Source organism: Zootoca vivipara, chromosome 1 (genome assembly GCF_965207765.1).
Source record: "Zootoca vivipara chromosome 1, rZooViv2.hap1.1, whole genome shotgun sequence".
Classification (NCBI taxonomy): domain Eukaryota; kingdom Metazoa; phylum Chordata; class Lepidosauria; order Squamata; family Lacertidae; genus Zootoca; species Zootoca vivipara.
In genome coordinates, this window is record NC_142582.1 from 95,701,992 (window position 1) to 95,846,170 (window position 144,179).

The 144,179-nt window shown below is 42.3% G+C and overlaps 1 protein-coding gene and 1 long non-coding RNA gene across 2 annotated transcripts; one reads left to right on the forward strand and one right to left on the reverse strand.

The window, feature by feature from the left end:
• Positions 1-21,554: 21,554 nt before the first annotated feature.
• SPRED1 (sprouty related EVH1 domain containing 1) lies at positions 21,555-103,546 on the reverse strand. The gene is made up of 6 exons (XM_060273263.2): positions 101,418-103,546; positions 58,613-58,787; positions 47,238-47,406; positions 45,958-46,007; positions 33,421-33,579; positions 21,555-27,468 (listed from the first exon to the last, which is right to left on the reverse strand). Exons 1-6 carry the CDS (start codon positions 101,447-101,449, stop codon positions 26,809-26,811), a joined length of 1,245 nt encoding a protein of 414 aa, XP_060129246.2. The 5' UTR covers positions 101,450-103,546; the 3' UTR covers positions 21,555-26,808.
• LOC148687681 (uncharacterized) lies at positions 37,317-58,095 on the forward strand. The gene is made up of 3 exons (XR_015950352.1): positions 37,317-37,422; positions 52,917-53,106; positions 55,736-58,095. It is a non-coding gene; the product is annotated as an uncharacterized LOC148687681 (long non-coding RNA).
• Positions 103,547-144,179: the final 40,633 nt, after the last annotated feature.

Consider the following 144,179-nt stretch of genomic DNA (forward strand, 5'->3'; position numbering starts at 1 on the left):
CACCAATAAAACATGACTCTTCCATATTGGTCTCTACAGTTTGACTTTTGATACACTCTTCCATTGACTCTCTCAAGAGACAGATGCCAACAACAATGAGATGCACTGGTGCCAACTCCTGGGCGCCCTAGGGACTAGGGCACACTCATAATATTTGCTGTGGATGCCTGGCCTCTACCCCTGGTGCTGCTGTGTACCAACTGCAGCCACCACATACACCCGCCACTGCCTTACCTTTGTTGTTCTGATATCGTGGTGGCAGCAACAGGGCTTGGGCCTGTGCTTCCATCGTGGGGCCTTTGTTGGGGCTCGCTGTGGCCACAGACATGCTTGTGGGATGCAGCCGCAGCAGGCCCCAACAGAGGTCCTGGGCGGAGGCACAGGCCCCAGCCCAGTCACCGCCACTGTGTTGGAGTGTGCACGTGTGCCACAATGTCGTGACGTGACGTCACAACATCATGGCACGCATGGGCTGCGCAGCCACAGTGTGAGGCCTAAGTTGGTGTGCCTGAGGAGATGGATGGTTGAATAGTCTCAATGATGCCTTTGAAATAGTTCATACAGTCAAACCTCAGTTGTCGAATGTAATCCATTCCGGAAGACCGTTTGACTTCCAAAATGTTCAACAACCGAGGCGCAATGGGCAGTCGGCAAACTCAATTGAGAAAATTGAGAAACTAGCCTTGGAAGCTGTTTGACTTCTGAGGCACGTTTGAAAATGGAAGGAATTCTGCGTTTTTAGCATTCGAATACCGAAACGTTCAACTTCCGAGATGCTTGAAAACCGAGGCTCCACTGTATATCTACATAATAATGGCCATTTTTGTATTTTGTTAGCGGTACTAAGGAATTTTTTGGGTGTGTCTAACAAAGACGGATTAGCTTCAACTTTACATCTTTCCCACTGAAATCAACAGGATTAAAAAGTTGGATTGTGCTCTTATTTTCCACTATCTCAGTGCATGCAGTGTATGGAGCTTATCTGTTCTTCATTCCTAACCAACTGAAATAAAACAAAAGCAGACACGCTGTGACATTGGCATCTTCTGTAGCCAACCTCATCCAAGTGCAGTGTATGTTCCTTCCCGTATTTCTCATTTTTATTTTAAAAATAAAATGGTCCATATGGTGTGAATCATTTTACTGAACCATCCGACAGTTCACAACATGATTTAAATTGATGTTGCTGGGTTGTTGCTGTTTTTAAATTTGCACTTGAACCTTAATGCAAGTGTCGTTCTAAGAAGAATAGCATTAACAACTGTTTATCTTGGGCTGGGTCTTTATACCAACATGTGTTTAGAAATACATGTTTTAAGAGAAATTCTGTTTTAAAATAAGTATCTAAATTAATATTGGAATGCAGATTTTTGTTTGTTTCCGTTAAGTTGCGGATTGAGTGGAAATGGGATGGAACTGACTTTAAGTAAACACCTGAAAAAGTGGTGCAATTATGAATAGAATGATCTGCCTATTATTAATTAATTAAATTTATATACTGCCTGTCATCTGAAGATTTGAGGGCTGTCCACAAGATAAAAATACAGGATAAAAGCACAAAATAAACAGTTTAAACAAAAACCAAACTGAACAATACCCCTACCCCCAAGAAAACATTTTAAAGGCTGTAGAATATGAATCAGGCAATGGCCTGGGGTGAAGAGGAACCTTCAAACTTGATGCCTAAAGATGTATAATGAAGGTGCCATATGAACCTCCCTGAGGAGAGCAATTAGCAATAACTAGTTTACGGCTTGCTGATCAGAAGGTCGGCGGTTTGAATCCCTGCGACGGGGTGAGCTCCCGTTGCTCGGTCCCAGCTCCTGCCCACCTAGCAGTTCGAAAGCACATCAAAGTGCAAGTAGATAAATAGGGACCGCTCCGGCGGGAAGGTAAATGGCGTTTCCGTGCGCTGCTCTCGTTTGCCAGAAGCAGCTTTGTCATGCTGGCCACATGACCCGGAAGCTGTCTGCGGACAAACACTGGCTCCCTCGGCCTATAGAGCGAGATGAGCGCCGCAACCCCAGAGTCAGACACGACTGGACCTGATGGTCAGGGGCCTCTTTACCTTTTTATTCTGGGTAGCATCCATATGTATGTCTTTTGCACCTGACGTCATTTGGTAGATCTTGGGGTTCTGGTAAAAAAAATGAAAACATAGAAGATGTGACAAGCCTGAAGTCAGCCTACTCTTGTTCTAGAATACAGTGTCAGTACATGCAGAGCAACAGTGAAGCCCCAAAGGCCCAGCCAGAACACCACGTGGACTGGGCTTGCTCCCTAGACTATGTCTTTGTCTCTGCCAAATCCTCTGAATACACACTGGGGCTCTGGGGCAAATATGCAAGGACTCCTTGGCAGATATGCAGTGGTGGGAAAACTTACCTGAAGGCAGATGAGTCTGAAAAACCCTGTGATAGAATGCCAAAGGTTGTTTTGCTAGGAAACCACTTGTGGCTCGACAGCAAGGCAGTAATATGAGGTATATATGAGACATCTTTTATAATGGGGCTTGACTCACAAGGCATGCTTCATCATTTGCTGCGAAGTGTGTTCACAGAATATCGGAATAGTTTTTTAAATAGTTTCCATCTGTTATGCCAGAAAGTTGGCTTGGTGTGATCAGATTTGCTGTTTTTAAGAAATTGCCAGAAAGAACTTCCCAGGCCGCAGCCTGAAATCACTTCAGAGGATTTGCACTCATATTTGCGGCTAAACGCGATATGTGTGTATTGTGGTGTTCCTTAAGGATAAGCCCAAATAATACAAATGTTGCCCTCATCTAGATCTGCCTTCCCCAACAGGCTCCTCCAGATTTTTTTTATGACAGCAACTCTCCCTCAGCCCTAGCCAGCACCAGGTGATGGAAGCTGCTGTCCAAAAATATCTGAAGGATACCAGGTTGGGAAAGGCTGCTGTAAATTACAGAATGTCAGAAGCCGAGAGAAGACAGGCTAGGGAGAAGCACCACAACACAGCTAAATAAATGCATAAATTGGTGGACTCCCTTCTCATTGTGGCTGGACTCCTAAGACAAAGCTAAGGGAAGGAAAGTGTTCTATCTCTGCCTCCTGCCTGCAGACATCTGTGCCTTTCCAGAGCAGTGCTGTCCCTCTCAAATAATGGGAGATAGGAAGTTGAGGGCCGCCAAAAGGACTACCCCTAAACTAAGCATGGGTCTTAAATTAATGTATGGAAGTTGATGGGAAGAGCAATCTGTGTCGCTTCCTACATTCCTTTGGAGAGCCCCCTGACTCTCCAGACAGGCTTTTTAGAAAGCAGCAGAGAAGTAGGAAGGAAACTTTCCTTCAGTGAATATCATAGCTGCCAAGTCTCCCGTTTTTCACGGGAAACCCCTGGATTTTAATCCGTTTCCCGCTGTTCTCCCGAATGGAAAAAAAAATCCCGGAAATCCCCCAGATTTCCCACCTGCCAGAGGCTCCTTTTTGGGTGCTGGCGCTGCCTGATTTCCGGTGCCCAGACATGCGTTGAAGCGACTTCCGGCGCCGCGCTGCTGCTGATCCCGCATTTTTCAGCAGGAGGTTGGCAGCTATGGTGAATATAGGATCAAAGCCTTTATGTCCATCTTTCTGATTCCCCATTTTTCTCATTCTCTCATTGCCCTTGCCAATCTTTCTGCTTTACCCTCTTTCACCTCTTGAAATAAAACCTGAAACAAGTATAAAAACAAATTATACTGAGCAGTTAATGGTGAGTGCTTGTCAGGATGCTGCCAGCGGCTCCCGGCTGGTTGCCCAGGAGAGTATAAAGTCAAGGAAAAGTTTCTTACCATCCTTTTTTTATTTCAATCTTTACAAAGAGAGTTAAAAAATTCCTTCAGTAGCACCTTAAAGACCAACTAAGTTTTTATTTTGGTATGAGCTTTCATGTGCATGCACACTTCTTCAGATACACTTCAGATTTACAAAGAGAGGCTATAGAACCCAGACTCTTGGGTAACGGCATTGTCCCGAGTGAATCTTCACCCCCGTCTCTCCCACTTCCTCATTTGTCATTCTCATCATCTCCTCTACGGGTGCTACTACATGCCCTCTGTCTTCGAGCTCTTTGTTCTCCTACTTTTAAAGTTCGCTGGGTTCTGGGAGATGGAGGGTCTGGAATGCTTTCTAATGACAACATGTCAGCCAGGTATTGCTCTGGCTCTCCCATGATTTCCCCTCATCTGTCTCTGAGCTGTGACCTCCCTCAACCCCCTGTTGTAATTCTTAACTGTCTTCCTCTTCCTCCTCCTCCCCCCTGGAAGGGTCAGGATGGGGAGACGGTCTCCACCATTCCTCCTCTGCCCAGTCCCTGACAGCACTGCATTGGTTGAATATGTTTTGACCTCTCTGCATCTGTCAGGAAGAGAGCCATGGGCCTTCTGCTCTGCATAAAGGACTGTCACTTGCGCAACAGGCCTTTCCCACCACCACCTTGCATGCCCAAGACCCCTGAAATTGGCTCTTGGGGGGTCAGGAAAAAACCCAGAACAGTGCATGGGGGAAGGAGAGAGAGGATCATTCCACTGGGCAAACAGAAATACTTGCACTGATGAACCAATCAGAAGAGTGTGGCCCATGTGACCTAAGAGAATGGCGAGACCCATAGTATTGGAAACCACTGGTGCCACTGGCTGATTAAGATAATCCAGTAGGGCTTTCAAGGCCACCTAGGGCCAGAACCCAGATTGTCTGAGGTGAGCCTGCCCAGGAACCACGAACCACATGGGCGTACCCAGGATCAAAACTAGGGGGGGGCAAGGGGAGGGGCCAAGGCACGGAAGGGGAGGGGCCACAAAGTGGGCGGGAACGGCGAACTCGCGCTCGCGCTCCGCCGGGCTGTGCCCCTCCCTAGAAGCAGGGCTGGTGGGCGGAGGCGGAGCCCAGCCCAGCGGAGCGCGAGTTCAGCGTTCCCGCCCACCGCGCCGCGCTCCCTGGTTCCCCGCCGTGCTTGGCCTTGCCTAAGGGCGCGCCGGGGAGCTGGAGGGAGGGTGCGGCGCGGCGGGAATGGCGAACTCGCGCTCCGCCAGGCTGTGCTCCGCCTCTGCCCACCAGCCCTGCTTCTAGAGTAGGGCAGCTGCCCTAACTTGCCCCGTGGTGGGTACGCCCTTGACGAACCATGTGGCGAATGGAGGACAAACCAGGAGACAAGGCCAAGGAGCAATCCAGATGTCAAGACAAGTCTCCACTGGAAAGCCTTTGTAGCCCTTGCTGATCAAAAAGATCTAACAACCAGCCTGAGTGGGCAGAATCAGCCCGGAAGGTTCTTCACTGAAAAGGTGGCCAGTTGCAGTTCAGTGGTTCACCACTTGGGGCAGCTGAACACAGTTTCCAGAGGATCCTGACAAGTATGACAGTTTTGGAGAAATGAACTGAACTTGCCCTGCATGTTTATTTCACAACATGCTGAGCCATCTGTTTTCACTTTAAACCACAAATTGCACTTTTATTAGTTTTTTTCTAATATAGCCTTCACGATACGGTTCAGACACCATAAACTCAAGATTTCCCACTTCCTACTCTTCCTTGAGTTGGATCTACACAATCCATGGTCTTTTTAAGTTGTACAGAGCCCATCAGTTGGTTCTACCGTATGTTTTTCATTGCAGGCAGGTAAAAAACAACAACAGGGAGGGACGATTATTAAGCACCTTGTAGGCTTCCACATCTGACTGATGGACTGACTTTAGCTTGGTGGATCTCAAGTTGTGGAGGTCTAACAACTGTTAGCATTTGAAACTTGAAGATATCCAAATACAGAGCTCTTGAACAGCCTGCAGTGGCACTTGTAGAGAAGGGTTGCTACTGACACCATTGAAAACTGATTGACCGTGCCAGCAACCCCCGTTTGGGACCAGCTGCGTCTATACCTGCCCCACACCTGACATATAATATGACAACAGTGGGTGAGAACATAAGATGAGCCTGCTGGATCAGGCCAATGGCCCATCTACTCCAGCATTCTGTTCACAGTGTGGCCAAACAGTGTGCCTATGAGCAAGCTGGACAGGAAGACAACAGCACTCTCCCCACTTGCGAATTTCAGAGGCATACTTCTATCAACATTGAAGGTAGAACATAGCCATAGTGGCCAGTAGCTGCTGGTACCCAGTGCAGCTTGGCTAAAAAGCCAGATAAGTGTTTGGAGGGGCAAATGGGGAGGCCTGTAGGGCCTTATGTTTCCCACTGCTGCTCTAATGGCTAGAAGCAATTGTGCAATAGCATCAGTAGGAGCTCACACATCTAGAACAAAAGGACTTGCATTATGCAAGTTGATTATATATTATAGGATCTGTCTGTACTTAACAAGCAATGCCTACCTTGCCATGCTTTCCCCCCCTCTCACTCTCTCACACACATTTTTACATAGACAAATGCATATATACATCTTGGTGGTGTGACTCATATACATAATGAGATGTGGGTGTGTGGAAGAGGCTTAATTCTGAGGCTCTCTCTGTTGGATGATTCATTGATGTTCCTTCCTCAATAAACGAGTCACCCAGCCATCCATAGCACAAGCTGGTAGATAGAAGAACTATGCTGCAAGGCATATAGGAGCAGATTATTTTAAGGAAGTTTTTGTAGCTCAAGTCAACTCACCCACCCCACCCAGGGGAGAAAAAAGCATTTTGTTTTTCCTCCAACCTTATTTTCTCTTTCAGTTGTTGATGCTAAAATGTGGGTGGCTCTTTAAACAATGAAGTCACATGGCATCACCTAGCAACTTGAGTTTCATAAATAGCTAACCATCACATTTCCCCACCCTTAGCGGTTCCCCCTTGCAGGAAAAAACAGATGTACCATATTATGATCAAGGGGAGGAACTATTGGGATGAGGTAATAAAGGTGAATTTTGGTCTTCAGTCCTCTAGGTAAATGCATCGTAGAGCACCCTTAAAAGAAAAAGAAAAGGTTAACTCTAAAATCTCCCATATTGACTACAGAAGTTTGCTAACAAAGGTAGAAAATACATGTTAAGAATGAGTAACTCATAAACCATACCATTAAAAAAATTGTACATTGCTACATTCAGTACATTCCAAACATTTTCAACAATTGTCTAGTGGTTTTTGTTTTGTTTTTATGAAACACTGAAGAGATTTGAACATCTTTTTATGTTCATTTTTGGACAAGTGGGCTATCCTGATAAATTCCTTGACTATATCTGTCAGTAGTCCATGTGCTTTGTTAACATTGCGTATGAGCCCATTTATTAAAAAATGGTCCTGTTTAGGTCAAAAGGACAGTCTCAGTGCTAATGGATGGTGAGATGCAGTCACCCTTTCAAGCCCTTCAAAATGGAATATTTTAAAAAGTCCTCCAAGCACTAATTCAACCAGCAAGGCATCTAATATTTTAAGCATTTATAACTACTTATAGCTGTATAACCTCACAAACAAATCAGAACAAATATTCAATAAAAACCAGACATAGATTAATCTCTGCATAAGCTTTGTGCAAGCAAATCAGGGTGAATCCTCAATAAACAGGTTGTCTGCAGGAGCCCCAAGTTTTATGCCCTTGCAGATGAAGACCATTGACGTGTTTCCTAGAGAGGCAGCTCAGTCGGCCGTGACCCTGAATTACAGGGTGAGATGCACTGTATAGTGAATTACATGTGTATATGTAGGTGGGCCATCTCCTTAATTCTCCCCTCCTTCTAGAAACTGAATGTCAACCCTATTCCCTAATAATAATAATAATAATCCTAGGGTAAAAACTCTTTTATTAAGCATTAAAATAATTCAAGTTTTTATATATATAAAAAAAGAAGTTTGAATGAATCATTAAGAGTCTGGTTATCTTCCTCTGACAGAGCCCACTGCTTTGCCAGGGTATGTAGAATGTGTTAGGAATCTGGGGGAATGGAAATCATAAACAGTACGTGTCTTTGTTAGCCATCACTAAATTACTAACCAAAACAACTCCGAAAGGACAGAGGAATGTCTTCACACATGTACTTCTGCATGGCAGGCAAGTCTAGGGAAAAGAAAAGGGGGGAAAGAAGAGGGGAGGGGTGCAGCAAAAGTTATGACAATATTGTGCAACTTGAGAATTTTCCTCTTTGCCAAACTAAATATTACTCTGTGAACTAAATTTTTGCTGGATAGGGAAAGGCTGTTTGATCACAGGGACTGACATTTCCTTTTGGAACATTTAGAATGGGCTAGATTCCACTGGATTAGGAGGATGCATCGTGTGATACACCATGTGCAAAAATAAATTCTCAATGGGGATGAATCAAGCAGCTCTTAATTTAGCAAGAAATACTCATCAGGATTTCATCGTAGCCTTTGCAGTTTCCTGGAACCCAGAAACTGTGATCATTTCTCTTGCTCCACACAGAACACCCACATGTTCCAGTTTAGACATTGGAATCTCAATTTTGAATGGGATCGTTCTCTCAGAGCTTTTCCAGACAAGAGGATTCGCAATAGGCTTCAGGGGGGGGGGGTCATCGGTGTTATGTATCAAAGTTAATTGGCATCATGCAACTGATGCTCCCTTGCTGCTGGCACCCCCTGCAGCTGATAGATCACCCCCAAACAAGATACCCCCTGCCCCACTCCTTGTTGCTGCTGCTGACCAGTGCAGGCCTGCTATTGCTGCCACCCATACTCCTCCACTTCCCATCCTCTTCTTCATGGTAGCAGCACTGTCCTCTCCCTCTGCCCCCTCTTCTTTTTCACATTCTTTGCCGCTGTAACAGAAGAAGCCTTGCTACCAGCATCTCTGTCATCTACTCCCTTCCTCATCTTGCCACCACTCTGGAAATAGGACAAGGAAGTTCCTTCTTCAGAGCTTGGCATTATAAGCAAAGTAGGCAAGAGAATGCTGACACCACCACTGTGGTTTGATGCTTAGAACGCTTTGAAAAATGCTTAAAACTTTGGGTGGTTTTCCCCCCCCTTTGTTTTAAAAAAGCTGGTTAAAGAAACTTAAAGCTATTTTCAAAGAGGTTGTTATGTATGTGCAAACTCTCAAAGAAAATGATTTTCAGTTGGGGCCAGCCAGGTACATATGCATCAACCAAGGTTCTGCCCACACAAGTTCCCAAATTACACACCAACCTACATGTCATATAAACACTACACATAAATTTACTGTCACTCTACAAATAGATACATGTCACCACCCACAAAGCTAACCCATAATGGTGACCATGGTTGGCACAACTGACTCTGTGGCGGACATAATCTAAGGAAGGATTGACATTCATATTTCCACATCTAGAAATGGGCAGTGCAGTCTTCCAAATGGACTAGGATGAGATTAAAAAAAATACTGGGATAATCCAGTGTCTGGATAGGCTTCCAGTTTTATCTCAGCATGGAGGTCTTGAAATGGGCTATACTGGATTCAGATAGTCAAAAGTTTAGGAAATGATAATTATGCTTCACTGCCTGCTATCTATCATCCAATTAAAATAGATGCTTCACAACATTATCTTCATGGTTACTTATGAGATGGTCATCAGTAGAAGTTTGTACAAGCCAGTGCTCTCTATGATTCAGGTATGGAACCCAGTTTGAATGCCACCATTCAGCTCTGTCCTGTATTAAGGGAAACTCCCCACCGGAGTAGAAATCATATATCGAACAGATGGAAAGCTCTTCAATCTGAGCAGGCTGAAAGCAAAAAGTAAGGTTACCGTAACTTCTGTCATAGAGCTTCAGTATGCTGATGACAACGTAGTGTGCGCACGCTCAAAGGATGACCTCCAAACCATCCTAAATATCTTTGCAGAAGCTTACAAAAAGCTTGGCCTATCACTCAACATCCAAAAAACCAAAGTGCTGCACCAACAAGTACAAAATAACCCCTCTGCAGCGCCACAAATCCAACTCAGTGGTGTAACGTTGGAAAATGTTGATCACTTCTCCTACCTAGGCAGTTGCCTTTCCACAAGGGCCAACAATGATGCCGAAATCCAGCATCGCCTGAGCTCTGTGAGTGTGGCTTGCTCCCGATTGAAGTGCAGAGTGTTTGAGGGAACATTATCAGGGGAACCAAAATGCTTGTTTACAAAGCTATTGTACTACCAACCTTACTATATGCTTGTGAAACATGGACCACTTATAAACATCATCTCCAACTCATTCCATCAACATTGTCTCTGAAAATTTTTACACATCACTTGGGAAGACAGGCGAACTAATATCAGTGTACTGGAAGAAGCAAAGAACACCAATGTTGAAGCAATGATTCTTCAACATCAACTTCGTTGGACTGGTCATGTTGTGCTGATTCCTGATGCTGATGATCGTTTTCCAAAGCAACTACTCTATTCTGAACTTTAAAATGGAAAGAGTAATGTTGGTGTTCAACAAGAGAGGTTTTAAGACTGTCTCAAGACAAATCTAAAAAAAATGTAGTATAAACACTGACAACTGGGAGACACTGGCCTGCGAGCGCTCCAGTTGGAGAACGGCCTTTACCAAAGGTGTCATGGGCTTTGAAGAAACTCAATCTCAGGACGTGCTAAGAGGAAGGCACGCTTGGCAAATCCACACCATGATCAATTCCCACCTGGAAACCAATGTCCCCACTGTGGAAGGACGTGTGGATCCAGAATTGGCCTCTACAGTCACTTACGGACCCATTGTTAAAACCGTGTTAATGGAAGACAATCTTACTCGGCTATGAGTGATTGCCAGAGAAGAAGAAGTATTAAGTGTTTTGGGTTCAAGATATCTAAAAGACCTCCCCCTCCAAAGTACCTGTTCATTAACCAATGTGATGCCACAATTCTCATCAGTTCCAGCCAGTGTGGCCAATGGTCAATGATGATGACCATTTGTAGTCCAACAACATGGGAAGGCACCATATTGGCTAGTCTAGCACTATGGTTTTCATGTGAGCCACCACCTAGGTAATGCAAGTTGTCATGATGGAGAAGACCCTGGAACCCAGTGTCTCAAAGCAAGTTACAAAATAAGTTTCATGGATCTTGGGGGGTGGGTTATGGTGTTTCATCGTGATGTTTTGAGGTCCTGACAGGCCATAATAAATAAATAATAGGGAATAACAAAGAATGGGTGGTTTATTTATCTTATCAACTGATCAGTACCAATATAGTTTTGAACATTTTAAACTGTTTAATACAACAGAATCTATATCAGTTAACAAAAATCACTTATTTGTGTAAAATTGCAGCTATAAGCTGAGAAAGCATGTCACGTTTTGGTTCAACACACATAAAAACAGGTTGCAAAACTTACCAAATCCCGCCCCCCCCAATTAACACGTCGAAATTTGAGCTTCCCGCCCACTTTGACCTTGAGGCCTGGGCCAAATGGCTTTTCCACTGATTGGCCCTGATAATATTTTATCATTTTGGTTTTATACTATCACTTGGGTGTCTGAAAAGACAGCAAATACTGTAGTCTAGTGGCACCTTAAACTCTAACACATTTACCATGGGATATATTTTCAGGGACTAGAGTACACTTCTCTAGAAGAATCAATTGTAAATCTCCGTTTGCATATGTATATAAAAGGGGGGGATGTAGAACAACTTCTGCATGATGACAATGGAATGCAGAAAGTATAGTTCATGATTGGAGAAGATCAGTCTACATCCCAATTCCAAAGAAGGGCAGTGCCAAAGAATGCTCCAACTACCGCACAATTGCGCTCATTTCACACGCTAGCAAGGTTATGCTTAAAATTCTACAAGGCAGGCTTAGGCAGTATGTGGACCGAGAACTCCCAGAAGTGCAAGCTGGATTTCGAAAGGGCAGAGGAACCAGAGACCAAATAGCAAACATGTGCTGGATTATGGAGAAAGCTAGAGAGTTCCAGAAAAACGTCTACTTCTGCTTCATTGACTATGCAAAAGCCTTTGACTGTGTCGACCACAGCAAACTATGGCAAGTTCTTAAAGAAATGGGAGTGCCTGATCACCTCATCTGTCTCCTGAGAAATCTCTATGTGGGACAAGAAGCTACAGTTAGAACTGGATATGGAACAACTGATTGGTTCAAAATTGGGAAAGGAGTACGACAAGGTTGTATATTGTCTCCCTGCTTATTTAACTTATATGCAGAATTCATCACGCGAAAGGCTGGACTAGATGAATCCCAAGCAGGAATTAAGATTGCCGGAAGAAATATCAACAACCTCAGATATGCAGATGACACAACCTTGATGGCAGAAAGTGAGGAGGAATTAAAGAACCTTTTAATGAGGGTGAAAGAGGAGAGCGCAAAATATGGTCTGAAGCTCAACATCAAAAAAACCAAGATCATGGCCACTGGTCCCATCACCTCCTGGCAAATAGAAGGGGAAGAAATGGAGGCAGTGAGAGATTTTACTTTCTTGGGCTCCTTGATCACTGCAGATGGTGACAGCAGTCACGAAATTAAAAGACGCCTGCTTCTTGGGAGAAAAGCAATGACAAACCTAGACAGCATCTTAAAAAGCAGAGACATCACCTTGCCGACAAAGGTCCGTATAGTTAAAGCTATGGTTTTCCCAGTAGTGATATATGGAAGTGAGAGCTGGACCATAAAGAAGGCTGATCGCCGAAGAATTGATGCTTTTGAATTATGGTGCTGGAGGAGACTCTTGAGAGTCCCATGGACTGCTAGAAGATCAAACCTATCCATTCTTAAGGAAATCAGCCCTGAGTGCTCCCTGGAAGGACAGATCGTGAAGCTGAGGCTCCAATACTTTGGCCACCTCATGAGAAGAGAAGAATCCTTGGAAAAGACCTTGATGCTGGGAAAGATGGAGGGCACAAGGAGAAGGGGACGACAGAGGACAAGATGGTTGGACAGTGTTCTCGAAGCTACGAACATGAGTTTGACCGAACTGCGGGAGGCAGTGCAAGACAGGAGTGCCTGGCGTGCTATGGTCCATGGGGTCACGAAGAGTCGGACACGACTAAACGACTAAACAACCCATGGGCCACGAGGCTGCTGAATGGAAGACAGCAACATTGCAGCTGACATTCGGGGTTGGTGGTAGTATGACAGCATCACAGAGTGATAAGGACTAAGAAATTGTGGGGGGGGGGGCGCTCGTTTAATCTCACTGTAAACAAGTGGTACAGTGACAATAAAGTATTTCTATTTTTTTCTATCATTATTAATATTCAGTGCTTTCTCAGTTTCAGAAATCATTTGCCCACATGCTATAAACAATATTCCATTCTGAAGGAGATCAGCCCTGAGTGCTCACTGGAAGGACAGATCGTGAAGCTGAGGCTCCAATACTTTGTGCACCTCATGAGAAGAGAAGAATCCTTGGAAAAGACCCTGATGTTGGGAAAGATTGAGGGCACTAGGAGAAGGGGACGACAGAGGACAAGATGGTTGGACAGTGTTCTCGAAGCTACGAACATGAGTTTGACCAAACTACGGGAGGCAGTGCAAGACAGGAGTGCCTGGCGTGCTATGGTCCATGGGGTCACGAAGAGTCGGACACGACTAAACGACTAAACAACAACATAGTTCATGACAACTGAATGTATGCAAAATAAGCAAGCAGCCATAACCAGTGATCACCTTAACAACACTGTGTAAATTGACACTGTCTCTGTTCAGGTCTAATTGAATAGCAGCAACATAGAAAAGATCCGTGCTATTTTTCTAGAAAAAGGGGTGCTGGAACCCACCACAAATTCCCCCCTTGTTCTCTTATAATGGCAATAGTGTAGGGTTGCCATACGTCCGGAATTTCCCAGACATAGCCGAGTTTCGGTCATTGGAAACAGTGTCTGGATGGAAATCCAGACATATGGCAACCCATTTCCAGAAAGGAAAAAAAAAGCTTTATTTTTTATTTTTTTAAAATCACTTTTTTAATTATGGCAACCCTACAATAGCGTCCACCTGCGGTCTGGGGAGTTCCGGCTGAAAAAAGCCCTGGAAAAGATCAAATGGAATCCTTGCCACACATTGGGACATTCCTGTCTCTTTGCCCCCATTATAGTTCCCTTCACCCCACAAAAAATCCCTCTGCGTTGGCATGGGATGGGGGCTGTAGCAGGATGGGCAAACTGGAGAAATTCAACAGCGCTGCCTTGCTCAAATGGAAGTGCTTTTCCACTCACTCTCTGAATCCAAGCCAATAGATTCCTATCCCACTACGGATATCAATTTACTCAGTGTTGCCAAGATGCAACTGATGAAGTGAACTCCGGCCCATGAAAGTCAATGTCAAAATAAATGTGTTGAGCCTTTAAGGTGCCACGAGATTTTTCTGTTTTTGTATTTACAGCAACAGACTAACACATTCACCCCTTTGGAAATTGTCTGAGAGATACATATTTTAGACAGATAAATATGACAGTTCCTCTGAAAATATGTTGGATGCTCGCTCCTGAGTAAGTGGAGTCGGAATTTGGAAATATGAAGATGGGCTTCCGGGCATGCCTATCAACTGAAGGGAAAAGGCCCCAATTCTGCCCCCACAATCTGGCAAATATGTCACAGCAAAGAATGCAAAGACATATCTGTTTGCAACAAGAGATTGAGAAATGCTATGACTGTATTGAATTTCTGTTGGTTTCTCTTTTAAAGTCAAATCAGTGACTAAGTAAACAAAAAAAAATCAATAATGGTTTCAATCAAAATGATTTGGGTGTCAGGTTCCCGCCACCAATAGCTATTTCTACAGCACTGAAGCTGTGGCTTCCACTCTTGGCAATGACTTACTCTGTAAGTAAGATCACATGGGCCTGCATTTCCCCTGAAATGTGGCAATGTGTACTACTTTTGTGAATTATCTTATAGTAGGGCTAGCCCATCTTATTACTCATTTTGTTCTTCCAGTAAACCATAAACTGCTTTGACTGTTTAGTTAGAAATTATGGGTTATATCTGGCCAATTGTTTGGCTGGCGGTGTACGTTAGTTTGTTTTTAATAAAATTATTAATGAATGTTGATTCACTCTAAAAACAGTGGTTCTCAAACTTTTTTTTTCTCTGGACCACACTTTCAGAATAAAAATTTGCTCATGCCACTACCTTAGATTGCTTTTAAAGAATACTAGACAAATTAATGGAAGGTAAGCCTTCCATTATCAGGGAAGAACTATAGCTCCATCATGGAAGAGCACCTCCTTTGTATGCAGAAGGTTCCAGATTCAATCCCTGTCAGCTCCAGGCTTGGCTGGGAGACTCCTGTCTGGAACCCTGGAGAGAAGCTGCCCAGCAATGCCCACATACAGAATACTGAACTGGGCAAACTCATTATTTCACTTGGTTCATGGCATGCTTTATTGTTTTTTACCACAATACCTAAAAAGAAGCTTACAATTCAGTGGAAGTATGCTAGTTGCTGGAGGAATAACAGCAAGTGGCGAAGTGGTTCTTATCCTTCAAAGTGCCCACCAAGCCACCAGTGAAGCTGTCAGGTGAGCCCATTACCATGTGCTGGGTCCACATGGAACAGTGAGTCTTTTACAACTTGGTTTATAATTTTGATCAATTTATGTCATCTGATTCTCCGAACAGCAGTCTACCTATTTTAAGGAAGCAGGTTTGTTTTTGGGGGAAACCAGATGGGTGAGCCAGATGGGTGGGATATTCATAATAATAATAATAATAATAATAATAATAATAATAATAATAGAAAAGAAGGAAAAAGGAAAAAGGAAAAGAAAATGTGGAGCCAGTCCTGTGGAGTGTAGAAGAAGAGAAAACAACTCATCTGGTTCAACTCTTGGAATAACTGATGAGCACATGGCTGTGTGATGATTATGGAAAGAGAACTTTGGACTCATCATAGCAGATGACTAATAGGCAAGCACTATTCCACCACAGCCTTAGGCCAGCCAACTCCTCTCCTGGCCCAGGAAGTAGAGTGTCATATCTTGCACTCACATTTCCCAGTGTCCTCAGGGCTAATGCAGTTAATTGATCTCAAACTACACAAGAGAGGACAGATCAATACTCCCCCCCCCTTAAAAGCAAAAAGTATGCAACAAAGAGAGAAAAGGGCACCCATACTTAGTGTGTTTTCAAAGCTCAGCAAATGAATGCTTTAAATACATTTTGAAGCATGAATTCAAGGAGCTTGCATTTTATTGTCAACACAGAACTCAAATCCATCCATTCCACAGCCATTAAGCATGTGCTTTTACAATCCTTGCTGTTCTCTTTCCAGCAAAATGATCAGGAGACAGGAAAGCTTGTGTTAATTTTCTTTGCAAAGGCTGTCTGTCAAATCAGGCCATTCGTGAGAATGAATATGAACCCGAAACTTTCAGGGCAAAAATAAAACATTGGGAGCATGCGCTTCCTCTGTCAATACAACCTTGGAGGCGGTTTTAGGGAAATTTAGCTGCGTTTCTGTGTAATTTTTATCAGGGGCAGTCTTATATGGTAACCAGGAAGGGAAAAGAAGCAGGTGTGTGCTTCTGCCCAAAATTACATTGAATCTCACATTTTTCTGCTCTCAGTTTTATCTTATCCTTCAGAAAGTAAGCAGTCAGAGTTGTGTTGTGTTGGCTAAAGCAAGGCTGCATCCTCTCTGCCCTGCTTGCTCCTCTGTTGCCCCCCCCCATACCCTATTGAAATATACTCGGAGTCGAGAGTGAATTTCATGCTCTTTATTCAGCTTGTAGTCATCAAGGAGAAGAAGAGAAGAATAGCCCTTTCCCCCAAACCATCTGCTTATATATATATTATTTAAATTTTACACAATGGGCCTTGTGTGATTGGCTACTTCAGGGCTACACCTGTGGGCCAATCAGTTTGTGGATTGACTTCCACTAGCAGCCTGATTGGCTGCTCCTGCAGGCCAATCAGGTTGCGGATTCGCTTCTGCCAGCAGCCTGATTGGCTGCTCCTGCAGGCCAATCAGGTTGCAGATTCACTTCCACCTGGAGTTGGATTGGGTGGCTCCTGCGGACCAATCAGACTGCTGATTCTGGATCCTATTGTTCTATGATTCAGCTCAGTACATAACACCTATCAATTGATTTGTGGCTGCTAATGGTGCAGCAGGGCTTGCCTTTCCCCACTCAAAGGAAGGGTTGGTAGTCTTTCAGGCACAGCATTATGGGCAATGTAGGCCAGGAAGCTGGCTGCAGTACCGCAGCTTTGCTGATGTAGCTAGAAATACTTCTTGAAAACAAGTTACTAAAGTAATTTTAAACTTTCAAACTACTGTACATTCATGGTTCAGAGTGCTTTTTGGTATTCCCCCCCCCAGCAACCCTCTAAGGCATGTTGACATTGCAAAGGCACAATGAAAAAGTGGAGAATAGCAAACTTAAATAAACTTGAGTTTAGATGATGCTGTGATCCCATCAGCCATGTCTGGATTACTCTTTTGGATGCTCTTTTCTTCTCGAGACTACACAATGTCTCCTAGGAGGTGACTTAATAGGCTTATTGTATTTGATTCAGAGGACAGGTCAGTGACTGAGTGAAGTTTTTAACCCAGACAGAAGACATGGCCAAATGAGATAGGGGAAAAATGACAGTAAATTTCAAACCAAAACTGTACTCCTGTCATTGCCTCTTTGGAAAGCTAACATAACATGTTGCAGTAAAGTCCATTTCTGTTTATTTTCTTCCTTTCCCCCCTGAATCCTTGGAAATCGTAAAAGCAAGATCTCGATTTCACCACAGTAGCTTATTAAGGTCTAGTTTTGTGATTTTAATTCCCTTTTAGGTGAAAAGTGAATGTAACCAGTGACTTTTGATCAATATAATTATTGATTACTAGTATCTTAAAGCCCGTTAAAATAACGGGTGCTAGAGCGCATGTCGCGGCAACGGCAAGGCGGGATCGCAACCCCGGCGCTCAGCTATAGGAGAAGCCGCGGCGGCGGCGCCGCCTCCTCGACCAGGCCTGGCCCGGCCTACAGGGAGTAGGCTCGCCGGCCCCGGGATCGACCCGTCGCCTCCTTTCCGCCCCTTGGTTGCCTGCCACCATGGGCGCCGCTGGGAGAAGAAGAGGTGTTGGGGCTCAGGCAGCCAAGGGGCGGAAAGGAGGCGACGGTGGGTGGATCCCGGGGCCGGCGAGCTGCCGGGAGGTGGGAGGAGGGGGTCCCGCCATTGTCCCGGCCAGAGGTGTCGCGCTCCTGCTGCTGCTGGAGGAGGGGGAGGAAGGAGCCCGGAGCTCGAGGCGGCCGCTCCGGCTGTGAGGGGATTGAAGGGGAGCGGCCGGCCGGGGGGGAGGCGGTCCTCTTGCCCGCCTCACCGCCTCAGCCTGGCTCGTCTCCCTGCCGGGCCGAGCGAGCACCAAGCTCCCCTCTCCGAAGTGCCTCTTCGTCCAATCCCTGTGTCCATGGGGCACATGCGCAGTAGCGCAGACACAGGGACACAGGGACTGGACGCAGAGACACAGGGACTTTATTATATAGGATCCTAAATTAATTTCTGGTGTTCTTCTGAAATGGGATATAACTTCTGAAAACTTAAATCTGTCTGCTAGTACATTCCTTCCTGCATTTAAATATTAACAGAAAGACAAACCTGACAAGCTTTGCTGACAAAGCATGGCCCCATTTACTAAGATTTGCTTAGTTAACACACACACACGCCCCAGACGATGGCAAGGCGGAATCTCTTGGTTTCTCATATTCTTCCTCCTCTGCCCTTTTCTATTTCCATCTCTTGACTCATACCCCCAAAGAACTTCTACCACTGCCCCTCCACATCTCGTTCCTCTTTTAAGTACAATGAAAAAGAAATACCGTAACTTTCTGCCTCTTAAGAATAAAAAATGGTTTTTAACAGTTCCTCGTGGCTTTCAGCTGGAAAATTGCATCTCTCAGTTCCTGTTTCCCAGGGATCAAATGTTACTGTATATAGGCATTTGGGAATTCTGTCGATTGAACAATGGGGTTGCTGAAGATGTGATTTACAGTGGTACTGCAATATGAGCTGCTTTTAAAGTCTGTCCAATTTAATGTTGCTAGCCATAAATATTTGGATATGTTTATAATATTCAGTGCTCAGCGTAGAGAAGGTGGATGTGACTTAAGTGGTTGTGTAACTCTTGGGGAAGTAATAGGGGAAGGACAGCTAGCTATTTCTAATGTACCTAATGGAGACCATGGGAATTGTTTCCCTAAGGTCACCTTCCCCAGAAACACTAACCTTATTTTTGGATTTTCTGTCCCTTCCGTCCTCTAAATGGGCGGGTCAAATCAAATCAAATCAAATAAAAATAGAAGCAAGTATTTAAAAGGGTTTAAAACACAAAAACAAGAAAACTCAGTGCAACATATGAAGCAAATTCAAGAACAAATTTAATCTTGCACATCCCTTGCCACAATACCTCTCTCCGTGTGCACCTTTTGGAGCAGTGTTTTGTGGCAGGTGGTGCTGTGGTCTAAACCACTGAGCCTCTTGGGTTTGCCAATCGGAAGGTCGGCGGTTCGAATCCCTGCGACAGGGTGAGCTCCCATTGCTCAGTCCCAGCTCCTGCCAACCTAGAAGTTCGAAAGCACGTCAAAGTGCACGTAGATAAATAGGTACTGCTCTGGCGGGAAGGTAAACAGTGTTTCCGTGTGCCGCTCTGGTTTCGCCAGAAGTGGCTTAGTCATGCTGGCCACATGACCCGGAAAAACTAACTGCGGACAAATGTCGGCCCCCTCGGCCAGTAAAGCGAGATGAGCGCCGCAACCCCAGAGTCGTTTGCGACTGGACTTAACTGTCAGGGGTCCTTTACCTTTTTATGTGGCAGCCAGAACCTCCAAATAATAACAGCATGTCTGGATCTTATCAAGGAAACATCTAGTCCATAAACCTGCTTCTTGCCGTGGCCAGATGTCTCTGGAAGTCCACAGACAGGTTATTCCAGAAAGTCACCCACTGTTTGTCCCTACTTAGAAGTAGGGAGTCCTGTGAGGGCAATGGAACTATGGTAGTTAGATCAAGGCTCCAGGGCATGGATTCTATTCAAATCCTTGGTGCCCCATGACTCCAAAATGTAGCACAGTAACTTGAGGGAAGGTAGGGGGTGCAGGGATATAGGATCTGCAGCTGCCCAGAAAACAATGCCGCCCAACCCCACTAAAATATGAGTAAAGATCAATATCGCACTGAGGGTCAGTTTTTGTTTCACACTTGGTATCTGGTTATTGCAAGAACATAATAAATGCCATGCTGGATGAGGCCAAGGGTCCATCTAGCACATCATCCTGCTCTCACCACCAATGGCAAGCCTGCAAGCAAGACCTGAACACAACAGCCCTCTCCCACCTGTGATTGGCATCCAGATACGTATGAAACAGGCCTTGAGTCGCTTGAGGGGGGCACATGTGCATCCGACTTGCTTCTTTTCCATAGCAAAATACACTAAGGTGGCAAACCGGGGAAATGTTGGTGGTACTTTTGGATATTTGGCCAAGGAAAGCAATTGCTTACTTGAAAGCCCATGCTATTCTCAACTATTTTAATTGGTGTATTTTGTAGACTGGTATCTGTAACATAGCTGCCAAGTTATCCCTTTTTTTAAGGGATTTTCCCTTATGCTGAATAGGCTTCCTCGCGAGAAAAGGGAAAACTTGGCAGCTATGATCTGTACACAAGGGACCCAGGTGGCGCTGTGGTTAAACCACTGAGCCTAGGGCTTGCTGATCAGAAGGTCGGCGGTTCGAATCCCTGTGACGGGGTGAGCTCCCGTTGCTTGGTCCCAGCTCCTGCCAACCTAGCAGTTCGAAAGCACGTTAAAGTGCAAGTAGATAAATAGGAACCGCTACAGCGGGAAGGTAAACGGCGTTTCCATGTGCTGCTCTGGTTTGCCAGAAGCGGCTTTGTCATGCTGGCCACATGACCTGGAAGCTGTACGCCGGCTCCCTCGGCCAATAATGCGAGATGAGCGCGCAACCCCAGAGTCGGTCACGACTGGACCTAATGGTCAGGGGTCCCTTTACCTTTATCTGTACACAAAGACAGAATGTAAAAAAACGGAAGCTGCCAAGACACCACTGCTTTGTGTATGTATGCCAAAAACAAACTCGGCTCACTTTGGAAAGGTGACCCAAGCTGCGACGTATCAGATGAGGGCGACCAAGATGATAATAAAGCTTCTGAAAACCAAGACTTATGAGGAGTGGTTGAGGGAGCTGGGTATGTTTGGCCTCGAAAAGAGGAGACCGAGATTGGATATGATAGCCATCTTCAAATATCTAAAGGGCTGTCACATGGAAGATGGAGCAAGCTTGGTTTCTCCTGTGGTGGGTAGGACCTGAACCAATGGCTTCAAGTCACAAGCAAGGAGATTCTGATGAAACACCAGGAAGAACTTTTTAACCGTAATAACTATTCAACAGTGGAAAAGATTCCCTTGGAATGTGGTGGATTCTCCTTCCTTGGAGGTTTTTAAGCAGAGGTTGGATGGCCATCTGTCAGGGATGCTTTAGCTGAGATTCCTGCATTGCAGGGGGTTGGACTAGGTCACCCTGGGGGGGGGGTCACTTTTACAATTCTATTATTTTATACAAGGCAGTAGGCCTGTGTTGCTGAATCCATCTTAATGCTACACAATTCTGAAATGTACTCTTCTGCACCATTTTTTTTCCTCTTTCCCTGCTCGGAGCCATCCCAAAAGTGAAATACAAAAACACATGACATATCTCCCTTTAATTTTCATGATAGTTTTAATCAGGTAATTGCAGGAAAACATTGAAATTTAAAACTGTTTTATGATATTAACCAGTATGGCAACTTACAAAGGGTATGATAACAAAACAGTTAAAACTCGTATGTGTATTTACATTATGTCCTCAAGGTAACCAGCTATATTCTTATACATAGAAAGAAATACATCTATGGCATGGAATTAAAACTTAAACCTATATCATTTAGTAGAAAGAGATAGCAATTAATATTTTAATGGAAATAATATACAAGTGAGGCACTTTTTTGAGGTCAATAGGGTGGAAAGCAAATTGCACTAAGCAAAATATTCACAAACAAGAGGGAAGAAAAACCTATGTACAGATTATGCTGCCGCTCCCAATACAAAGTTTTCCCCGCTAGGTTTTGTTTTAATTTTCAAAGCTAACCACAGCTATTGCAATTAAGATGCTGGGGGTGGGGGGGGCAGGGGGATGCCATTTAAATGCTACTTAATCAGTGCACCAAAAAGCATATGCAAGTTTTAACCACCAGGCTGCCAACTTTAATAGTACTAATTGGAATACTAAACCATCTCCTTTATTCTTCTGCCTCAAGAGCGTGTGAACCACTGTAGACTCCATATATACAGTGTTCTATGTTCTCTGGAGATCGAAAGGCCAACACGAACATTGTGTATTATTTACATGGGGAGTTCTCGAGGTTTTTCTTCCTTGTTCACACATACAGGATTACTCAGAGAAAGAATATAGAAGAAAAATGGGAATGTTGCATTCCAGCATGCAAAAATATCTGAAATTGCTGTTTGAAAGTGTGCAGTTTGGTCAATACAGAAGTCTGTGCTCTAGATCTAAATTTGCTTTGAACTTGGGCTCCACTTTTAAACTAACTGCGTCTTCTGAGACCTTCTGACCCAGCAAGAATAAGTCTCTTCCACAGGCGAGATTGCTGGTAATGAAGCTGCTATATGCAAGGATCTGTCACTAGGGCACAAATCTTAACATTGGTTTTGAAGAAGGAACAGAACAAGATTTCCCAAAAAATCATGCAAATTTAAAATTCTGTTGGGATGAGAAGTGAAGGTGAAACTACCTCTAAAAAACTTTAATGTGCAACGCTCAGGGGCCCGGAACATTCAAGTGCCCCAGGTGTTGGCTGGTGGGGAAAAGTTCGCACTTTCTGAACACAATGCATACCCAGGAAATCAAGCATTCACACAGTTAGCTGGCAATTTCTATTTCCTATGGGAATATTTCTAATCCGTAATCTCTCTCCCCTCTGCCCAAAATGGCTGCAGCCAATCAGCAAAATAGAGGCAAATGAAAAACTGATCTGTCTGCACTCTCTCTGCATGGTTTCTTCCCAAAAATGGCTGCCGTAGACCAGCACAGCACAAACATGTAAGGAAGTGGGCAAACTCCAGCTATTCAAATATCTGAATCAGCTGTGCATAATTGTGTTTAGATAAGAGAATTTTTGCATAACGAGCCGGTTGATAGCGGGACAGGTGTGGTACAACTAATGATTGTTTTCATTCAAGTTCAAGGCCCCAAGTTTGAGAATGACTGGCCCAGAGATTTCTATATGAAACAGAAACGTAGGCTTTTGTGGGAGGGTTTTTTGGACAACGTAATAATATAGAAAAGTTAAAGGCTCACTGTTTTGTAAGGTGGTATATAATCTTCTAAACTTTCAAGAATGACTCTTCTGGAATAAGACCAACAATGTCAATTAACAGGATGGGGGGTGGGGTGGAGAGGAACCAGAAACTTCCGGCTATTGTTTTATTTTGGTCTGGAACATTTGCATTTCCACAAAGCCTGATAGTAAGTGTGTCTTGTTTTACTGGACTTTCAGTGGGACATGTCTATTAATTCAATTGTGTCTAAAACAAGTGCAATTGCTGAAATTGCAAGGATCTCTTTCCATCCCCTATTTTGGCATTTATGTTTTAAACAACTATTAGAATGAAAATGTGTGTGTGTGTGTGTGTGTGTGTTGGCTGTGCTTTAGGACAATATGCATTTTAATGAATACAAATTAATGAATAAAGTTAAGTTTCCTAAATCATGTTTGTCCAGTAGGTGGTACCCTAATGTAATAGCTATCTGCTTTCACCTCAGACAGAACACTCCTCCTTTCAGGTAGCACCTTTTAGGAGGCTGAAAACTGAACATCCTGCGGCAATTACTGCACATGAGTTGATATAGGCTTGGAGAAAAGTCCCTCATTACATTACACCTTAAAAGGCACCTGGATTTACATGCTTTACAGTAAACCTCTTATCTGTTGACTCTTTGTCCCTAACCCAACCTCTCTCTGAGAAAGCAGGGTGAAAAGATAAAATGCACACAGGGACCACAATCCGATTTAAGGATAAAAACATTTAAGTGCACTGAAATCCATGAGATTCAACAAAACAACTCCATGGTGGATTCTATGAATTAGAATTAGTGGATTGAGAAGTGACAATTCAATGGTTTGTTCCAGGAAGATAGAGCCATACATCTTTCTTAGTTTAATCACTGGCATCTCCAGTTAAAAAAAGCACCTCAGTTAGCAGAGCTGAGCAGCAGGTCTGCCTGAGATCTTGAAAAATGACCACTAATTTGAGCACAGAGGTGGATTAACCCATGGACTGACTCCCTATAAGGCAACTTCATATGTGTGAGTTGGCCACAGTTAAGAAATTCCCCCGTTAAAGCAAAAGTATAAACATACAGAAATGTGGCCGACATCACGCAATCCATGAAACCAGATACTGAACCGATGCAATTATTTCAAATTAGATCAGTTGCAAATAACACAACCTATACTGTATACCAGTATCCATATTAATTATATTAATAGGAATAATATTTCTTCAAGAGTAAAGGATAGTAAATGTTTAGCAGCAAAGTGGTTAAATATATACTGAAAATATTAATGCACATATTCAGTAATTTTTTAAAAAAGCATATAAGGTTTCACTACTACAAGAACCAAGAGTTGCACTATGTCAATGAGTGCATAGAAAATGGTTAGATTTGTCTCTTCCCAAAGTACACACATACGCACACGCACACATACACACAAAGTTCCAAAGGACTTTTCTGTACAGCCAGCAAGTTCTTTTCTTGGGTTGTTGATACCATGCTCCATTTTTAATTAAAAGCATAATGTTTTAATAAATGCTATATCACAAGATGCAGTTCCTATGTCAACAGTGAAATGCAGGTTACTAATCTCTGTCTCATTTTTGTTTGTTTATTTGGGAAAAAAGTTAACAGTCTATCTAGGCAACCAAGTTTAGCTGAATATGTGAAGCATGAAAGTCTTCTGGAGCAGCAGCTCTCAAATATATAAAAGGAAAGGATTTAAAGAGATTGCTGCTACAGTGTCGTGTTTGCTGACTTAGGTTATCCATTCAGGCTTTTTTTAAAGTACAAAACTAGAAAGGAACTCTTAACTTCTATAGTTATCAATATATTTGTCTTCTTTTCAATGTGAAATAATACTTCAAGATGATCTATGTACATAACGTTGTCAGTTCAAGCTGTCATATAAATATAAATGCTTTCTTTAAAAAAGTATTTTACAGATAGTGTTATATACAGTTGTTCAGTTTGATACCTGGGCTCTGAAAAGAGGAGGGGAAGGAAAGATTCCTATGATTGAACATGGTCTTCAGAAGAAAATAAACCAAAACATTTCACTGAAAAATATATGCATAGAAATAAAAGAAAAGGCAGTGTGCAATTATAATTTTAATCGTATGAGCATATTAAACATGTTTTCCCCCTCCACCCATTAACGATTTTGAATGAATGACTGCTTCACTGCTTTAGAGAATTTTATTAATTAAAAACCTGTATACTCAGCTATGTTATATGATGGGTGACATTTAGAAATTTCCCCAAAATGGTATTTAGAACACATAGCCAAATGTTAAGTTAAACATTCATTATTAATATGCTACAACAAAGACAAAATAAAACCCACTTCCATTCACAAGAAATCCATTTGCTTTTCCCTACCTGGGTTATTGTTTGATATAGAGAGTATTTTAAATTTCTGATAGGCCAAATAAGTTTCGAATAATGGATGCTTTTTTGTTCCTTTACTAGTTTGAAGTAATAATTGGTACCAAGCTGAATTGCATGGTATACATATACATATACATATATATATATATATATATATATATATATAATGACAATTATCTTGTTGTAATCATAGCTGCCAAGTTTTCCCTTTTCTCGCGAGGAAGCCTATTCAGCATAATGGAAAATCCCTTAAAAAAAGGGATAACTTGGCAGCTATGGTTGTAATTTTCTTTCCCCAAACATTTGAAATCAAGGAAACCCTAGAAGAAAATTTGCTGGTTGAGAAAGGAAAAAAAACCTCCTTTGCCATTTCGCTGAATACAGAGTAATTTATATATAAAAATAAATGTTATGTTCTTATAAGAGCATTAGACAATTACACCTGTGCTTAACAAAACATTGGTCATTCAAGACTACAATAATTAATATTTTAAAAGCTTTCAGATTACCAGAATGTACAGAGAGAACTCAATACAAAAATGTAGCTGAAGGGAAACAAGACTGAAAATATTGATTTGTCCATTTTGAATAGAAATGCTACTAAGTTAACTAGTTAAATATTGAGAAATACTACCATGGAATGTGACTGGAAATGTGGTCCATAACTGTGTTGCAACTGGAAAGGGGAAGGAAGATTTAATAATCGTACCATATATTTTGTTAAATATAAACATTTGTTATTTGTACATAAAGTTGTTTCCAAAAAACTATTTATAAGCAATTTAGTTGCATTTAAAATCAATTTAGTTTCTTGCAGTCGGCAAGTTTTAAACTTTCCTTAGTTTTAAATCAGCTCTCACTACTGCAGGTTTAGTTAAATTTTCTGCTAAATAGATTCTTTCAAACAGCCCCCCATCACCTAACCTCAATATGTACAAATTGCTGAAGTTGATCCCTTATAGTATGGACTGCAGTTTATACTTATTTCAACCACCAATTGTGAGAAAAGGCTTTCCTTTCGCAAGAACTCCCGACACAACTTACACCATGCACTTAAAAGCAGATCATTCGGCGTGGCCAGCATTCCTACAATGCAACATGTTCTGATGCTTCTTTCAGAATTGACCTATCATACACGACAGGTTTCCCTTCTGCTTGCCAAATGCTTCCAAGAGTTAGATACTTCCTGAAATTAAAGACGTGTTAGCACAAACTTGGCACTGGACTGGTTCATCCCGCCGCTTTATGCTTCCCTCCGCAGCATCCACAGACCTCGCCACAATGGTGGCATGCTCTTAAGGGGAGGTAGCAGCACATACACGGCGCAATGAATGACAACGTGACAAGGGCGAGCCATCGCAAGCAGAACTTGTCGTCGCTAGTGTCACAAGAGCAGGGGTCAGAGAAATCCCCCTCGGAGTCTGACATACAATGGTAGAGCATGCTCTCGGCACAAAGCATACAGCTAACTTGGTAGATGCATCTCTTGATGGGATCGGGAGCGTCCTGGCATTTGCCCCGGCCATTCTCTTCGTGATTAAACCTTTCCTGGCAGTATATGCAGCGAGAGCGCTCCCCGTCCTCTTTCCTCCTTTTCGATTTTTTCAATTTGAACGAGGAAGGTTGCGTTTTAAGTACCACAGAACACTTTGAATCTTTTAGTGAATTCAACTTAGTTCCGTCCCCGGAAGGGTACAGGTAGTCTGGTTTTTTACTGTCTGCCTTGGGACATTGCAGTGAGGCGTCGCCTTCATCCCTATCCAAGTCATTTTTCCACATGTCTGGGTGCCTATAGTCTGCATAGCGGCGTATTAAAATGTCACGAGGGTTTATTCGAACAATTTCTTCATCGTCCTGAAAGCTGACATTCCTGACTGGCTTCAGGGGTATCTGAAAGGGAAGCAAAAGACACTTTGTATTACACACGTGTGACAGAATCTCTCAGCACAAGCTGATGTACCAGAGAACTTTATTGTCAGGAGGTTTCATCCTTACTTGTTTTCTGTAAACTGAATTGAAGAGTTTCTGACAAAGAGAATTGTGTGTGTGTGGGGGGGGGGGGGCAGAATCCAAAATGGATGAACTGCCATTTCCAGAGCCCATCTGAGCTTGCATTGGTAAGACAAAAAGTGGTGGCGGGTGCATTTTCCTCTTCCTGTTCAGTAAAATGATTCTTACGATCCATGGGGCACCCTCCTTGGAATCACAGGATTGCAGCTTCATGAAATCTATTCATATTTAATGCTTATTAGGCACCTTAACAATTAAATGCTATACAAAGGTATCCACAATCCTGAACATCCCTCCCCTAAATGCCCATCATAGGTCACCTAAGACATGAAAAGAATGAGGAGATGGAAAGGTCAAGCAAATAAAAAATAAAAACCCTGAAGAAAAGATGGTGGGTGCAAATTGGGGGTGGGAGGGAAAGCGTTGACAAGTAATAACATTGCATGATAAAAAGTTGAAGAAGCACTGCCAGTATGGCAGTGTCTAACAAAGAGCAGGAATTTCAAAAGCTGAAATTATTCAACTCACAATTCTGCTTTAATGATGTGAAGTAGGATTTGTGAACGCAACACAACACTGAGGTAATTGTGAAGCAGACCATTTTCAAACATGGGTGAGACTAAAAAAAGTCTCCAAATGACAAAGAAGCAGAGAATTAGCAGCTTGAGTGAGCCATACTTCTGAAATTCTTGGAACTAGCCCCCATGTGCAATTCTGTGCACATCTACTCAGAAGTAAGCCCCATTGAGTTTAATAGGACTTACTCTGGGTAGGTGTGACCAGGATTTCAGGCTGTCTGCAAAAAGTGGTTAATTTTAAATCATATTGCAACGGGTGGAGGATTTCTTACAGGTGTAGAAATAAAAGCCACTTTGCAACTCATGCCTGAATTATTTCAAAATGCTTTTTGAAGAAGCAGTCCTTGATTACTGAAGTACTTGCTTAACAAACACATTAACACTTGTGGTGAGAACTTGTAGCCAGTACCAAAGAACTTGCTCGCTTTGCTGGCACCAATGGAAATCCACAAAACCAAGACAGAAATAACTTTTCCATAACCTTCTAAAGGATCGGCCAGCGATGACAGAAACATCTTTCACTATTAATGAAAATAAGTTTGCTATAAAGTTTTAGTTTATGAGCAAAGATTAAAAAGCAAACAATCCTTTCCCATCCCTGCCAAGGGCAAAAACAAGACACTCCATTATAGGGCAGAGCAAACCTCTGCTGGAATATTTGAGATTCAAAATGGCTTGGCTCAAAGTAATAAAAATTGTAATCGGTCACCCTTGCCAATGGTTAAAACTGTCTAAACAACTAGAGCAAGCTAAATAGGGAAATCTTTGAAATCTAAGTAGAAGATCACTCTAAAATAAAACAGAGTAATGCAAGCCTAAGCTTCAGTAATAGATTGTTCTGGGCTTTAACTCTGCAACCTTTTTTGGGGGGGGAGGATGTCAGGTAAAGGAGAGATCAGGCTGAAGTCAGACAAAAGCTACTTTGCACAACCCCCTTTTTCTACATGGGTGTACACTGGTGTAGGCAACCCCCTCCCCCCCCAAAAAAAACTTGGGTGGTGGTGTACACTGTAATGCTGGAGTACATTTGAAGAGCTGCAAGTAGTAACATTCACAAATATAGTAAATCTTACAAAGTAGACATATCAAAATAAAAAGATTCCTTCAGTAGCACCTTAAAGACCAACTAAGTTTATATTTTGGTATGAGCTTTCGTGTGCATGCACACTTCTTCAGATACACTAGAAACAGAAGTGTCAGACCCTATATATATACAGAGGGTGGTGGGGGTGGGTGGGAATGGGTGATGGGCTGATGGGAGTGGTAAACCTGTAGATGGCTGTTAATGGCTGCTGATGGCTGCAATTAGTCCTGGGGGGGGGGAAGCAAGGGCTGAGGTGCTAAAGAAAGCTTGATCATGCATAATGAGATAAGAATCTGATGTCTCTATTCATCCCAGGTGGTTCCATGGTTTTAAGCTTGGTAATGATTTCCAATTCAGCAACTTCTCTTTCCAGTCTGTTCCTGAAATTTCTCTGTAATAAAACAGCTGCTTTGAGATCTTGTATAGAATGTTCTGGGAGATTGAAGTGTTCTCCTACTGGTTTTTCAGTCTTATGGTTCCTGATGTCAGATTTATGTCCATTTATCCTTTGGCGTAGGGTTTGGCCTGTTTGTCCAATATAGAGAGCTGAAGGGCATTTGATGGCATACACAATGTTAGAGGATGAGCAATTAAATAGTCCTGAGATGGTATGTTGGATGTTGTTGGGGCCAGTAATGGTGTTGTCCGGGTGTATGTGGCAGCAAAGTGGGCATCTGGGTTTATTGCAGGCTCTGGTACCAGTGTCCATGTTAAGTCTGGTGGTTGTATTATTGTGGGTGAGGAGTTGTTTAAGATTGGGTGGCTGTCTGTAGGCAATGAAAGGTCTTCCTCCCAGAGCTTGAGAAAGGGAGCTGTCATTGTCCAGGAGAGGCCGTAGATCTCTGATGATGCGTTGTACTGTTTTAACTTGGGAGCTGTATGTGATGACTAGTGGTGTTCTGTTATTTTCTTTTTTGGGTCTGTCTTGCAGCAGGTTCTCCCTAGGTATCAGTCTGGCTCTGTTGATCTGTTGTTTAACTTCATCAGGTGGATATTTTAGTTCTAAAAAGGTTTGCTGTAGATCTCTTAGGTGAGATTCTCTGTCTGTAGAGTTGGAAGAGATGCGGTTGTAACGTAGGGCCTGGCTGTATACGATGGATTGTTTGGTATGTTTGGGATGGTAGCTAGAAGCATGTAGATATGTTTGTCGGTCAGTTGGTTTTCTGTATAAGGTGGTGTCTATACGTCCATCCTGTATTTTTATAGTAGTGTCCAAAAAATGTATTTCTTGCATGGATTGGTTCATTGTTAGGTTGATGGTGGGGTGAAAGTCATTGAATGTCTGGTGGAAGGTTTCCAGGGTCTGTTGTCCATGTGTCCAGATAATAAAAATATCGTCAATGTATCGTAGGTACAAGAGAGGTTTGAGTGGGTAGGAGTCTAGGAAACGATGTTCTAAATCTGCCATGAAGATGTTGGCATACTGTGGGGCCATGCGGGTGCCCATGGCTGTGCCGCTGATCTGGAGGAACAGGTCATCCCCAAATTTGAAGTGGTTGTGGGTAAGGACAAAGTGGCAGAGTTTGGTAGCAAAGTCCGCTGTGGTTTTATCTGAAATGGTGTTCCTTATGGCTTGTAAACCATCATTGTGTGGGATGTTGGTGTATAGAGATTCAAAGTAGACATATGTGATCTTTGCACACCTGCACATGGGAAATTTCCCTAACCCATGTATACTCAGGTGAGAGAAAATATTATGCCTTTGCCTGAGGTACCCCTGGATACCTGGGTGCCACAATATAGAATCGTGGGTAAAAGAGGCACAATATCAACTGCAAGGTTAGGAAAGGATGATATTAAATTTATCATGGAATGCTCTATTTTCACCACAAAGGGTTTTAGAGGCTTGACAATAAAAAAGGCAATTCTTGAATTTAAATGCCAGCAGACATTTTTGTTCTTTCCTTCTAAAATCATAACAATAAACCGACAAAACCAGGGCCTGATTTTGCTTACTAGCCAACCGCAGTCTGTGGCTATCACTGACCTCTCCTCTCTTCTTGAGAATTTGGGACAGGAGGTCTTGTATTGTTCCAGGCTTCGCTGAGGGCAGAAGCAGTGTGTGTGGCCAGTTTTTGCAGGCCTTTTCCCACCTCGCCTGAGGGCAGGTCCCTGACTGATTCCAGCTACAAAAGCAGGGGTTTTTTGTTGGGGTGGGCAGGTTGTAGCTGTTAATTTTTTATATCTTTATTTTAGAGGTTGTGATTTATGTGGAAATTGCATTTTTGTTATCTTGTAAGCTGCCTTGAGCATGGCTTGAGCTGTGGAGAGCCAGCAGACAAATGAAATTACGTAAATGTATATTCTTTCTATCCTCCTGTGAGCCTGGAGTAAAAGGGAGATGTTGGGAGCCTTTTTCTCTGGCAAATGGATTTTTTGAGACCTCATAAAATATTCATTGACTGACAAAAACTTGTCTATTTGCTGGGAAGTCTTCCCTAGCAGCTGTATTTTTTTATTTATAAAAAAAGCATTTCTACTGCTCAGGTGGAAAACTGAAGACGACCTTTGTGAAGTGAAGGATTGTTTGGGTGGAGGAGAGGAAGAAACCAAGGTCGAGAGCAGGAAGTGGGTGGGACTGTGACACAGACCGAGCTGCTTGCCTGGCGGCAACAATGGAAACTGTAAAGGGGAATAAGGAAACTATGTGGCTGGGAGGCCCAAGAATGAGGGCAAGTAGCCTGGTAGGGACTTTAGCATCTTTTAAGAAGCTGTGTGGCAGTGAAAAGGAAGGCAGAATAAATGGGACTGAGCAAGTATATGTCAATGAGAAAGGCTGGGTGAGTAAAAATTCCTACGTGACAGAAGGAATTGTACACAACAGGCGAGGGAAAACAGGGAAGCATGCAGATGGGAAGGGAGAGGCACAGGGTGGAAGTTGCTGCGACTGCACATATTTGCTCAATTCAGAAGAAATGGGAAGTCATGGTTTCCAGTTGCATGAGACACATACACCACCACCCCTTTCAGCAGAGAAAGGCTGCATTCACACCAGAGTTTGTTCCCTTTCCCTGGATGTTTCCCTGGTAGTTATTTTGCACATCATAACTGAGCTTTCACACAATATAAAAGCCACTTCTGAAAATATGTATGAGAATATAATCAAGTTTAACGCTCATTTCCATGTTATTTGACTGCATAAAACCCACCCTCTTACAGCCCCCTCCCCCCAACTCAGAAAACCACGTGATTTTGTGTGGTGATTTTCCTGCCTTTTTCACAGGTTCATGCCACAGGCTCTCACCATACCTGCCAAGTTGCTGTCGGAGAAATAAGGGACCGGGCCGTAAGTAGAAGACTTGGAACTGGGCGGAGCATGCTCAGAAGTGACTTTTGATGCTGCTTTGCCCAGTTCCAAAATGGCCGCCGCGCCAGAAGTCGCACTGCAGCCATTTTGGAACTGGGCAGAGCAGCATCAAAAGTCGCTTCTGAGCATGCTCCGCCCAGTTCCAAAATAGCTGCCGCGCCAGAATAAACTGGGAAGAAACAAAAAAAAAAAATCCGTTTTTTCAGCTAGGAACAGCTGGAAAAACGGGGATTTCCCGGGGAATACGGGAGACTTGGCAGCTATGGCTCTCACATGACAAGCTGTGTGGCGGCATATCAGCATGTAGTGCATTCCTTGCCCACTTCAAGTCTAGTATTTCAGCACAGAGTAGCAGAATGGTGGCGGCATGCTGACATCTGTTGATGTTTGTTGCTAGTTATTGCTGTGTGGATGGCCTTTACTGCAAAATGGTGGTATAGTGGTTGAGATATGATGGAACAGGCTTGTGTAGTGTGAAAGGAAAGTTAGAAAAGAAAGAAAGAAGCACTAGCCTTATAGTCAGTTAAACTAACACAATAAACCCCACGTGTGAATACAGCCAAAGAGATATCAGAAGCATCTTCTACTTTTAAACAAGCTGCAACTTCCCATGACACCGAAACTCAAAGAACTATAGCTTGTTCAAAAGTGGAAGCAGATGCTTTTAACTTCTTCCTGTAGTCGCTTCCACTTTTAAGTCTAGTGCATGAAAGAGGGGAGAGAAGGGGGTATGTGACCTGGAAGCTTGCCACGGCTCTCTAACATAGTGGAAAAGCTTTGGCTCTCATTACAGGTCTAGCCTAGACAATGAAATAACTAGCCAAATTTCTGGTGGCTGTTTTTTCTAGTTGCAGAGCTGTTACCTGGTTGGATTGGTTGTGGAAAAACGGTCTTCTTGAGCTGAAATCTTCCAAGGTTGAGGGTCTTATAGTTAAGCTTTTGTAAGAGTCATTGCTCACTCCAGGTTCATGTTGGAAAAGATGATCTTTCATTAGCAAACTAGGTATGCTTTCTGGAATAGCCTGGGAATGATAATAAATTATAATTCATTGTTATTTTTGTTGTTGTGCTTGAGCCACCCCAGCAATTCAGATGGATGACAATGCATATGACTTCAATTAAAATCAAAACAAGTCACATACTAAACATTTACAAAAATTCGATTGTAAACAAATGTCACAGATTACATGCTGGAGGTAGCATTTATGCAGTGTCAAAAATACTTTTAGTATCCCCCTTATGGAATGCTTACTGAATGTACAAGTCACAAATACACCCAAGCACAAGAAAAACACTAACAGCCCTTCAGACCTACAATTTCCATGATTGCATGGTATGGATATGGGACCACACAAACTCCATTTCCCAGTTGGTTATTTATACATCTAGAAAACATCACTACAGAGAGGATTCTATGCCATTTCCTTTTCCAAGCAGTGATTGGCACTGAAGACTTGATATTTGTCAAACACCTGACCACCAACTAACCACAGCAATTGCCCCTGGTTCCGGCAGATCCCTGAAATAGAGCAGCCAACCGGGTTGGGTGTGTGACTCACTCTCACTTCTGTAATAGAAGGCCACCAAATTGGGGTGGGAAACTGTGATCACCTGAACACTTATTTGCAAGACCATAATTAGGGCAAGGCTTTCCATGGAAGTTAACACTTCAAACAGGCAGCATATATATTCTTATGCCATACACTTTCAGAGTATATGATGGCTGTGCCTTGATGCAGCATTTGCCAACCTGCAGCTCGTATCAGTCTTAAGACAGCTGACTGGGACTCATGGGAGATGTAGTCCAAAATACATTGGCACAGGTTGCCTTAATGTGCAAGACACCACACAAAATCTGTTCCTCAGGGAAGATGCTCATTTTGTGAGCATGTTTCTGACAAATGTACTTTACATGCTTACACCTTTCTGCACCTTCAACAAAATGAGACATGTTGAGGTATTGTTACTGTGCAGAGGGGCACTATGTTTAATAGACAAAGATGCTCAGCCACCTCAACAAAAGACAATGTTCTCCACAATTCACTTTTAAGTGTCATTCCTAAGTGCTGAAGGAAACTATAAGTAGTAAATTCTAAGATAATACAATGAGCAACTCATTTTTTACAGCTTCCTAGATTGTAGAAAACAGTGCTCATCAGGAGCTGAACCAACTACTGTGAAGTCGTGCGGAATCTAATCAATTGTGGAAGAGCATGTTAATATGCTTGCTATAGACATAAAAGGGTGGCTGGGAGAAAAATAACTTTCCAAGCTTTAAAATGCCCAACACCTTAGAGATCATTGCTCTAAGATCTATCATATTTCATTGGCTCCTCAAACTTAGAATTTGGAAACTTAAGAAGGAAGCAAAAGTAGACACACAGACTGCATTCTTATGAAAGACTACATTGTGGTTCAGCTCTACATGGATGAGCCTTCACAAGCCTTAGAGACTGTCCTCTCACCAACTGGCCAGAAGGACTTCTGTCACAATAGGTTTCGCTAAACTTTAGTTAGCTGCTGGACAAGCCCACTTCAAACCATAGCTTATGACATTGGCTCGTTTAACCAATCCCTATATGCTGTTAATGTCTAGTGTAATGTCTGATGGGGAAATTCTCATACCCTGGCAAGATGCACACACTCCAAATATGAATATAAATAGCACATATGCAAGCTGCCTGAGCATCTGCTACCAAAGTTTATCTGTAGCACTCAAGTCCCAATGGTTAATGGTACAGAATTTGGCAACCTAATGTATGCATGATTTCCAATATAAGAAAGACTATCGAAACAATGGTCTGAAGATTTTCTTTGTTGTCTCAGGCATGGACCAACAAGTTTATAGTCAAACTTTATCCGAGTTTAATGGAAATCTGGGTGCATAGTGGGATATAGCAGGCCTGTCCAACCGGTTGACTGCGGGCTGCCCCTGGTCAATCCTGTGATCTCCATTGATCGACTGAACACCAACCCCCCCACAAAAAGCTCAACAACTCTGCTTTCTGGTGAAGCCTCCCCCCAAAAAAGCTCAACATCTGTGGTGTCTCCCCCTAAAAAAAGATCAACAACTCTGGTCAATCCAATGGGTAGATCACTGCCAGTTTATTTATAGTGGGAGTAGATAGCAGTCTCTTGGAAGTTGGACACCCCTGGTATATAGTATTTTTTTCATATTCACCCAAGAGTTCATTTTTAAAATAATAATTACTTGCAATTAACAGAGGGACATGGTCAAGCGTCCATAAGGCTTACAAGAAATGTGATGTGCAGACAGGTTTGAGATTTCATCAATCCAAATGAGACTGTGTCATTTTGCCTTCCTTTAGAATTTACACATACACACTCATGAAATAGCTTCTTCTGCAACTCTTGCTACACCAGATGGTGCTGTGGAAAGCTTTTCTGACAAGCACTGTGGGCATTAGCAAACGCCAAGCCTTCTTGGGGTCCAAAGACCTTATAGTCCAGTGTACTAAAGGTAAAGGTAAAGGGACCCCTGACCATTAGGTCCAGTCATGACCGACTCTGGGGTTGCGCGCTCATCTCGCATTATTGGCCGAGGGAGCCGACGTATAGCTTCCAGGTCATGTGGCCAGCATGACAAAGCCGCTTCTGGCAAACCAGAGCAGCACACGGAAACGCCGTTTACCTTCCCGCTGTAGCGGTTCCTATTTATCTACTTGCATTTTGACGTGCTTTCGAACTGCTAGATTGGCAGGAGCTGGGACCGAGCAACGGGAGCTCACCCCGTCACAGGGATTCGAACCGCCGACCTTCTGATCAGCAAGCCCTAGGCTCAGTGGTTTAACCACAGCGCCACCTGGGTCCCTACACAACCACTAACAATCCAGGATCTGCTGAAGCAAGTCACAGCACTGCAGCATGGAGTTGAGCTATAACAGCCTCTGGACTTCAGATACTCCTGTGGAGGCATTTGAATTCTCAACACTAAGTAAGCAGAGGCGATATCAGTGCAGTGGGAAACTGCAAACTACACCTTTATTTGGTGTTGGGTTCTATTTATGTTATTGACATTTTCAGTAGACATCTTTTCTGTAGTTCATACAAAAGTTAAGTGTTTGTGTCATGTTTTCAGTACCCATCCTTTTACACTCAATTTCTTAGTGTCATAACTCCCAGTAGTTACACAGTCCCTAATAAAAAAGATGGTGGTTTCCAAACAAACAATTTTGATGAAGTATTTCAGAATAGTTCTTTGGATGGGACACAATTAGTCTAGGTTGTTTTTGTCATGGGATAATTATTAAAACTTAAAACAGCAGCAGCAACAAAATAAAATCAAGAAGTACGGTTCTGACAGTAAGGGGCCCAAACACAGGCTACTATTGTATTGAAAACAAGACTAAATAAAACCAGCAAAATATTTTTACAGTATAAAAACGTGCCACATTAAATATAGTGTTTGATGGTCTCTATCTCACATAAAACACAGACATAGATGCACAAATCCCCACTTCTTTTCTACTGCCAAAGCAATTACGCACCGCCCACATTCAATATCCTTCAACCACAGCACTGGCATAGGCCAGCCAGTATCATCTATGAAGTAACCTACGCCAGTTTTTAATGCACAACGGAAATCTGGTTTGCTCCCAGCTGCTGGTATAATAATTACTGTCCTATGGTTGCTAAGAGATACTCTGACTTTTTTCCAAGACTATTAAAACATTTCTGTGTGCACAAGCAAAAGGATGCTGGGTAAAAGCAATAAAACGACTCTCCAGCTGTAGAAGCCCAGCAGAACTCAAAGCCAGATGACAGCTGTAGAGAAAATGAAAACCAGACTGAGATCCTCTCTTCTTCAAAACTCCTCTCCTCACTTTTCCCAGGATGAAGGTTGGGTAAGAGAACGCGGCGCTCTTCTGCAAGGCTTGTTAAAACAATCCTCTATCCCTGAACAAGTGATCTGACAAAAGAGTAAAGGAGACTATACTCTCCTACCTCTTAGAAAAGGCTACATAGTTTCTAACCCTTTTGCTTATTAGCCCTTTCATAAGACTGTATTTTTAAAAGCAACACCCATATCCCATTTGAATTATGAATTAAGACTCAAGTTCAAAATAACCTCTGCTTTAGTGATTCTGCAGAACAGAGCAATTACTTTCAATCCCAACAGCTGTTTCCCTACAATTAGTTGCATATTTTCTGCCCTACATCCTGAATACCTTCAGCAGCGGCCTAGAATCTGCAGAATATTTTCCGGTCATTTAAGACAGAACATTTCCCATATAAAGCACATCCTAAAAGCATAGCTGAATTACAGACACAACACTTCCCTTCTTTTAGGATCCCAAGTGAATGCAAACTACACAAGCAAAACAGGAAGAGTATATTTTGAAGAAGCAAAAAAGGATATAGGCAGCAATCTTGTGCCCAGTTTACTCTTAATAAAGTTAATTCAAAACCTTTTGTACTGCAAGCAAAGTTCAATTCATGGCAGCTGTGGATCAATTCAATCTTCTTGCAAACATAGACATACTAATCTTCATGCAAAATTTGCCTCCTAAATTGAACAGCAGTGATAAGAGCACTCACTTCAGCTTCATGGGGGATTAGACTACTTATACGGTAACTGCAAATCAGCGCAGAAAATTTGATGCGACTAACAGATTTTTGTAGTGCTTTTGAGTTTACCTAGCTAGGTTATTGTGTCATAAATTTCTATAGACAATAGTCTGCTCTATGAAGCCTCCAAATTTAATTGCAGAAACTACAGCAGTAGACAAGTTCACACCACTTGTAAGAGTTAACAAACCAGACAGTTACCAACCTGCAAAAGAAAAACAAATGGAGAAAGGGAAGACTTTTCCTCTGCAGTGAGCACAGAAACTAAGTGGGCTGCTGGAGGAAGGGCAGATTAATCCTACAGAAGCCTATTCACCTATCTGTAGTGTATGTAATTCCTTGCTGCCTATGGCTGCCAGGTGAGCTGTCATAAACTCTGAAATCTTTTTTCAAAAATCAAAATGAACAATTAGTTTTCTTTTTGTAAAAAAACAAAACCTGTGAGCAAAACTTCAGTGGCTTTGGCAATCTGCAGCAGATAGTCTGGTCAATAGACATTACCACTATACTATAACAAAAAGGTGGCTTTTTAGTACTGTACTGTACTTTGTGACATGTTGTTCAGTACAGCACAGAATATAGCATCTTCCCCATTTTTTTTAGCATACAGAAAAATACCCTGAGAGCACAAACTCTTGTTCTTCAAACCTAGGATATTGCAGTGCAGTAGAATGGTCAGCCATTTTATGAAGGCTGGCCAACGTGTTTTGACAGGGATTGTGACATTAAATTCAATTAACAAGATAACACGTTAACAGAAGTTTCCACTCAAGCTCCAAATTGCCAGATTACAACCATAGCCTTAGCAGACATGTTATTCCGGGCAAAATGGATATGGTATCCTATCTTGTTAGTTCCAGCATCACCACTACCTTGATGCTGGTTGGCTGCCGGTGGCAAAGTGGTGGACTTCCCAGATCTGTCCGCTCACTGGAATAGACAAATGGAGTCTATGCGACTGAAGCTATCATTCTATGTTAAGTAGTTAATTGGCAAACAATATCAACCACACATAATAAGAGCTGAAGGCTCCCCTGTGCCTTCAAAAACTGCCTGTCAGAAATCCCACTGCTGTGCATTTCAGCTGTATTTCCCTTTCCCTTCATACCTCTCAAAACTATTTTTTTACTCATTTCTTATTTCTTCTGTCTGTTTCCTGTCACACCTATGCTTACCTGAACTTTAAACTCTTCAAGGCTGAGGCCTGGTCTGTACCTTCATATCTCACATTGTCATTTTTCAACTGACCCTCTCTGCCCAACACTCATTCTCATTCTACCCAGCATTCCATTCAACACCATTTAACTTTCTCTCAAGAAAGGTTCATGCTGAGCGTGTATGTAGGCAGGAACACCCTTATGAAATGTCACTGACTAACTTTAGCCAGTAAAACAATTTTTAAATAAAAACTAAAAACATGTTAAACAACTCACACACAAACTGTTTCCCAAAGGACACAGTACACACCGGACAAATCTTTTCCCCACAATCACCCAGCAAAGCCTATGGAACAAAAACTCACTGCTGACAACATGACAAAGTCCACCCTGGCATCATGGTTGGAAAGTTCAGGATCTGGCCTGCTGGCCTGATCCTGTTCCTAACTTGCCCTAAGCAGTTTAGGAGATGGTTATCTTAGGAGAGCCTGCACCCAAACTAGCTTTCCCCGGTGGGGTGGCCTGAAAGCTTGAATGTGCCTCTGGACTCTGCACTAACTTGGGAAAATTGGGTGGCCAGAGGCACATTTTATTAATTTCAGTTGGTACTCCAGCTACCTTCCCACAGTTGTTCATGCACTAGTGACTTCCAGACTAGGCTATTGTGATGGCTAAGTGTAGCTGGTTTGCAGGGCCTTCCAGCTGTTGGCTAGGACCTATGATCTTATTAGATCACACCACAGGTGCCAAATCCCTGGGGCCCCTGGGTGCCTGAACACCCACAAAATTCCCCATAAAGGGGCCGGGGACCCACAAATTTAGGTTCCAGGGCCAAGTTGGCACTCCTGGATCACACTGAAACTTCATGAGTGCACACAGTTGTCAGTGCACAAATGGCTCAATCCTAAGTGCTGATGAAAAGCTTTAAAGCTTTAAACCAGTGGTGGAGAATCTCCAGCTTGTGGACCTAAATTAGGTCTGGCAGACCTCTGAGGTTGGCCTGCCTTGCCACTTTGGGCTAACAACAGCCACCTTTCTTAGTCCTGATGTCATATATAGGCAAAGAACATTTCCCCCTTCCAGCCACTGCTTCAATACGCTCCTTTTTTCTTTTCTTTTAAGGAATCTACTACCCACTGCACATCTGTTTTATCTTGATTCAGCTTCAGCTTGTTTACCCTCATCTAACCCAGAACATCCTTCAGACACTGGAACTAGAAAAAGTAGTAATTGGAAATTAAAATTTGCAGTTACAGAACATAATTTCTCTTACAAAAAAAAAACGTTGCCAAACTGCCTTGACTTTATTATCGGATAAAGAGATTAAGAGTTCCCGATTAATCCTGCTACTTTTGGTTGGAAATTCCTAATCAGTTCAGTTAAGCTAAATATTTAGAAGTGTTTGCTGTGAATCCAAGACATAGGATTTTCTTTGCCCTGGGCATTAACATACTTTTAACAAATTACAGAACCCCTGGTGTTTTTTTTTAATATGATAAAATGTTCTGCAGAAATCTCAGCATTCTTGGGAAAAAAGCATTGATTTTTACTCTCAAATTTTCCAGGGAGATGGTTTCTGAATCTTGCACTAGAATCAGATTTTCATCCATTAGAAAGCTCCAGTCTAAATGAGCAGACAATCGGTAACCATTAATTTTTATTTTCCCCACTGGACGATGTTCCTCTTAAATTCTGCATAACATGAACTCACCCTTCTAAAAGCTAAGCCAAAGCAACATTCTCTTGCTCTGTGCTCTCCACATACCGTAGGTCCACATTTCCCAGAATCCTACTGGTTGCTCCCCCCCCCCCGCATTTGTTGCAATCTAAATTAATTTTTCTCGAGCAATGCAGGAGCTCCCTTCAGAGCATTCTACAGATGTAGTAATAATTCCTTGCCAAAATCAATGCAAACATTGATTCTATCTTCTTAGCAATACTGTAACAACATGACATCAATGAAACAGTCATTTTGTGATCAACCAAGATCCCAAGCTCTTTCCCCTGTTGCTGAGCCCCCGGACGAAAACAAAAACGTTTCTTATCACTCCAAGTTCACAGCCTTCTACTTGGCAGAACTCAGTTTCATTCCATTTCTATTACTGTGAGGTCACTCAGTTCTTCCTGTGGAACTTCCTCATCCTCATTCTGTATTAATTGTTGTTGTTGTTTAGTCGTTTAGTCGTGTCCGACTCTTCGTGACCCCATGGACCAGAGCACGCCAGGCACTCCTGTCTTGCACTGCCTCCCGCAGTTTGGTCAAACTCATGTTCGTAGCTTCGAGAACACTGTCCAACCATCTTGTCCTCTGTCGTCCCCTTCTCCTAGTGCCCTCAATCTTTCCCAACATCAGGGTCTTTTCCAAGGATTCTTCTCTTCTCATGAGGTGGCCAAAGTATTGGAGCCTCAGCTTCACGATCTGTCCTTCCAGGGAGCACTCAGGGCTGATTTCCTTAAGAATGGATAGGTTTGATCTTCTTGCAGTCCATGGGACTCTCAAGAGTCTCCTCCAGCACCATAATTCAAAAGCATCAATTCTTCGGCGATCAGCCTTCTTTATGGTCCAGCTCTCACTTCCATACATCACTAGTGGGAAAACCATAGCTTTAACTATACGGACCTTTGTCGGCAAGGTGATGTCTCTGCTTTTTAAGATGCTGTCTAGGTTTGTCATTGCTTTTCTCCCAAGAAGCAGGCGTCTTTTAATTTCGTGACTGCTGTATTAATAATGCCTCCCAAATTAGGGTTGTCTGCTAATGTCAGGAATCTTACTTCCCTTCCCAAACACATTACATATAAATTATTAAATAAAACCAGCTGGGTAATTCCATAGTGACCAACATAAAATTTGTAAGATTCTTTACAGAGTATTTTCTGTTTTAGCTAATATTATTGGAACCCCAAATAACACTAAACTATTTGTGAGTTAACTGGCTTGATCTTCCCTACAAAAATATTAAAGAAGTATGCCACAGGTAGTTTAAATGCTCTGTTTTTGTTGTGTTTTAAAATAATGTGACTAACAAAACAATCTCAAGAATTTATCTGTAACCTGGGCAATTGTTATCTGTAACCTGGGCAATTGTTTTCTCTAAAAGTAGGGGGCGGGGAATCTCATCTGAGGCAAAATACATAAGAAGCTAATGCTTCATGGGCAAGTGTGAAAAATTATGGTAATGTTTATTGGAAACGGTTTTCAGGCAAAGGACAAGTGACCAATGTAACATGTAACAATTCAGTGATAGACACCCATAAATAAATGCCTCTTAAGCAAGGCCCTGGGCTGATGATACTTCAGTATGTATTCACAGGTCAGCATCAAGCCCATGTAGGAACTGTAATGCCCACTGGGATTTACATTTAGCTGTGGCAACACCCTAATGATTTGTTTCTTTTCAACCCATCATTTATCCTCATTTGCAGGAAAGACAAGTCACCAAAGTCCCCATTTTTTAGACTAATGGATATCTCATATCATATCCATTATGAAGGAGTGTCTCCACCCCCGTTGTTCTGCCCAGACACTGAGGTCCAGCGTCGAGGGCCTTCTGGCGGTTCCCTTGCTGCAAGAAGCCAAGTGACAGGGAACCAGGCAGAGGGCCTTCTTGGTAGTGGCACCCGCCCTGTGAAACGCCCTCTCACCAGGTGTCAAAGAGAAAAACAACTACCAGACTTTTAGAAGACATCTGAAGGCAGCCCTGTTTAGGGAAGCTTTTCGTGTTTAATAGATTATTGTATTTTAATATTCTCTTGGAAGCCGCCCAGAGTGGCAGGGGGAGACCAGCCAGATGGGCGGGGTATCAATAATATATCATCATCATCATCATCATCATATTGCATCACTGGGCCTACCTTCCCCCCCCTCCAATTTCTCATTCTCAAGCTCAACATTAATGAAGTTGCCAACTGACACCAGTATTTCAGTTGCTGTTTTTCTGAAACTTTCTTCCAGAATATTCACATTTCTCATATGGACATCATGTCTGTGGTATTTATTTTTAATTATGTAAGAGAAAAACCCACAACTTGACATTTTGTGTCCATTTTCAACCTTTAATGGTGTTTTTTCCTGCTCCCTGAGGGAAGGCAAGAGACCTTCACCTCCTGAGGCAATTTTGTTCTATCTCTAGTGTCAGGGGGACTCCCTACAGGGAGCCTCCCCCCCCCCCCCGGCATCATCCTGACCAGCACTTCGCCCAGTGGCAGCGGTAGCCATAGCTGCCAAGTTTTCCCTTTTCTCGCGAGGAAGCCTATTCAGCATAAGGGAAAATCCCTTAAAAAAAGGGATAACTTGGCAGCTATGGCGGTAGCAGCGGGTCAGGCGGAGGGGAATGAGGAATGGAGCGGGATGGAGGGAGGGCTCAGTGAGGCATCCGAGTCCTTGCACCGCCCCAGCCAACTAGTGGAGGAAGGAGGGCTCAGCGATGTGTCAGAGCCCCTGCACTGCCCTAGCCAACAGGTGGAAGAGGGAGCGCAGCCGCTTCCGGCGCCAGAATTGAGGCATGCGCCCAAACGCAGGTTTAGGGGGTGGTGTTTTGGGGTCCCCAAGCTATTATGCTGGCCCCGAAGCAGAAGGGCGCCATTGCCGGATTCTGCGAGTGACTAGGAGGTCTGCTATCTCTGCACTGTAAATAATATGCACAATAAAACCTTAAAAGACAGATCGGACTGGAGCGTCTTTACTCGAGAGTAGCCGCAACAATCCCCTGACATCTAGGATTGGCGCCTCCAGTCTGTGGACCAGTCTTGGCCTGCCAGGCTTACGCATTTGGCCTATGAGGCTATTTTGGGCAAACTATGGCCACCCACCCTACACCTGATGCTGTACAGGTAAAGGTGGGGCTTGACTGGAAGGATGGGACCTGCCCAAAGCCATTTTGTGCAGCTGCCAAAGCACTCAACAGCCAGCTAATTATCAGGGGAACTCTGAAGCACTGCAGAAAATGAGTAGAATTGCTTCCCCTTTGCACCAGCTGATATGAAGGGAGAGTGAGTGATTCTGCTGCGTTTGGATGTGCCACAGGTCTCCCTGCAGGGAATTCACTGCATGCCCAAACTCAGCACTGGGTAGGATCACTCCTCTCCCCCAACAACAGAGGTTCAGGAGAGTGATTGGGTGCACCAGTGAGCTCCCTACTGCCAGATAATAAAACTCTGGGAAATTATCTTTAAAATGATATACAACATAATAACCCTATCTGGAAATGAAATATGGGTCTGTAGGTTGACATTTTCATGGAATTAACCAGCGCCAAGACCATAAGCTCCATTAGATGCTCCTTTCTATCTTTCAACACCCTCCTTTATTTACATGTAACTCGTTTTCTAACTAGCTGCATTCAAATCCATTGTTTCAAATAGGAATTTCCTGGGTTATTCTGTGTCAATTCCTTTATTAAAATCTAAATCCAATTCACATTGTTGTCCAAAAATGAAAATCCTCCACTTGAAAAATTAACCTAGTATAATCTTTAGATACAGTATTTTTTTCATCTTTGCTTATCAACATTTGTGAATGTTGTTAAACAAATGAAACAAATGAAGTCTGATTGCTGAAAGGACGGTATAGTTTATTCTCAGATAAGAGATATGAGAATGTGTGATAATCTTGATGATACAGCCTGCTGCCTATAAGGATGACACAGATACTGCCTGAAAGACCCACATGTTTTGCCAAGTAATGATATGCTTTTAAAAGCAAAGACTGGCAATTTTTCCCATTTCCAGCCTTGTAACTCATCTTAATATATGGCAATTAAGTCACACACTTACAAAACAGTGATCCACTTGTGTGCAATAACTTTTGACTAAAAAAACAAAACAAAAAAACACCGAAAACGCATCACAACGTTTGGGTTTTCCAACACTGCAATGAGAAGGTAATATCATCCTTATTTAGATATAACTCTTTTAAAAGCGATAGACTATCACCGCACACTAAGACCATGGCTGAAAAGCTTTCAGTTCACTACCTTTGTTAAAGTGAAGCCTGTCTGATAATCCAAACTAGAGCAATAGTTTCCAGTCACGTGAATGAAATCCATAAACTCTAACTCTTTTCACCCATGGTTTTTTTGTAGTCACTGTGTATTACTTGTCTACAGGAGCCTTGGGAAGAACATTGAAGTACTAATGATCTTCTTGTTGCTTCCCATGTTGTGTGACTGAACCTCAATGTTGAAAATGGGTTACAGGTTTAAATCCTGATGAGGCCTGCCTGACATTAAACCCTTTAATCCGCATGCAATCTGAGGACATTTTTTATAATACTGCAACCTTCACAAGTAGGAGTTTTGGCAATGAACATTTTTCTTCTAGAGCTCAGCCATAATTCAAATTAAGCTTCAGGCTCTTTAGCACCCCTTCGCCTTAATTATATCCACTCACTCTTTCATTAACACACCTAGAGTAAAAAAAGAAAGCAATGTCTCTCAAACGAAGCAATAGCTTATATCTTTGAGAATTAAATATGACGAAGAAAAGTCACCCAGCCTAAACTCTATAGTTACAAGGCAAGACGGTTCACGTGGTTATCCTTCCGCAGATTTAAAGTTCAAAAAGTTTTAATGGATACAAGTAAGACCACTTTCAGCACGGAAAACTCCTGTCATCTCTTCCGATACAATTAACATAATGGAAGTTTAAAGCACTTACTGGAAAGCCATCAACAGGTACTTCAATTTCATCATGTGATGTCAGACAACCTATGGAAGAGTAAGACAAACATAAAAATCTCAAGTTTCTTGAAGATGTGAGAGCTGAGGACTTAGAATGAGGCAGCTTCCTATGTTCCCCTAGCCGGACTCTCCATTTTTTTCTGAGACAGCGATTCTGAGTGACAGGGGCTCTTTGGGAATCCAGGCAGAAATCTTTCCCATCACCGAAATTTTGTTATATGGGAGATGACAGGGTTTGAACCTGGGACCTTCTGCACGCAAGGCATGTACACTACCAATGTCAAGTTCAAGCAAACAGAGAATTATGTCAACAACACATATCAAATTTCATTATGATAATTCAGTGCTCAAGAGAGGCATTACATTGCAGTGCGTTTAATGCCTTTCCTAAGCCACATAAAAACTGGTGTGGGATCAAGCTGGGGTTTGAACTTTAAATACAGAATGGTGTCGTGAATGTGCACAGCACATTTCATTCTGATATTTCAACATTCAAGGAAGCTAGTATGATACAAAACGGTAAACACATACAGACTCAAAAACAAAAGACACACGCTGCTGAACAAGGTTGCTAAACCTGAAGGCCTCACTTCACTTGGCGTAATGCGAACTAAACACAATTGCAAGTAAATAATCCTCTGGAAACTATTCAAAATCGCAGCTCACAGCAAAGCATCATAGAAGCTGACAGAGTGCCAAGGAAGAAGGTTAGTTAACGTTATACAAGAGAAATCCAATAAGTGGCCAATGCTCTATAAAAGGTAGTGAAGGTCCTTCAATGAAAGGATGTTGACTCTCCTTGGTAGCTTTGTATATGCCTTTAAAAATATTAATCAAAAATTTGTGATTTGCCCCTTCCCTGGGTAAGCAGGGATTATTACCATGGCTGACCGGCACCATCATTTTCTATCTCTGCTGTAACCATTGCTCATTACCCCTCAGCCACATAGACCAGCTCTGTAGGAGCTACATGTTGCTCTCCTGCTCAAGGCTAAAACAGGTGCTTGTCTTTTAACATTAATGAATGTACATTAACACTGTACCTAAATGCACAATAGTTATGCTTCATGTTTATTTTGAATATTAATGGGGCCGCCCAGACTGGGAAAAGAGAAACATCTGCCTGTAGACAACCAGTCAAAAAGGCGACCAGTGCAGTTACATTAACACATATAGTATTACACCGTGGGTAATACTATAATTATTTTAAAATTATTACTATATATTTAAAAATGCTTATGCAACAGAGATTCATACCTTGGGAAAGATCTTCTACCGCCCTACGAATGCCTCTATCAAATGCTCTTGCATCAGCAGGACTCTGAAATGTCAGGCCAAATTTTTTGTCATCTATTTTCCAGTGGTGAAAAGTTGGCGTAACCTTATTGTAAATAAGGTCCTTCTTCAACGTACACTCCAAAACCACCTGAAAAGCAGAGTTAAAGGAAAAACTTAGCATAAGGGACTTCTGTACACAACAAGGTTTAAAAATAAAGTCTACTCTCAAAGGAATCATGTCATGGACAAATTAGCTCCTCCCCAAAGCAGACAAGTTCGTGAAAATCCATTTATATATAACCTACTTGAAAGAAATTTAGTTTTTGCCTTAGTTACTGGCTGTTCCCGAATCCAGGCTATAATACAGCAATACCAATGCATTTTTGTAGGTACACAGTGGCATGTTGGCGTATAATACTAAACCATGATTAACGTTCCCCATAGTTAATAAACCACAGTTGAAGCCAAGGCACCTGGCAGATGATCACTTAAACTTCGGTTTATTACACCACAAAATAGTTAAAAGCACCAACAAGAGCAGTCAAACCTTGAGAGTGGTTTGATTTTGATTTTTGCTGCTCTCACTCATGGCTACAGCTTTTCGGTTGTGACAGCTCCTTAACCATAGTTAAGAGGCTGGAGCATAGCTGCCAAGTTTTCCCTTTTCTCGCGAGGAAGCCTATTCAGCATAAGGGAAAATCCCTTTTAAAAAGGGATAACTTGGCAGCTATGGGCTGGAGTTCACACATAATGCCAAGATATGGTTTGAGTTAACCAAAGTTTATAACTCAACAACAACAGTTTTAGCATTATGTATGAGCCAGGCCAGCTTGTAAACTTAAAACAAGTAGGTAAAAGCAACTAAATGGTATGAACAGAACCCTATGAATCTACTCAATTTAGAACTTCATGTCAATGCCCAGGATTCTTATCCCACAACAAATATGACAGTGTTGATGAACCCACAGGTGCTTTTGTGCAGTTTATTCCAGTGTAGATAAGTACGCACACACATACTTCGCTTTGTGCTTGGGTGAATCAGAGGAGATCTTTTCTAATCTTACAAAGGAAGGTAAGAGTTAATTACAGGCAAAGCACATGGAGCCAGCCCAGGCTGCCTTCTATTAAGAGAAGGTGAATTAAGGAGAAGGGAATTTGAAGACGGCAACATGGGCCACTTTTCTCTTCCACACTGACTGGCCTTTACACTGGCTCCAAACACTGCCCAGGTCTTCTAAAACTTTGGACAATATTCTTGAACTGTGTAGACAACATCCTGAATCAGGAATTAGTGAATAATTGGCCAAGGGGTTACTGACTGTGCCCGGTCTCCTTCAGTCTTCCTACTCAATTTCATTCAACCACATCTTGCCTTTCCTCCAATGGGTTCAAGGTGACATACATAGTTCCCTGCACTATATCCTCACCCTGTAAAAGAGGTTAGGATGCGTGTGTATAATGTCTGGCCAAAGGTCACCCAGTGAACTTCATGGTTGAATAGGGATTTGAACCAGGGTCTCCAATACTCAAGCAAAACACCACATTGGTTTTTCTATCCATGCCCACCTCTCTCATCTGACTACTCTAATCTTGGTAAGTCTCCAAATGCTGTGAAAGGATCCACTTTGGAAGAACACCATGTAAAAGAAAGGGTGTGAACAATTTCTCTTTGTTCAGAAAGTCATGAATGGTGAAGTTCTTCCCATGCCTTCTCTTTGAATTCATTTGTCTTGCTGCGGTTAAGCAAGGATACCAGACAATAAGATGTGCAACACATAACAGAATAAATGTCTCATTATTAAACTGGAAAGCAAAAATAAATATCATCAAGTCTGTGGCATTTGAGAATCTAAAATACTGAAGCCTGAATGTATGTTTAATTCCGCATATAGAAGAAACTCTCCATTGATGTTTACATAGCTTAAAAGAGCAGCAGACCTGTCCAGGTTAGAGTGGAAGGTAATTGTTCCAACTAGACTGGCTGGAGCCAGATCTCGGAAGGGAAGTATAATAAAGGAGGAAGTGTGCAATTATGTCAGGGGTGCTTTGTGAAAAGAAAGAAAGAAGAAAACCCTTCACATTCCAACAGAGATCTAAACAAGCTGGGTAAACAAGTCCAGAAATAGTCTCTGTCACTCCAAAGTGAAATCCATATCTTGGGTGCTATCACTTTTCAAGGTACCTGACAGGCTCTTTGTCAATAACATATCAAGCAAACATTCTTATTCATGAAGCTGTACCCTGTCTTTTGCCACAAGTTATTTTCAACTAAAAATACAGTGATTTTACTGTATATCGTAACACCACATCTCATCCAGGCTGAGCGAGCAAACCTTTTGCCTGCATTCCGATTAAAACTCCTTCCTGGGACTAATGCACATTTTTTGTGTGCCAAAGATCACACACATTTTCAGCTATATTTTTTATGTTTTCGAGCAATCACAATGGTAAAGGCATTCTTCATAATGTAAAGCCAAATATGTCTGAAAGCTTAGCAAGTAGAGGATGTTAGCTGCTTTGAGACTCCTTAAAGGTAAAGGTAAAGGGACCCCTGACCATTAGGTCCAGTCGTGACCGACTCTGGGGTTGCGCGCTCATCTCGCATTATTGGACGAGGGAGCCAGCGTATAGCTTCCAGGTCATGTGGCCAGCATGACAAAGCCACTTCTGGCAAACCAGAGCAGCACATGGAAACGCCGTTTACCTTCCCGCTGTAGCGGTTCCTATTTATCTACTTGCATTTTGACGTGCTTTCGAACTGCTAGGTTGGCAGGAGCTGGGACCAAGCAACGGGAGCTCACCCCGTCACAGGGATTCGAACCGCCGACCTTCTGATCAGCAAGCCCAAGGCTCAGTGGTTTAACATGTCTATTTAGTTTACCTTGAACCACTGGAGTACTAGCCAATTCATCTCTCACTGCCTGAAGCCTTGGTGTGATAGAGGAAGTGCTGTTACAGAAGGCAGCCCTATTTTAGAATTGCTGGTGTCAGGTCAAAGACTTCTTAAAACAAAACAAAACAAAAGCCCGATAAAGGAGAATGGATGGTCTGAGGAACAGAAAGTACCGTGAATCAGTACTGTTGAGGAAGATTCTGAGAGGAATGTTCTCTAAAAAGAACTAATGAAGTTCCTTCCTTAGCAAAGTTCATCAGCTACTGGATCATTTCAGATATGAACTACAATGCATTGCCATTATGAAATTTGATTGTAAGTAATGTTTGAAGGGTGGTAAAATTATGCTTTATCCATTAATTTGTATGGGCTATGAATTTAAGACAGTGTTTCTCAACCTTTTTTGGGCCACGGCACACTTGTTCCGTGAAAAAAATCACGAGGCACACCATCATTAAAAAAGTTAACAAATTTAACTCTGTGCCGCCCTATATTATAATTATGACTGTAAGAAACACTTGCCAAATATTGCTTTCCGGCAGGTAAGTGCTGTGTATTGGCGGCCGCCAGGCTCGTTTGCACTGAGCTTTGGGAAAGAGGAGGAGAAATATTGCTTTCCGGCGGGTTAGTGCTGGCCATTGGCGGCCGCCAGGCACGTGACAATGCAAATCGCCCTTCTCGTCGCCGCACGTCGCGGCACACTAGTGTGCCGCGGAACAGTGGTTGAGAAACGCTGATTTAAGACATTTGGTTCATTTTCCAACAGGGGAATTCCAACTGCTCAAAGGTTACTTGGATTTCCCCCTCAATTTTCCAGGAATTTGCTCAACCATGAAGATTTCCCTTTCTATCCACCCACCCTTAATCACCTCATCATATGGTATGCCATAGGAAGGGAAGCTTGAGAAATCTCCAGTCAGTTAGAGTCACGACATCCTAGCTGTCATGCTGCCAGGCGGTATCACTTCATGCAGAAAAAGGGGCTGATGAATGAAAACACCCATTCCTGGAAGCATTCCTGTTGTTCTATTTTATTTTAAGAGTAAGTTTTAACTTGTGTGATGCTAGCTCTGTTTTACTCCACTTACATCCCACTATTCCATGGTAAAATTAAACCCATGGCAGCTTATATATATATATATATATATATATATATATATATATATATATATATACACATACACACACACACACACACACACGTGTGTATGTGTATGTCTGTATGTATGTAATATACACATATGTCGCTATACACATATATATGTAAATATAATTATATATATGTTAAATTTTAACTTTTTAAAAAATGAGCACATTTAAGAAACCAATTAGCACTTTAAATCACCATGATTTAAAAAAACACAGTAACAGCAGCAGGCTAAAAAACATATCAAACAATTCATTGGAAAAAAATGTCCAACAGAATAAAACAGGTTCTTAAGAGCAAGCTTAAAGCAGGCTTGGTGAATCTGTCCTGCAAGGTTATTCTACTGCAAAGGCTCTCTTCTCTTTCGTCCCTTCTCTCGGCACTTTGTTTGGCAAAGGGACTATAAGGAAAGTCTCAGAAACTAAGCAATGACCGTGAGCAGGTTGATACCAGAGGAGGCAACTTTCAAAATGTTTCTTAGGCTGCTGCCCTGCTACTGCCACGCCTTCTTATTTGTTTTAAAAGTATTTTGACTTATTATGGGTTTGTATTGAACTGCATTAATTGTTAAATGAGTTTTTTGGTTTTACTTTACTATGGGGCTTGGTTTTTTTTTTAAAACTGTAATTGTATGCTCAAATTGTTGGAAGTGTAATTTGTGTTGTTTTCCAATGCTTTGCTATCACTGTGGGTCGCTTTAAGGTGAACTTTGTTGCTGGAAAATCAGCATACAAAATATTAATTACAATCAATTTTTTTGCAAGCATATCTGAGCGGGAAGGGCCCTGTCGTGATGGTGGAGCTTAAGATTTGCATGCAAAAAGTCCCAGGTTCAATCTCCTAGGTAGGATGCTGGCCGAAATCCTAGAAAGCCAGTCAGTATGGACAATACTAAGCTTCCTGTGTTCACTCTTGATTGTTAAAAAGAGGACTGAAATGTTCTATACCAAGCTTGGTGAATCTGATGCCCCCTGTATGTTCTGGGTTACAACTCCTAAAACATGCAGAGGGGAACCAGGTTAACAAAACCTACTTTAAATAAACCAGGAGAGTGTGTGATCCACCCATACTGCGTGACTTGACAACTCCGGGCAGTGTGGATAGAGCTGCAGCAGATGACACAAATTAAGTTTTTCATCTAAACCAGGCATGGCCAAACTTGGCCCTGCAGCTGTTTTGGGACTACAACGCCCATCATCCCTAACTAACAGGACCAGTGGCCAGGGATGATGGGAATTGTAGTCCCAAAACAGCTGGAGGGCAAAGTTTGGCCATGGCTGGTCTAAACCCTAATGGGTGGTTTATGGCAGGTACAAAAGGCGAAAATGTAAGAGATGACAAATATAACACCTCTCCAGTTGGCCAGCTGAGCCCATGTGTCATTCCTTCCTGTTGCCATTTGCTCCATACCTTTCAGTGCTACTCTCAATTTCCTCTGGCACCCAGTCCAAGCTGCCACATTTCCTTATGATTTTGCGCATTAACACATTAACTGGGAAAGGAGCAACCATGCGGGGAAGAAAATGAACTGACCAGGCAACAAGCCTGATAGTTTGAGTAAACGTTGGTTCTGAAAGTTGTTTTAATGGTAACTCTTATACTATATATTATTTCCTAGGATCAGTGAAAATAAAGTTTCTGAAGTTCCCACGCTGTTTCTGCTGTCCTCCTGCGTCAGTCAGCAGAGGCAGAATCACCTGGAGGTCTTGCACAATGCTTGCCTAGCCCCACCACCATCAACAAGTGTCTATGCCATTGTCACATGCTCAGCCTAAACAGCAGCAGCAGAAACAAACTTGGTCTCATGGGTAAGAGCTAGTAAATCATTGCCACAGCTCCCTACTCTTCTCAGATAGAAACTTCTCTTCCCAGTTCTTCCCACTTTCAAGTGTTCACGTTAGGAAGCGCATTGGTTCTGTGTGTGCCCAAAATTACGAGATAGATTGGGGTGAGCCAGGGAAGGTTCTCTCATGTTTCCAAGTTGAACGGCACTACAAGATGTCATTAGTCAGAGCAGGGACTCCTAAGCTTCTGAGTAGCTCTGTGGTCTTGGATGTTCAAAAAACACATTTTGGAGAAGTGAAACCAAGATTTTTTATTTTTATTTTTTTTTGGGGGGGGGTGTCAGAGGGAAATCTTTCATTTAAATGGAGAGTTCTAGCTTTTTAATCACAGTGAATTATTTCCCCAGAGAACTCCAATCACATTACTTTGAGAGAGGGATTATATCTTCCCATATGTAAATTAATGCAGAGGTCTCCCTTGTAACTCCAATTCTCCACCAATGACCCTTGGGGCTAAAGGGTCACTGCTGGGAGACAATTTTAACCCTATCCCAGTATTACCTGGGGATTTCTGGTGCCCCCCCCCGGCTTCCTTCTGATTCTTCTTGCACTGCAGCTGCCGTTCAGAAATTTGGCAGGTTTCATCCCATCAGAAGGGGTGACCAAGCCAGCAAATTGTATATAATTCTCAAAGAAAATCAAAAGGTTATAGACTTTCTTTGGTTTAAAACATCAAACTTTAGAGGTGCCCTGTACAAGCACTTCTGGGTGTATTTGTCTATCATTTGGGCATGCCGGATGGGCGGTTGAAAAAGAAAAGAACTTACAGCCTCTTTTAGACTCCATATTACAACAAATGGAGGCAAAAAAGAGACACATCTCAAACAGGCCAAATTCAGTCTTAAATTGAGAGCCACACTGAAAAGTTACAGAGGAGTTCTGAGAGAGAGAAAGAAAAAAGTGGAGAAAGGATTTGCTTGTTTTTTCAGGCAATAAATAACTCAGTGTTACTACCTAGGGCTATTGTGAAATGGCAACAGGAATTTAGTTGCTCAGCGTATGGGAGTCAGCATCTATATAGGATGACAAATCAAGATGCAGGGTAGAAAGGGGCAGTTGTGGTGCCCCCTTAAAAGAGGATAATAAGCAATCAGCCAACACTTTCAAGGCAAAAAAGAAGTTTGTCTTTAGAGGGTGCTACCATATTTACTCGAATCTAATACCACCTTTTTTGGCCAAATAACGTTGCGAAAATTAAGGTGCGTATTATATTTGATGGCACGTTTACATTCGCCGGCAAATACTTTTTTGGTTTCAAGGTTCTGAAAAATGAGGTGCACGTTAGTTTCGATGGCACATTAGACTCAAGTGAATATGGTATATCCTTGACTATCACCCCACAGCATCTGGTAATATGCTTAAGCCCGCCTCAAATTCTAGCCAATACCACTGTTTCATCTGTAAAGGTAAAGGTAAAGGGGCCCCTGACCATTAGGTCCAGTCGTGACCGACTCTGGGGTTGCGGCACTCATCTCGTGTTATTGGCCAAGGGAGTCGGCATACAGCTTCCAGGTCATGTGGCCAGCATGACAAAGCCACTTCTGGTGAACCAGAGCAGCACACAGAAATGCCGTTTACCTTCCCGCCGGAGTGGTACCTATTTATCTACTTGCACTTTGACGTGCTTTTGAACTGCTAGGTGGGCAGGAGCTGGGACCGAACAACAGGAGCTCAACCTGTCGTGGGGATTCGAAACGCCGACCTTCTGATCGGCAAGCCCTAGGCTCTGTGGTTTAACCCACAGCGGGACCCGCACCCTTGTTTCGCCTGTACTAACCAATTATTTCTGTTCCCACGCTAAGGTCTGCCACACACACAAAAAAATAGAAATCTATCTATATCTATCTGGAACACATTGCTTCATGTCATTGGACATGTCATCTCTCAAGATACTCATTCAAAAATGTAAGAATAATTTTCAGCACTACAAATAAAACCCGACCCAAACCACATTCATGAAAAGATTTACATCACATATCAGCAGCTCAGCTGGTAGCATGAACACAGGAGATGGTCTTACAGGATAGCAATGCATATTAAAAGAAAGCCTTATGAGTAGTTTAAATGGCGGAAACATTATTTAGGACACAAATTATTTATTATTAATTGAGTTTGTGTATTGCCCTTCAACTGTAGAGCTCAGGGCTATTCACAACATAAAAATACAAGATAAAAAACACAAAATGCACAATAATAACAAGAATACCCCCCAAATACATAAATAAATATACCCCCAAATAAATATTTATTTATTTCTTTGGATTGCCATGTGCTGGGTGGTGGAAGTGGCTCCTACAAGGCTGGCGTTAACAAATTTAGGGACCAAACCACAGGGGCAGGGACTGGCTATGAAGATATTTTACAGTGGGGATGCTGACTGAATGGCTTGAACTTATGTGGCTGGCTTCTGCCCTTGTGGAAGGGCCCTGCATATGTAATCCCAGCTTTGAGGGAGCCAATCTTGGAAGTGACTTCAATTAGGTTTCAGGTAACATTTAAAGGGCTCCTGGTTTCCAGTGATTCTGTGGGTAGTTGTATCGAACACGCATTAAGCAATTCTGTATAAAACACAAAGTTGTTGTCCTGTTTGCAGAAGCACTTCTGATCCAAATGAGGCATCCACTGATGTAAGAAAAAGGAAGGCAACTTTGGGCAGTCCCCCGGAAGTCTCTGCACCACCTTCCATGTTGCACGGAAAGGTCCCTGAACTATCGGGAACAGATTTGGGTTGCAGGGTGCTGCAATGGGAAAGTGGAATTGGCAAAAAGTGCCCGCACCTGTGCAATGCTTCTGTTCTGGCACAAACTTTTGCTTTTAACTTGTTTTTATTTTTTTATGATTTTACTGTATGGTTTTATAGTTTTTCATTGTTGCAAACTGCTGTGATATATTGCTGTGAGTGGTATATAAATATTTTATAAATGAATGAAACTCTGTTTCCATGTAAAATTAATGTCATATTTATGCATTCTATCCCACCATTTCTAGTTCTTAAACGTGATTAGTTTTAAGTTTGCCAAAATGATTGAAGCCCAGTTTGAATTGGTCTAGCTTTAAAAATAGAACTTGGTGTAACAGTATTCTAGACTACATTCCTATTCTTATTGTTTTGTTTTATAGCTTTACTGTGATTTTTTTATAGCCTAGTGTGAAATATTATTTGGGTTATGAAATGAGAGGCAATTTTTAAAAATTAAAATAAACACTCTCCTCTGTCTCAGACATTTGCTTGTTTTTGTTATTTTTGTCAATTAACAAAATGAAACTATTATCATAAAAGTACCTGACTCCCAAAATGTCCAGATTAGAAAGATACACAGAAATATGAATGTTCAGGCTTCCGGATTCAGCGCCAGCGTCGATCGGCGGGGTTTCGTCTCGTCTCCGAGACGGCCCGTCTCTGCTAGGAGTGGGGAGGGCAGCGAGAGCGACGCTGCGCCCCTTAGAACCTCGGGAAGGGCGTCCCGAGGGCAATTTGCTCGGCACAGACCCAATCCGGACTCCCCAACTCTTCGGCTAGCTCTAATAAGAGCTCCGGAGCGAGGAGGGTAGAAGTCGCGGGGGCCATTTTGAGCGGCAACGTTATTCTAGCAGGGAGAAGCTTCAAGCCGAAGGCGGAGAGCGCTGGATTCTTCCGAAAATAAAATGATTGGAAAAGACTGTAAGTAACCTCATGATTTGGATTATTATAAAACAATTTGGATCTGGGAGAGAGGGGAGAAAAGAGGAAGCCACCCCCCCCCCACGGCAACAAAAGAGACAGTAAATAGAAACCCGAGGCCATAAACAGAAGATTTACAATTCAAAGGATCCCTCAAAGGCATCAAAGAGAATCTCCCCTTTGATGCAGGGTGAAAAGGGGAGAGAGACTGCGGTTTATGATGCCCTGCAATAAGAGGTACAGCCTAAGAAAAAAAACCTTTCCACTCGGGAGCCGGCAGCCCAGACAACCCAGTGAGTTGTCAGGATTTATGAGTCAAATTTTACTTCACTTTGTATTTCTGGACTTTGTGGAAACTCTTTTTTGGCTTAAGTGTTTGTGAAATGTGAGTTCGAACTTTATGGTTAATAAGACTTGAAGAATGCAGCCAGCTTGTTAAAATGGAGTCGAAAAATAAACTGTGATCATATTCCACCCCACGTGACAAGTTTTGACCTTGGCAGGACTGAAATATGTCAACAAAAAAGTGTTCCCCTGAGTTCCAGCGGTCTGTTTTGACCTTAATGTGGGAAACAAGAATAGAGTTATGTCAAGAGGAGACACGACGGCAAGAGTTACAGGAAAAATTCCAGGAGGTGATGGCGGAATATGATTTTTTAGGAGATGAAGCTTTGGACACTGAAAAAGATGAATGTGAGAATGACAATGATGGGGAAGGAAAAGAAGAAGATGAGGATTGTGATGATTCAACACAAAATGAAGCACACCACGAAAAAAATGATGACTCTACTCTACAAAAAGTTGGATGGAGTGCCCTGCTTTTGAGGGGGGCACGATTGGTATCATTGGAACTCCAGAACGCCCACAGGGAAGAAGGAAAAAATATGCAGAGAAGAGAAGAAATTCAGGGGTCCTGTATGGTGGCCTGGATGACAAAAGACTGTAAACAGGGGGTGGGGTGAAGGGAAAGTGATGTTGTGATTAAGGATGGATTAACAGGTTTATAACTGGTCTGCTGATTTTGGAATTTGCTGGATTGGGGGGGGAAGCCGGCAAGCGGGGATGTAAGGTTAAATTGAGAATAGTTATAGTTTTAAAAGTGAATGGATTTTGGAAAATGTGAAAATATGGAGGCTTATAGAGGGAGAAAAAACAAAAAATTAGGCACGGGAAGAGAAAATGGGAGTTTGATTTCTCAGTGATTTGAATATTAGATGAAAATGTTAACAATTGATTTATAAGTTGTATAAGATGCAAAGGTGTATTTTTATAAAGTAAGAAACTGTTGCAGATGATAAAAAAGGGATGAAAACCGGGGAAGGGGGGGGGAGGGGAAGCCCACAAAATATGGTTTTACAATTATGAATGCAAGAAAATTTTTTTGTTTTGTATTGTTTTTTCTTTTTTCTTTCTTCGCTCTTCCTCTTTTTTTTTTTCCCTTTTTTCCTATTTCTATTTTTCTCTCTTTTTTTTGGTATGACAATAGATGGTTGGATGGATGTCCTCCTGCGTACTGCCCTGGTTTGCTGGAGCTCCCTGGTGGCAGGGGGGGCTTTGGGGTCAGGGGAGGGGGGGGAGGACAGAAACCCAAGCATAAAATGGACCATCTCTGACTGTTCACATACATGGGATACTTCTGTGGCAGGGGAGGACCCATGTGGGTGGGTAGGAAGGAGGTGGAAAAGGGGTTTAAGTATGTACCTTTTTTTTTTGCTTTTTTGTATTTTGTAAAATTAATAAAAAGTATGTACAAAAAAAAAAGAAATATGAATGTTCATAATGGCACAAGAAAGAAACAGTTGTCTTTACCGTTTTATCCCTGAGACGCTCCCCATGTATAAGAAAATCAGCACAGCCATTTTCTTCCTGGTGAATGACTTTGAAAACGGTGACATAGCTTAGTCCACCCCCTCCAAGTGGTAACCATCCACCGCTTGAGTCATCACGGGTCATCACCACAGCTCGCACACGGGCATAACTATTACTGAAAGAGAGAGGTGAGAAAAAGCAGTTAGCTTCTCCATTTAGTTGAATGTGATTTAAACATTCACAGTAGTGTCATTTGCACTTGTCTATGGGAGACCAGCTTCTCTCTGATGGAAAGCTGGAGGGGGAAGAGTCAGAGAGAGAGTCAGAGAGAGAGAGAGAGAGAGAGAGAGAGAGAGAGAGAGAGAGAGAGAGAGAGAGAGAGAGAGAGAGAGAGAAGCTGAACAGCTTAGGGAGGAGTTACCCAGTTACGAGATAATGACAAGGGAGCCAGAAGGGAGGGGGCAGCTAGTCGAGACATGACTTGAGAGTGTGGGCACCCCCCTCCCCACGAACTTGGGAGGTCTGAACGAACATATCAGAGAACAAAGGAGTCAGAGGGAGGGAGGGACTTTCCGTTGGAGCCTAAAATGCTGCAGAAGTCGGAAGTCGGATTTAGAGTAGCCAACTGCCCTCCTTGCGGAGAGCTGTGTATTTGTGCTTGCAACATGATGCTGTAATAAAAGGACTATATCAACTGCTCGTCAATTCTTATCTGTGATGTTACCGAAGGAAGAGGACTCTCCACACGTGAGAGCACTATTCAAAACATTCACATCTTCAACAACACTACTTAAATGCACACTTCTTAGCAATTCAGAGGTCTAAATAGGAAACTACCGTATGCTGTGTGGAGACCCCCCCAATTTATGCATGCACCTGTATTTTATGATTCCGATGGTTTAGGCAGAGGTTCTGGTTTTTTATATATATAGATGTATAGATAATTCTTTTTCTGATAGCGTTTGTATGGTTTTGTCATGGCCTGTGGCTAGTACAATAAAGCTTCTTACTAATATTTAATTTGCCTTTTGCAATTCTCTCCCTAGCTACAGTTGCGGTTTACCAGATCCTTCTAACTGAGTGGACTATTCAACATTCCTGGCTTGTCCAAAAATGTTCAGCAGAGTGCTACACAGTGCAGTAGTAAGCCAAAAATCTAGGTGATACACCACTAGGTCTTCAAGAAGTGTTTCCAAGGCTTAGTCCTCAAGCTATTTGCATGAATTCCTGATGGTATTGATTAAAAAAAAAAAGGATGCTGACAATTTATTGACTGAAAAAAAAAAGTCAAAACAATGTAAAAAAAATCTGGTCTCACCAAACTCAAAATACCAGGGTGGTTGTGACAGCCTTGCATCAGAATGTGTGGCAAGGCAGTATCACTCACTACTGGTAACCATGACAACAGTGTTGGCAGAAATGGTCCTGTTTGTATTCAGTTGTGCACTGTCTTAATTTGGTAAGAAATGAATGGGTACAGATTGGATCAAAATACTCCACTGCACTAAAGCCTAAACCAAGTAAAAGATCATTATGTTTGCACATTTGCTTCCTAAGAAGAGCCACTTAAAATTGTCCAGCAAGCTTCTCTTATCACATTTTCAACTCCCCCTTTGCCCTTATAATGGTTAAAAGGAGTTACTTTATTGCTGTTCTACACTGGTAGGGCCATGCATGTAAGATCAGAGCCTTTTATATCAGGGTAGTCTGAAACAGCCACTATATCCTCCAATTACCACTGATCAGAATCACATGAGACTTCAACAGAAGGAAAACTCTCTTTAACTGATAAAGGTTACCTAGACATTGTTTGTTATACCCAAATACATTTGTACTTGTATTTAGATATTTTGTTGTACAGAATTGCTAGAATTGGGAAGTCTAGCAGTGGGACTGAAAGAAGTGGTGGACTCACTGCCACATCCCAAGCCTTGCTGCTCTGATAGGGTTGCCAGACTCAATAGAGGACAGGACTTCTGTGCCTTTAATTGCCCTGCTCTGTTTTGAGTCTGGAAACCTTAAAGAGAAACCGGCAGACCCTTTGCTTGGAAATTAAACAAAGGGTCTGCTGGTTTCTCTTTAAGGTTTCCAGACTCAAAAGAGAGCAGGGCAATTAAAGCCACAGAAGTTCTGTCCTCTATTGAGTTTGGCAACCCTAGGTGCTCATGCTAGCCATGGTGGAATGTGGGGTACCACTTTTCTATTTTTTGCACCAGCTCCACACACACACACACACACACACACACACACACACACACACACACACACCAGCATGTTTCCCTAAAACACATGCAAAAGTGGAGCAAATGGAAACATAAAGTTCAAGAATTCGTATAATTTTTACTCTCAACCATCACAAGTTTCAAAGGGTACGGTAATCTATACTGCTAATTCCACCGGAAATCATAATAAATTAATCACACAGTCTTTTTAATGAGAAAATAGACTCTCATCCTGGTTTAAATGAGTTCCTGATCTGCAACTCATGCATTACACATTCCCTAGCACTAAATTTCACTGAAGTTTCTTAAGGAGTGTCAAGGAAGTCTTTAAAAGCTCACTTACAGATTTGTGTTTCTAGTTTTAAGGGAGTGCCCATTCTTACTTGAGAAGCCCCAAACCATCATGCTGATTGTTGTGATGGAACTGTTGTGCAATCACAGTGAGACAAGATGACAGAGATGGAAGTCAGATCAGAGAAAGATCCTTTATTTCTATAGGCATACCTTCATATAAGCATTTTTAAACTTTTTGTATTTCACCCTTATTTTATATAACTTTTTCTCTGTCTCTCTCACACTGTGTACTTATGCAAGATAGATCTTTAACATCAACTGTTATTCTTGATAAACAGTCATCATCATCGTCATCATAATCAAAGAAGCTATCCTTTGATTTTGCAGGCCCTATTATGTATGCGCAAATAGCTATTGTTGCCTTAATGTTTGCAACTTTTTCCCAGAGTGAAGTACCTCTTAGTTTTATTAAATAACCCATAGACGTTTCCAATATGTCAATTAAAGTTACAAAGGTCAGAGTTGAAAGGATTGTATACATGCCTCATCTTTCTAAAATGTCTAGAGGATGTTGAGTTTATTTGTGTTTCTATTCTTTTATCTGACAAGCCTAAGTTTGGGATGTTGACGAATGTCAGTTTTCACAGAACAGACTAGAAAAAGGAATTCCAAATATGACATTCTCCCCCTTAAAGCAGGAAAAAGGATCTCCTGTCCTCAACTTCAGAAGGAAAGTAAATTCAGTAAAGTTCCAAGTTAATGGTCTATTTTTCCTTCTCTCATGCAAAGTAGTTATACAGAATACTATTCCAGTTTAATTAGGCAAAATGCTATGAACCTGCTTCTGTCACTATGAGCTCAAGAGGAACCCAGCAATCCAGAAGAGGAGAAACATGAATTAATGAGCAAACTAAATAAATAGTAAAGGCTTTTTCTTTGCTACAATTCTACTCATAAAACTCATCGTTATGTAGAATTAGCTTACATTTCAGGTAGGATCCATCTATCTATTCAGTCAGTATCTTGAAATATTTTGGTTTGGTGAGAAAGTAAGAAGAGGAGAAAAGGAGTGACAGACCAATTCAACTGCTTGGTTGCACTATAAAGAAAATTCAAATTTGTACCGAGAGACTCTGAATGCAAAGTACTCTTGGCAAGCTTTTCCTTTGCCTGACTTGTACATGAAGAAAGTATTTCTTCTTCTACTCTGCTTGTTACAGTACAAACCTGAAACCCATCTTCTGTGATCTTGAGGTGTGGAAGCCTCTGCTGCATAATGAATCTCTCACTTGGGCTGTCATTATCATAATCAACTGTTTTCAGCAAAGAATAAAAATAAAAAAATTCACAGATGCACCTCCCTTCTTCCTGAGAGAATCCAACGCAGCAAGTATGAGCACAGAATTCAAATCTGGGAAAGAGTGGGGGCCTGCTAGGACAATATTTCATCTGCCCTCTAGGGAGGATTGAGAACAAGTCATGGGGTCCCTCCCTCCCTTTCCTTTCCCAAATCCTGAATGCCAAATAATCACTAGGAAATGCTGCACTTGTTGGAAACTGCAACATTATGGTTCAACTAAATGCAAGAACAACTTCAGTCTGCGTGAATCACAGGAAATAAATTGTGGGAATTCGCCTTGCCATTTTCTTTTGCGCTTCTCTCCTTTTGTTGCTTCTGTCTGCTCAGTACCTTCTGCAGTCGCCACCTTCAATTCACTCTTGTAATCAGTTCTTAACAGTGTGGCCCCACTCTCCCAATGAACAAGAAGCTCCTTGTACCCCCAAGCCTGCTGTGCTCCTTCTGTTGAACGTATTTAGCCATATCCTTGGTGTGGGTGAATTGCCTTTGAAGAAGAATGAGTTGGCTGACCATATTGCTGTCAATATATTGCTTCTCAACCATCTACCTGGCAAAAGAACACTTGTACCTCCCACTCACTCTCAGAAACTCCCAGCATCACCACATTACTGCCTGTGATGCCCTGCTCTGGCTCGCCCAAGTACCTTCTTCTCATTGAGGAACCCCTAGGGTTTCCTGGATCACAATTTGACAATCGCATTAGGAGAGTAATGAAAGTATAGCATCTTTTTTTCTTTTTTGCTGGAGCAAAAGGAGGACACTACTTACAACAACTTGATTCACTATGCTTCTCACTTAACAGAAAGATAACTTTATCTATGTTTCTGTACCAGACCCTCTAAGATCAAAGTGGAAACACCACATCCTTTCCTGGTTTCAGCCACTGCTCCAACCTCTTCTGAAAATGATCGCAGTAGTTTGGAAAAAATGCTAACCAATTATCCTATGGTAGCAGCTGTCATAAGGGCTGCCTTGTGGGGGGTCTGTTAATGTGCAGACAATTTTGATCTACTCGATTCTGGTATATCTTTCACCCTCTGCTTATGAGATATTGGTATTTTCTAGCTTATGAGATATTGGGTTTTCTAGTCCACCCAAATGACAACTCGTGTTCTGATCCTGACAAGATTCCGGACGCAACCCGCACAGCCTATGGACAATTGCTTAGTATGTAGGACATTAAACAATACTTCCAGTTCCCTCAGACAAATAGGTCAGATAGCAGTACAAGATGTTCCGCTAGCTATGTCACAGATGTACTTGCTGAAGCGAAATTCTAACCTCTGGCCAGCAAAAAGACAGGTCTCCCAAGAGCAGTCAAAGATAAACAAGGCTACTTTTATTTTGGGAAGGGGGATCTTTATTTAAGGAAGAGGAAGGAAGTCTCTGTTGTCAGCCTGCACCAAGCGGGGGAAAGGCCACCAAGAAGCCTATATCCCGGAACAGAAAGTCTTTGTGCTGTGTTTGCTAGATTTTAACCCAATGACAAAGGGGCTCCTTCTTTTAAAAAATAAATAAATTGTATTGCTTCCAATTCCATATCAGATGGTTTTACAAATGAAACTGTATCATTATAAAAGTTTCCTACATTCCATCACCTTCTAGCCCAGGGTGACCAACAAAACCAATGCCTGAGATCTGTGGCAAGGACTGGCTTGAGTCTCAGTAGTGCCTTCCAAGTTTTATGAGAGCAAAGTAAAGGGGCTGAGGTTTGGGACATACTGTAGTTGGGAGGGGACAAAACTGGGATTTCCAGGGCCTGTATATCCTCTATTCCCATGGTGTCCATCAATACTTTTATCCAACTCGTAAACGTAAATGACTACCATTAAGTTCTATTGGGAAGAAGCACAAAACCCTGGGGAAGTATTGCAAATGCCCACCACCATTAATACTGGTTGGCCTAGCCACTGCCACTGTGAACCAATTGGAATAGAGCTGAAATCCTACTTCTGGTTAAACATTCAATATTTTCTAGCTCAGGTTTCCTGCTCATAAAGATGACATTTAAGACCTAAAAGGCATGCGCTACAATCCAGCTCACAAAAGATAAAGGCTTTTGAGCTATGCCTGGATGAAAATCTACATTAATAATATACAGAGCTTCAATCAAGAGTGGGATATAAATATATTAAATAAACTGATTTATTTAACTCTCAAAGAAGTGGAATAGATTCAAGAGGCTTAGTATCCTCATTCATAGGAGAAAAGTCAATACCACCTCTCCGATATGCCTAAAGATAGCAGCTGTATGATATATCAGGTAAAGAAGTACGGTAGTTAGAGCAGGCATCCCCCAAACTGCGGCCCTCCAGATGATTTGGCCTACAACTCCCATGAGCCCTAGCTAGCAGGATCAGTGGTCGGGGAAGATGGGAATTGTAGTCCAAAACATCTGGAGGGCCGAAGATTGGGGATGCCTGAGTTATAGAATAAGCAGTCCATTTCATAAAGTTCAGTTTAGATGTAACACACATACCACTCTTCCCTGGTGGACAAGAAGAGGCATAGCTGTCAAGTTCTCCCTTTTTTAAAGGGAAATTCCATTATGCTGAATAGGCTTCCTCGCGAGAAAAGGGGAAACTTGACAGCTATGAGAAGAGGAGATCTGAAACTTCTGCTTCCATTCTAAATGAACAATTGTTTCCACATGTCTGAAAAAGAAAACCATGGTTGGGCAATATGTTTGCAGAACAAGCCTGAATCTGAAGCCATGGTTTGCTCCTGGTTTGTTCCTAGAGTCTGGATACCACAGGGAACTGTGACTTGTTTAAAATGGGAAGTGAATGATTCTAATTTTTCTCCTTCAATGGCATGAGAAAAAGGAGAAAGCATGCAAATCTAAAGCTGCATTTGCTTTTAATTTCCTGTTACATCCTGTTATGTTACAAGCTAGTGTTTAAAATCCTAACCAACGTAGGCTCTAAAAACATGAGAGATCCCCCTCCTTCCCTATGGACCCTCTTGGGTGTGACAATCTCTTGGTACTTCCGCTGCCCTCAGAAGTTCAGGGGTGGCAGCGGCCTGGGAGAGCCTATTCTCTGTGGCAGCCCCAACAAATTCCCTTCCCATGGAGATATACATCTGTCATCTTCATTATACAGTTTTCGGTGAAGACACATCTCTTTACTCTGGCCTTTGATGCCTGAGATGTGTTTTTTTCAGGACCCACGCTACTCCTGCGACTGTAATTTGTTATAATTTTTAATACTGAATTTTAAAACAACAACACAACAACGATTTATTATTTATACCCCGCCCATCTGGTTGGGTTTCCCCAGCCACTCTGGGCAGCTCCCAACTGATTAAAAACAGAATAAAACATCAGATATTAAAAACTTCCCTAAACAGGGCTGTGACAGCATTGTTGTGACATGCTGGTGAAGGGTGAGCAATAAATCTAAACAACAACAACAACAACAACAACAACATATTCTAATGAAGAGTGGCCCTCTTGTCTTAGAAAGAGGTTTCAAATTTACAAAAGGGAAGAAAAACCCAACATTTAAAAATGGAAGTAGCGCTGGGATAAGTTAAAGCTATGATTGATTTATCCACACGGCCTCATAAGGACATACCGTAACAACAGGCCTGAGGTCCATCTAGTCCAGTGTCCTATTTCACATAACGACCAACTAGATCCCTCTGGGAAGCCTATAAAAGTAATAGTCTTTTTCTGTTCCAGATCCATGGCAACTGGTATCCATCTGGTTCCTAAACCTCCAGAGCATTTTTTATTTTTTTAGTGGGGGAGAGTGCTAAAGGCTTGGGGGTGCAAAATGGCAAAAATTAACTCCCCTTCTCTTCTGTTAGTGGAAATGATCTTCACTGAATCAAAATGCTTGTGCTCATTTAAGGGCACCCACTGGAAACAATTCTCAGTTCTCGTATTCTTGCTCTAAATGAAGTAGCACAAACTCTTACGGATGAGCAGAGGAAAGCGAAAACTCACATTATACGAGTTTTTACTCTCTCTTTTTTTTTTACATTTTCAGCTGCTCTTATTTCCACCATTTGCATGTCTCATTTTATCAATTTATACTCACTGAACATGTGCTTACTAGAGAAGCACCTGTGCACATGTGGTAGAAAAAACAAATGAAAACGATTTCATTCACAATACAGATTTGTTATTCTTAATATTAATTCCCCAAGCCAGCACAGTTCCTAAACTCAGAAATACAAGGCTATGTAACTTTCCCAGCCAATTTACCAAACCTAGAACAAGTACAAGAACATGGACTTTGGCAGACTTGACTGAAGCTAAAGAAAACTGACATAAAAAAAGTACTTTAACAACACCCAGCCTGAAAGGAAATACGTTGTTTTCTAAAAATACAGAATAATTATGTTTAGAAAGTCAGATGCTATTCTACTGTCTCCTTCAGAACAGCTCTCACTGCAAGTTACAGAACTCTGGTTTAATGCAAAGCAAATTCTCACTTAGCATTTGTGGTCAGTTTTAATCATTCGTAATTATTTTCACCTCTCAGTACCAGAATCTGGCATGTCAGGTACCGGCACTTTAAAGGTTTTCTTCAGATTAAGGCAACTCTTCCCTGATAAGAGTGTTATATAATCTTTACTACACCGCGAATGAGTTTTTGCAAGGCATTTGTGGTCATTTTAACAAGTAAGCCACAATGATTGTATATGGCAGATAACAAAGTAGCAGTGTTAAAATAAACTAAAAGGGAGCAAGGGGGAAGAAAGGAAGCAAAAAAATGATGTTTAGAAAAAGATTTTACGGTCAGGAATTAATTACTGCTCACCACAGCTAGCAAAACAAATGGGATATTTTTACAAGCCAAGATGATTTGCTATGGCAAGTTAACTGTTGTCCTCGTCCATTATAGGCATTTCTTTGATGAGCCTCACCCAGGAGGTGACATTACAGTGCAGATTGCAGAGGAAAGCAGATACGGTACAACCACGCCCCAACTGCAAAACTGTCACACCTGTTACGTTGACAGCTTTGCTCAAGGTTCAAGAGTTGGGGGTGGGAAGAACCAGGAGGATGGCTGTTGTTTCAGGACCACGGTCAGTCAGATGGCCCCATCATTCTTCACTCAAGTGGAGCCCCTTTCACTCAAGGAACACAGGGAAGGGCTTCTGTCTAAACTGGTTCATTCCATTTTGTCTGCTGTGTGGTATCATTTATAGGCCAATCAGAAGCTATCAGCTGAAGAATTCCATAAACTGGAATCACTTACATTGTATATCCATTGTATATCCTGCTCCATCCCACGGGCCTGAGTAGCTTGCACATATACATTTGAAAAGACAGGATTTATTGTTGGGAGGAGAAATGTGTCTCCAGTTGCCCTTCTTCCTGTGGGTAGTGACTGGTGCCAAACTATTTGTCCCGTCTTCTCTGTAGCAACAGAGCAGCTGACTGTTCCAGGAGACTTATTTCTGGAAGGGAGAAGGAAGCAGGTTCCTGCGTTTTCCCTCACACATCTCATTATTCAACTCCATTGCCTTCATGTTAGGCCATTTTAGCCTCCATCCTCTACATCTGCCTTCCTTAACCTGGTGCCCTCCAGATGTTGTTAAAACTGCAATTCCCATCACCCCCAGTCATTGGCCATTCTGGGAGTTGTGGTCCAAAACACATGGAGGTTGGCAAAGCCTAGATCAGGAGTTGCCAACATTGTGCCTGCAGAAGCCTTCCCTGGTACATATAGGCTCTCCTACCCCACTGCAAGTAAGTCTGAAAGAAGAATTACAGTATATTGTACCCAACAGATGGGTTGCAGTGTATGTTTCCTTGTTATGTATGTGGTGCACACAACAGTTTCTCCTATTTGCCAATGGGCCCATGGCCCCAAAAATATTGGTGATACTTGCTCTACATTATTTAAGTCCTCAGCCTGCTTCCTCTATGAGGTTTTAACTATTTAACACACAAACTGATTATTTTCCCTTCCTGAACAGAAACTGGTTGTGAACTATTTATTTCCCTAAGGAACCAAATGTTCCAAACCGCCAAGCCAGCTCAATCAGCGTTAGTTGTTTCACTGCCACAAATCAAATACATTATATATAGATGATAGATTACATAGATCTATATATAGGTTGAAGAAGCTAATTTATATTAATTGGAAAATACTTGTATAAAATACTTGATCAAAAAGTTCTCCAATTGGGGCACTAGTTTCTTTGGGTTACTTTGGCTGCTAACGTGAGAAAATATTCTTTTCTCTAATATTCTGTTACATTCAACAGACTGGTTGTGTCTGAAAGATAAGTGTCAACGTTATATAGGATGCTAGCCTTCTCTTTGAATCCTTTGAGAGAATATAATCTCAATCTTCTTTCATCAGCTATGTGGAGGAATCCTTAACCAGATTGAATTGAAATAGTGTGTGTGCTCAACTCCTTCACCCCTTCATACGTAAACTCACATGAAGGTGGTCCACACAAAGAAAGGGGTGGTAAAGCCCCACAGCCTATAACAGGTGGCTTCCTCCCGACCTCCCTTCCCACATTAGACACAGATGTCTACAGGGGGAAAGCCTGTGCACAAAATACATGAAGGGGCTTTCGTCCTGTGACGTTTTCCTGCTGAAAACCTCAAGCTGCTATTTGCAGAAAAAAACCAGTCTGGGTTGTGTGGGTGGGTGTGTTCAAACAGCACAGGTGGGGGAAGGTAATTTCTAAATCCTCTGGCTGTGCTTATTCAGTGGCTAGAGCTGCCAGGCAATCCTGCAGCATGGCACTAATACAGATCGAACAGGGCTGTTGCAAGGATAACTATGAACATATGTGAAGTGCTCTTGGAATGTGCTGGTCAATGCTAGGTATTTATTATTCTCCTCTTCTCCCAGCAAAACCTGCCTATCTGTATGGTAAACAATATCTGCCCACCAGGCCGATGACTCAAATGAGACCTTGGTGCCTTGGCCTCTACCGTCCTCCGTTTCCACCACAGTGCCTTTCGTGCCCACCCCTTATTTACTTTCTCACTGCAGTTGCCACTTACAACCCCATCAGTCTCTCTTCCCATGACCCTGAGACAGACACACCAGTTACCGAAAAGAAGCCACCAAGATAACAGAGCCCTTCCTCTTTTCACTGGGACTTTTCTGCAACCCAGTGCTGATCTCAGCAAAGGGAGGCCAATTGTGCAAGAGAGGCTGTGGGAAGGGAGATGGCAAACAAGGGAGGAAGGGAACACCTAGACTGAAAGAATCTTTAATATCCCTTTGACCCATGCACAGATATAAATGTGAAAGTCACTACGTACTTCTCTTTTGCAGTTTGTTGGCACTGAGTCGTGAGGAGGAGAGGAAGTAAATGTTTAAAGCAGGACATAGGTGAAAGTGACTTGAGAAATATTGATTGGTTCTTCATTAAACTAAAACAACGTGGCACTCTTTATTTATACAGATATCTAATGTTAGTTCCCAAGGCTATTTTGCATGTAGAAGGCAAGGAAGCATACATTTTTTAAGGTGCCTTGGTATATTTATGTCTGTTTACAGAGCCCGAGTCATTCTTTGTATGAGCTTCTCACACACCAGGAAATACACACCAAATCAAACAGTTAAATGCAAATACTCAAATGTAAATAGGGCAGACAAGATCGTATTGCTTAAACAGTTCCAGCCGCGGCAATAGCTAGGTTATGTAACGAGCATTAAAACTACCTCAAATGTAGAGGTCCACAGCACAGAAGGTAAAACATGTGCTATGCCTACAGAAAATTCAAGGTTCAATCCCTGGCATCTCCAGAAAGACCCCTTCCTAAAAACTTGGATCTCTGTGGGTTGAAGACACTTTCCTCCAGTGATTTCACTTCCACTTACAGGATTGATTCCAAATAATAGAAATGTTGACTGTGCCTGGTCTGTGGAATGCCACAAATATTTAACACCTGTATGGAGCTACTGGGGGCCATCATTAGACCTGGAACAAAGCGACACCGGTATAGTGGTACCTCAGGTTAAGAACTTAATTCATTCCGGAGGTCCGTTCTTAACCTGAAACCGTTCTTAACCTGAGGGTACCACCTTAGCTAATGGGGCCTCCCGCTGCCACCGCACGATTTCTGTTCTCATCCTGGGGCAAAGTTCTTAACCCAAGGTACTACTTCTGGGTTAGCGGAGTCTGTAACCTGAAGCGTTTGTTAACCCGAAGCGCTTGTAACCCGAGGTACCACTGTATGCTGATGGGACCCAGCTCAATGTCTCCGCAACATCTTAATTAGAGCTCATGCACATCCTAAACCAGTGTCTGGATGCAGTTATGTGTTGGGTGAAGGCTAATAAACTGCAAATGAATCTTTGCAATGGATGGTTCATTCCCAGGTGTGGGAATTGGGCTGTGCCCCTGCGCCTGTGCACCTCCTCTGAAGGAGCAGGTATGCAGTTTGGGTGTGCCCCTAGATCCATTACTGTCACAAGATACCCAGCTGACATCACTGGCTTTGAGCACCTATGATCAACTTTGGCTACAACAGTTACTGGACAAGGATAACCTTGTCATGGTGGTCCTTGCAGACAGTACTGTAATGTGCTGTACACAATCTAACCTTGTGCCTAATTTGGGAGCTGCAGCTAGCACAAAATGTAGCTGCTTTGGAGCTCAGTGAACACACACAACTTTCGAGTTGCAGATGCACTGGTGTTGTAACATGTGCACTAGCTGCCTATTAGCTGCCAAGTTTTGGTGTTGACATTTGAAACTCCAAACAACTTGAGACCCTGGTACCTAGAAGACTGCTTCCTCCAGACCAAACCGGGCCTTAAGATCTTCCAAGAAAACCTTGCTGGCCACTTTGTGACCAGTGGATTGTCACTTGATGATACAGAAATAAGCTTTCTAAATGCCTCTTAAAGACGTATGTGCTTACCCAGTCCTTTTTTTCTTAAAAATGTTTAGGGGTACTCTCATTTTCCTACTCATATTGAAATACTGCCCCTCAATGAGGTCAAACTTAAGATTCACAAAATGTTTAGGGGTATGCATACCCCTGTGTCCCCCCAGAAAAAAAGCATTGTGTTTACCCACTTTGGCCCCTGGACTCTGATTCCTAATTTTTAATACAACTTTTTACTATATTGAGTTTTATTTATAGTAGACAGTTTTATTCTACTTTTGGAAAGTTTTTGATTGCTCTGTTTTACATCATTTATATTGATTTTTATTATGCTTTATGTAAGCTGCTTAGATGTTTCTTTTTATATTAAGCAGCATATAAATTTTAGAAATAAACAACAAAAAGTGGTACAGTGTGATTACTTGTATACGGAAGTGGTGGACACTAAAAGTTGACAGAGTGATAAGAGACTGCTGCTTCACACTTCATTGGACAAGAGAAGAAAACTATTTTGCTGAAGAATATGGAGAGATGGTAAGAAGTTGTGAGGATGGGAAGAGGTAACCATCAGCCCACCCCAATTGTTTACTTACCTGAGCCTGGGTATATTAAAATGCACTGGAAAGCAGTAAATATCAATCAATATGATTTTGAAAAAACAGCCAAATTAGAAGGGGGAAAAAACCCACTAATAGATGAAACTACAGAAATGTGCACAAACAGTTTTAATAGTACATTTTGCAAATTCAAAGACTAGTGTCTTCCGCAGGAGCAAAAACACTGTCTCTACTTGTTTTATAGCCACAACTTCAACCAGATACTATTTTCAAGTACCGTAAGTTAATTTACCATCTGCATTTTTCCACTTTATTCACAGGCTGGTGCATGCTGAAGCATCCCCCCCCACCATCAGTGACATGAAAGGAAATTAGAGTGTACATATTTGATTTCTATACAACATCACACACCTACATGGCATTCTCCAAAATGTGCACTTGCTGTAACTGTCTGAAGTAGGGAGCAATTAAACCAGTAGCTGTTCACTTTTTACAATGGAGGTGCAGTCACAATTTATATGGAAAGTGCATAAAGCTACACTGGGCCTGGATAATCCATCCAGTGTAATACATTTCAGAATGCATAAAGCAGCACTATTTAATAGCGCTGATGGTTTGTTGTCTCTGGCTCGTCTCTAACACACACTGGTTTTCTCTACATTTAGTTTTGCTATTTCCTAACTTGTTTTCTTCCCGAAAACGGAAATATAGGTTCACTTGTATAAATAAATATACGGACCACCACAAGACATCCTGAAGCCCTCTCACTACAGTGTATCTAGTATTTCAGTGGGTCCTGTGGAATGGTCTACTTGTAACACAGGAACAAATAAGGAACTGAATTTTTTAAATTCAATATAGGGGCTCTGGTCAACTGTGTTTAGGAAACATGCATTTCTATGAATAGAACTACTCATATGTAAACATAATTTAGGTTTTTTTCTTCTCTTAGGACACAGCTAAATCAAGGTAAGGTAGTAAAAGCTATCACTCTAATGAACTACATGATCCTGTTTGCGGGGGCAGAAACCCTGGTGGATTATCTTTCTCCATCAGATAGATGGGGGAGGCTGAGATCCCTTCCAGTTGGTTCTGGATCTCTCAGTGGTTTCATGAGGAACAAACATGGTGTTCTTCTGGGTTGTGTTGCTATAATGGAACTGTAGGGGCATTAATTTGCAGTGGTTCCAGTACTTCTTTTGGAACAGATCTCAGAAAATTGTGCTGGGAGATGTGTCACACCAGTGGCCTTTGGTTTGCAGGTTGCCACAAGGAACTACTTTGTCTCCCATGCTATTTAAATGAAACTGATAGGTGAGATAATCCTAAGATAATGCCTTGAGCATATAAAACTACACCCAATTCTCCCTCTTTTCCATTTGACCCTAGGGATGCAGAGAAAATCTTTAAAGGATGTCTCAGGTCTCAATGATGATTTAGAGAAGGGAGAACAAACTCAAAGTTAATCTAAACAATACAGAGTTGCTGGTTGAGAACATGGGTGATCCTGCGGTTATGTGTACTTCCTGTTTTAGATGGGGTTGTACGCAGTATTAGAAATTCGCCAGGCGCCATATGCATTTTGGGACTGGTGCAGGTCCAACTGCAACTACGTGGAGATCTCTGGATGCCAGGTTAGTGACTGAAATATCCATGACTGAAATATCCAGCAATTAATCCAGAATGCAGCAGCTAGACTGGTGACTGGGAGCGGCCGCCAAGACCACGTAACACCGGTCTTGAAAGTCCTACATTGGCTCCCAGTATGTTTCTGAGCACAATTCAAAGTGTTGGTGCTGACCTTTAAAGCCCTAAATGGCCTCGGTCCAGTATACCTGAAGGAGCGTCTCCACCCCCATCGTTCTGCCCAGACACTGAGGTCTAGCACCGTGAGCCTTCTGGCGGTTCCCTCGCTACGAGAAGCCAAGCTACAGGGAACCAGGCAGAGGGCCTTCTTGGTAGTGGCACCCGCCCTGTGGAACGCCCTCCCACCAGATGTCAAAGAGATAAACAACTACCAGGCTTTTAGGAGACATCTGAAGGCAGCCCTGTTTAGGGAAGCTTTTAATGTTTAATAGATTATTTTATTTCATTTTTCTGTTGGAAGCTGCCCAGAGTGGCTGGGGAAACCCAGCCAGATGGGCGGGGTATAAATAATATATTATATTATTATTATTATCTGTTTATACCCACCTTTTTCTCCAAGGAGTACATGGTTCACCCCCCTCCACAGTTAATCCCTACAATGGCCCTGTGAGAGAGGTTAAGAGCAGGCATCCCCAAACTTCGGCCCTCCAGATGTTTTGGACTACAATTCCCATCTTCCCTGACCACTGGTCCTGTTAGCTAGGGATCATGGGAGTTGTAGGCCAAAACATCTGGAGGGCCGAAGTTTGGGGATGCCTGGTTAAGAGGCTGAGACTGGCCCAAGGTCACCTCAGCTCCATGACTGAGTGGGGGTTTGAACCCTGATCTCCCAGGTCCTAGTCCTACACGCTAACCTCCATACCACACTGACTTCCTAGAGTACTTCTGCTATGGGGAAGCTATATACAGTAAATGAAATAGGTAAATAAATATGACGAAAGCAAAATGTCACTTAGAGAAGGATCTGAAATATTTCCCTTGAAGCTTGAATCTGTTTTATTCTGGATTGTTTTATTTGATGTATTAATGTGTTGTAAACCACTTTGAGTTTTTTTCCTTTAAAATATAAAGCAGTATAATAATAATAACAACAACAACAATAACAATAATAAATAATAATTTATTATTATTAATTATTAATTATTATTATTATTATTATTACATTGCAAAAAGGCACCCAGTCATACTGTTGTAACATTACAGTGCCATTTGGTGATTAGCTAATATATCTGAGTTTCTAACACTGGCTATATGCACCCTGAAGACCCACGTTTGCAGCTTGGATATTCCCTTGGATCAAATTGCTCCTAAATGCCTACAAAACTGCAGTATCCAAGAGCACTTTATCTTTTTAAATAGGAAGTTTTATTGCTTTTCTGTGTATAAACCCAAGTGCACTTTCCTATAGTATAGACTGATATGCCAGCTGCAACCTTTCTAGATAAGAATGGCTTAAGCCTTGGTAATTCATTCCTTAAGTCACATAGAAACTAAATTACTGCAGTGCGCTCTACCTGGGACTGCCTTTGAAGAGTTATCAGAAACTGCAACTGATTCAGAACATAGGATCAAGAAGACGCAGCGAGCTGGAGGGAACAAATAACGAAAATATTTTAAAAGGTTCATTGGCTTTCATGCCAGATTCAAAGTGCTAGTTTGAACTTGAAAGTCCTGGGTATGAATAACTTAAGAACCACCCCTTTCAAAAGGAACCTACATGTAATTTGAGATCTTTCTCAGAAGCCCTGCACCTTGCCCCTCTGTCATCTGGAACATGGTGGAAAATAGCCCAAAGCAAGAACTTTTGAGCGAGAACTTTTGAGCTGTGGCACACTATGGGACTCCCCCCACCCCCCCGCTTTCAAGATGTTCACTCTGCCCATCTTTCCTGGTTTTCAGACACTAGGCAAACTGATTCCTTAGCAGTGCACCCTATAAGTTGTTGTTAATCAAATTTCTATCCCAACCTTCCTCTCAAAGGAGCCCAGAAAAGCAACTGAAACAGCAAAACAATATATTAAGTTTTTATTTTATTTTTTTAAAAAATTAACAACTTTTTAAAAAAAATTATATAACTTCCCAGAGAATAATATCAAGGTCAAAAGTGCCACATTTTTAAACAATGCTTTTCTTCTAAGAAAAAAGGTGCCAGTAATGCGTACCTTTGAGTACCCTCAGGAAAAAAGCACCGGTTAAAACTGACATTTCTCAAGTCTAATGGCACATGCTACAGACGGGGCTATATTAATAGCAACCCCCCCTCAAAAATAATAATTGTGGATGTGTCCCGAAATCAGAATTTCTAGACCAATTCAACCCAATTATACATGCTACTATTCCTATGGACACAATTATTAATAAGAGATGTGAAGGGTCTCATTTGGTAGTTATAATCATTTGGTAGTTATATTCTGTAAGTGATACCACAGTAGTTATCAAAAATATTCATAGCAAAACTTTCAAAAAGATGCACTGACATTTGAGACTTGGCTTGCTAAAATTAAACTTGTATATTACTTGTTTTTCATGCAAAACAAGAGTAAACATTCTTGATTTCTGGAAAGAATGGAGTAAATATGTGAAATATTACAATTTACAGAGAAACTAACAGTATGCTTGACAGAGATGTAGGAACTTAGCAGACTAATAACAAATAGTATGTTTTTCATTATGGCAATTTAAGTAATCCCTTTATTTATATATAACAAAACATTATTGAATAAAGAGACACCATGCAAAGTTTGTGCTTTTCCAGAGTGCCTCTGGGGCCTCGCAAGTATGAAGGGATTCTTTTGCTTGGCTGTTTGTTTGTTTTTTTAAAAAACTGCTAATCAATGAGTTACCGGTAATTAATGTTTGCCTCTGTTCTGCTCTTTGCTGTTGTGTTCTCTTTTGTTTTGATTATTGTTTTAAAATCAGACTTGGGCTTCAAATTTGTAAGCTGCCTTTTCATTCTTTTCACTTCAAAAAGCAGGAGATAAACATTTTAATGAAATAAACATCTCTTTCCTCTGTCGCCGCAGCCTTAAAATGACAAGGAACTGACCAATTTAGGTTTCAAGGGCCTTGTTTTCCTTTCCAAATAGGGCATTCCAAATATAAAACAGGTACTTTTGAAAACATACACACACAAAAAAACACACCAAGCACAATATTTACAGCACATATACACACATTACGTACTTTAACACTTAAAAGTGGTGTAGGGACAAGTTCTGTAGAGATGCACACACCCAGCTCTGCACAAACTGAAGTGCCTGATTTTTGCAGGCAACCACAATGGTGACCACAATGCTGAATGAGCACTTTCAACTTCTACCCTGACATTGTTCTTTATGAAAGTAAAATTCCTTTTCAGCTGGAAAACAAACCTCCTAATTACTGATAGCCTGTAATCATCTTGAATAAATGTGTGCAAAACAATAAAGGAGTTAAGATACACATACCATGGAGTGCTAGTTTTCTGGAAAACTTGAGATAGAAAATTCACAAATCTAAACCCCCCCCCAAATATACACACCACCTCATGCTACCCCCATTTCCACTTAGTCATGTCTCAGCCTTTCTTAAAACTACAGTAGGGGGTTGAGAGCTCGCCTTCATTCTAGCGATCGGTTCGCTGTAGTACATAAAAACTTCAATGGTCCATCTGGTGTGTTCCTTCATTCCAAGAGAGGAAAGGAAAGCTCCCCTACCAGCACCCTTTGAAAAGAAGGAAATGTAGATGTCTGTGTTCCCGTTTCTGCTACCACAACTCATTATATACAACAGTGAGCGCTGGATGAGGGGGAGGCGAAGACATACACCACGGCACCAGGGAGAAACTACTACATAAACTTTGCTTACAGTTGGGATTCTTACAGCTATGAAACTTTACTGCCATCCAAATTACTTTCTGCTTTCTAACACTATACAAACAGGCTTCTAGCAGGCCATAAAGCTACATCCAGTAAATATCCCATGGTAGACAGCAGGAAACAACCTTGTGCAGCGGAGTCTCTGAAGATCAGAAAGCTACCCATGGGAATAACAGAAAACAGACCACAAGTTCACATATACTTATCAGGAAAGGTGTCTTAGCCCTGCCTTCCCAGCCTCAGTGTGAACACTTCCCTGAGATGAATGTCTTCTTACTTACAATAGAGAAACTGAGAGCCTCATATTCATGTTACAGTCATACCTCATGTTGCATCCGCTTCAGGTTACATCTTTTCAAGTTGCGTCCCGCAGCAACCTGTAAGTACCGGAACGGTTACTTCCGGGTTTCGCCACTCGTGCATGCGCAAAAGCGTTAAATTGTGCTGCACACGTGCGCAGATTCGGCACTTCTGGATGCAAATGCTTTGAGTTGCAGACGTACCTCCAAGACGGATCACATCCGCAACTCGAGGTTCCACTGTATTCCTTAACTGAGAGCTGCTGAAACACTACATCTTCCTGTGGTGGCATAAGGTCATATCACCTAACTTCCAGTTTACACAGAAGCCCAAATTGTGGTTCTTCCCAAAACCAAGTAAAGAGCTAACACTAGTTTTGGGAAGAGTTCTTCCCATGTGCTCTGGGGCTTCTCAAATCACCCTGTCGTACCGGGAAAAGTGGTGCTGCAGTGCTAACGTGGCTACTGAACATAAGTGACTCTAATGTTTCCAAAGTGTTTTTCTGCATAGAATCCCTATCAGGTATGAACACAAAAAACCACAGATGTATACAAATGCAATGGGGGGGGGAGAGAGAATTTTTCTTACTCATTGGGTTTAGTCCCATTAGGAATTCTTTTGTTGAATAAGGGTGCAATAATCTAACCAAGGCTGGTCTGAACTGGACCTCTGGGCCCTTCTACCCAAGTAACAAGTGCCTGAGCTATTGACAACTTGCAGAATTTATCCTGCTGTTGCCTAGCAACTCCTGTTACCAAGGAGCTCAGTTCAGCTGGAACTCTGTACATCCCCCGTCCAAGAGTATGCGTATAAACTGGCTTTGCTCTGAGCAACGAGAGCATCACTGTGGTCACCTGGGAAAGCCCTCATGGTTTAAGCTGGCATAAGCAGTAGGCACATGGCAGTCACAAGAAGGTTATATCCTGTCCCATAAACTCTGGAATCTACTACCATATCTACCACAAATAGTGTCCCAACATTCTTATTTTTTCTCTCTCTCTCCTGTTTCCCCTCAATCTCATCTACCTCTGGTTCAAAGAATCATAGAACTGTAGAGTTGGAAGGGACCATGAAGGTCATCCTATCAACTTCCCGCAATGCAGGAATCTCAACTAAAAAGCATCCATGACAGATGGTCATGTGAGAAGGAGGAACTACTATTTTGCATGCCACCTTTCTCGAGTCCTGGTTCTTTTGTGTTTTTCTTGCACCAAGGCTGGCTTCCTAAGACTCTGCCTCATAATTCCTGATTAAGTGACTCTCTGCCACTGGTCTCTCCCCTCTGCCTTAATAACTAAGTACACAGTCCAGGCAATGGGTGAATGACTCTCCTCTATACAATGTTCTTAACCCTTTGTATTCTGTAGTGGTGTTTCTAAAAAAAAATTTTTTATTTATAGCCTGCCTTTTTCCTTCACAGGGACTCAAGGTGACTTACAGCTAACATAGAAACAGCTAAAAACATAGAGAGAAAAGCAATAATTAAAAAACAAACATCAAAAGAGTTTTTGTATAGATAGATAGATATTGATATAAAGAAGTATTCAAACGATGCTCCAAGCTGCAAAGCTGCTTCTGTTGCTTCTAACTCATGTTATATTGGCATGTTGTCACCTTTAAACCTTCATTAATTTATAAAAACTACAATAGCAGCAATGCTATTCCTCTGGATAAAACACACTAATATTTGTTTGTGCTAAATCTTCCAACATAAGCAAGATTATCAAAGCTAATGCAATTTTGCCTGTGTGCACAACCATTGTCTAAAGATCCCAAGAATAATATTGGTAACTCCTCAACATTAACTTTTAAGTGTGCAAGGCATGTTTTCATGATACATGTGGACAGACACTCTAGCAGATCTGCTAACAGTGTGTCATAGTAGTCTTTGTACCTTGGGCCCTGCAAAATGGTTAGCCTGACCAGGGATTGAACTGCCATGGGTAGAATGGTAGTGCTGGTCAGATAAAATAAACTATTTACTAGGCTCTTCTCATCCAAAATATACCACTGAAGATAATGCAAAAATTAACCAGGCTCTGAGAATATGGGAATGTAAAGCAACATGAAGATTTTTTTTGAAGAATTAAAAAAGGTGTTTTTTTATGCATCTGTACAGTACTGAGAAATTTCAATTTGGCAGAACAACTGAACAAACAGCAAGAATGTCATAGGAAATGTGGGCTTGTGCTTATGCAAAGTGGCCTCTGTGGTTTAAATTGATTCACACACCCATTGCTGCATGCTCCCCCACCCCCCGTGTCACATTCCACACCATTCTGGAGGGTTGCACAATATTAGGAGTTTTCCAGAGGGTACAGAAGGCTGCAGAGAGAAGTACGGTAGGTGAGGAGGCCCCATAGCACAAGTAGAGTTCTGCAGTACTGTACTTCTTTGGATTCTGATACTTAACAGCAAGGCAGATTTTTAAATGTAAAGCAGAGGTGTGTGGCGGAAAATTCCTACGGAAATTTTTCTGTTTCATAAGTTCATGAGTAACAATGGATGGATTCTAGCTGCAATTTTTTTGGGGGGGGGAGGCGGGGTATTCTTAGGTCATTTCAAAGTTCTTAGCTCCGTTTACTAAATAAAAGTATATTAAACAGGCCAAATTAGTTTGCTCTTATAAAATGTTCAGGTGCTGAGGTTTTTTTTCTGACACAAATCACCCTAGTTTTCATAGGAAACTTCTTCTAATTAAATCTACTCCCTGCAAACCACAACCCAACCATCATAGGTGTACGGTTCATAGGGGGTATACCCTTGGCATAGGGGCCTCACTCCCAAACATTTTTTTGTTCCCCCCACAAGGATCCCTCCCACAAGAAAAAGAAGGGGGAAGGAATCATCATGCTGTGGTGAATGCTCTGCCCAGCCTAGTGCCCTGATAGGCATGCAAATTGCCCATCTCTAGTCATCTGCTAGCTCATATGATAAGTTAAAGGGTGATAACCGCCTCCTCAGCTCATATACACAAATCAGTTGAGGATGAAGCAGTTTGCCTGTGCTAGCAAGAGTGTAGGGTGGGCTGTACCCCCTATTGGCACGTGTCCCTGGAAGACTCAGGCCAACAAAGGTTAACCAGCCCTGGCATAGTCCAAAAAACATTGCTGCTCCACAAACACAGGCCAGCAAGAGACAGTTCCAATGAAAAATATAGCACTTGTCTGCACCTCACTATCTGAAAAGATATCAGTTTTAAAACCTTGTGGCCAATAGGTCTACTCCTGGGTACAGAAACAGAGGACTGTATCCCAGTCCCAGAAATGCCCCTTCATGATTTCTTAACATTGACAACTCCTCTTCTCTTTGCTTAGCAACTAGGAGGAAAACCTACTTGTCTAATAGTTAACTGGCTGCACAATATTGTTACATAACATTTCTAAATCTATTCTGTACTGTATTACCAAAACACTGCACTTTAACACTAATAAAAGGAGGTTTTGGTTTAATGCTTCTGCCTAGTTCGATTTACATTAGGCTGAACTCCTGATACTTCAGTATCAAATGGCACCTTTGCCACACACACACACACACACACACACACACACACACACACACACACACACACAACCAGCCTTAAACACCACACCCACCCATGTTCTGAAGGTCTTGGGAAGATGAACGGTTTCTCATAAGTGGAGAGATTTTAAAAATACTAACTTGAACATTTGGCCCACATATTACATTTCCCAAGTACTGGCAGAGGGTATCCATGCAAGCTAATAAGATTTCAAAGTATTCTGGACATGCATTTACAAAAGCAAAGGACACTGTCTGCTGGGAAGGGTTTCTGTGTGAGCTGCATTGAATTGCACAAGAGCTCCAACTCCCATCAATATAAAAAGGGAACAATATGTCTGTGTGTCGCAATGTCGCAGGGAATGCAAGTGGGTCATCTAGGTTTAAAACCCAATTCTGCCACTAAGCTGACAGAATGCATTGCCATCACACTTCTTATCCTTTCAATAACTCTACAAACTACTGTTTTATTCAGAGGGCTTGCAAAGCAGGTGATTCTGGTATAATATGCCTAATAATATATATTTATGAAAATATTTATACTTGGTCCCAAAAGGGATCCCCGATGATCAGTCCTGTAACAAATGTTTCACAACACAATGCTCCACTAACAGAATCTCAGTTTGCCACAGCAAGCACTCACATCTCGGAAGGTGTTTTTCTCATGGGGATTACATGTCATACAGATTTAGTCTCAATGTATCTTAATACAATTACATTAGAAGAAGACAGCTATCTGATGTAGGAAACGGGGAGGGGGGTGTCAAATTCTGGATGTGTGCATTTCGACACACTTCAACAGGATGCAACAGACTTTAAAAAAAATCCACCAGGAGAAATTACTGACTGCATTCTGTATCAGCAACCCACGCAAGCTGACTAATGGAGTTATATTTGTCTCATAAGATAGTTAGTTCCCCATGCTATCTAATGGCTGCAAAACGGAGCATGAATAGCAGTAGCAACCATGAGAGTGAACGGAAGAGATGTTCTATTCAGCAGCCATACAGTCCATACTGTACTTACAAGGCTTTTTTTTTTCCAGAGGGAGATTTTAATCAGTTCCTGCTTGCAATGCAAAACAACAGCAAGTCTAAATCTACTCCAAGAAATTTGTAATGCAAAGATGAATAAACTGTTACTGAGAAAAATGAGGGCTAATTCTGTAAAACGAAAGAAAGAAAGAAAGAAAGAAAGAAAGAAAGAAAGAAAGAAAGCTTATCTTTAAAACAAAAAATTAAAATTAAACTGTCAAGTTAAAAAAAGTCATTGAGAATCTTTATTAAATATCATTGTTTTGATATTATATGAATTGGCTTAACTTTTGTCCTAGAAACCCACTGTTTTCATCAATGCAACAATGTTTTCCTTGTTACTCTGTCTTTTTCTATAGCTCTTGCACCAAATTGTGAACCTAAATGCAAGAATTCTTGCCAAGTTGTTCTGTTATAACCAAGTAAAGTCATTGGTAGTTCCAGTGCTAAATTTATGTACAAGCTAAACATGCCTGATGGTCCATGGGGTCACAAAGAGTCGGACATGACGAAACAACTAAACAGCAACAACAAACAAGCTATAGCTTAGGGCCCCATTGGGGGTCCCAAAAAAAATTCAAAGGGGGTAAATCTGGATGTACCTTTCCAAAATATAAGATAAAAAACAAATAAAATAAAACCTACATACAGCAACAGTGTTTTGTGTTGTGTAGGCTCCTATGATTTAAGTAATGGGCCCTGCCTGCTAGCCTGCTCCCTAAAATATTCAACACAAAAAACAGTGACAATTTGTTGTTGACAAAGGACAGCTGGACATATAAAGAGACCCATTACCTTCAGTTGCTTAGGGCCTCATCGAACCTAAATCCGGCCCTGGGTAGTTCCAATGCAATGATGCAAATATTAATAACAATATATTGTTTATATTTTTAATTAATATGATAGTAATTGTGTCTTTAAAATTACTGACTTTCCCTCCACTATTACCCTGCGCCACTCCTAAAATCTATTAAACAAGTGCAGTCCTCCTTTACATGTTTCCCAGCATCATTTAAGCCAGGCATCCCCAAACTGCAGCCCTCCAGATGTTTTGGCCTACAACTCCCATGATCCCTAGCTAACAGGACCAGTGGTCAGGGAAGATGGGAATTGTAGTCCAAAACATCTGGAGGGCTGAAGTTTGGGGATGCCTGATTTAAGCTGTCAAAAATAGAGAGTGACAAATAAAATAAAGGCAAATATGGAGGCAGGACTTGTGCAAATATAGTGGTATCAGAGAAAGATGCATGGGACAGTCATCTAAATGTTTAAGAATAAATCACTGATCACTGGCACAGGTACTAAAATGTGATGCAAAAGATCTGCCCTGAACAACTACGGTAACTGTATACTGAACACTCCCTGTCCAGAAACGGAATTTGGAACACTGAAGTCACCTACAGTACATATAGCATCCTATATTGCGTAGTTGAAACAAAATACCGTGAAAAAATTCATTCCAGCAGCACCTTAGAGACCAACTAAGTTTGTCATAGGTATGAGCTTTCATGTGCATGCACACTTCTTCAGATACACTGAAACAGAAGTCACCAGGCCCTTATATATAGTGAGAGGGTGGGGAGGGGTATTACTCAGAAGGGTGGTTGGAATGGGTGATTGGCTGATAGGTGTGGTAAACCTGTTGATGACTGTGAACAACTGCAATTGGTCTTACAGGAAAAAGCAAGGGGTGAGATGGCTAAAAATAGCTTTATCATGTATAATGAGATAAGAATCCAATGTCTCTATTCAGGTCTCTCCATGCTTTTCAGTTTGGTAATAAGTTGCAATTCAGCAACTTCTCTTTCCAGTCTATTTCTGAAATGATCCCCATTGCCCAGGTTTCCCTGGCTGCGGCTTTAAACAAGCATGAAAAATAGCCTGGCTAATCGTAAGGCTTTAAAAACTCCGGTTGGAATGTTCGTTTTTTACTTGTTTCTATTCCCAAAATATTTTGAAATATCTTCAATACAAGTCAGAAACCAAAAAGAGCATATTGTGGTACACTTCTAAGAAAAGCAATATATTATATGCAAAGAGGAAGAAAACACATAAGAGCCATATGACACATGATGCAGTGGCAAATGAACACTTGCCACAGTGTGTACGTACGTCAGGGAGCATGCCACAATTCTGTGAAGGTGAAGCACTGAAGCACATTTACCCCCATGTGTTCATCGTGCACATAGATGTAACCTTTTTTAACAGAAGCCTCTTTAGACGAAGAAACAATGTGTAAAGCAGCCTTAAGAAAGGTGAGCTACAGAAATATGTGATTCAGATGTGCTACTATGTTGCCTGATTTAGCTTATTCCTAGAATGGCTTTGAAGCAAAGTATTAGCAGTCATTGGTGGAAAAGTCCTCTTCCCAGTGCCCTACACTACAGTGGAACGAACCTCTATTTGTGACCATAATCCATTCTGCGGGTCCGCCCGGAGGCTGAAACAGGTCGCTGGGAGAGGCACCGATGTGCGCAGGCAGCGATTGCCCACTTTTGCACATGCACAAATGGCGGCAAACCCGCTGGTTACTTCTCAGTTTGCTGCAGTCGCGACTTGGAAGGACAGTAAGAAGAGGCAGTGATAAGTAGAGGTTTGAATGTATTGGAATAATTAACAGATGTATAAACCCCACCATCTTTGCATCTGCCTTCGCTCTCTAGTCTCTTGCAATACACCTCCCTTAGAATGAGGGATGAGGCAGGAGTGAGAAGCATGTTTAATTCCAAAGGCATCCAACAGTTTTAAATAACCATCCCCAAGTCTGGATCACAAGGCGCAAAAACACTTCTCTGCCCACACAAGTGACATGCTTTTTCAAGGCCTGGAAAAATACATACCTCAAGCCTTAAAAATTAATCCTCCCCTCCTCTTCCTACCAAGTAACATAAACCCTAGACTCTGCCTCTTGGCAACAGTTCCTACAAACTCAACCAGCCTCTTGCATGTCCTTCCCCTCTCCGCTGCAATGGATAGACACAATGCACTATTTCTTTGCCAAACACCATCTTGGCAGATACAACCTCTATTTTATTTTGTCTTTGCTATTTCTGTGCAAAATCAGGCATAAGGCAGCTATATTTTAATGAAGGAACTCATTAAAAAATAAGCTAAGCACTTTCTTAAACTGAGCTACCTTCCGTCTGTGAAAAGGAGTTCGATGTAGACGGCAAATGCGTGCACCCTGCCCTTCAACTCCTCCTTGATTCCTCACATCCTCTATTTCAGTCTCACCGTCTTCAGTGGCTGCAGCAAAAGGAAATGATGGAATAACATCTATTCCATTAGCTCCACTGAGAAACCAGCTGCCTTTTGCTCTGCCCCCAAAAGTCTCCTAGCATCAGCTATTCAATCAGGCTGCAAAGTATTGGAAGAGAAGGAATATAAGGCTATTCCATCAGGTTTGCTGAGAGAGACCAAGTATCTTTGGCTCTTCCTCAACTGTCACCTGGCAGCAGCCATTTCATCAGGCTGTTTCAATCCTTGCTGATTGTAGTAAGAAACTGTAAGAACTGATTATTGTGTTTGCTTCTCTCATCCTCCCTCCCCGGTTGTCTAGTTGAAATTTTACAAATCTCATATGATTATATTGTTTTGATATGGATTTCATGTTTGCATGAATGGCATTCCCTGTTTTCCACATAAATTATAGGTTCTCTCTCTCTTTCTCTTTTTACAAATGAAATCATGACTACAGCCTGTTTCATGAGGGTGCACTATCAAATATTTATCCAGCCATGTACTGCAAATTACAAAAGACTAATTTGGAACAACTGTCTCCAGGCACCCCCTTTAACTGTATTAACTTGGGTATTTTTCCTGCCATTCCTTTCGTCGTTGTCTTCTGTGCTAGCATGAATTTTAAACATCACTTCTGTGTATTGAAAAACAGTATCATTTTCAAGGAAAAATGGATTTGCTCAAGGAAAAGTAGAACCACACGTCCAGATCCTATCCCTAATATAGGGACAAGGAGCAAGCATACACTTCTGTAACCCAATCTGATGTCTGTTGGAACTGCATCTTTATTGATATCTGGTGAGCAATGCAGTTCACAATATGCTATTTTTAAAGATACTTATTTTTTAAAAATGAAAACTGATAATGTGTGAAGCCTATTGGATGCAGTTGTAAGTGAATGATGTAATCTACAAATTCTAAACTCGGCCAGAACTGTGCACTAAACATGCTTATACATACATAAACAATCTGAGACCTTTTATAGACATTTAAACATTATGGCTAGATGGATATCAATGTTTGACCTGTAGAGGTTTACTGCTTTCCCACTTTTTCAGTTTTATAATTTTATTATATATTCTCTGTTTCATACTTTTCAGAACTTGTACATAAAATTTGGGATTTCTGCCGTGTTATATAATCAATCAATGCACTCTTTTAAAAATGTGCACACTGGTATATTGGCTACTTTAAGGCTCACAGACTAAAGCTGCTTAGTTTGTATTAAACTCTTTATTGAACAAATACTCACATTGAATGAAATAAAAATAAAATGCCGCTTATATCTGCAGGAAAGGACAACCAAAATTATCAGGGAATTGGAAAAACCTTCCTATCTGGAAAAATTACAATGTGAGACTTTTTTAGTTCAGAAAAAGGAAAGAGGGAGGACAGGATGAAGATGTGTGAAATTACACATAGTAAAAAGAAAGCTGGTTTGGAAATGTTTTTATTCCTCTATCATAATACTTGAACCCAGAGTCTTCCAATGAAGCAAAATGGCAAAAGACATTTAGGACAGCCACAGAGAGAAGAGGTAAACTCTCACAGAGAGAAGAGGTAAACTACAGAATTCACTACTAAAAGATGTAATGATGGCTGCCCAGTTGGATAGGCTATCGTTGGCTAGATACTACCTCCACTCTCAGTAGTATACCTCTGGGAGCTAGTTGCTGGCGATCATGAGAGGGGGAGGGCTCCTGTCTACAGGTTGGTCATTGTGGGGACAGAATGCTGGACGAGAAAGGCCTTTGGTCTGATCCAGCAGAGTTCTTCTGATGTCTGAATTTGGTTTTAATTCATTAGTATCTCTGAGACATTGTCTCAAATGAAGAAAATTTAATGAATGACCCAAGAGTGATTGTAAATCACATTCTGCATCATTTCCCCTTGCATTCTCTATTTATCACTCAGATCTTGGGATAGGTGTGTGCTGTGCAGATAAAGAGCTTCAAGGTCATATTTCTGCTCTAAATGAATGAATGAATGAATGAATGAATGAATAATGTACCACACAACCACCTCTCATTTATGGCAGCAAATGTTGTGTAAAGAAGCCACTGAAATCTACACAGTTCAGAAGCATGTTCTAGCTTCCTTTTATTACCCAGATATCAGATACCCTTAGAATATGGCTAAAGTTATTGTCTGCATTATTTGAAGAGCATGGAAACTATTGTATTAACATGACATCAAGAGATAAGCCAAACTGCCAACAACACTTGCTCACTTCCATGTTCTCCTTAGTCATGGTTAGCCAATGACCACGGGGTATTCTCAGGACTTTAGCATCATGACAGTTGCCAAGACACATCTGAACATTCTGAATCCACTCTGGTTTGCAAGGAATAATATTTATAATAGTTAACAGGTCTGGAACTGAAAGGGGCACATGACTTTTGCCCAAGCACTATTGGAGGTCTCCTTTGCTACAAATTCATTGATCGCTGCAGATTGCCTATCTTGATTACAGTCCGGGAAGCTTTCTGCTAATCAATTCAGACACTTCAGCCAACGTTATGTACATTGTAACAATGAGCTTAGCAATTTGCAACAGAAGCAAGTTGGTGGGTGGTTATTGCTGCTGCCCTTCTCTCAGGTGAAGCACATTCCTTTATGGTGGCGGCATGCGCAACAAGTGTTTTCTTTAGGTACTGTTACCATGCACATAGAACTTAGCATATGAGGGGCTGCATTTTTAAAAACCGTGTGTCAAAAATGGGTCTCCGTGCTTGCATTTTGCAAACTGAACACAACGGAACCTATTCTGGAAATATCTGCAGCAGAAACAGCATAGGGAACTCCCTCCCATCCAAGCTGCTCTGTAGCTGTAGTCATCATTTCCTGGATTGTAAAAACAAACTGAATTATTACAAGTACAATTTGATCCATTACCTTCCTTTTTGTAACTAATATTAGACTGTAGGTCCTCCACCACGTTTATCTAAGGTTTCCCCAGGAAGATGGACTCTTCCTGCACTATTTTCCACTGAATAGATACCATGTAGAATCATGAAGTACTTTCTCACTATTGTGTATCAGGAACCTGTTTTCTACTTGGTGTTTTCCCATGTCACCTAGCCAGTAAGATGAGCCATACTGGCAGACTCCTTATATTAACTACACATAGTGGCAGGAATACAAATGTGCATTGTGTTTGCATGCATATCTTGTGAGGGTTTGTTTGCACATTTAACATGCTCCCTAAATTCCCCCCTAAAAAAAACCCACACAAAAATGCCTTCACATGGCAGACATCTGAGGCCAACTGTGCAAACTTCACGACCATTTTGAGTTTCTTTTTCTACTGCAGTAAAACAACCTAATTTAAAAACCAAGATGTCATATCAATTTCACAAAAAGTTTGACTTTATCTTTTAATAATGAGCTTTATTTAGTACCAAAAATAGTGGTTTTAATTAGTAGTACAAATGTATCAAAGTATCAAAATGCATCCAAATCGTAGTAGTAGTACAGTATTTATTTATTTACATTACATTATGTAACAGTTGTCATATGTAAAACACCACTGCATTGCTAATTATAATTCTAAATTTTGATTTCTAATTTCAAAAACCGTTTATTACTAACTCTTCACTCGTGCATCAAAAACATGGACTTGTAATCAATTTTGTGTGCTGCTTGCCTCGTGGCATCATTAGCATTTTTGTTAATGATAGTTTCCAGAGATGGTACCAAAATCTCTGTGCTTCAAACCACATCATAATATTAACATTAACATAACCATAACACTAGTTACAGGTAGGTAGCCATGTTGGTCTGAGTCGAAGCACGAAAGCTCATACCAAAATAAAAACTTAGTTGGTCTTTAAGGTGCTACTGAAGGAATTTTTTATATAACCATAACATTAATTAATAATAGGGCACAACTTAATGGAAACGATGCATTCACAAAAATAACAATGCGAAGTCTATACAGTACGCAGCAGTGGGGCAGAGTTTAGACAGAGGCTTGCTCTGTAGCTTTAAATACACAGCATGCTGCATAATTTGCATGAAAACCCAGGGTAAAATATCATCCACGCAACACCGTTCCAGTGAACTGGTATGGCAGCGGCAGCATAAACAAGGACAGAAAGTGTTCGGCCACAAAGCAGGCAAATATTCAACAGGAACTACCATCGCCCAACATGTGCAATGAATGCTGGGAGATGCAGCAGCAGAGGAAGTTGACTTAACACCCCCCACAATGATTGATTCATGCCCGGTGGAAACAAAGCAGGATTATGCACAGATAAACAGTTTTCATTCCCAAACATTTGATTGCATTCTGCATGGATGGCAAACACATAAAGGCAACTCAAAACAAAACTTCATGAAAAAAAATTAAATGCTTGTTCTAGTCCTTATACAGTGGACGCTCGGGTTGCGAATGTGATCCGTGCGGGACGCACATTCACAACCCGCAGTGCCAACTCTGCGCATGCGCGGGTTGCAATTCGGCGCTTCTGCACATGCGCAAAGCGCCAAAACCTGGAAGTAACCCATTCCGGTATTTCCGGGTTAGGCGCAGTGCGCAACCCAAAAACACGCAACCTGAAGCACCTGTAACACAAGGTATGACTGTATTGGCTATGGCTTAGGGCAGGGGTCAGCAAACTTTTTCAGCAGGGGGCCAGTCCACTGTCCCTAAGACCTTTGGGGGGGGGCAGACTATATTTTTTTAGAGGGGGATAAACGAATTCCTATGCCCCACAAATAACCCAGAGGTGCATTTTAAATAAAAGCACACTTTCTACTCATGTAAAAACACGCTGATTCCCGGACCATCTGTGGGCAGGATTTAGAAGGCGGGTGGGCCAGATCCGGCCCCCGAACCTTACTTTGCCTACCCATGGGCTTTAGGGGGCTCTTGTTGCCAGAAATACGTTGCTGGAGCTGCACAAACTTAGTAAGACTCTGGACAAACACAGTCCAACGATTAGGAACAAGGGTTTGGCAGTTACCTTTACAGAGTTTCTATTTTTAACATTCTGCAATCCACTGAGGCCTTAAAATTGGAATGGATTTAAAAATACTTTAAAGACATTCTCTTGCTATTACTAAATTTAGCCTTTTTTGTAACCATTTCAACGTTCAAATGCTGACTCCTTTAAAAATTGTCTCATTCATCTCACCAATACTGCGGCAATTCCATTAAAGGTCATTTGGGCATGGAAGATGGTATCTTGTGCACAACCGTTCTCATGGATAAGACAGGGAACTGACCACCCCCCATTTCCACGCACCAATATTAGTGCAAAATCTGTACCAGCTCATGTAAAAAAGCAAACCATTAACCAATCCCGTTCCACAACTATTAGACAGTGCATTTTTAATGTACTGTCTCAACTGCTCCTAAAAAGATCAGGCACAATACTATGTGTCCTACTTCTACCTCTTTCCCACTTTAGAGGTAATTTCCCTGCCTGATCTCCAGAGAAATGAGGCAGCATGCCAAATCTTGGTTAAGAGTGAACCGTAGGCTAGCCTTAAACATAGTTAACACTGGTGCAAAGGGAGAACCCATTTTCAAAGAGAGAGGAAGAGGGGAGATTTTATTAAATAAAGCATAAAACATTTTGTGAACGGATAGTTCTCATGGTGAAAAACATTGTGAGATGTGCGACAAACACATGTACATAATGTAACTGTAAAACAACTTTTGACAGGTGACTATGTGTGCTGTGTGCTGCTATCTAGCAATAAAGCACGTTACCTGTTGCATAACGTGTTTTGTGTCTTTTTGAGAAAGGAGGAAAAGCAGTTATTCTGCAGCAATCCTCTACCTCAGTTATTTGCCATCTGCAAACTCTCCAACCACAGCAATATCAATTAGCATATCAGAGGACTGCACAGACTGTATAAATCCAATTCCATCTAAAATAGTTTTCGTTGGTAAGCAGCTTTTATGGGCAACTTGTTTTTCAGTGCCCCAGGCAAATGCTTCGCTGAACTTATTTTTGCAAAGCCTCCATTACCTGACATTGGCTTGTTAACTATGCAGACATTTTCCTATTACCATAGCAACATTGCAAGAGCACTGAAAAGGTATGTGTGCTTCGTTTCCAAATAATGTTCAAAGCCTTGATAGTAAGGTAACAAATGATAAATTCTCAGTTTGAGTAGTTTAACCAATACAAAGCAAATAATCTAATTTGTGTTATGTTCAACTTTTAAAGGCTCACTCTATCCCCTATAAATGAAGTTCAGATGCAGGGGCAGTAGAGGTCAAATTATTAATATATTTCACCTCACTAACAGTGCAGGGTTTGTTTTAAAGTGTGAAGTATGCAGAGTTCCTCTCGGTTTCTACAGTACTTATCGTAACTGTGCTCAGTAACATAACATCTATAAAATACAATCAAAATATACACTAAAACTCATATAATACAGAAGCCAAAATGAGGAAAAGGGTATAACCTGGTCACAAGAAAGCTAAAATAACCTAAGGGGATAAAACATGTTCCAGCCACCAAAAACAAAGCAAAACAAACCCAAATATTACAATATTAATATCAATATTACAAGGATGTTAAAAGGATTAAGATGGAATTAAAAGGCCTCGGACAATAGAAGGGTCTTTGCCTGACAATGTAAATACTGTACATTAGTGAAGGGAGAAGAAAGATATCTGGGGGAGTGGTCCATAACTGAGTAGGGCTTGTTCTGCCTCCACGCCCTCCAAACATCAGAATGAGAAGGCACTCAAGGAATCATTAATCTGATATTTTGGTTCTCCTACCCCCTTAAAAGCCACATGTTAAAGATGCATCATCTCATTTATAATGGGAACAATCCTGCAAAAGTTAAGCACCTTTTCAGGCAGTATGCTATGAAATTCATCCCCGAAAAATTTTGTGGTGGTTACGGTACTGGATAGCTTTACAATAGGAATAGGCAAATTCATGAAAGGTAAGTCTATCACTGGTTAGCTATGATGGGTATGTTCTAGCTCAGGGATTAGCAAACTTTTTTTTAGCAGGGGGCCGGTCCACAGACCTTGTGGGATATATATATATTGGGATGAACGAATTCCTATGCCCCACAAATAACCCAGAGAATCATTTTAAATAAAACGGCACATTCTACTCATGTAAAAACACGCTGATTCCCGGACCATCCGCGAGCCAGATTTAGAAGGCGATTGGGCCGGATCCGGCCCCTGGGCCTTAGTTTGCCTACCCATGTCAGGAGCATCGTGCCTCTCAATACCAGTGCTGGAAATCACAAGCAGGGGAGAGTGCTGTTGCTTGTGGGCTTCCCACAAGTATCCGGATGGTCTCTATGAGAACAGGATACAGTATTGGACTAGAGGGACCTTTGGCCTGATCCGGAAAGGCTCTTCTTTTGTTCTTAAGGATTTTTACCCCCGTTTTGCATGCTTTCAAAGAACATACGTCTGTGCATGCACAGGCTGTTTTCACACCCGGAAAAGGGCAAAACAAGGGCAGGGGATGGAGTGGGAATGGGATGTAACTGGTGTGCGTATGCACGCTCCGCCGACATGCGTGACGGCTCAGAATGCAACCCCCGCATAAAACCAAGCTTCCCTGTACGTAAGGCAAGAACAGAAAAGGAAGTGAAATGGCAAGCTGCAAATATAGTGGTACCTCTGGATATGCACACCTCTAGTTGCGTATCCTTCAGGATGTGAATGTGGCAAACCCGGAAGTATTTTTCCGGGTTTCGTCGTGCGCGCATGCGAAGTGCTCTACCGCTGCGCGAGCATGCACAAAAACAGTCCGTTTGTGGAAACCTCGGGATCCAACTGGAGCTCCGGAACGGATCCCGTCCGCAACCGGAGGTACCACTGTATTTTCAAAGAAAGGTCACAAAAGCTTAAAGATAGCATAAACTAATTCGCAAAACACACACACACACACACACACACTCAGTTTTCACCAGCAGCCATAACCCTAACATCAACTTCTACTGACCCTGCAAATAAATTGGGTGGTGGTATCCGGAAAGGTACAGGGAACCCACAAAGGGCCATAGCATACCAACTGCAGCAATAGCTCTCCATATTATAGCTGGATAACTACTGTATAAAAAAATGAGATTGGGCTAGATTTAGATGCAATACCTAAATAAGGTTTCATGCTATGTTTGAGCCCAAGCCTTCTTGCAAATTGTGATTTGAGGAATGATGCAATATAACACCATTAATAAAAATAATAAAAAGAAACCAAAGCAGTACATACTAGACTGACAGATTTGCTTTCCAAATGGAAAATTAATTTAGCACAGAGTTCCAGCAAGCTTGCTGACACAGCTAAAGAAGTATTAGAAGGCCAATAAATTGTGACTACTAGCTATCATATTGATCAGTGACAGGTTTAGAGTGCAAGCACACAAGCCAACAACATAAACCCCCTGTCATTGACAACACTGTAATCTTAATTCACTCCCATCCTGCTAATATTTTTGTCAGTGCCCTCCATAGAAGCCTGCAACCAAAATTAACTTCATAATTAATTAACAACATAAAAAACTAACTTCAGAATTAATCTATATAATTATCTATGTGTACACATTATCCGTTTAACATGTGGCTAGGTCAGGTTCCCCCCCCCCTTTTCCATTAAGATCAAAGCTGGTTTTGGGGGGAAAGGCATTAAGTGCAGTACAGTGGTACCTCCGGTTGCAGACAGAATTCGTTCCAGAGCTCCGGTCGGATCCTAAGGTTTCCGCAACCAGAGGTGCCTGTTCTGCACACATGTGTGGTGTGATAGAGCGTTTCTGCGCTTTTGGCAAAACCCAGAAATATACTTCCGGGTTTGCCGCATGCGTATTCTGAAGGATACGTAACCAAAGGCCACATAAGTAGAAGTACCACTGTATTTCTTTAAGAAGAGAAAGGACACAGGAGGGATCTGGATGCAGAATAATTGAAAATGTGCACATAGTCCAACATAAGTAAAAAAAAATCCAACTCAACAAAATATAGCCTTTATATTGACAGACCATTAAGTCATAAGGACAAATGAAAGAGCTGTTGCCCTATCAGCTGATTAATATATCCACTGAACCAGACTTCCTTAATTCCTCCTAATGGGCCAGAATTATTTTTAACACTTTGGTATATTCAAATCAATCCCAAAACATTTTAAAGCTCTAGTCCTTTTATTAGCTGACATCTGTCCAACATATTATGTTGATGGCAATGTGAAAGAAAGAAAGAAAGAAAGAAAGAAAGAAAGAAAGAAAGAAAGAAAGAAAGAAAGAAAGAAAGAAAGAAAACACATTTGTTTCTTACGTTATGTCCAGTGCTTACTCTAAGAAGCTCGGAGCAACATACTTGGCTTTCCCCCACTCCCACTGTAAGCTAAAGACTCCTGGGTAGAAAAGTAGGGCCAGTCACTGTTCCTAATCTAAAAGCACCCCATGAGATTGACAGTTTGGAGAGCAAACCCTACACATATTCAAATGGAAATAATTCTATGTTGGGCTTTTTAGAATTGTATAGAGCATAGTGGGGAAGTTAGATTGCCCCGTTCTTGCTGCCAAGTCCTTGTAGCATCCTTCTGCATAATCACAGTTCTTAATGGTACAGGAAGCCTCAACAGGTACAGAAGGCAGTGTTGGAAACTCATACGCTAGGCACCTTAAACCATGGTATCAATCACCAAAATGGAATGTCTAGTTGCCATTTTGGGGCCAGACAACTCATAAGTCGTATTTTTCCATATGACTTTTTGGTTCCTGAAATTTGTGCAGATAAAATATCACGGACAGAATTCTACAGGTTGTGTTGTTAGTGTGTAAAAACAGGAAAGATCCAAGGATCCCCAGGTATGCACCTCTAGATGGTGCAGACATGATGTGCCATCCTGGTGCCTGGGCATCTTCACTGGGTGACACTTGGCAGACAGCCAAGTGTAAAATGCGCCTGGTGCCTGGCAAATTTTGAAGCTCACTCTTCCAACACAAGAATAGCTGGGCCAGGCATGGGGATGCAATGGGAGGGGGCAAGGCTAGATGGCACATGCCTGCTCTCCTCATATAATTCTTCTCACATGGAGGAATTGAGCGCCCAAGCTGGGCTTAAGTTCCACAATGTTGAACAGAACTTACTTGTTAGCAAGTTTGTGGACTGCAGCTTTAATGGTAATTTAAATGCTATTGTGGAAATCTAACACTCATATTTGTCACACCACACTTCTATCTATCTATCTATCTATCTATCTATCTATCTATCTATCTATCTATCTATCTACTGTATCTACAGTGGTACCTCGACTTACGAAGACGATCCGTTCCATGGCCGTCTTCGTAAGTCGAGGTTTTTGGATGTCGAACGCGTGCACGGAGAAAAGACTTCCGGGGGTTGTCGACTTTGGAAGTCGAAACCTTCAGAAGTCGAAGCGTTCGGTTGTCGAGGTATGACTGTATCTATCTAGCTATCTATCTGGAACGTTAGGTTATGTTTTAACTGATACTGCTTACTTTAAAGTCCTATGACAATATTTGAGACAAGTTTACAAAAATCATCACAACTTACCCTATACCGCACAAAGATTTTATGGGTTACAGGGATGTAGTGAAACAACTTGAGGAAAATACTGTATCTGCTTAGAAAATGGGAACCAAGCAGTAATAAGGATAGGGATGTTAAGTGAAAGGTAAATAAATTGTGTAATTTACACACCCCAAGCCCTTCTAAGGTCTGCTTTGAATGATTCATGTATGTACTTATTTAACCACATTATGTGGTAGGGAACCAAGACTGGATTATTGGTCAGTACCTGATGTCTTGTAACCATAGGTATTCCTAGAATATAGTGCTATTTTTTTATTTTTAAAAAACTGAGTTCTTATGCATCCACGTCAAATTTGTAGGCCACTGGGTGCCTGAGTTCCTTCTATCTCCAGACATTTCCACAACCTGGTGCAAGCAATGCAACAGCAGCTGGTAACATCTACAGAGTGTGCACACACTCCAAACACTGGACAATTACTTTAAAGACATGCAATGCTTCAATCTGCTTATATCTGAAATTTAAGAATGTTCACGTCTACCCTAGATCACCACGATACTGTACAGTACTATGTACACTTAAGCCTCACTGAAATCCAGTGGCCAGTCTTGCCTTTTCTCAGTCAACCCAGTGATAATTTTTAATCCTTTCTACAATTCATTTTTCTGTGTCCTTTTTCTCTAGATACCATTTCCCCACTTATCCTCTCCTAATGAATTATTCCTCTGTTTGCAATTTTGCATTTGCTATTCACTGGGGAAAGCTCTTTTGACAAATCATTGTGTGCTCCTCATTCTGCATTACATGCAGTAAAAATAACTTAGCAGTCATACAACTCCTTCTGTACATCAATAAGAGAGATCCAACGGAAAAATTAAAATAATTCCATTAAGGATTTTTTTTCTATCATGAAAACTTCTTGCAGATATTATTGTTAGTAAGCACAAACACGGACACACACATTCTATACATGATGCAAACAAAAGGTCAGTGTGCATCTCTCTCTCTCTCTCTCTCTCTCTCTCTCTGTGTGTGTGTGTGTGTGTGTGTGTGTGTATGAATGAATGTAATTTTCATATATGACATTAAAGGATGTCTCCATATTGAATGAGAATCAATGTGTTTGCATGGTAGATTTTAAAGACTAAATCAGTCTTAAGAAAAGGACGATCACAGGTATGCCTTTGAATATAAGCTTCACTGGGCTTCTGTGGCATCACAATCCCCCCCGCCCCCCGCAAATGTACAACATGCATTTTAATTTTAATTTTAATAACAAGAAAAACTGGAACATAATAGCAAGAAGACAGCATACTGGGCACCCAACAGCATGCAAATATGGCCTGCGAAAGCTAAACTACTGTAGTCCCAAACCAACTACTGTATAAGAAGGATTCAAAAAGACTCCTGGTTGCAAATCACTGAATTGCTTGATTTACCATCAGAGCCTCAGGTTTGCCTGCCTCCTCTCTCACTCCTCTAACAAGCATCAAACACAGGATTTTGGACCTTGCATTATAGAACTTGCATTTCTGGTGGGTTTCATCTTGCAGGATCAGGGAGAAACCTTACATTCAAATGCAGACAGGTTCTGTCTGTCCACTAGTTGCTTTCTATCCAAGGGAGTGGCCAAGTCCTGGAACCAGGTGCAACCAGGGTGGAATCCCAAGCACCAAGTAATAACCTCTGAACAGTTTCCAAGAATGATTGGGGGAAGAAAACAACCACAGAGTTTCCGTCTCTCAAACAGTGGTCTATGAAGACAATATTTTGGTATCATAATGTCTGCATGAATATTACTTTTAGCATACTGTATAGGGAGCAATCATTACCTCCATTTATTTATTTTACTCAGGTGGCATTTTCTGCGTGACTCCCTTTGAAATGGCATGCTTAATAAGGGATCTGAACAAAACTATATACACATACATTACAGGTAGGCCCCATGTCAACTTATCAAGCACACTTCAGATCTGCAATCCCATGCATATACTGTAGTTACTTTCCCTAAAATGGCATTCAACAATGTTCAAAAAGTTTAAAGACCTGACCTATTGAAATGAAACCTAGTATCTTTCTTTTAAAATGCAAATGAACGTGACAAAACACAGTGTCAGGTCACTTTAGAAGCAAAAATATCCAACATTTATTTGCAAATTCATGTGGACAGATATCAAACTACTTTCTAATTAATGAAGTGATTAGTCACTAATATACATCTTGCCATAGTAATTTGGTCCATCCAACAAGCAACTGAAAAACTAGGACTACAGAAGACTTGGGAGATATGTATCTTAAAAACAAAACAAAACATGCTAGAGAAAGATGAGGTAAACATGCTTTATATAATGCATAGTATTGTGAAACCATGAACACTTTTTCTGACAGCATACCAGACTAACACACAAACTGGTGATGTTTGTTGTTAAAAACTCCTGGAAAATTGAGTTGTGCAGGTGCAATAACAAAATCGAACCAACGTACTGCTTTCAAAAGAGAAAAATACAATTAACAACGGTCTTGTAATATAAATGGTTGTATGCTGAACACTGCGAGTTGCTTTTTGCATATACAGTCAGACACGCATAACACAGTTAAGGCCTAACTAACTGTACTCAGTATGGACAATATGCTACACAATTCATTAGAATGCAAGGAACTTTTCAAAGTGAAAACTGTGTGAACCGATCCAAACTAGAATTATTGGTTGCCATATTTAAGCATGGATGACTGTAGCCGCAGCCGCAACAGCAGCAGCTGTGTACTGTATTTTCCACCATATCTAGTTCATAAAATCAACTTTTAAAAAACCCTAAGCTAATCCACACAAAGCATAGAAGATCACTTCACTTCCAAGAAGAGAAATTCAAAATGTGACTGGAGAGCCTGATGAGAACACAAGGAGGGAAAAATTGGTATGAATATGTAGATGGGTTCTAGCATTTTCTTCAGTTATGAAATTCCATTTTACGTTATAATCAAATGTTCTGAAGGTGTTTTTGCATCCTAACAATTGAAGAAAACATTTGCTCTAAATTAAATAAATATCCTACGTTGTCCAAAAAGCATAATCAATTGGTCTTTGTATTTATGCTAAAGTGTCATAGAATCATGGGGTGGCATATCAACAGAGAAATACATGCACCAAGTGGCACACAGAAATATATGCATTAACAAAGGGCTCTTCCCCAGCAATCACGTTCAGGCAGCTTTTGTGACTACCGTAATCTTGAGAATGCATTTCAATAATTTTACATTCGACTGGCTTTAAAATTCTTAATGAAAGTTGACTACATAGTAGCCCTTTTATTGTAAAATGCAATATCGAATTAATTATCTTATTAACTTTTCTTCAATTAAAATACAGGGGCTGGATACAGTGTGAATATCAACCAGCAAGGTCTGCAAAACTGCACAAGTAAACAGGGTGAAACATTTTGCTGCTGCTTCAGTTACAGCAGTGTTTACGTCTTAAGCCACTTTCACGTAATCTTGTATTGTTTTAGAAATGCTGGCAGTTTCTGATGTGCCACATTAAAAAAAGGAAGCTAGCTACTAGAAGATTCTATCCTCCACCACCCCCAAAATCCCTTAGTGACACTACAACGTTCCTCAGATTATGGCCTCAATTTTTCTTTTAAAAGCACACTGCTTTTCATATTCTGGCAAGCAAGGTGGTGCTTCTGCAGATACCCTGACATAAATCTGTGCCTTTCTTTTAGAAAAACAGGTCTAATGTGAAAGTGGATCCATGTAGACACAGTGTACTGCACTGTGAATGGCCAGCCAGGTATTTTATGAATGGAGAGGATCACGTGCTCCCAGCACTTCCCCTAGCCGATATTTCCCACATAACAGTGTCAACAAGCAGAGAGCAGTATTTTTCGAGACGAAAATCCAGAAAACCCTAAACCTCGAACATACTAGGCTCTTTCTACCTTCACGAAAATTTCCCATTCCTTGCAAGCCAAGTTCAGTTGAATGTCAAAGGTGGCATAGGTCTAATTATTATTATTTTATGAATGAAGACTGTGGTATGCAAATTAGAGCGATTCACAAAAAAGAAAATATGGCGGCCGCTTCCCTCTCGGTTCCACGGGCACTGCAGCACTTCATCTTACCAAGTAGCTCAATACAATGTTTTGTACTTGTTCCTGTTGCAGTTCAGGATTTGTCCTTGTTATATTATGTGATTCTGGCTTAAGAGTAAAGCCATTCATTAAAAAAGAAAAAGCAGAAGCAGAAACCTGTTCCTTTCAAGATCCATCTTAAGGAATTAAGGTTTTCTATGGAGGAATGTATGCAACTGACAAGTGTTCCCTTCTCCACCAAAAACCAGTATTTCCTCCTACCATTCAAATTATTTGCTACAGGCACTGAAAAAATAATTACCGTGTGATAATTCTGCCAGAAGGGTGCTTTTGCACTATAATTGAGCCACAACTATTGCAAAGTATGTTTGAGAAAATGACTAATTCACAACTCATTCTTGCAGAAAAGAAAAACCATTGACAGGGCAGGATGCAGGAGTCACAGGCAGCGTCAACATTTTTCATTCTTTAGAAGAAATGGGAAAGTTCAGGATTGTTGACATGACTACCATTTCAGAAATTATATATTTCATAGCAATTTTGAAGGCTACATCCATATATATATATATATATATATATATATATATATATATTAAAAAAACATAAGCCCCCTATGGATTTTATCCAAGCTAAGCACGTTAAATATACTAATAACACGTTATATATATATATATAAATATCTTCATTCTATTCGCCATTTAAAGAAGGGGGGAAGGGCGAAGAGTCCTAACAGCTCGTGTGTGTATGTGTGTGTGTGTGTGTGTGTGTGTGTGTATGTATATATATATATATATATATATATATATATATATATATATATATATATATACACACACACACACACACACACTGTATACACACACATACATATCTTTGGGGAAAGGTTTAACACTGTATTTACACTGACTCATCCAATTAAAATCCAGGAACAGTTTCCCTCAGGATGAAGCTCCCACTCACTACTTTCTATAGGAAACATGCAAACGAAAATAGACTCCCCCCCCCAAAAAAACCCGTAGCACGTAGGCCACTGAAAGTTGAGGGTCGAGGGGGGTGGCGGGCGGGAGGGAGACGGAGGGGGCCATCTCCCCAACACACATAGCTAGGCAATTTTTTTCACCATATCCTGGGTCTGCCATGACTTTTCCAAATTACCAAAACAGTCAGATTCCGCGGTGTGTGTGTTTACATATGCAGAGAAAGACACGCATCGGCACGTTTAAAACATATCCGTACGGAGCCAGTTCTGTCAGGAGCCCGAAGAGAGCAGGTCAATGACCGAAGGTGGCAGGGTAGGGGCGGGTGGGGAGAGAGAAATGCCAAGCCGGAGAGACCCCCGACCCCGCCGAGACAAGAAAAGCCGAGGAACTTACTCGTTGTTAGAATTCGCCGTCTCTTCGCTCATTTTTTCCTCACCGTGATCCGATCCGGGGATGGAGCAGCACCGACGCAGCCAGGGCGCAGCAGGAGCTCACCAGAAACCTCACCATTGTTAAACCCCACCGATGCCCCCACTGCACACCCTTCCGCCAGAATGGCCTCAATCCTTGAGGTGGGTCCCTCCAAAAGCAGCAGCAGCAGCCTTCCCCGCCTCCCTCTCTCCTCTTCGCACGGAAACGGAGGGATCCTGTTCTGCCGAGAGTTGGGACTGATTTCTGGTCTGGCGGCGGCGGCGGCGGCGGCGACAGCAATCGAAGCTCTTTCTGGTCTTTTTCACGGGGAACCGGGCAGCTGGCGGCGTCTCAGCTGCAAGCGAGGCTGCCTAGCCGTGTCCTTGTGCCGCATCGGCACCAGGAGCCCACATCTCCCGCTGCTGCAGCAGCTCCTCGACCCTGGCCGCCTCGCTTCCTTGCTTCACCCCCCTCCCCTCGAGCAGGTCCCCCCCGCTCCCCGCCGCGTCCTTCCTCGCTGCCAACCCCCGAGGCAGGACGGAAAAGCACCGCGGCAGAAATTCCTCCGGACGCCCGCAGCAGCAGCGCCTTGCAAACCCGATTTTTTTTTTTTAATGAAGCGCACGGAGGGAAAAGCAGGCGGCTCAAGTCCGACTACCCCGCGAATAAGCAGAGGCAGCACTGAGGGAAACTAATTCAGCCCCAGGCAGGCGAAAAGGAGAGGGAGAGAGGGAGGAAGAGGAGGAGGAGGAAAGGAGAAGGGAGGGGGGAGTTTTAAAGCAGCCCGGAGGTTAGAAAAGGGGAGGGGAGGATGCGTCACGGCTGGTGGCGCTGGAGGAGGAGGAGGAAAGAGGAGAAGCCGAGAGGAGAAGTAGGAAGAGCTCGTCCTTCTCCTCCTCCGCCACCAGCCCTAGCACCCCGCCCTCTCCCCAACCGATAAGGCGAGCAAGTTCAGGAGCTGCTCCCCAGGCCTACCCGGAGCAGCGAAACCCCCCGAGCCTCTCTGTGTGCGCCCCCCTCCCCCTCCTCTGGCTGGAAAACTCGGCGGAAGCGTTGACTTCACGCTCCTTCCGCCGCCAACTCTCCGAGACGACGGACGGGAAAGGAGACCCCGGGCACTTGGGAAGCGCCTCGTCCGCAGGAGCGGGCGCAGAACTTTTTTTTGCCACGGTGCTGGGGAAGGGCGGAGAAGCGCCCCCCCAGGCGGGCTACGTTGCCTTCCCTCGCGCTGCTCTTTGCATGCGGCTGGCGCCCCGAGCCCCTTCACTCGGAGGAACACGGCCGCCAAGAGCCCCGATTCCCTCCCCTCTCTCTGGACAGTCGAACAGCACAAACTTGCTTTTCCTTCGAGCGCGCGCGCGCGCGCGCTTCAAGGCCAGCGGCGGGGGTTTCCTTTGGCTGCTCATTCGCCGCCCCTTAAATAAATAAATAAGCAAATATCGCCAATGTTCCTTAAGTTTGCACAGTAAAAACCCCGAGTTATGGCGCAAAGGGATTTTATTATGGAGGCCACGCAAAGCTCGCTCTGCTCGAGACTGGATGATCACCCGAGGAAGCAGGTTCCTCCCAATTAGAACAGTGGGAAGCACAAGTCGCAGCAAAACCAAGTCGGTTCTCGGGTGGTTTGCTTTCCACGTTGTGCATAGAAAGAGGGGCTCTTCCAAACCGAGGCCCTGAACACCTCCTGCCCCTACTAAGGAGTCGCTCTTTTTTTCTTCTTCTTTGGCTGGACTACCTCCAAGGAAGAACAGGAGGAACGGAGAGAATAAATGACCACATTCCCAGCCCGCCGATTTCTCCTCCCGAGCTCCCACCATGCAAAACTAGTTTCCCGAAAGTAGTTCCCTCGCTCGCTTATTTTCAAAGAGTTGCGAGTGTCTCACACGCGCACCGCGGAGGGATACGCGGAGTTGTGCACAAGGCACACGCGCGGGGAGGGGAGCGAGGAGAGTTAGGCGCGAGGGCCAGAGAGCCAGCCCCGCTGCCGAGCGTCGGGATGGCTAGCGCCTACATAAGAGAGGGAAGCAGTTGGAGCCTGCACAGTGCAAGGCGCGCGCATTTCCCTCCGTCCTGCGAAGTTGGCTCTCCCCGTGGCCGCCTCCTCTTCCTCTTCTGCAAAGGAAGGGCTTGGCGCGCTCCGCTTTTAGCACCCTCCGGGCACGAGGCGTGCAGCTGCTTACGCACGCTCCGTTCTAGAACTCTGCGCGGTGGAAGCCAAGGGCGGCGGACTCGCTTCGAGTTCGCAGCCCTACGGTAAAAGGTTGCATTGCTTTGAAAGAAAGGGGGGGGGAAGCTTTGCATTGCTGCACCTATTGAAGAGAGGAATAAGTGGGGGTGATTGCAATAACCCACTTAAGGTCTGACTCCTGTGAAAATCCTGCCTTTTTTTCTGGCAGGGGAAGGGCTAGCAAGGCCTTGTTGTGATGATATCCCTTCTCCCTGCGAGGATTTGACTCCTTAGGCATGCATTCATCTCTTGCCAGCGTTGCAGTACCGGTAGTTGTTCACCGATATTTCTTTGCCTCCCCCACCCTCCACTAGTTAAGGTGGCAATCTTAGCTGTTAAGGTGCCACAAAACTATTGTTTGTACTGCAGCAGATTAACCTGGCTACCCATCTGGTAATTGTTGGATTTTATAAAGGGATGAAATTGTTAATTTAAATGTAGCCGTTGCAAGAGTGGTAGCTGCGTTAATCTGTTGCATGTTCACAATGCGACGGTCCATTTTATACAAGGGTCCCTTCAAAGTGGCAGCCCCAGTCTGGTTTCAACGCATTTGAATTAGCAAAAGGGTGACGTTAAGTTGTTCTCTTGTGCTTCAGATGCTGCCTCCTTGTGTCACATCAGGAATCCCAAAGGCAGCATCCGATGTACCATCTTTGCAAGAAAGGCAGTACCAAAGAGGCTTAAGTGAATTCTTAAGACACTCCTGTAATCTGGCCTCTCTCATTGCTTTTGTTGACATCACTTTTTTGTGACGGTGGTAATGGGGGCAGCACAAGTCAGAAGTACTGTAACTCCTATTACACTGGGGAATTGGAGTCCTCCTAAGTGTGTGTAAGATATAATAGCATCCCGAAACTGTTGCTACTTTCATAATGCAGAACCTGGACTTGAGAGGCACATTGATACTGATCAGCCACACTTGCCTTTGATCCCTCCCCTCCTCCGCCCCCTCCTTTTATGTCCCTTTGGAATTTACATCACTCCTAAAGAATTCCCTGCAGCCTTTCAGGTGTGAAGATGGAACTACACAGCCCCTTCTTGTGAAGAACTGGCCCCTCCAAATCCTCTTCATCTCAGTGGGCAAACTCTGCAGAGGGTAAGACTGCAGGTTGTAAACTGTGCAGTGGCTTAAAGCATGTGGTGAAGGGAAACAGAAGCTGCAAAAACAAGCACCTACATAGCAACACTGACAAGACATCCTTACAGTGTTGCTGGCAACCTTATTGCTGCACACCAGTCATGAAGTTTCCACCTGAAGACATCTTTAAATTAGCCATTCAGACAGCCAGAAAGAGATCTGCACACATTCTGCAGTGCACTATGGTCACAACTTCCAGTGCGGTGTCACTTTCTGCAAACTCTTGATTGGTGTCACATTGCAAACGTTAGTGAGAGATCCTCGGCTTTCAGGACAGTATCTGTCATTAGTTTCCTTGATGAAACCTACCATCATCCTGGAGTAATAGCATGCCCACCAGTCTAAGAAAACCTGCCATTAAATTAATTCTACTGGTAAAGTAAAGCAGCTTCAGGCTAAGGAACAGTAGGTTGAATCCAAGGCAATTGTTTCATCATCACAAAGATTTTTGCTTGTGCCACAGAATGTTGTTCTCTCCTCCCCCCATGCACCTTTTAGAACTGTTCTAGGGGTTCCTCCAGCCCTCTGGAACAGATTTGAGGAGGGCATGGGGCAGCGGCGGAGGATAGGGGATAAGCTCCCATTTCACAAGTGGAAATCCTTGTACTGACAGGACTCATTAGTAGAATGTCTCCAAATGAATAGAATGTAAAAGGGACACTTACAATGATTGTTTACCATATTGATTAATGGCTGCAATCCAACACATAGTTTAGCTCCTAAACTCCCAGTGAACTTGATGAGATTTAAGGATCCTAACTATATGCAGACTTGCAACCTTAGCATTCCTTCTCATTTTCTGTAGTCACAATCCTTTGGCTGGCAAAACAGAGGTCATTGCCCAGATCCTGCTAATACGGATTTAGCTGGACTGAGCTGCTTATATTAGCACTTCAGCAATATCTGATCTTGTTAATTTCTAAATGAGAATCCACATATAAATGTCAGATGGAGAAAATACTTTCTGGGCATAACAGAATTGTGTACTTAAACTAAATTGGTTTTCTAACAAATCTCTCAAACAGATTTCTACCAGATCTATGTACAGTATTGGGAAAGGGAGGAACTGCATTATTAACTAGATACACTAATTTCTGCTAATGATTCTAAACATCTGACATTTAAAAGTAAATTGACATTGACATATGTATTTATTTAAACAATTTATACCCTACCCTTCGGTTGCAATCACAATACTCAGGAAGGCTTGCTAGAAATTTAAAATTGCACTCCCTAATCATCATCATCATCATCATCAAATAAAACACTAAAAGTTATCAAGGTAAAAAAAAATCACACCATAGAGTAGTGCCCCCCCCAAAAAAAATTTTTTTAAGCTCAGCAGGCCAAAAGCTTGCCAGAACAGAAATATCTTGACTAAGCATTAAAAAACCAATAATACTTGCAATAACATCTATGTCAGACACTACAAACTCATAACATAAGACTTGCAGCAGATGGTTAAATGCATCACTTCAAACAGAAGCAGCAGACACAGAGGAGGCGATTAGAATCAGGACCTATTGGGGTGCATGTGTGGATTTAAACTTTTCTTCCTGTGCCATGATTCTAGCAACTCCCCCCACCTCAGTTGCCACTCCCTTTGGAGGGCCTCTCCCACTGAAATGCTTAATACACACATCTTTTAAAATCTTTGCACCACACAGTCATCCAGAGTCTTCCACAATGTCTCATATGTATTATCCCACCCTTCCAGCTCAGTATAGTTTATCAGGCATGGCCAAACTTGGCCCTCCAACTGTTTGGGGACTACAATTCCGACCATCCCTGACCACTGGTCCTGTTAGCTAGGGATGGTGGGAGTTGTAGTCCCAAAACAGCCGGTTTACATAGTTCTCTGCCACCATTTCTGCACGTAGGGGATTTTTAATTATTATTTGTTTTAAGGATTTATACTGACCATTCCATCCAGTGATTACAGACTGATTGAAAGTATGGAAGAAAGGAAGGAAGGAAGAGAGAAAGCCACCCCCCCCAAAAAAGCACACATATACAACATAGTATCCAAAACACACCTCCTTGCATTTGGCAGTTGAGGCTGTATGTTCTTTCTAGGTGGGGTATAGCTTCAGGTGGGGTATGTGTTCAAAATATGAACACATATTTTGCATATGAAAAGTCCTAGATTCAATTGCTGGTATCTTCAAGTAGGGCAAGGAAAAGACTCCTCTCTGAAACTAGCCACTGCTAGTCATTGTTGACAATACCGAGCTAAATGGACCAGTGATCTGACTTGGCTTCTGATGTTCCTTGCTGGCAGGGATGGTGCGGGGAGCAATCTGTCTACCACTGTTCATTCTCTGGTTGATGTACGATGACGGATCTCTTGGTAAACCTTTGTCTTCTGCTTTTCTCTCTCCTCATATTTTTAATGGTTGTACTGGCAGAGTAGCCAAATAGGAGCAGCAAAATAGAGTCAATGGGCATTACTTTCCAGAGAAAAAAAGCGAGTATCCTTGGGCAAACCGGCAGGGCAAATGGAAAACTGTTTGGACCCATGCCTAGAAAGCATGAGACGAGCAGAAAACTCCATGCACATATTGGCTACTCATTTATATTCTTCTATTGTGATTTGCCCCTTCTTCTATTTCCTATACATTTAAATCTCCGCTCATCTGAAAGCTCCTTACACAGCCACACTAGTTTCTTTAGATGCTTCCCACTTTTATTTCTTGGAAGGCAATTGTGCCTTCAGTACCTCACATTTAGGAAACTCATCTGTCATGAACTCCCTGTTATTTGTAAGCCTCCAGTAAAATAATTTTAAGGTTTTTTAGGTTTTCTAAAACCGAAAATGTCCATTTGGGAACTTTTATTGCACAATAAAGATGTATTTAAATCAAGAGAAGTGAATGAGGATGTATGCATCTATCCATGCAATTGGGGAAAATCTATTTACAGAGACAGTTCTTTGAGGGAAACAATGAATCTGTAGCAAGGTGGGAGGACTGTTATATAAGGAAGGCTGTTTAGGGACACCGTTAATAAAGTCACAAATGACATGTGGGATTGTTTTATTTTTTCCATGAAGAAGGTATAACCAAGATTGGAGGAGGGAAGAAGCAGTTATATACCCATTGTTTTAACATTTTTATTATTTATTTATTTATTTGAGGGGGGGAGCTTTAAAGCAATTTGCAAAAAAATTAGAAACATTCCCTTCTTTTTTGCTAAAAGAAAAGAGAATGCATGGTGATAGCAAAAGAGTGTGTTGATCCAACCCCATCAGATCCAAGGCAACTGACCTTGGATGAGTATGCTGATAACATACTTGCTACCTTCCGTGTTGACGACATTAGACATTAGAAAAAGGGAATTGCAGCCTATTGATGCAGCCCAGAATTGCATTGGCTTTTTTAGCTGCTGCATCACACTGTTGACTCATGTCAAGTTTGTGGTCTACCAAGACTCCTAGATCCTTTTCACATGTACTGCTCTCAAGCCAGGTGTCACCCATCCTGTATTTGTGCAATTTAAAAAGGGGGGACCGACAAAAGTTGTACAAGCTGTCTTTTTGAATGTCCTGCTGGGCTGCGTCACCAGTGCAATGGGGAGATTTTTGTTGTTGTTCAGTTTCCTGTTCCGTTCCCCCCCCTTCCTTAAAACAATTTCCCTCCTAATAAAAGGAATGTGCTGCTGCTGCTGTAGTTCTGACACATGTTGTTCAACTTTCCATTTGTTGGCTTGGGCAATGCTGACTGTTATGGTTTCAAGCGTTGTTATTTTTTTTACTGTTGGCTGTATTGGAAAGCTTTGGATTTTATTCTTACTCATTATTTTCATTTTTGTACAGTGCCCGGATGGGAAAGAGTAACTTTTTAAAATTAAACAGAGATATTTCAAATAAAATAAAAACTACATTGGAATCAGTGACAGGGAAAATAGGAAAATACATATGCCAGCTCCACTACTGGTGTTTGTCCCCATCCCCCTTCTCCCACCCACCCACATTTTGGGAAACTGCTGGAATGGGAACTTTCCCCCTGATCTCCAGGCAGGCCTTTACTGACATAGGCATTTCTATGCAGGACAACAGCTGCCGAGTTGTGTCCAGGAAGGGTTCTAATGAAGTCACATCCCCCCTTCTGATTAAGGACCCCTCTCTTCACCCTGAGAGGGGGAGACCCAAAACGTCCTATGGCCTCTTGAGAGCCCTCCAAGAAACATTAGAATTGTAGCCATAGTTTATTTTTCCCCTTTCTATTTTTCTTTACAGCTTCCTCCTATACAGAGTTAGGTGTACCTGAGCCCACTGGAATGCCTAAGTCTGCAAAGGCCTATGTTGTTAGTGTGATTTTTTTAAAAAAGTATATTATTTATGTGAAACAAAAGGGGGGGGGAATCGGTCCTGTATAAATAAGACAAATAACAGGATTTTTTTTGTGATCAGACATCTCCTGTCGTTTGAAAATATGCCTTCAGGTTATATATACATGTTAAAGTCAAGCAAGTTTGGCTGATCAGGAGTTGTTGTTTTTTCCTGTCCTGGTGCTTTACTGAACGAGGGCTTAGTCAAGTGCAACAGTTACATTCCTCATGCCAGGAAAAGGCAAATACTGAAGTACAGTATATTGAAACTTGATAGCAATGCAGTAATAGACAGACGTGCCCAGTCATTGCAACTTGGTTCTTAATGAAAAGGGTACTTTTTAAATGCACAGTTTAAACCGTCGCTCTCCATTCAACTATCTGTGCAAAATAATTTTAAAATAAAAATCCCTTGTCACCAGTTCCATTCATTGTTTCAGTTTTCAAATGTATTGGTTCTTTGTCCTTTTCTAGTGTATGGATTGCAACTGTCACTGAGTTACACAGCTTGCTTTAGGCCCATAGCCAATGTGATTACAGCAACAACCTCTGAACCAGAGAGAGAGAGAGAGAGAGAGAGAGAGAGAGAGAGAGAGAGAGAGAGAGAGAGAGAGAGAGAGAAGAAAATAAGGTAGACTTTAGGGCCACTAGAGAAAAGATCTGTGCACCAGGCTGACAATGTTAAATAAATGTTTAACAATGTCAAATGAGAAGAAACCAGCGAATCCACTGGCTATTCAAAGCTGTCACAAGCGAAAGGGGTCCTTGAAGCATTTTTTGGCAGCGAACTGAAAATAATAGCCATCCATGCCATCGGTGGTGTGACAGGAACTCTGGGCTATGAGCCTCTCAGCAAATGTTATCAGCAGAAATACTCCGCTGTCTTAAATGGATTTGCAAATTCATTTATTCTAAAAAAAATTGAACGCAACCTGTTTGGCAAGCTGTTGTTTTTGTTATAAAGTTACTCTAGTTGTTCAGAAAAATATATCCAGAGGGTATGATAACGTGTTATGGGTCAATGAAAAAGATGCAGTTCCATGTAGCTGTTTATGCCAAACGAGAAACAAATAGTTGTTCTATTTGCATTATTATTGTTTATCACTTCCACAGGATCATTTAGTTCAGAGGGGTTTGGGCCCATTTGTAAGACTATCCTCAGTGCTATGTTACAAAATAATTTGCTCCCATTTTATAGATGGTAAACTGATGCTGAGAGAAAATACTTTGCCTGAGGCCTCCTGGTAAGATTGTTGCTGAACAGTAGCTCAGCTGGGTAACCAATCACCTCATTTTAACCAGTGGATTGGATGCTGTGGACTGGATGCCCTCCCTATTCCAATAGGGGAAGAAGAAGTGTGCTGTGAAACAGAAAAGTGACACTGGATCTAGAGAAGTTGGTCTATTTGTGCAAGCTCCTGTGCATGACTGGACAAGTGCTTTCTCAAGTCCTTAACATGGCTACAGTCTGTATTTTCCTTATTCACAACCCCTGACGCATTGTGGATGTGCGCTGCAAGACGTCTTCCACTAGCGCTTGTGCAAAAGTCCTTGGAGCAACACTAATTCATTTTCTCTTGTTCTTTTAGATCCAGGTCTTCCTTTAAAAAAAATGTGTTCCACCAATGCCTCAGTTAGGAGTCTTTTCAAAAACAACACACTAGGAGTAAGCCTGACTGAACATCGACACTTACCTCCGAGTAAATGTTGCAAGTGAAAATAATCACTTACTGCTAGAAGAAACAGCCCTCTTTATTTGTAATGCTTTGTGTTTCAGATGTTTACCGGTAGGTTGCGAGTGTTGTTGCTTATCTAGCCAAAACAGCAACATCCACCCAGAAGAGGGAGGACTGTCAACAGACTCCAGTCAGTGGTGGTTTGCAGAAGCTTCCCCAAAATAAATGAGGGGGGCGGCAGCTCCAAAATGGGGAGGGAAGCCCAATGAGCATGCTCAGTGGCCATGGAATTCTGACCGGTGGAATGCTGACCGGTGGTGGTGCCTGAAAACAAGGCAGTAGGGGGAATTAAATAGTAGCTGTCGTTCTGAACAGGGAGTACTTCACACTGCAGTCACACCCACACCATACGTTGAACAAGCATTTAAAGCACATCGCTTCGCCCAAAGAATCATGGAAACGGTCATTTATGCCACACAGAGCTATAATTCACAGCACATTTAACAAACTACAGTTCTTAGGATTCTTGGAGGAGGTCATGGGCTTTACATGTCCTTTCATTGTATGGCGTGAATGTGACCACAACATTTTGTTTCAGGTCCCCCTTGCTACATAATACATGAGAACTGTATTAACACCAGAAATGGGGACTTAACCATCATCATCCTCCACAGTTTAATCAGTTGAAGTTTTAGTCTACTGTTTAACCTAGTGATTAAACTTTGCAGCCCACTTAAACAGGAATTTGACTCTTGGTTGCTCAGTTTGAATTTATTTCCTCTAGCTACCGCTGTGCAAGTTTCTGCAGTCCAAACGTCTCTAAAGTTGCAATCTTGCGCATACTTCTATTGAGAGTTAGCCACAATGAACAGGGTTGGGCGCACTTTGAGTAAAAATGCATAGGATTGTGTGGCACAGTTTGCCTGTGGACTTGTGCATTTTTTTTATTACTAACTCGGTGTATCAAATTCACATTTCCTTGGATTTCAAATATATAGAATAGTTATGTTCAGGTGTCATTTTTCTGGCAAAATAGCACTCTTCAGGTGTAAGCTTTCTGTAGGTTTGTGAGAATTCTTTTCAGCTCGGCCTAACATAACACTATGGTGATTCATTCAAACAGCCTATTCTTATTTGAGAAATGTGGGTCATTCAAAAACATACTACAGCTGTTGTGATTGGGGATACTGACAGAGTGTTTCCAGTTATTCACTCTAAATAGGAAATTTAGACAAGTATAACACAGAACATGTGGTTGGAAAGGTGCTCTGTTTTTGGTGGAATTCTTCCATTGCTAAGTCGTTCATCTCTTAAATGTCTGCAAAAAGCCTTTTTAAAAATCTCGCACACTAGGCTCAATTATGCCTTATACCTGGCTGTTAAATTTAGTGGGCAAGTATGCACTTACATAGTCGATATAGAAATACTGTAATTAAAATCTAGTAGAATCCAGAGACAGGTATTAACACCAGAGTGGTTAATTCTGAGTGCTTCTAAACCAGTGTTTCCCAAACTTGGGTCTCTGGCTGTTCTTTTTGGACTACAACTCCCATCATCCCTAGCTAGCAGAACTAGTGGTCATGGATGATGGAAACTGTAGTCCAGAAAGAGCTGGAGACCCAAGTTTGGGAAACACTGTTCTAAATCATGGGACATGTCTCAGCATCAGATTGGCTCTGCCGCTGCAGCCACACCATGCTGACCTCCCTACCACCTCAACCTTCTCAGTAATCAGCAGCGACCAGGTAAGCAAGGTCAGGTAAGCTGTACAGTTCTGCCCTGCCTTGATGACGGCAACTGCACAGCTGTGGTACATGCTTTAATGACGTCTTGTTTGACCTATTGCAGCATGTTCTAGGTGGGTCAACCTTACTATCTAGAAACTTTATTTGGTTCTAAATCTGCAGCTAGACTATTGACTAGAACCAGGAAGCTGGTTTGTTAGTTTTATTTCACAGCATTTATCTGCTGCTTGACTGAAATAAAAAAAAACCATGAAAAGAATAAAAGAACAAAACTATTAGTCAAAAACAAGTATTTAAAATATTCCAAAAATAATTAAAACCAGCAATAAGCTAAAACCACGTTAAAGGATGCTTCCAGCGGGCGTCAAAAAGAGTACAATGAAGGAGCCTGCCTGATGTCAATAGGCAGTGAGTTCCAAAGTTTGGGCACACTAGATGATCAGTCTCTTCTAAGTGCTGAATGAATATTATGTGGCACCTGTAACAGTGCCAGCTCTGCAGTTTGAAGCGGTTGAGTGCGCATGTACGGGGTAAGGTGATCTTGCAAGTAAACTCCTGTGTTGCAGCAGCATAGCTGGCTTCTACCAATCCATTTCTGGGCACCATTCCAAGTGCTAGTTATGATCTATAGAGCCCTCAACAGCTTGGCGTACCTTCAAGACTGCATTCTCCTGTACGACTGAGCCTGGGTTTTCAGATCCTCGGGAGAAGCCATATTTTTTATTTAGTTAATGTGAAGTCAGCCACGCATACCTGGGAAGTATGGCACCTCAGCTTTACTGCAAATGGGAACAGGCTTATTGCATCACACAAACAAAAGCCATGCCTGCCCCAGAACACAAGTAGAGAACCATTTTTTAACCCAAGGTCTGCATTCCCTCATGGACAACCTGCTGAGGACCTCATGCCAGTGGTGGTCAGGGCCAGAGGCAAAATGCATGTGGCCACAAGTTCTTACACAATAGGCTACATTCCAGCAATGCAGAAGTCAGAGGCTTCACTCTTCACCTTCCATCCAGCAAGCGAAAGGCATTAGCACATATTCCAGCTAGGCAAAAGGAGGGCTTGGACCAGGACAAACAGCAAGGTGTTCCTAGGGCCAGACAGGGAAGTTTGGAGAGCCACATTCAACCCCCGAGCCTGAGGTTTCATCCCCTCCTCCACATCAGAAGTGGTGGAAACTACCAAGCGACTAGCAGATGTCCAATATATCCCAGTACCTGAACCTTCTCAGAGAAGGATTGTACCATTGGGTGGAATGGCACTGGTAAATACAACTCGGAAAACTGATCACATGTGACTAATATTTACATTAAAAAGCAGGATCAGGAGGTAGATTGAAAAAAAGGAAAACTGAGGAATAAGCGCACTATTGAAACAGGTTGGATGAGCAATGTATCTGGCTGAGAAGCCTCTACTGTGGTCCTCAAGACATAGTGACAGAGAGTGTGTGGTTGTGGCAGGAACAGCAACAGATTGCAGCCATGGCATCTGATGAAGATATCTGATGAAGACTGAACATCTGATGATGAAGAATAATTATGATGGTGCCAACTTTCCCCTGATTGTGTTGATGATACACAAACAGGAGGAAGCTGACACAATCATTACGCCATTGATGCCAATAAAAATTCTCCGTTAGAATGGTTGGGCATATGACACCAATGCCCTCTTGTTGCTGGTGCATACAGCTCTTCCAAATGCATGGTTTATTACAGGAGTCCGCAAAGCACACTCGCAACTGTCTCATAGATTGGGCCGTAGGAAAAGAGCATATGTCCTCATTGGTCTTCATGTGCCCACTGGTGCTGATATGACCAGGAAATTTTCTGTTGTAAGCAAAGGCATAAAGAAGGCTGGTCACCGAAGAATTGGTGCTGGAGGAGACTCTTGAGAGTCCCATGTACTGCAAGAAGATCAAACCTATCCATTCTGAAGGAAATCAGCCCTGAGTGCTCACTGGAAGGACAGATCCTGAAGCTGAGGCTCCAATACTTTGGCCACCTCATGAGAAAGATTGAGGGCACAAGGAGAAGGGGACGACAGAGGACGAGATGGTTGGACAGTGTTCTCGAAGCCACCAAAATGAGTCAGACCAAACTGTAGGAGGCAGTGGAAGACAGGAGTGCCTGACGTGCTCTGGTCCATGGGGTCACGAAGAGTTGGACACGACTAAACGACTAAACAACAACAACAACAACAACAACAACAAAGCAAAGGAACCTGCTTTTCTGACCTCTGAAGTATGCTGAAGGGACAGGTAGAACATCAGCAGTAGAACATCTGCCTTACATGCAGAAGGTCTCAGGTTCAATCCCTGGCATCTCCAGGTAGGGCTGGGATTGGGAAACCCTCTTCCCTGAAATTGTGGAGAGCCATTGCTAGTCCGTGCAAATACAGTCGTACCTTGGCTCCAGAACGCCTTGGGAGATGAACGTTCTGGTACCTGAACGATTGAAAACTAGAAGTGAGTGTTCTGGTTTTTGAACTTTTTTTTTTTGAAGCCGAACATCTGACAGGGCTTCCGCGGCTTCCTGCAGCCAATCAGAAGCCGTGCTTTGGTTTCCAAATATTTCATTAGTCGAACAGACTTCCGGAACAGATTCCGTTTGACTTCAGAGGTACGACTGTACTGAAATAGATGGACTAGCAGTCTGATGCTGCAAAAGGCAGCTTCTTATGTCCATTGAGAAAGTAGCTTCAACTAAGGGAATATCAAGAGCACATTATGTGACAGTGTTTGGGGTCCATGTTGATCTACTTGGGAGTAACGTCACTCAGTATATTTGCTTCAATGGGCATGGATGGCTAAAACCAAGGGTGGGAAACTGGATATGGCTAACAGAACAGATTATCTTCACCAACACTTGTGGTCCAAGTTTGACAGGAGGGTAGGCTGCTCACTTGCCACACACCTGACATCCTAATGTCATGTGGCCCCAGTGGCGGACGTACATTTTTGGGGCCTTGAAGCTTAAACTATCACGGTGGGCCCTTTGTAACCAGCAATGAGGTCAGCTGCTGTCTACTAAGATTCTACCCCCAATTCCAGTGTACAATTAAAAGTAAACACACTGGGTCCCCATAGGTCTTATTCCAATGCAAGATTTGAAAGATCTTGCCTTTCTCCACAATTCTTCAGTCATTTGTGAATGAATAGCATTGTATGAAATATAATGAACTCTGGTCTTATTTTCTTTGGGACTAAAACATGAACCCTTGAGAGCTTTCCTCAAAAGGTGGTGTATCAAGTTTAAAACTAAGTAATAAGTACAGCACAAAAAATAGAAGGATATTAATAGTGCCAACACTGCGGTATGGAAGCCTTTCGGAGCCTCACACTTTGCAATATACTGGCGGGTTGATTAAAGAGGATGTCTTGTAATGTTGATAATGAGTAATGCTTCTGTGTCTTGACTAATGTTGTTCTATGAAGCAGCTAGTTGTTTTGACTTGTTTCACACTACCAAAAACATGCTGAAGAAATCTGCACACCAAAATCCTTCATACTTAATGCAGAATTATGGAGTCCATTAAGTATAAACGATCTATTTGGAAAGGCAGGTTTCCAGAAAAGCTTCTAATTTTTCCATGATGACTGATGGATTTGGAACACTTTTCAAGGTTGGCTGCATAATGCTAAGTGTTTAGTGTGTGCCAGCCTACCCACCTTACATGAACTTAGTAATTATCTGTATTCTGACGGCATCTTCAAAAATGTCTTGAGCACCCCATGTAAAATATAACGCAAGTAGGCTTCAAAAATGTCAGGCTTAAAGACCGGGTTTGTGGGGTGGGGGCAGAGAGGAAAGAAATCAAACAGCAGGTTCTCTTCTTTCATCCATTATTTAAACTTATGGATTCCGGATTTCGCTATAGGGTATTACACAATCTGGGGGGCTGGGAGAAATATTGATTATTTGATTTTATAATTTCTGTACTGCTTAAAATGTTAAAAAATATCTCTAAGCGGTGTACAAAAAAGGGAAGCAACAACAGGCAGCAAACAAAATATTACAAAAATACACAGTTACACATAAAAATGTTACTGTGAGGGACAGGAGCTATAGACTACCCCCTCCCATCTTGACCACAAGCTCCTCCCCGAGCACAAGCGGGAGCGGGGAGGGAGATGAGTCTAGCGGGGAAGCAGGAAGTAGAGGGCAGGGCTCTGATAGGGTCTCAGAGCCCCTGCTCCGCCCGGGAGAGGAAGGAAGGGAGAGGGAAAAGGGGAGGCAGGAAAACACGGCTAGAAGACCCCTCCCTCCCATTCTGGAACTGCGCAAGAAGAAACGGGGGCGGAGATTGGGGATTCCCAGATTACTTTGTTGGAAAAAGACGCAGGAATCGCCATTCCGGGGTACTGACCCAGACTGAGAACATGTACTCTGTACAGCTTCTGCACTGTAAATAGTCTGTACATAATAAAAGCATGAAAAGGCAGTGTGTCTGAGCGTTGTTACTCTAGAGTAGCCGCCAGCGATCCTGTGACAGCTACATTAATGTTGTTGTTGTTATTATTTAGTCATTTAGTCATGTCCGATTCTTCGTGACCCCATGGACCAGAGCATGCCAGGCAGTCCTGTCTTCCACTGCCTCCCGCAGTTTGGTCAGACTCATGTTGGTAGCTTCAAGAACACTGTCCAACCATCTGGTCCTCTGCCGTCCCCTTCTCCTTGTGCCCTCAATCTTTCCCAGCATCAGGGTCTTTCCCAGGGAGTCTTCTCTTTTCATGAGGTGGCCAAAGTATCGGAGCATCAGCTTCAGGATCTGTCCTTCCAGTGAGCACTCAGGGCTGATTTCCTTCAGAATTGATAGGTTTGATCTTCTTGCAGTCCATGGGACTCTCAAGAGTGTCCTCCAGCACCATAATTCAAAAGCATCAATTCTTCGGTGATCAACCTTCTTTATGGTACAGCTCTCACTTCCATACATCACTGCAGTCAAACCTCGGTTTGTGACCGCCTCCGTTTACGATGAACTCGGAGAGCAACCGCCACGGACCTGGAAGTATTTACATCCAGGTTCTGCTCACACGGATGCATAGAAGCAATCTGAGCAGCGCATGTGTGCGCAGAAGCGCTCTATCGGTGCTTCGCGCACGCGCAGAAGCGTGCCTTTGACGAGCGACCAATTCGGGGAGTGACCGGCTCCGTGAAACGGATCGTCGTCGTAAACCGAGGTACCACTGTACTGGGAAAACCATAGCTTAAACTATAAGGACCTTTGTCGGCAAGGTGATGTCTCTGCTTTTTAAGATGCTGTCTAGGTTTGTCATTGCTTTTCTCCCAAGAAGCAGGTGTCTTTTAATTTCGTGACTGCTGTCACCATCTGCAGTGATCATGGAACCCAAGATCTCACTGCCTCCATTTCTTCCCCTTCTATTTGCCAGGAGGTGATGGGACCAGTGGGCATGATCTTAGTTTTTTTTATGTTGAGATTCAGACCATATTTTGTGGTCTCCTCTTCACCCTCATTAAAAGGTTCGTCAATTCCTACTCACTCTCTGCCATCAAGGTTGTGTCATCAGCATATCTGAGGTTTTTGATATTTCTTCCGGCAATCTTAATTCCACTTTGGGATTAATCCAGTCCAGCCTTTCGCATGATGAATTCTGCATATAAGTTAAATAAGCAGGGAGACAATAATACAGCCTTGTCATACTCCTTTCCCAATTTTGAAGCAATCAGTTATTCCATATCCAGTTCTAACTCTCCCACATAGAGATTTCTCAGGAGATGGATGAGGTGATCAGGCACTCCCATTTCTTTAAGAACTTGCCATAGTTTGCTGTGGTCAACACAGTCAAATGCTTTTGCGTAGTCAAGGAAGCAGAAGTCGATGCTTTTCTGGGACTCTCTAGCTTTCTCCATAATCCAGCGCATGTTTGCAATTTGGTCTCTGGTTCCTCTGCCCCTTCGAAATCCAGCTTGCACTTCTGGGAGTTCTCGGTCCACATACTGCCTAAGCCTGCCTTGTAGAATTTTAAGCATAACCTTGCTAGCGTGTGAAATGAGTGCAATTGTGCGGTAGGTAATACGAAGTTAATTAATACGAAGTTACTAATAGATATAAATCAATATCAATTCATTTTCCTTCAGACACACGCTCCCTCTCAGCCTCTGTGTTTTCACCTGGGGTCCAAACAAACTCTCAGCTCACCCACAAAAGTCTCGCAACAAGAAGAGTTCCTTGACTGCCAGCCTAAAACAATGGTCTGTTGCACATCTGATACAGAAGAACTATGACCAATGTTTCAAAGCGGGGCACATTCCTGCTGCTTTTCACTTAGCTCGTGGTTTATGCAACAAACGCTGTCAGCGTCAAGTGAATGTGGAGGTTAGAGCCAGGGCTTCTACTTGTCAGGGAAATAGACAATTCAGTTATGTATTTTCAAGGCTATATCATTTGAACCTTGTTGGTAAGGAAATCTATCTTCAGCTCTAGTCTTTAGCAAACGCTGCACATTATTGCAAAGTAGACATATGCCTGCACAGCTTCTCAGCCTTCATGGTGAGAAAAGACTTAAAATGTGGGCCAGTTTAACCTCTGACCTACAATTGGCAAGCATTTACTAGGCTGGAATGCTCTTGTATATTTCTCCTGCTTTCTAAAACTATATTTTTTTCTCATTTAACCACATTTGTGGCAGCACTTCTTCCTTGCTCTTGAGGCACGCAACACATGCCCCAACCTGTAGTTATTCCACTGCTTCTGCCCCTGTACTATTGGATTTTTCAGACATGTCTTATGATAGCTTTCTGTGTTGTCCTTTGCATGTGAACCAACCACGTGCTATTAATTAGTATGAGTGGTTGGAGTGGTTTCAGTTGTGCAGAAAGTTTGGCATCCTTCAGGCTCCCCCATCTTCTTCCCCGTCCCCATCTTTAACCTTTGGCAGGCAGGAAGTCTTTAGGCAGGAAGTTTTATCCACCATTTTAAAATGGCTAATTCCCAGTCTGTACCTGTGCTAAGCTTTGCTTCGTGTCAAAACCCTTTCCTGCACCATGGTGATGTCACAGTTGGTGTGTACCACTGCAAAGCATCCCACATCCTTTCTGCCTCTCAGAAAGCAAAGAATACACACTAAACTGTGGTGTGTGCACAGCCAATGTGTACCTTTGGGCGGCAATTTTACCATCTTCCAGTATGCTGATTAGGACAGAAGAGTGAATTGAAGAACAGCTGACAGGAGGGGACATCACATGACCTTAGCATGGAGCTTGGACAGATTTAACACATTGACAACCCCTCACCTCCCACTGTGGTCTTTATCCTGTCTGAGGGGCCCACACCCATAATTTTTACACTACAAATAAGATTCCGTGTTCAGTGGGGTTTACTCAGAGGTAAGCAGCCAAAATAGCGAAAACCACCCAACTATAGCATGTTGTAATGTTAATGTAACAAAACATGAACAGTTCCAGTGAGGCACATTTGGCATGTATTTATTGGATATTTATTAAAACAGGGCCCAGTACATAGGTCTCCTTTCCACTCTCAAGTGCTAGCCCAGGAGCAGCAAAGCAGCCCTTTATGTTGGTTCTGCTGAGACACCAGCTCCATTTGGCTCCTCCTCTTCTCCCTAAACTGTTTCCATCCAATCTGGTCTTTATTAAAACTCTGTAACTTTTAAGAACTGGAGCCTGTGTTTGCTTTTTGCCTCTTCCCCCTCCACCCCGCGTTCCCATTTTGTGCCCCATCTTTTAGATGGCAAGCTGTACCAGGAACCTTTTCATGAGAAGCAAGGTAAAAATGCTTTAAATAAAGAAACAAACATCCCTTTTTTTGTAGAAAACACTGTGGAAAGTGTGGAGGTAGACAAGCCAAAGAGATGGTCGTGTTTGTCTTCGAGACCCGTGCATCTGTCCGCCATCTGGTCTGAATAACTGAAAACTCCTGAGATGATCACTGTAGGCGGTGAGGAAAACTGACTTATCTGAAGAAGAACATTAAGACTTGCTTGCATGCATTGAGATTTTCGGGTTTGTTTTTTTACGTGAATGACAAGCAGGAGGAGGCTGGAGGATTAGTGAGAATCTGAAGGCATAACTTGGGAAATGAAAACTGTAGGGGAAAGCATGGATTCTGCATGTCTCCACAGGAAAGCATGATGGGGACTCATAACCTGGCAGAAATGACTCAAGGATTCTTGCCGTGTGAATTCAGCGTACAGTGACTGAATCTGGTATCTCCCAAATGCCATTGTCTTAATCTCAGAGCACAATCCAAACCTCTCCAGCTACAGTGGTCTGCATTGCAGGGAATAGCACTAGATGACCGTCAGGATCGCGCTCCCTCTCTGGAGAAAGCATTCCACAGTCAGGGAGCCACAACACAAAAGGCCCGTTCTTGTGCTGCCACCCTTCGAAACTCTCAGGGAGGGGATACACAGAGAAGGGCCTCCGACGACAAGCATAGAGTCCGGGTCAGTTTGAATGGAGAGAGGTGGCCCTTATGGTGTTGAGGTCCTGAGCCGTCTAAGGCTTTACAGGTCAAAACCAGTGCTTTGAATTGGGCCCAGAATCTAATTGGCAGTCAGTACAGTCAGGCCAGGATTGGTGTTATATGCTCAAACAGTCTTGTTCTGGTGAGCAATCTAGCCTTTGAATTCTGCACCAGCTGAAGTTTCTGAACCATCTTCAGAGGCAGCCCCATGCATAACACATTGCAGTAATCCAACCTAGACGTGACCAGAGCGTAGGCCACAGAAGTTAGGCTGTCCCTGTCCAGATACAGCTGGGGACTGCCATCAATAGCTTCTGCCCACTGTTTGGGTAGAAGCGTCGGGGTGCTCTTCAGTAGTGGGGCTCCCCTGTTGGAAACAGTGATTGACTGCAGAAGCCAGTGGAGCTTGGCAGGCTGAGAAAAGGCTTGGCTTCCTCTGCCCAACTAAGATTAACTGGAGTTTAAGCTCTGGACTTGGCTCTGAAGTTGGTATTCTAGTCTGCCCACAAGCCTTTCCTTACTAACTGTGTCCTGCAGTGGCGTATGGGGGGGAGAGCACAGGGGCGGTTGCCCCAGGTGCAAAATTGTTAGGGGCGCTGCCTCAATACAGCTGCTCACTTCCATCACTGGGCTCCATTGAAAACGGCTTTTCCATGTGAACTAAGAAGCGTCCTCTCCAGACAACGGAACGACTCTTCTTTCCTTATCTCTGCGGCTGCAGTCTCCTAGATGACGCAGACACCATGTTAGGCAATTGAATGCGCATGCGTACTCTGCCCCTTTCCATCCGTCCCTCCCCCCCACTCGGCCCTGGGCAGTGACAACCCTGTGCTTGCTTAAACTTTTAATAATAATAATAATAATAATAATAATAATAATAATAATAATGACACTGTGCTGATCTATTTTAAAATGCTGCTTTAACTGTTTAATTGTTGTGCTGCTTTAATGGGCTTGTTTTAGTCTAGCTTTTAATTGTGGATGTTTAGTTCAACATTTTTATGAAACTGTTTCGCTGTGCATTTTAATTATGTGTGGGTTTTTTGTGACTGGTTTTACACTTGCAATGTACATAGAAGCCACCTTGGCAGTTAACTGGTATATTAATTAATCAAATCAGTGCTGCTTTTTTTTTTTTAATCCTTTCGGATGGTGCTTTTCTTGATTATGTGCAATTGTAAACTGCCCAGGGCACCCTTGAAGTAGAAGATGAAGGGTACAAAAAAGGATAGTAAGTAAGTAAATAAAAAACAAGAAGAAATTCCTGGCAAGGAAAGCCGAAACAAGAGGAATGCCGAAACCTCAAAAATCTACGGCCACTGACCCCTTGTTTGCTGTTACAGGCAGTAAAATGCAGCGATAAAATTAACATTGTGCTCCTGCTCTTCTTACCCATGGAGAAGACACATTTTGGAGATCCTATGTTAGATTATAATATGCACATGCAAGCAAGCCTACATATGCTACTGATTAGATCAAAGACATGGTAGGAGTAAACACAAAAGATCAAAAGCTGGAACCATACGATGCCACAAGAAAAAGTATGGTATGCTTTTTTTTTAAAAAAATGTAGGCAATATGGTGTAATTAGTAACGTGCTTTTCCTTTATCTATCAAGTACAGAAGCTGTAACTTTCTGTAAACTGACATTCCAGGATACATGGGCATTTATCCTTCCCAGTTTTCCCCCCTAGTAGTGTTGTTACTTGTGTGTTGTCTCTTCTGACTGGCCATACCAGCATAAACCTTTTTGTATTTTGTTTACGCATCCTCTGTGGGGTCTCCTATTCATTATATTTTTCATAACTATTGGATCTAATTTTCAGTGGACTCACGCACCTCTTGCCTCATTTAAGGAAAGATAAATCCATGTGTCTCTCTCCCCCCCCTCCAAATATATATTTTGCTGGCTGGAATAAACATTCGTGTTCAGAATGCCTTCATTAGAAGACTCATTTTTACTGAAATGATTAACAAAGGGGAATTCCATGCCATTGGTTGCCACAATCATCTATAATACTGGATACCAGGTATTTCATTACCATGTGGCAGTTTGGGGCCTTGAAGTTCACGCGCAAAAGATTAGCTCCAGGTATGAGGAGACCTTTGGAAAAGTATCTACTGGTGGGTCTTGGTGGACAGGAGCAGTGTTCTTTATTAAAATATATTTTATTAATTTTCCAATTAAAACCAATTATATCACATTCATTATTTCAAATTATACACATATATATATCAATCAAACCGAATGTTATGCCAAATCGTCTAAAGAATTTTTTATTTGGGTTCCCATGCTTCAAGAAATTGGGGATTCCTCGCAACCGTCCACTGCCGTCTTTTTTCTAAAGTTCAAATCGTCCTCCAAGTTCATAATAATCCAGATCTTCCCCTTACAGTCACATAGATGTTTTCCACTTTCAACCGATTGTTTCCCAGCTGCTGAGATAAATATCAAACAAGGTTTCACAAATGTTCTTTCTCCTGTGTGGGTTAATCAGTCCAGCCTCCCCATAAATCTTCTTAGTCTGGAGCTCCCTGTTGCGTCGAAGCAGCGCCATCTTAAAAAGCTCAAATCACTTTCGTTTTCTCTCATAGCCATGAAGATTAACGATCTTTATAAAATTTACAGCTTTTCCAGGCAGAAGACCCAAACATCAAACCATAAACTCTTGGTAAATTAATGGATCTCCTTGCCCTATAGCTGAACTTAGCTTCAGGTCGCTGCTCCCATTCAAAGTGCGTCACAGCTCATAAATCCTCCGAATGCGTCCAGGACTCCTTCCGTCCGACTAGGGGGGGGGGCTTTTCTCATCGGCAACTCCACATCTTTAAAAAATATGCTCAGTAACAACAGTTTATAAAGTTCAACTCACACAGTCTTTTGCTTCTCTTTCACTCCAAACAAGCCAGGACATCGCGTCTGGGAAGGTACGAAGTAACTCATATGAAGAAAAATAAAAAAAAACTCCATTCCCTTATCGCTCCGTCCCCATCAATCCTTCTTCCAGATGATATACAGCCTTTAACTCCTCTCCCTCAGCAGCATAGATTTCTCAGCAGTAAACAGCGCTTCTTCCCCTCCTTCTGAAGTATGTCCATAGATTTAAGCCTAATTATCTTCTTTAACCATGGAAATCCCCGCCATGCAGATTAGCGTCCGGGAGTCCTGGCCCTCGTAAGTGCTTTTCAGCCCAAGCTCCCCCCACTCCATAAACAGTCGGAGTGGGTCTGGGGGCATCGCGGGCCAGCGGCCCCTCTCCGTAACCCCCGGAGAGGGTAGGGGGTTGCCATTTACTCCCCTAGCAACCGCCAAATTCCTTACGAAGGTCAGAGGGATGGAAAACAGGTCCGCCATTCCTGCCGGCGGAAACCGGAACCGGACAGGAGCAGTGTTCTAATAGAGTTCTGGGAGCTACCATTCACATTTCCCACAATGCCAATATAACACATCTGTCAGAAATCAAAATGGTGGATCTTAGCTTCTTTAAAAGGTGAGGTATCAGTGACGGCCCTATTAGCCAGGGTGTGTGATGCATGGCTACCCACAGGCTTTAAGTGGTCCACCGAAACCAGAAATTAATCTTGTGTATAAAACTGTCCACACTTTTCGGTGCATTTCCCCATTGCTTTTCTAACCTAAAAAAGTAGGTTTGTCGCACTAGGGCGACAGAGCACTTCAATTGTGCAATCCTTTTTTCTTTTCTTTTCTTTTGCTATTTGCTTGAATCCCTCCCCCAAAATAGTGAGCGCCTGTGGGCACCCTTAGCATTAGAGTTTGAAGCTGGTTTTGACCCTTAAGAGTATTCAAGCATAGGCCACAGTGTCACCATACATTCAAAGCACTATGATACCACTTTGAATGGTAACAGATTTACCTCAGAAGCGGGTTCAACCACCCTGAGAACTGTAGCCCTAGGAGGGAAATCAGGGCCTCCTGACAACTTTCAGCACCCTTAACAAACTACAGGTCCCAGAATTCTTTGGGGGAATCTGTGATTATTTAAAGTGGTATCACAGTGCTTTAAATGTATGGTGGGACTGTGGGACTGAGCCTAAGAGTGTTAAAGTATGCATCTTCTCTTGTAGCCACAGCTATTCCTCTGCTTTTGTTTCATTTCCTGTTCCTCTTTGTGGTTTCTGTCTTCTGATTCTTCCCTTCTTTGGAAGCATTCCTATTCTCCATTCCTCAGGATTTTACTTCAAAATAGTTTCCCACCCACTGGCTCAGCCAAAACTGTAGCCCCTGAAGTACTTAACAATCACACCCCAGCACGTATGTGTCATCAGTGGATGTTAATTCTGACTCTTGAGTGACAATTAGAGGAAAAGGGAGGTTTGCATAGTTTGCACTATTTGAAGTCACCCCCCAAAGCCCATTTTGCCCCTGACTGTACATGTTGCCATGGTCTTCTCCAGCTAATGAGGGAGAAGATAGAGTCCCATCTTGTTATGTGAGGAAACCCAGCCAGATGGGCAGGGTAGAAAGAATAATAATGTCCAGAAATTGAGCAGTAGCTCCGTATTAACAATGGTGGATGTAGGATCCAAAATCTGTTTAAAGCTTAATGTTTTAATGATTTATTAAGGTGGTATATGAATAAATTTAGTAAATAACAACAACAACAACAACAACAACAGAGCACCGGAGACACGCAAAAAGTATATAAGTTGAAATGTGACTATGCAGCTACCTATGTGCTTAGCTCTCACCCATTTAATCATTTAATTATATGATTCTATGATGTAAATTTGGTTGACCCTGGGCCAATCACTGCCCCTTATCATAACCTATCTCACCGCATTGTTGTAAGGATAAAATAGGAAGAGGGGGCATCATGTACATTATGTTGAGCTCCTTGGGCTATAAGTGTAATATATAAGTAACGTAGGTTTAAAAAAAACCCAGACTGCCACTTGCATAGAAACTACAATGCATGCTTTTGTTTAGTCGTTTAGTCGTGTCCGACTCTTCATGACCCCATGGACCAGAGCACGCCAGGCACTCCTGCCTTCCACTGCCTCCCGCAGTTTGGTCAGACTCATGTTGGTAGCTTCAAGAACACTGTCCATCCATCTCGTCCTCTGTCATCCCCTTCTTCTTGTGCCCTCAATCTTTCCCAGCACCAGGGTCTTTTCCAGGGAGTCTTCTCTTTTCATGAGGTGGCCAAAGTATTGGAGCCTCAGCTTCAGGATCTGTCCTTCCAGTGAGCACTCAGGGCTGATTTCCTTCAGAATGGATAGGTTTGATCTTCTTGCAGTCCATGGGACTCTCAAGAGTCTCCTCCAGCACCATAATTCAAAAGCATCAATTATTTGGCGATCAGCCTTCTTTATGGTCCAGCTCTCACTTCCATACATCACTACTGGGAAAACCATAGCTTTAACTATACGGACCTTTGTTGGCAAGGTCATGTCTCTGCTTTTTAAGATGTTGTCTAGGTTCAGACCATATTTTGCGCTCTTACTGAGCTCACTGGAAAAATTTGAGATAGGAAGGATCATTGTTGTATGGCATACGGCCTTGTGTAATGTGTTCCATTCAGATCAGTTAGAAATGAAAGGCTACACTAATTGTTGCCTTGGTATGGCAGAAAACCTGGGACATTTCAAATATAGCTTCCCTGCCCCCCCACTTCATTCTAAGTGGGTCATCAAAAGTTTAGTACTAAATAAGCAACTGTTTTGGGAAGCTGTGTTCAATTATGGACCAATAGTTTGTCAGAGTGACTTTGTGGCCTGTTTCTAAGAGGGCATTGTGAAAACCCTGGCTTCTCACATATACCACAAATATATAAGCTGGATGTGAAAGAAAGTACGGGTCCATAATGTGATCCAGGGACTGGCACAGCATAGCACTATATGGAATCATGCTGCTGTCATCCAGTATGATCCAGGATTACGCAATGTGGTTCCTCTCTGCTATACTGACAAGAACCGCTAGTACCAGAAAAGGCCTAGTAGCGATATGCAAAGTGTCAGGGACTGGACTGAGGAGGAATGGTGGGAGCCACCCCACCCCCTTCTCTGAACCTTCTCAAGGGCAGGAAGACAGTATTGACTTAGAACAGTAGTTTGCAGAAGGGCATAGTCCAGAGGAGAAAAGTGGGAAAATACTGGATGAGGAACAGCTAGAAGAGGAAACGCCAAGAGAGAGACAGCTGGCAGATTCAGTGTCCTTGGACAGCATTCCTGACAGACACCCCACTTCGCCTAAGACTAGAAGGGCTTGGAAAGTGTTAGAACAGAAAATGCAACTGCAACAAGCTCAGATTACCCGACATAGGAGTGACATACTGTAGTTTAATGGGGATGGAGGGGGTGAACCTTTACTGGGAGCAATGCCATTTTTTTTAAAGAGGGATATGCATTCCTTTGTCTTTCGCTGTGATCATTAAAGAACTTATCTGGCAAGGACGCTCCTTCCGTTTGATCTGCTTATTTACTGCCACCGGGGGAGGGATCTGATTCCCTGAAGTCTGACACAAAGTTATCCCATAGCTCAGAATTGGCAAGAGAAAGATGTGCCAAGGACACAGTAGCACAATTGTGGTCATGCATTTAAGGCTGTTTTTGCACATTGCTGCAAGCACTGAAACAGGAAACCAGAAGTATAAACACTTCCTGTTTTGTGAGTCTTTGGTACATGTTTTGTTTTCCAAGACTGCTGGCCATTTTCCAAGGCGATGGCCAAACTACCAAGCAATATGATTATTATTTTTTAAGCATCCTGGATTTTTTTTAAAAAAAATATTCAGCACCTTTTTCCATACAGAAACACCTGCTCACACCTAATTCCTCCCCCCATTTTTTTGGGGGGAGGAATCATAATCAGTTTTCAAAATGTGGCCTAGTCTCAGAGGGGCAGCAAAACCAACAGGCACAACACACATGCACTGCAGGTTTTAGCCCAAATGGTGTTATTGGCAGCCACAGAGCCAACTGCATCAGTGTAACCTTGCCTTATTTGTTTCATTTCCCAGTAGATTCACCTGACACAAACTTTTCAAAGATGCTCACAGCGGACAACCATTAATAAAATACAACAAGCTCATGACACTATGTTGAAAAAGCAACACACTTATATGACAGCAACTAAATAGTTAAGACTAGCTAAATAAGAAGTGTTTAACGGTTTAAGGGTGGCTTCTGTCAAAGAAGCGCCAAAAGCCGTCCAAAAGAGGAAGGTCATTGCGAGTTTTCTGATAGCTGGATGAGAACTGATCAGGCAACCTTCCTTGGGAAGGATAAGATTGTGTTGGGCTAAGCCCAAGCAGAGTTGCTGGCCTTAAGTGCTTTTCACCAGGTTAGATTGGCGTGCCAACTGCAACCCTCATTTTGCTTCCCAGTATTTCTCTGCAAGAGCTGAAGGGTCTCTCTACTCAGTGGCGTAGCGGTACGCACATCCTGCATCTGGGGGTGGAGTGAGGTGCCCATGGGGGCGGGGCGCACTGCGTGGAGCCTCTCTGCCACCTCCCTCTCAGCTGTAGGGCGGCTGAGGGAGAGGCATAGGGCAGACGCAAGTCCCATGCTGCCGTTTTAGGCAGCGTGGAGCCTGCAGGCGCCCAAGCCACCACGCCACTCCCAAGAGAGACATGTAGCTTGGCATGCCGCAGGCCCCGTGGTAAGTGCCAGCCCCCGTGGTGTGGTGCCCAGTGCCAGCCGCATTTCTTTACGTTTCTTGACTGAACTAAAAAGTTTCGTGAGCCCTTTTAAAAAAACAAACCCCCATATTTTTGTCACCCCCCCTCAGCGATGACACCCGGGGCGAACCACACCCACCGCACCCCCTTCCTCCGCCACTCTCTCTACTGTCATTATAGAACCTCTTCCATCCTGTCCCCTCATTTGTGCTCCTAATTTTGAAAAAGAAAAAAGCCAGCAAATTATTCTTTGGGGAGGAGTTGGATAGCAAATGAGCAAAATAAGAACAAAAGGAGAAAAGATAATGTGAATGTCAACCTGACAACTCTGTAATTGTAAAGGGTATTAATAATGCTTTCTCCTAAACTAAATCAAAAATCAAAAATTCATGAGATCTGTGAAAAGCTTCTTGCTTATTCTTGGTGAGTGTCCTACAAGGCTTATAGCACAGCAAGCTGTGCTCCTGTTGTTAATCACAATAGGGTCAGGATGTTAAGTTCTCTCATTTTCAGTGGACATGCAGCAAAAATGGGAACTCCAAAAAGGAACTGGAAGTAGGAGATGTGCTGCCTTGCCTTTTATTTTGCTGTAGCAAAACATTTTGCCTTTGCTAAAGGTTAAATCTGTATTTTTCCCTGAATTTCCCTGAAGAAGGACCAGTAAGAGTCCAAAATGTGTTGGACTAACTAACATATTGCATCCCATTACAGCTTTTGCCACTCTTTTGTTGACTATGAGGGCCACTCCATTTCTGCTAAGGGATTCTTGCCCACAGTAGTAGATATGATAGTCATCCAAACTGAATTCGCCCATTCCCTTCCATTTTAGTTCACTGATGCCCAGGATGTCGATATTTATTCTTGTCATCTCATTTTTGACCACATCCAGCTTACCTCCATTCATGGTTCTTACATTCCAGGTTCCTATGCAATATTTTTCTTTACAGCATCGGACTTTCCTTTCGCTTCCAGGCATATCCGCAACTGAGCGTCCTTTCAGCTTTGGCCCAGCCGCTTCATCAGCTCTGAATCTACTTGTACTTGTCCTCCGCTCTTCCTCAGTAGCATGTTGGACGCCTTCCGACCTGAGGGGCTCATCTTCCAGCGTCATAACTTTTATATGCCTGTTGTCTTTGTCCATGGAGTTTTCTTGGCAGGGATACTGGAGTGGCTTGCCAGTTCCTTCTCCAGGTGGATCACGTTTAGTCAAAACTCTCCACTATGACCTGTCCATCTTGGGTGGCCCTGCATGGCATAGCTCATAGCTTCTCTGAGTTATTCAAGCCCCTTCGCCACGACAAGGCATTGATCCATGAAGGGGCAAGGCATTGATCCATGAAGGGGACGACAGAGGACGAGATGGTTGGACAGTGTTCTCGAAGCTACGAACATGAGTTTGACCAAACTGCGGGAGGCAGTGCAAGACAGGAGTGCCTGGCGTGCTCTGGTCCATGGGGTCACGAAGAGTCGGACACGACTAAACGACTAAACAACAACAACAACTAACATATCTTTTTTGTCTGCCTTGCTGCATTTTGCTCCTACTTCCAAATCATTTTCACCAAAGTCTGTTTCCAAAATGAAGGTGCTTAATGCACAAACATCTTGGGCATAGTTGTTACTCACAGATACGTCCCTTCTCGGTTAATAGACATAATTTACGAATGCGAAAGTGTGTGCAGGCTTATAACCTTAATTATTTGCTGCTGCTGCTGCTGCTGTTCCAAAGAAGAAACTGCTATTTTTAACTTTCCCTCTGATTTTATAGTGTTTTAGTCATTCTGGCCCTTCAGATGACAAATCTTGTTCCCTTCTGCTCCCTAAAGTGGAAGCCTGGCTTCAATGTACAGTACATGCATCTCGAGTGCTGTTGCCAAAGTGGAAACGGAATTATGCCTTTGGGGGCCAAAGTTTTCTAGACAGGATAGAGCAAAGTAGTTTATGGCCCCTATTTGTGCTCATCTGCACGCTCATATAGAGACATTTTCCTTTCCTATGCAGAAGAGGCAGCAGCTGATCAAGCCCACTTCCTCTCATTCATGTATCTGAATACAGAAGGTTAAGTTTGGATGTGAGAAGGAACATGATGTCTATGGCCACCTGTGGTGTCTGTACCTTCATGCATCTCTCAAAAATACCCAAGGAATTGGTAGGTATACTCACAGAAAATAAAACTTAGCCCCTGCTATTAGTTGTGCTGGCTGGAAGTTAAATATGAAGAAAAGACAGAAATAAGATATTATGCCTCGATAGCAGAAACTGAATTCTGGTGCTGAAATAATCTGAGGAAATTTTAGGTACATTTACTTGGAAGTAAATCCCACTGACATCTCTGGGATTAAAGTCCAAGTAATTATTACATTTAGAATGAGCGGGTTAGAGATCTTAGGATGGCTCTCTCCCACCCACCTCTTTCTGTCTTTCTCTGCTTGTGGATAAAGGGAGGCATGAAAAAGTGATTGAACATTATAAAGTTGGGCTTTGTAGGGACAAAAGAGATCAAAGGATTTAAGATATTGAAGCTATATCAGAGTGGGTACAATGTTTGGTTGTAAACGAGTGACTGCAATGTGCATTTTCAGCATGGTAGTTGAAAGTCTACCTGGATGCATTCAGCAACTATGTATTCGATTATAAAAAAATGACAAATCCAGAAGAGGACAGAGTTTGCTTTCCCCACTTGTAAGCAGATAATGGCATCTCAAAATTTGCTTGCGGTCATTGTAGTACAGTATTCCAGGTTGTGTGCTGTCCTCTTCAGGACCTGCCACTATGAAACTGAAGGACTACAGTTTACTGTCAGATCCAGCGCCGTCTTAGGCGCCCCCGGCGCCGTGGTGTGCCGGATCCTCCAGCACCCGCCGGATCCCTTTGGTGCCCTCCCGCCCCGTTCCGGCGCCCTCCCACCCCGTTTCCCTGCTGCATGGCAGGCGGGCGGGCAGGCGCAGCTGCGTGGCGGATCGGTCGGCCAGCGGGTGGGCGCAGCTCGCGGCGCCTCCTGGCGGGCCGGCGCCATGGTGCCCTGCGCCACCCAGCATGCACGAAGGGCCGGGCCTGGTCAGATCTTCTAGGGCACTATGGTAAGCCCATCGTACCCCATGAGTACAGATGGGGGAGAAATTTGCTCAGTACACTTTTTCAACCCACCCAATTCACATTTACTGATCCAATAAGTAAAAGTAAGCGCATTGACACATTGAAATCACGAAACAATGGTACTAGCTCTTCTCTCTTTTCCAAACTAGAATAATTTAGCATCTATAAGGTGAGAAAGGAAAAATATATAAATCATATATTAATTCAGTATTATTGGTAGAGAAGCATTTTTGATTGGTGAGATGAAAGAAAACGCCTTAATCTGGGGTCGTGTTTGTCCTTTTTTTAAAAAAAAAAAAAGCCAACCAGCAAATACGGTCCATTAGAGTTTGGCATCTGCAAAGGAAGAGACTTGCTTGGAAATGTTCCTAGGGCCAAGTTGGATGACTTTCATGAGCAAAGGATAATAGCAATTCAAATGTCCAGTTCAGCTAGTTGGCTTGGTGCTACTAAGGTCTAGGCTTGTATTTCCAGCTTGTCTGTCACTGAGAGCAGACCTTTGATATCTATTAGCACACAACCAGGCTAATGGTTGAGGATTTTAGTTGTGGTATCAAAGACAGTTGGGTGAATTGGCACTCAGACGAAGTCCAATCAGTATAGGGTGAAGGCTTTCATAGTGTTGGGGCAGAAAAAGTAGAGGTTCATGGATAATATTACACCAGCAATTGACTGTTTCTAGGTTACTTTCACCACAGTCAGCATACAATCTGGCCAATCCTTTCATGAAGACCTTATCTGGCCTGCTTGCATAGCAAAGTTTCTTGTTCGCATACCAACCAAGCGAATCGGATGCGGAGAAATATCATGGGTTGGGTCCAGGGTGAGCTAGCTGAAATTAGATCCCCATGATCTTGGGACAAGTTGGTTGTGAGTTCACTTAAATCCCATGGATTTTAGTGGAAACTAACTTAAGAGCACAAAACCGTTTATGCCTACTCAAATGTAAGTCCCATTGAGTTTAATGGTGCTTACTCCCAGAAAACTGGATAAAGGATTTCAGCATAAGGTCAGGATCCAACACCATGTCTCCACCTCCCTTCACATGACTGGCAGAGTCACTTGCATACCACCCAGCTTTTTCCAGCCCCAAACCAGGACGCATGTCTCCCAGGATGCGCTCCTGAGCAGGTCGTGTTTGGGCTCCACATGAGATTGCAGCCCCGACAAACCGCTTTAGTTGGGGCGAGAGCACAGCGCGAAAGCGCACGGGATCGTGGAACCCCAAACGGCCACCGGGATGTCCCATTTTCCCCAGAGCACTTGGAAGATAGGCATTTGTAGTTCCCTTGACCCTTTCCCTCACTCTGTATTCATCCCTTGTGGTGCATAGGTATCTTTTCAGGCCTTTATATTATCCTTTTGGTACAGATAATAATTAATGGTCTTAGTGGCAGGTTCTGAGACAGTATGTTGCTGAATGCCAGTTGTCTGTGTGGTCTGAGTTGGTAGTTGCGGCCGGGGCGGGCGGGGAGGAGACAATGGGGAACGACTATAGCCTTCATGCACTGCTTTTTGGGCTTCCCAGAATAATGTGTCTGGCTTTTGCTGGAAACAGGATGCTGGGCTAAAAGCACCCTTGGTCTCTTTCCCACAGAGTTCCTCTTATGTCTGAGATTATTAGGCATGGGCAGGGAAAGACCCAGACTTCAACTTTTTTTTGAAAAAAAAACACCCCAAAGTGGTGTAGAGTGGAATGTACTTGAGCCACAGGAGAAGCTTTTGCTCTCATCATGAAAAAACATGAGGTTTCCAAAGTATACCAGTGACATGACACTTGTTCTAGCCCAGAATTGCAGAAATATTAATGGGGAATCGGAAATTTCATTTTCACAGGCACAAAATAAACTGCTTGATGGTTTGGAAATGTAGCAGCTCCTAAACAAATGGAAAGCTGGCTTAGGAGAAAGGGGAAGGTGCAGCTCCCCCCCCCCTACCCTCGCTGTAGTCATGTGTTGGTGGCAAATGGCAGCCACAAAAGCCCCAGCACTGAGGAATTACACTGCCTAAGATGACTGCTTCACTCTACCTCATGGGCAGGCTGGTCCTGTCCCACCCAAAGTGGCCCACACAGAGTTGGCCAGTTCTGGATCAGGCTGTCCAGCAGGATCCAGTTGCCCACTCCTGTTCTATATAGAAGTGAGAGGACCCAAGAGAGAACACTGGAACCTTTCTGCACTAATTTTTCCTTAGGGAAAAAAAGCAATGCTCTTACTAGTCTTCAGTATTACAGAACTAGTTAACATGGTCTCAATATTGGCTTATATACACATAGTGCAGCATAGCAATGAGGGCTGAATGAATCTTCTGACTGTGATTTAAATGACTAAGAAGACCTAAGAAGACTTAGGTTGACATAAATATGTGAAAAGTGGCTGTCAGAAGTTGTCGTCATCAGGTTTAGATAAAATATATGAATACTCATGTATGCAAAATAACTTTCTACTGTAGTTTGTGAATTTTAAAATGCTACCTTTTTGAGGCTCAAGAGTGTGTATTTCTTTGACTTGTAATTTACAGTTTTCCTTTTGCACCTACTAATAAATTTCTCAGAGACAAGTGCTATAGTTCCCACTGTTGATAGACTACACCCCCACTGATGTCGCCTTCAGAACCAATATCCTAAAGCTATCTGCTATAACAGTTAGATGCTGAGGTCTTGTAGCCTTCCAACATCTAAATGGGATTTACAGAGGGACAAGAGTTTGATTTAATATGAAGACCAGTAAATCTTTGTGAACCATGCAAGGAACAAGAATTTGTAAAATTTATAAAGTGCTTGATGACTGGCTCCGGAAATGCGTGGTGCAATCTGGTTTTGTTTAAAACTAAAGCAAAGTAGACTTCCTCACATCTGCAAAATAATGATGACTGTTTCATGCTCACCACAGTGGCTGCAAGAGATGTGGATTCTTAATCTGAATGTTTTATGAAACTCATTCATGACCTTTGGCAAACTAGGATGGTTGCCGGAAAAGTGGGCAAATGTAAAGATGGATCAACCGGCCATGAAGCAACGAGTCAGGCTGAAATTAATAAATCCCCGAGGCAAGATTGGTGGCTAGAGAGGAAGTAACAAACTAAAGGTGCAAAACCAAGGCAAAGGACTGGAATTATAAACCTTACTATGAATTGCAGAGCCAGGTCTACCATTAGGCAGAGTGAGGTGGCCGCCTCAAATAGCAGGTGGTGGTGGTACTGGTGAAGAGAAATGGTGATGGGGTTGAAGGAAGTGCTGTGGGTGCCACAAGGCCTGCCCTATGTCTCTCCTAGCCTGCTGTCCTCAGGTGTAGTGCAGTATGTTGCCTTACATGGGGCTACCTTTGAAGGTGAGCCGGAAACTGCAATTAATCCAGAATGCGGCAGCTAGACTGGTGACTGGGAGTGGCTGCCAAGACCACATAACACTGGTCCTAAGAGACCTACATTGGCTCCCAGTACGTTTCCGAGCACAATTCAAAGTGTTGCCTCAGTCCTGTATACCTGAAGGAGCGTCTCCACCCCCATCGTTCAGCCCGGACACTGAGATCCAGCGCCTAGGGCCTTCTGGCGGTTCACTGCAAGAAGCAAAGCTACAGGGAACCAGGCAGAGGGCCTTTTCGGTAGTGGCACCCGCCCTATGGAACGCCCTCCCATCAGAGGTCAGAGAGATAAACAACTACCTGACATTTAGAAAACACCTAAAGGCAGCCCTGTTTAGGGAAGCTTTTAATCTGTGATATTTTAATGTATTTTGGTATTTGTTGGAAGCCGCCCAGAGTGGCGGGGGAAACACAGCCAGATGGGCGGGGTATAAATAATAATAATAATAAATAATTATTAATAATAATCACCAGTATTGAAGTAAGATTCAACTGCAAGTCCAGTTGGCTTCTGTATATGGAATGCAGGGAGGATACCATCCTGTCTTTTGCCTTAGGCAACAAAATGTCTTAGGTCAGCCTTGATGAATGGTTAAGACACCCAGAAACAATTTTATGTAAACATGGTATTTTGATCTCCAAGGGCAGCTGGCCTCCAAGAATGTAATTCTGATGAAGGGAAGAGGTTAGTCTCACTGAAAGAGAATGACGTGTGAGGCAAAATTAAGTGACATTAATAATAATAATAATAATAATAATAATAATAATAATAATAAGTTCGTTGACCTGGAATTATTCATTCTGTGTCCAACCTATTAAAATGCTCAATAATTATAGAGGTGCATCAAGCATCTGAATTGTATATTTTTTGCCTTTGAGAGTTAGGGTATTTAGTTTTGCTCTACTTTTGCTCAATTTATATTGTTCCGTTCCATTTGGAATGATTTTACATGTTTTGTGATTGGAATGAATGGTTTTGTCTGTTTTCATAATTGTATGTTCTGTTGTTGTATTCCCCTTCTGGTAAAAGGTGGTCAAGCAATCTTATAAATTAATAAACACTGTGTATTATGTAACTTTGCCTTTAAGCTTTTAATTTTTTAAAAAATGAAAGTACAAACAAACAAACAAAGCAAAATACCTAATTTGGGCATATCCCAGCGGAACTAAAAGATGTGTGAAAGCAGTTTTGATACCACATAACACTAGGTTCTTAGCATGAGTTATTTGAACAAAGTGATGTCTTGGTTTCAACTAATGGGATTCCCCCCCCCTTTGGTGCAATCTCAAAAATTCCTGTTTTGAATGTCAAGTGATGAAAAAGTGATACTGTAAAAATGAGGTTTATGAGACCTTCAAGCAGGGAACTTCCAATGCTTTTCCTTATAATGCCTTTCAGGGAGAAGTATAAACTTTTGCTATGGTCCTCAGCACATTGTGTTGAAATGGGTTTTGTTTAAATCATTGGGGTTTACTATCCTGCAAATGTGTGTACAAGAGAGCCTGTATTCTTCTGCTCAAAATGCAACGAACAGTACCAACTGAAAAAGGAAATAAATTAGAATTTGGCCCCCAGCAAAAGAAAACTCCCTATAATCTACCAACACCTGGAATGTAGTACATATCTAATTACACATGAGGGGCAGAACTATTTCATTTAGCTTTCTATATAAAGCTCGTAGGTTAGGGAAAGCAAGTAGTACTCTACAATTTCAGTGATTGTTGTCTGTGTTTACCATAATTATAGAGATATTTTGGACTTCCGCATTTTGTTAGAAGCATGATATTGGGCAGTGAATAGCTGAAAACCATTTTAAGTAATCTGTCATTGTGGCCATATCCTGGAGAGCATTGATACTATATTTAGTCACCATTTGGTTCGGGACAACAAGAGAGCCCCTCCTCCCTTACCATCTTAAAGCTGCATGCCTTGGAAACTGGCAAGATTGGATTTAACGAGGGTTGGAAGATATGGTAGTTTTATTTATTTATTTATGCATGCCATTCTACACTGATTTAAGATTAAAACAAATATATATATATATATATATATATATATATATATATATATATATACTCTATGCAGCGTACAACATAAGAACAATAAATGATAAAATCAAAACAAAAACAACACAAAACTTGTAAAACAGTAGCATAAAAGCATATAAAAACAGAAATTCGGCAAATTTAAATCAATAAAAATATAGTCCAAAAACAAACAGAAACAAGATCAGGTGTGGCCTGGGCAAAATATATATGATTTCCAGGGAATCTGAAGCAACTGATGTTTACTGTTTCATGTCTTCTTCTTTGGCGATCACTCGTAGCCAAGTAAGATTGTCTTAACCATGGGTAGGCAAACTAAGGCCCGGGGGCCACATCCGGCCCAATCGCCTTCTAAATCTGGACAGTCCAGGAATCAGCATGTTTTTACATGAGTAAAATGTGTCCTTTTATTTAAAATGCATCTCTGGGTTCTTTGTGGGGCCGCCTGCCTGGTGTTTTTACATGAGTAGAATGTGTGCTTTTATTTAAAACCTCAGGGTTATTTGTGGGGCATAGGAATTCATTCATTTTTCTTCTTCTTCAAAATATAGTCCAGCCCCCACAAGGTCTGAGGGACAGTGAACCGCCCCCCCTGCTGAAAACGTTCGCTGACCCCTGGTCTTAACATTGTCCTGAATTATTTTTGAAGTACACATCTCAGTTGTTTGCTATTAGATAGTTCAGTTGGTGGAGCATAAGATTCTTAATCTCAGGGTCGTGGGTTCGAACCCCACAATGGGCAAAATATCCCTGCATTGCAGGGGTTGGACTAGATGATCCTCGTGGTCCCTTCCAAGTCTCCAATTCTATGGTTCTATGCTTTTTTTCTGTGTAGGAACATGCCCTTTTCTCATCACCACCACATTTTTGTTCCCGATAGCAGTTCGAGGACAGGAAATGTCACTGTGGCTGGGACTCCTCAGAATGATTTTAGCTTCTGAATTCTGAAAGTGTGGAAACAGCAAGAAAGGCAAGCCAGGTGACAATTTCATGGAACCCCCCCCCCAATAAACCCCACACATGGTTGGTTGAATTCACTCTGAATTTTCCACCATTTGCATTCAGGCTGCCTCCCAAACTGCTTATTTCTCCTGCCACCCAGCAAACCAAGGAAATTAATTAAGTCTGTTCAGTAGAAAAGGAGCAATTTTGTCATCTACCTAAGATTGCTCTCTCCCCCACACAGTGACTAGGCTTCAACAGAAGCATTAGCAATGCTATCTGGAAATTCCCTGGTATTCAAGAATCCATCAGCTTTCTGGACTAGAGCATCCTAAGAGGTCCATCACCACCGAAGTGGTTGGGCCCAAGAAACCTAGGGCACACCTCTTGCTTTACAAAGAGGGGATTCTTGTCTCAACAAATATTTCGGTCAAATCCCGAGTGTGTGAAGTCTTGATTTTTCTTGTATGCAGTGATAATTCATTACAGGTTTGTGTTTCTGAAAATGATTTGTACCTAGCTGTCTTCAGTCTGCCATGTGGTAAAAGATGCATGTGGAAGGATGTGATCCATGAAACATTGTTTCAAAGCAGCATATACTGGCAGATGAAATGATTTTTGAGCAGGAAAACAGAAATACCAGGGAGGGATTCTTCATAAACGCTACAACTGCAGGAAACGAGTAGCAGAAATAAGAAGAGGAGGTATCAGCGAGAGAATGCTGAAAGCAGTGAGTAATTTGGATTTAAAATAAACTAGTGTGCTGATGTGATATCGGTGTATTTCCATGGAATCTGAAGAGTTATACAAGTTGACCCAGTTTAAAACTTTTGAGGTCCATGAAAGACTGCACGATCTGTCTGCCCACCTTTTAATACAGAAAATACTTTTCTTGAATCACTCTTGATTTCATGGTGAACTTTGACAGAAAGAAATTAATTGAGCCATGTGGTAAACTATAAATTCTATTTAAAAAACCCAACAGCCCAACAACAAATAAATAAGAGGTATCAGCTGTGGTAAAGTGAATATCATTTTTTATTATGCTAAATATTTAGGGTGCTGCTATAAAGGGCCTTAATATTGTAAATTGATCATTGCCAATAGTTTTTTTTTACATTGGATTTTTCTTGCAGAGGGTAAATCTGCATTAAATTGGGGAGCGAAATACAGTGATGCAATGACTCCATGTGGGCACGGCAAAAAAAAAAAACATATATGAGGGGTATCAATCACACAATAAACATCTATCTTACCTACCAAATGCCTATGCTCAAATGCCTGAGTTCAAAAGTGTCCTTACCACTATTGATTTCCAGAAAATACTATTTGGGGCTTACTGCCCCTGACAGTGGAGACAGAACATAGCCATTATGGATAGTAGCCATTGATAGAAATGATTTTTTTCCCTAATCCTCTTATAAAGCCATGCTTAATAATAATAATTTTAAAGCATGGCTTTATAAGAGGATTAGGGAAAAAATCATGTCTATCAGTGGCTACTATCCATGATGGCTATTTATTCACGTTGGTGGCCAATCACTAGCTCTTGTGGTTGTGTCCTCCATAGGCTAACTATGCACCGAATGAAGAAGTACTTTCTCTTTGTCTGTTCTTAATCTTCCAGCATTCAGCTTCATGGGATTTCCCTGAACTCTAGTATTTTGAGAGAGAACGAAAAACCTTTCTCTCTCTCCACAGCCCACATCATTTTATGCACTTCCACCATGTCCCCTCTTGCTCACCTTTTTTTCTAAACCAAAAAGTCCCAACTGTTGTAACCTTTCCTCATAGGTGAGTCTCTTCATCTACTTGATCGCTTTGATTTGCCTCAGTTCTTCGGACTACATTCCTGTGAACATTAGTTCAGGCATGGCGATGTGTCCTATATCTTCCACTGTGAAGTCAGACACAAAGAATTCAGTTCCTCTGCAATCTTCCTATCCTCTTTTAGCACAGCTTTGTCTCCTTTGTCATCTAAAGTTCCAACCGCCTAACTGCTTTCCTGCTACCAGTGTATTTCAATGTACTTTTTGTGTTGTTGTTGTTGTTTTTCTTTATGGGCTTCTGAAATTCTTTCTTGGCATCCCTTATTGTCTGCTTTCATTTCTTTTGCAGAAGTTAGTGTTCCTTTTTGTTCTCCTCATTTGGACAAGACTTCATTTTCATTTTGAAGGAAGTCCTCTTGCCTTTAGCTGTGTTAACCCGGCTCTGTTTCTTAATCATGCTGATATCCTCTTGCCCTGATAGCACCTCTCTTGATCTTCAAGTTGAATTTCAAATATTATGGTATGAAACAACTACTAAGTTGTTTAAGATTGAACCCTCTTGACTTTGTCTTTCTACTTCCTTTTCACAAATTCCTTTGTTTGGGGGAAGTTTTCTCTTTTGAAGTCAGATGTTACTATGTTGGATTTTTAAATGAATTTGTGTACTATGTGTGTGTAGTACTATGGTTACTGAGTCATAACAAAATTTTATGTAAGGTCCAGTATCACTGTTGACATTGATTCTGTGGAGGAATCTGCCGTTTGGTGGACTCTATGTCCTCTTTGATACATAGAATGACACCACCTCCAATACACTCTTCCTGTTCTTTCTACAGTTGGTATCCAGAGAAAACTATGTCCCATTGCTTTTCTTCATTCCACCAGGTTTCCATTATGCCCACTTTAATCTGTGTTCTCATAGAATCATAGAGTTGGAAGAGACCACAAGGGCCATCCAGTCCAACCCCCTGCCAAGCAGGAAACACCATCACAGCATTCCTGACAGATGGCTGTCAAGCCTCTGCTTAAAGACCTCCAAAGAAGGAGACTCCACCACACTCCTTGGTAGCAAATTCCACTGCCAAACAGCTCTTACTGTCAGGAAGTTCTTCCTAATGTTTAGGCGGAATCTTCTTTCTTGTAGCTTGTATCCATTGCTCCATGTCCACTTCTCTGGAGCAGCAGAAAACAACTTTTCTCCCTCCTCTATATGACATCCTTTTATATATTTGAACATGGCTATCATATCACCCCTTAACCTTCTCTTCTCCAGGCTAAACATACCCAGCTCCCTAAGCCGTTCCTCATAAGGCATCGTTTCCAGGCCTTTGACCATTTTCGTTGCCCTCTTCTGTTCCAGCTTGTCTGTATCCTTCTTGAACTGTGGTGCCCAGAACTGGACACAGTACTCCAGGTGAGGTCTGACCAGAGCAGAATACAGTGGTACTATTACTTCCCTAGATCTAGATGCTATACTCCTATTGATGCAGCCCAGAATTGCATTGGCTTTTTTAGCTGCTGCATTCTCCTTTAAGGCCGACCACTGCAATTTACCATTTTAGTAGCATTGGTGTATAAAGACTTAGATACAGGGTTCTTTCAAATATCTTTGGTATGTGCATTTTAGCTTATGGTACTTTGGCCTCTCAGTCATGTGCCCCTGAACTCTCCATGCCTAGTTCAACATCTCCCTTACATCCCTAGAGTATGTTTTCAACTGGATGTTCCTCAGTTTCTGTCAGCTCTCCCACTCCCAGCAGTGATTGTGGTGGAAGAAGAGGTGAAAAATGATTTCTCATACAGACTGTGACCAAAATTAATAGAGAGGACCTAGGAATAGCCTCCTCTATGCCTGCTTATGTAACAGAGAGGTGGGGGCGCTGGTGGCTCAGAATCCTCCTGGCTCATCATCTGTAACCATTGGCTATGCTGGCTGGGGCTGGTGGGAGTTGGAGTCCAAGGACTCCCAGTTCTTAATATAAAACAAGTCCCCTAGCAATTTAAACTCAGTAATATGCTTAGGGGTGTTTTAGCAAATAGTTTTGGGTATTTTTGGCCTTTTACCCTTTGCCAGAAAAGAAACCACCTCCAGGGCTGATAGCCTTTTGGCAAGATAATGAACCCATATTTGAATCTTCACTTGAAACCAGCTGTTACTTGACCCAAAGAGAATGATTAGTCATGTAACCGCCCCCACACCTCATGCACAATTCTCTTATTGAGCAGTAAATTATGTCCTGAATATGGATGTTCTTACTCACATACGGCTATTTTTAACCCATCCTTAAAAGACCAGGTTACACAGAAATCAATACAAGCTGGCATGATGACAATCTGAATAAGGGCTGATTTGCAAAAGTTGAACACAAAATTAGGGACGTGATTCTCAGAATAGTAGTGGCATTAGTATAATTCTTTCCATCTTTGTACCTTTCAAAATGAAAAAGGATAGTTTATTTCTATATGTAAATAGAGAACCACGAGTGGAGTGAAATGATTTGTTTATAGCCAAGTGGTGAATACAGATTAGAGGTAAGATTAAAGTCCAGGTTTTCCACGTTCTGTTTCCTTCTTTCCTGTAGAAAAAAATTCGTCTTCCAGCACATCAACTGAAAATGATGTGATGGCAAGAAGATATGATGGATCTTTTGTCCATTATTCCTACCAGGGACAAATTTTAGGCTATTGCACTATCAAACGCAGGAAGAAAGACATGGATGATTTTAAGAGCTGCACATGGAGTAAGCTAAGGGAGCATAACTCAATGGTAACTCAAACTGCATGCAAAAGGTCCCTTGATGTCTCCAGATAAAAAAGGGATTAGGAAGGAAGGAAGCAGGTGATGTGAAGGACTTCTACCCGAGGCCCCATGGAGTTACTGCCAGTCAGAAAAGACTACAGTGGACTAGATGGACAAACAGCAAGATATAGGGCATCTTCCAATGTTGCTAACACTCCAAACCAATGAACAAAAGGAAGCCAATCATCTTTTGCAACACAGAAATCCAAAGGCCGTACAATGGTACCTCTGGTTAAGAACTTAATTCGTTCCGGAGGTCTGTTCTTAACCTGAAACTGTTCTTAACCTGAAGCACCACTTTAGCTAATGGGGCCTCCTGCCGCCGCCGCGCCGCCAGAGCACGATTTCTGTTCTCATCCTGAAGCAAAGTTCTTAACCTGAGGCACTATTTCTGGGTTAGCGGAGTCTGTAACCTGAAGCGTTTGTAACCCGAGGCACCACTGTATCAGATAGTCAAGTAATCTGAGGGAGATAATCAGGCAGGCATCTACCAACTGATTAGCAGTACAGAAGAATATGTGAGGGACGCGGGTGGGTGAGGGATGTGGGTGGCGCTGTGCTCTAAACTACTGAGTCTCTTGGGCTTGCCAATCAGAAGGTCGGTGGTTCAAATCCCCGCGACAGGGTGAGTTCCCATTGCTTGGTCACAGCTCCTGCCAACCTAGCAGTTTGAAAGCACACCAAAAGTATAAGTAGATATCTACTTCTCCAGCGGGAAGGTAAACAGTGATTCCGTGCACTGCTCTGGTTGCACCAGAAACGGCTTAGTCATGCTGGCCACATGAACCAGAAAAACTGTCTGTGGACAAACGCCGGCTCCCACAGCCTGTCAAGCAAGATGAGCGCTGCAACCCCAGTGTCATCTGCGACTGGACTTAGCTGTCAGGGGTCCTTTACCTTTACAGAAGAATAACCTAGAGATCTCCCATAGTACCAATCTGTCCAAACTAAGGGGATGCAGGAGATCTGAGAGCTCTATATCAGACAGTGGCACAAGGCCAGTTCTCTGGTGACACATGATTCCTTCCTCCAGAAGGATTATTGGAGGCTACATTGCACCCCAGCTCAAATTGCCACAGATCTCTCCCTGACCAGCAGTGGATCTAGTGCTGGCAGGCGCACAGAAGCATGTGCCTAATTGGCAGGATTCATAGTTTATGGTATTGGATACAGGACAGAGCAATGTAAGGCTGCATCTCGTAATCTGTCCTGAGCGCCTACAATTAACATCTTGGTTGCTTGCGACAGTAGGTTTTGTTTTTTAAGTATACTGCTTCTGTATTCAGTATTTCTGAAATCTGCTATGACTTCGTACCAGATACAGGAAAGGATATTAGGCAGTGGTGGGAATTAAGGTATTTCTGGAAATTAAAATCTGGGATTAAAATTGATGCAAGAAATGAGCTCCCTATTACTATGACTCCATGTACTAAACTGCAAGTTGTTTTTGAAATCTGAGGGAATCTGAGAAACATCTTGCGATGTGGCATGAAGGCCTCTCTCTCTCTGTGTGTAGACTGGTGTTT

Excerpts from the sequence above, each read along its gene's own strand:
- SPRED1 (XM_060273263.2), bottom strand. The coding sequence starts at position 101,449 with ATGAGCGAAGAGACGGCGAATTCTAACAACGA. Across the intron at positions 46,008-47,237 it reads GGTAGAAGATCTTTCCCAAG|GTTGTCTGACATCACATGAT; the intron begins GTATGAATCTCT and ends ACTCTTCCATAG. Across the intron at positions 33,580-45,957 it reads TACCTGTTGATGGCTTTCCA|GCTATTCCAGAAAGCATACC; the intron begins GTAAGTGCTTTA and ends TATCATTCCCAG.